Raw genomic sequence first — 144,179 nt, 5'->3', positions numbered from 1 at the left:
GCCTTTACAGTCACTATAAAGAAAATAAAAAACCCGCCTTTATCCAATATCTCATGCTTATATATCAAAGTGGCATGACAGGAACACAAGAAATAAAATATGCGTTCGCGTAAAATTCGGTCTGTAGGCATTCGCTTTCACGCCCGAGATATCGGTACTTGGGTTTTTAGAGCAAAAAAGAATAGGGCGAAGATTAACAATTTACTCCGAGCTGTGTTTAGAAAAATTGGTTAAATATTTAGAGTACTTGTGTCGTTAACCTTCGTCATCTAGTCACGTCACATGATATTGAAATTAGTATATGTGGAGCTAGCGAAACGGCCACGAGCACGCTATGAGCGTATAGTATGTTGTAATGTTCTTACATGACAAGCGTGTCAGGATTATCATGTTTGCGCCAGTCATATATATCGGCATTCACTGACGGCACGTAACACCAAACTTGATATATGTGACGACAGCGAAACGGCCGCGAGCGCATCATGAAGAGCCCAATATACTCCAACGTAGCAATGGCCCCACCGTGGTGGTTTAGTGTCTAAGCTACTCGGCTGCTGATCCGCAAGTCGCGGGCTCGAATCCCGGCTGCGGCAGCTGCATTTCCGATGGAGGCGGAAATGTTGTAGGCCCGTGTTTTCACATTGGGTGCACGTTAATGAACCCCTGGTGGTCAAAATTTACGGAGCCCTCCACTGCGGCGTCTCTCATAAACATATGGTGGTTTTGGGACATTAAACCCCACATATCAATCAATCCAATGTAGCAATGACGCGCACGCACAATGGGAAGATTGACGCTACGTTATCAAAACGCGAGACTTCTATAGTCATAAGCCAGGCGCGACAAGCATCCGTCGGCGCGGCCCGACACCAACCAACGCGAAATGAGACAGGCTGCATTTCGCGCCGATGCGTCACCCAGACAACACTGCGTCTCCCTCTTTTCGTGACGGAGGCACGCCGGACGTGCTGAAACGCACATGCTGCAGAACAACACAGCGCGGCGCGCACATGCGATTATATGGCATGACCCCTCCCTGGCGTGACAACACCGGCGTGACGCGAAGAAATGAACGCCTGCGAGCACGCACACCGCGTCACGTCGAAATATATGCGCCTTGACTGTTGCTTGTAGTCAAGTTCTCACATGACACGCATCTCATGATATCATGTTCGCACCTGTCACATACCTCTGTCATCCATTGGCGTCACGTAATACCAAATTAGGCATATGAGAAGCTAGCGAAACGGCCACGAGCGCCTCACGAGCGTAGCATGTAGTCATGTTGTTACATGACACGCATCTCAAGTTTACCATGTTTTCGCCAGAGTTATTCAATCATATGAGGTGCGAAACTGCGTTCCGAAACCCGGACACGCCATTTGCCGTGTTTTCGCTTTTCAAAGGCGTAATCAAAGCCGGTTCAAAGCGTCTAGGTTTATTTCGTAGAAGGTGGTGCTTGAAATTTCGTGCTACCATGGTTTTAACGCTGTGCCCTGATTATTTCTATTATTCCTCGCTTGCTCGTTTGAAAATGTGCGCTTGAGATCGATTGCTCACGGGAAGTTTGACGAATCCTTTTAACTGTTCCACTCCGAGGTTAACGATGTGTCTCACTAACATGACGGGAGTGATGGCCGCACACACAAGACACAGATACGGTAGAGTGCAAACCAAAGCACAACAGTACCGATCAACGCCGATCAGTACTTACTGCGAATTGGCCGCTTTGTCTTGCACGCAGCAGTCGAACTCCACTAATCGCCAAAGCATTGAGACCCCGGCTGGGATACCATGAAAGCCCGATGACAACAAAGTGGAAACTTGAACATTGCTATTCACTTGCAATTAACACTGCAAGCGTTCTTTTCTCTTCAGGTGCTACGTTCGTGGAGTCTTTCCAACGGCACCAGCGTTTGATGCTCGGGCGACGTCGTCTGCTGCCGTCGACAGACTCGCAGGTTGGATCCCCCCGGATCAACGCGGCATCTCGCTTGCATCACGCCTTGCCGCTAACTATTTTGCCGAAACGTAAACATCTTGGGCTCACCACATGAATCTGATAAACTACCGACTTCGCTGCACCGTACATTACGCTGTGCTAGCTGTGTGCCTACCACATGAACATGCCGCTTATAACCGCGTTACTTCTAGCGCAATGCGGAAAACATGAAAAAGGACATAACATCGAGAGAACAAGCAGCTCCTCTGTCCTTTACCGCGTCTCCCGATAAAGTAACATGTTCAGCACCCTTAGACACCAACTCACCTAAGAAAAAATTCTAGGCGTGGCCATGCTGTTTGGCGAAATGCGGCGGTGCTCGCAATCTTGGTAAACAAAAAAACACAAAATATTGCGTTTTATAGTTAGCTTTATTGTCGACAGATGGCGCTACAATCTACTCGCTTCCTCTATTTCAGCCAATGTTGTGTTCGGATTTTGTTACATGAAACCTATGGAGAGTTTGGCAACTCTTATCATTGAATAACTCTGGCTTGCACCAGTATCATACCTTGCTCATCCATTCACGTCTCGTAATGCCAAATTTGGTATAAGTTAAGCTAGCGAAACGGCCGTCAGCATACCATGACCGTGGCATGTAGTCATGTTGTTACATGACATGCATCTCATATTTATCATGTTTGCACCAGTCACACACCTTCGTCATCCGTTCACGTGACGTAATACCAAATTTAGCCTATGTAAAGCCAGTGAAACGGCCGCAAGTGCATCATGAGTGTGACATGTAGTGATGTTACAAAACACGCATGTCATGATTGTCATGTTAGGGTCAGTCTCTTGCGTTCGGCATGCAATCAAGTCATACCATACCGGTTTTGTAACATGCCATAAGAGAGAAACCATCGCAAGAGCTGCAGGACCTTGAGTTGTAAATCATGACATTCACGACATACATGTAATGATTTTCATGTTATGACTAGTCAAATATGTTCTTCATACAGTCATTCTATGCCATACCAAGTCTGGTATTGATACCATCATCGAAAAGGCCAGGAGAGTTAAAAGTCGTAGGCAGATAGATAGATAGATAGATAGATAGATAGATAGATAGATAGATAGATAGATAGATAGATAGATAGATAGATAGATAGATAGATAGATAGATAGATAGATAGATAGATAGATAGATAGATAGATAGATACGCTCAAGGTCACCGAAGTTCGCTAAGAAATGCTTCGCATTTAAAACAGCAAGAAGTAGCATTGCCGTTCGGGCTAAGAAAAGTGGTCTGAAATGGTTACTATCGCCATGGCTAAACGTCAGTTGTGCATGGTAATTCAATAGTCGCGTGAAACCCAAAGAGGAAGCGCAGGTCAGTTGCTCTCACCAACCACCAGGTGCGCTACGGTCAATTGGGCCACCGCGTCTATTGAACTGCCCGCTCCTAACCTTTTTCTTTCTTTATGATGAAATGATCAGCCCTGCGTTGAGATGTTTCTTTCACTCCCAACGGTACATAGAAGACTGATGCATACGAAGGATTTCTCTCCTGGGGACCGACCCATGCACCAGTTGCCTTGGACTGGATTGAATAAACTTTTATTTGGTCCTCCAAAACACAGATCACTGTGTTGCGGGCAGCTCCCACGTGGGGACTGAGATGCCAAGCTCCTCAGCCGCCTCGCGGGCTCGGTGGACAGCCCAGAGCTGATCTGCCAAGGACGAGCTGCGGTCTGCCACCTCCCATCTGGCAGAGGTGATGTTCGATAAATGAGCGAATTTGGTGCACTGCCTGAGTATATGTTCTAATGAAGCTATTTTCCCACAATGTGGACAAAGAGTACTTGGGTATAGGTCAGGGTACATGATGTGTAACGTTTTCAAAGTAGGGTACATCCGCGTTTGCAAAAGCCTTATGTAAGTGTTTGGGACCGAGTTAGATTTTTGTGAGGGGGAAGGAAAATCCTTCTAGACAGGTAGAAATGTTTAGTGAGCTTGTTATATGTTGTGAGAATTTCCCGGTTATCCCCTTCACCGGTAGAACGCATCCCCGAGGAGGCGCGGTCGGAGAGGTCTCGCGCCGCCTCGTGTGCTGCTTCATTGAGATTGGGAGGGGAATCGTTGATTTGTCCAAGGTGAGCTGGGAACCAACTCGGAATGTCTTTAGAACACTAGTTAACGATGTCGAGAGCTTCCTACTCAACTATGGGAGAGCAGTGCGCCGTTACCGGATAAACACAAACCGTGATGGCCTACGTTACACTTGGCCCGAAAAAACGTTTCAACCCAACGCTGACCAAGGGCTTACTTGGCACTCGTTAATCAACACATGTCACAGTAACCTCAAGAAGACCATGATGCTCCAAGTTTCACATAAAATGTTTTTCAAAGAAAAAATTCATTGATTTGTGCAATTCTTCACATCGGCTTTGCATCGTTTTTTCGCGTAGGACTTTTATTGTGCTACCACAAAAATCACTGAAGTCTTAGTAGAAAGTGTTCTCTTTCCGCATTTGTTTTGCACAAAGGTCCCACCATCGTGTGGTTTTGATCACGGAGTTTGAGAGGAGCGCCGACTCCGATCCTCTGCCAGATGGTGCTACGAATGGAGGAAAGCGGCAAAGGAGAGGCGCTGCCGTCGAGTAGAGTTGCGGGTGGGGGCTCCGTCCGTCGTGTCCAACGGCACGGACGTGCATGGCCACGTTAATATATCTGTTCGCCTATCCGTTTAGTCATCTGCTTCAGGCATGCCTTACGTTTGCTACCAATTCTTTTCTGTAAAGAGCGTGACTGTTGCAGTTTGTGAATCGACGTTCATAGTACAAATCACCCAAATGTATCGTTTTACTTCTTTTATTTGAATCAGGCGTATTGTCTGACAAGACAAATGCCTGACAGGAGACACATAAAACACACAACGGCTCTACATAGAATCAATACATGAGATAATATTGCAAAGAGTGAGCTTCAATCTGCGCACAGATAGTCTGTGTTGTCGCTTAAAGCAGTAGAGCTGCTTGCACCACTTTCAGCCGCACATTGTTCGTTGGAAGACGCACTGAAGCTGTTCTTAGATCCGTGCCAGACGACCAACTAAAAGAGTTCTCTCGTAGGCAAGGCTGAGAATTTTGCTTACATGGGCAAAGAAAGGCGCCCACTCTTTTTGTGGTTGTATGCAAATTGATGTCCTCTCGCTATTCGGCACCGGTGTCTGTAGGATTCTCCTGATAATAAGCGTCATTCAGTTGAGCCACGGTTATTCCAAAGCAGAACAAATTGCTCCCCCTGGAAGTCGGGGAACTTTCTTCATTTCTAGTGGAACGTTTCCTTCGTGTACGGTAAGGTATCAACCAAACATGAGGTGTTTCTCGAAATGTCAAGCCCATATTTTGTCCTTCGATTTCAGGGTCGCGTACTCACGGGTACTTTTAGGGACGAAGCTCCTTATAGCGGCAGGCGTTCATCCCTCGTAGTCGTAGTCGTTGTGTGTAACCAGTCTTACGTTTTGACCTGCAAGGTGGTGCCAGTGGGAGATTTCTCCTGTGATTGTTAAACAATAAAAAATTTGTAGCGTGCGCGTTAACTAAAAGCCGAATTCTCCTCTCATTCCACATTAGCAGCCGTTGGCATGTACATTGAGCACTATCTGACAAGAAAGTGTTGCTACGTCATACTCGTTGGGCGTAACCTCCTTGGTTTTAGAAAGGTTTAGCAAGCGTTGAGCCGCAGTGCCTTGAATACAGTGAAGTAGTACATGCTATGAGCTCAAGGTGGTTAAAGGTGGGAAGTAGGTACGAGGCGTAAGCCGTAAGAAAGTAAACGCCGAATTCTCCTGTCTCTCATTCCCCATTAGCAGCCATCGCCCCGCCACGGTGGTCTAGTGGCTAAGGTACTCGGCTGCTGACCAGCAGGTCGCGGGTTCGATTCCCGGCTGCGGCGGCTGCATTTCCGATGGAGGCGGAAATGTTGTAGGCCCGTGTACTCAGATTTGGGTGCACGTTAAAGAACCCCAAGTGGTCAAAATTTCCGGAGCCCTCCACCACGGCGTCTCTGATAATCAAATGGTGGTTTTGGGACGTTAAACCCCACAAATCAATCACTCAATCATTAGCAGCCATTGGCATGTACATTGAGCACTATCTAACAAGAAAGGGTTGCTACGTTATACTCGCTGGGCGTAACCTCCTTGGTTTTAGAAAGGTTTAGCAAGCGTTGAGTCGCAGTGCCATGAATACAGTGAAGTAGTACATGCTATGAAGTCAAGGTAGTTAAAGGTGAGAAGTAGGTACGAAGCGTAAGCCGTAAGAAAGTAAACGACGAATTCTCCTGTCTCTCATTCCCCATTAGTAGCCATTGGCATGTACATTGAGCACTATCTAACAAGAAAGGGTTGCTACGTTATACACGCCGGGCGTAACCTTCTTGGGTTTAGAAAGGTTTAGCGAGCGTTGGGCCGCAGTGCCATGAATACAGTGAACTAGTATATACCATGAAGTCAAGGTGGTTAAAGGCGGGAAGTAGACACGAAGCGCAAGCCGTAGGAAAGTGTGGGTGTGCCACCTCTCGTGTAGTCAGTCCTTGGAATGTCCGCTTGATCGCGGTGCTTCTATATCGGAAATATATGATGAAAAGATGCGGGATGGTGGTACATGGAGTGTTCAATTGATGGTCGAACGGACACACAGACAGATGCATGGACAGACTCACGGATGGCTGAACCGACGGATGGACGCAGGGGCGGATGCATGGACGAACGCAAGGACGGACGCACAGATGGACGTGCGGACGCACGAACAGACGCATGCACGGATGGGCGAATGGATGCACAGACGGTCAAACAGACGCACGCATGGACGTACGGAAGCAAGAACGAATGGACGGACGGATGCTTCACCCCACTCTCCATCATTAACCTTGTGCATATGCTGCCATTTTTTTTGACGTCTCTGATCCAATAGCAGCGGATCAGTGGATCAGATGGGGTTGCCCCGCTGCGGAGGCCTAATGGCTAACGTACTCGGCTACTGACCCGCAGGTTGCGGGAACGAATCCCGGCTGCAGCGGCTGCATTTCCGATGGAGGCGGAAATGTTGTAGGCCCGTGGGCTCAGATTTGGGTGCACGTAAGAACCCCAGGTGGTCGTAATTTTGGGAGCCCTCCACTATGGCGTCTCTCATAATAATATGATGGTTTTGGGACGTTAAACCCCACATATCAATCAATCAATCAATCAATCAACCAATCATATGGGGCCGCGAAGAGCGAAATCTTCTCCCACCCTTTGCCATCACCAGACTGACAGCCAGAAACAAAACACTTCATTGTTCTCTGGTTGGTTACCCCGCGTCTTCACATAGATATATTAAATGCGAAGAATTTATTGGCAATCTTAGGCCACCTTTGAGCGTATCTATCTATCTATCTATCTATCTATCTATCTATCTATCTATCTATCTATCTATCTATCTGTCTGTCTGTCTGTCTGTTTGTCTGTCTGTCTGTCTGTCTGTCTGTCTGTCTGTCTGTCTGTCTGTCTGTCTGTCTGTCTGTCTAGAAGAGGGAGAGTTCAGTTCGCAACACTTCTCTCTTCTTGAAAATGGAACCTTTGTACTGGCTCGCGTTGTCTGGTAGAACGCCGACACTTTGGTTCCGCGTTTGGTGTCGTCGCTTGTGTATAACCGGCCTGTGGCATGGTTGTCACCGGATGGTCATGGGGGTTTGCGCTAGTGAGCGCTTCTAGAGGCAGCATGGTGGAGCTTGTAGTTGAGGGTCCCGGTAATCGTTTTGGCAGCATGGATGTATTAGACTGATAAGAATGCAGAGCCCGGCGATGTTGGGGACTGCGATGCTTGTCGAGGGCGCACTTTGTCAACATGGCGTCTTACTACGGAATGAGGGGTTAGGACGGTCACCATTAGGGATCCTGAAGTGGACGGCACACGCCCTGGTGTCCATTTTTCTCCGACACCGTAGTTCTGCACGTGCACGTTGCTTTCCTTGGTAACCACCCAGTCATCTGCTGCCGGCGGCGAGTCTGCAACAGTTGACGGAAAACACGCATCTAACCGTGAACGTAACTGGAACCCTAGCAGTAATTCTGACGTAGATTTTCCCGTCTTCTGTGGTGTTCTCCTGTAGTTGAACAGGAGCCGCCCAAGGTTGTTCTCCAAGTTACCCTCCCTCATCTTCTGAAGTTCATCCTTTATTGTACGCACTGCTCGTTCTGTCGCTCCATTATACTGTGGATGAAAAGGTGCTGTTTTGAGATGCAATATGTTGTTCTTTGCCAGGAATGTAGCAAAATCCTAAAATGCTGGCTAGAAAACTGTGTCCCATTATCCGAAACAATTGTTCGCGGGACGCCGAATCGACTGAACATGGCGCGCAGACAGGTGATTGTGCTTGTTGTGGCATGCTTTACTGGCACGGCTTCTATCCACTTGGTATGGGCGTCTACTGCAACTAGAATCATCTTGCATGCTATGGGTCCGGCGAAATCGACATGTAGCAGCGACCATTTTTCATTCGTTTTCGGCCAGTTTAATGGTGATGCCGCTGCTAGCATTGGCATGTTTTGGGCACAGTTCGTGCAGCCGGCTGAAAGCGCTTCAATATCGCGGTCTAGTCAGAGCCACCAAAATTTTGACCTTGCCACTGCTTTCATTCCTGACGAGCCTTGGTGGGTCTTGTGCAACAGTTTCAAAAGCCGGTCCCGCGCTTTTTCCGGTGGCATCACTACGCGATGCCCCCAATACACTAAAACATGGGCTACGGATAGTTCTAGTTTACGGTCGAAAAAGGGCCACATCGTTTTCTCCAGCTGTTCTGCACTTCTGGGCCAGCCATGTAGTATACAATACTTTACCGCTGCTAGTCTGCTGCCGATAGCTGCTGCAGCTTCCGTGTTGTCATAACGCCATCGTCAAAATTTTTCTGAGCGAGGACATATTCCAGTGGCTCACCCACGTCATCAGCCTCCGTAGCCCACAGTGGCAGCGTGCTCAGGGCGTCCGCGTTGAGCAATTGTTTTCCCGGCGTGTATTGCAGCTTGTAGCGGTAGCCATCCAAATACAGTGCCCAGCGCTGGATACGTGCTGCAGCCAGGATGGCGTCAGGTGGTCGGATTGCCAAAAGCTCAAGAGGGGCTGGTGGTCCGTCACGAGAGTGAATCGGTGACCTAGAAGGTAATCACGAAACTTAGTGACGCCAAACACTAAAGCCGGTACCTCTCTTTCCAGCTGAGAGTAGTTTTTCTTGGCGGCCGTCAGTGTACGGGACTGGAACCCAATGGGTTTTGGCATGCCGTTACTCGTGTGAAAAAGCGCCGCGCCCACACCGTAAGGGAAAGCATCACATTCGAGCTTCAACTCTTTCAACGGGTCAAAATGAACAAGAACCTGAGCTTTCATTAGGCTGTCTTGCTTTCTCAAAGGCAGATTCTTGTTGCCTCCCCACTGCCATACTGTGCCCTTCTCCAAAAGTTTGTTGAGCGGAGAAAGTAGAGTGGTCATATTTTGAAGAAATTTGGCATAAAATGTCAGCATTCCTAAAAAGGAACGCAGCTCCACCATATTCTGTGGGCGAGGTGCCTGAGCGATCACTTCCAAATTTCTTTCTCTGAGATGACGTCCTTCTCTGTCTATCCGATGGCCGAGATATGTGACGAAAGGCTGTCTAAAGCTGCACTTATCGGACCTTAGCTTAACTCCGTGTTGACGAAACCGTTGCAACACACTCTTCAGGCGTTCACTCCCATTACCATGAGCCTCCGAAACCAGTACATCATCAAGGTAAGCCTGAACCCCTGGCAACCTTGAGAGTATTGCATCCATTTTTCTTTGAAAAATAGCCCGTGCAGAGGATATTCCGAAGGGAAGCCTAATATACGAAAACAAGCCTCTGTGCGTGTTAATTACGCAGAGCTTCCTTGCGGCTTCATTCAGAAAAACTTGATTATAGGCACCTCGCAAATCAAGATTGCTAAAATTCTCCCCGCCGTTTAGAGATGCAGACATGTCTTCAATCACTGGAAGAGGGTACAGCTCAACTGTACAGGCTGGATTTAGGGTGGCTTTGAAGTCACCACAAATTCCAACAGTTCCGTCTTTCCTAAGTACCAGCACGATGGCAGTGGCCAAGTCGGAATGTTTTACTGGTGAAAGTACACCGATGGCTACCAGCCTGTCCAGCTCTTGCGTCACCCTGTCCCTTAGAGCGTAAGGTATGGATCTTGCCTTACAGAATTTCGGCACCGTTTCCTCTTTCAGCCGCAGTGTCACTGGAGGCCCCTTGATCAGGCCCAAGATCCTTGGAGAAGGCATCGTGGTAGTCGTCGAGAATGTTGTGAACTGCCCCAGCGGGTTCTGCCGTTGAGTGTAGCAAGTCTTGCGCCGACGGCTGCAAAACTTGAGCCCCCGCTCTGTGGAGCAAGGAACTCAGATCCTGGCCACACAGGTTAGGTCCCGAGCAGTTCAGTAGAATAAGACGGCAGTAAACTGAGACGGCCCTGTATTGCACACAAAGCTGCCATTCCCCCATCACTGGGAGTGGTCCAACGTAGCATGACAACTTCACCTGAGAAGGTTTAAAGGCTGGCCACTGTTCGCGATGCTTGTCAAACATGTTTTAGGAAATTACGCATACAGGCGAGCCAGTATATACTTCTATTGTAAGTTGTACGCCATTCCATGAAAAGCTGCGCCTTATTGGCGGCTCGAGGTGGCTTTTTGTGCAGAAAGTAAGGTCCATATATGGGTCTCCCCCTTATCGTCGTCTTCAGTTACGGCTTCTTCGAGAGTCAAAGCTCTTTCCTCCACCGCATGCGTTGCGACGCGGCTCTTACTGGGGGTGGTGCGGCACATCTTTGCGAGATGCCCATGACGACCGCAGCGATAACACCTTGCTCTAATCCAACGACAGCTGTTGCCGTCGTGTTTGCTGCTTCCGCATCTATCACAATGCTGTCACGCGTGCCGAATCGAAGATGTTTTAAAAGTGTTGGCCTCGGTCGCGCGTAGCTTAAGCAAGGGCGTAGCTTCTGAGGTCATGCTTTCGGCACCATTTTCAGCTCTTTTGACAGATAGTGCCAATGCCTCGGCGTCTTCTAGCGTTAAATCCTTTTTAGCTAACATCTGTTTCCTCAGTGCCACGGAGCGTACGCCGCAGACAATGCGACCCCGCAGCATGCGGTCAAGAGACGTGCCGAAATTGCAGTTGTCTGCTATTCGGCGAATAGCAACTAGAAACGCGCTAACGCTTTCGCCTGGAAGTTGTGAGCGATTGAAGAACTTGTAGCTTTCCGTTATGTCGTGCTTCTTAGGGTCATAATATTCATTCAAGCTCTGAACGACTTCTTTGTATATCAGTTCATTTGGTGCACGCGGGGCTACCCTGCCAGCTAGCACCTCAACCGTCTTGCTAGACAACGCCGAAACTAGGAGTGCTCTCTTCGTAGCCGGGTCCGTTACACTGTTCGCCTCGAGATATGCTTCTGCTCTGACGAGGCAAGGCTTCCACATATCTTTTATTTCGTCGTAATCCAGCAACTGCAGGAAGGCCATCGTGGTCTTTACTCATCCGTCTGACGCCAGGACTCGTATTCCGTCAGTTTCCGTGGTTAGCGAAAACCGACTTCATCGCCACTGATACATAACGAGCCGTTTAACCACGGCAAGCATGCGCAGACAACCGCAGACTAGGGCAACGCGATGAACCGTTATTAAGGAGTTTTAGAATATTATTTGCAAGCGCTGCGGGCGTTGCGGGCGTACCGGGCGCCATATGAGATTTAGAATAGCGCTTGCCCGGCTGCGATTTGCAACGCACGAACGCAGCGACACCATAGCCTCAAAACCAGCGCTTGTGGGCCACATGCGGGCCGCCATCACCACACGCAATTTTGGATTTTTTGCGTGCGGTGCGCGAACGCGAAGGCCGACTCGCGTTACGACGCATGCGCAGTGGCAGCGACCGCACCGCAAGGGCTCGTGGTGCACTATTCTAAAACTCTCTATTAGGGAGTTTTAGAATACCGTTTGCAAGCACTGCGGGCGTTGCGGGCGTAGCGGGCGCCATATGAGCTTTAGAATAGCATTTGCCCTGCTGCTACCCGCAACGCACGATCACAGCGACACCGTAGCATCGAAACCAGTGCTTGCGGGCCACACGCGGGCCGCCATTACCGCACGGAATTCCGGATTTTTTGCGTGCGGTTCATGAACGCGAACGCCGACTCGCGTTACGACGCATGCACAGTGGCAGCGACCGCATAGCAAGGACTCGCGGTGCGCTATTCTAAAACTCCCTACTGTCTCGCGCTAGCTTCTTTTGTAGCTTCACCTACGAAGAAGGGAGAAGGGAAAAGAGGGGCGGGAAAGGCCATTCCTTCAGCCATTGATAGAAACAGGAATAGGGGAAAGGAGGGACGTAAAGTATCTCTCATATTCATTCACTTGCATTCAGCATGTCACTTATTTTTATAAGCCTCGATGAAAGCACACACAGAAGACCGAAGAAGCCGAGAGTGATAACACAGTGTTGAGTCATAACTTTGTTTCTGTACGCCCTGCCTGAATGCCTGTTTTTCGTCTTTCAACAGTCCACTTTTAGCAGATTGCAAAATTTCTAGCTCTTCATGTTTGCGGCAGTACCGTTCCCTTAGCAATACAATCTGCTTCAAACCCAAGAGATGTTTGCATGATGAGTAATACAGTTTGCTAAAAAGAAGTAAAGGTAACTGAAATGCTGTCTCGAAATGAAAATTCATGATGGTATTGCTTGCTTCACTGCAGTGTAAACCGAATAAAAACAAAATCTTCCTCGTTTCAGGAAACTTTGGAATCGCCTGAAGTATTTGGCAGACAGACAACCAGCTCTTTCGAATTAAGTATAAGCAAGTAAAAGCACACAGTAACGTGTAAAATTTCAATCAAATTACCTGTCTAAGACTTTTCTTAGCACTTCTTAGGAAATGGGGTGCTCATTAGTTATCTTATTGTCGAGTCAGCAATGCGGTGACTCAAGGTTCAAAAGAATATTTATCACTGTGCTCCTGCAACAAACAAAAAGAGGAGTGGAGATAATTTTCAGATTGATGACAACTTACTAATATAAGCGCTACCTACAGCCATCGCCATCCCACGCAGAAAAAAATTCAATAATCTTTTAAGTTAGCTAAACATTATTGTGAATGCTTATCAACATGACATCAGGCATCTCTCCCGTATTTTGCGCAGATGAGTTTTCCTGTGTGGGCGCGTGTTCCCGTCTTTCGTTTAGGAGGGCCTTTCCGGACTTCTTGAGTTGTCTTAGGTTGTCATCGTTTATAGTGATGAGCGATAACTTTCCGTCGGTAATATCCCAATAAGCATTCAGCTATATGTTTTGCCTGCTTAATATTCAAGGCTTTTATAACGCGAAACTAACAACCCAGTGCCCTTTCTGGCACAGCGAAACAAAAAAGACCTTCTAATATTACCAGGGGAAGCGCACCTCTTATTAGTCTTCGTTCATCCGATTTGTAGCAAACCCTGGTAGAGCCATGCAGCGGAAGCCTCTCAGTGACAGCCTAATTACGGAATTATGGCGCAGGAAAAAAACATACTTTTCTGTTGATGTCATATATGCTTCTTTCTGATGACAGGGCATGAGCTACGCGCGCTTGCTGTAAAAGTAGCGGGAGCATGTGACATGCGACATACTTTCGAAGTGTTTCAAGCACAACAAATTAGTTTAGAACTCTCGTCAGTTGCGCAACAGCAGTTCATGTTAAAAGACATCATTTTGCTTCCCTTTCGGACGTTTAATCAACGCTAATGTGAGTTGCTTTGATATTTTTCTGCTCGATGTGGCTGCCGTGCAAAGAGTAATAGCATAAGAGTGGCGAGAGCGCTGTTGTCTTCTAGTTGATTAGTCATATTGGCGTCTTAGTGATGAATTTTTCTTTCGCTTGTTTTGCTACTGAAAAATAATAGTGATTCCTGTATTCACGCATCATGCATGCATGGTTCATTTATCGATTTGTTGAATTGCGCCGGTGGCAACTGCTTTGAGTCCAAGCCAATGGGCTGGCTATGTCATGCCCATACAACTTGTATGGGCATGACAGGGCATCTCGTGGTTATAAACTGAAAGAAGTCCTTCTGTGCCTTGTCACGAGAAAACATAATCAAAAGAGTGATTGAAACAGAAACAGGCGTGTTGAAGAACACATGATGGTCAATAGTATTCCGGCGTCTCCCCTTTATGCCGTGCACTTCACTTTACAACAGTGGATTAAGCACGTAAAACCTTAAAGGTTCATAAAGAGTTGAAAAAACAGGTCACTGACCAATGTCAAACAAAACAATGACGTTTCGGGACCCGTACGGGTCTCTTGTTTACAATGGAATGACGGCTGAGCAACAGGTTCTTATGTAACGTTGAGCGCATGGCGCAAAGTCCGGGAGTACACGTGGTTTAGTGTGCCAGATGATCTATTGATTGTGTTACTTGTCGTCTGAATGATTAGTGATTCGAGGTTCAGTCTGGTTGTAATATTCTTCTCCGTGGCCACGATGCGTGCGTTGTCCCAGCTTATCTCGTGGCCCGTCTTCTCGGCATGCTCTGCGAGTGCATTTGTCACTGTGTGGCCCTTGGCGACGTCATTCTTGTGTTGCATCAGACGTTTGCAGTAATTTCCACTCGTGCCAATGTACACCGATTCGCAATCGGCGCATGGTATCTTGTAGACCACACCAGGAAATTGTTGCCGAGGGAGAGGATCCTTCACATTTAGCAACTCAGCCTTAAGCTTGCTTGCTGGAACATGCGCGATCTGTACACCACGTTTTCTGAATAGACGGGCTAGGGCTTCGCTTATATTTCGAATATAAGGAATCGATGCACGCTTTTTTGTAGACGATGTGTTATGCATGGCCTGACTAGTTGACTGCAGTTTATGCATGACGGATTTAGTTGTTTTCCTAATAAAAATCTTGGGGTATGCATTCTTGATCAGGTCATCTTCAATGGTCCGGAGCTCCTCCTGCAGGCTTTCTTCATCGGAACAAATGCGAATCGCTCGTTGAACTAAAGACCGAATCACTGAGCGTTTGTGGGCCACCGGGTGGACTGACTCATAGTCGAGGTATCTACCGGAGTGCGTTGGCTTTCGGTACACAGCGAAGGCGAGGCCTGTGGGAGTACGTTTTACAACTGCATCCAAGAAAGGGAGGCAACCGTCTTTTTCTTCTTCCACAGTAAACTTGATGGAAGTCTCGACGCCATTTAGGCAGTCAAGGAAAGCTTGGACGTCTTTCTTCTTTATCACGCAGAAGCAGTCGTCGACGTATCTCAGAAAAACCTTGGGTCTCGGCTGAAATGTTCCCAATGCTTTCTGCTCAATTGCTTCCATTGTGATATTCGCCGTTGTGACCGAAATCGAAGCTCCCATTGCGGTACCGACAACTTGCCTGTAGAATTCACCCTTGTACGAGAAGTAAGTGTTGGAAAGGCAAAACCGTAACAAGGTGCACAACTCGATGACGTCGAACGGTGTGCGATCGGCCAATGTCGTGTCCTTGTGAAGCAATTGTCTGGAAGTGTCTACAGCAAGGTCGACGGGAACACTTGTGAAGAGGGAGCAGACATCAAATAAAACCAGTACTTCGTTGACATCCACAGTGATACTCTTCATTTTGCTTATGAAGTCATTGGTGTTCCGGAGGTTAGTTTCAGTCTTGCCTGCAAGGGGAGCCAGGATGCCGTGAAGATACTTTGAGAGGCTTTATAGGGGCGACCTAGTGAAATCTACTATGGGCCTTAGAGGCGTTCCGCTTTTGTGAATCTTCGGTAAACCGTATATCGCTGGAGCAGAATCATTGGTGCACAGCAGCTGGAAGTATAACCTTTTTGCTGATGCAGGAAGCGTCTGAAAAATACTAGAGAGCGTCTTTTGCAGGCCCGTTTGGACTTTCGAGGTAGGATCCTTGTTAATCTTGGCGTACGTTGTACAGTCCTCCACTATCTCCGTCATCTTCGACTCATACGTCGACCGGTCAAGCACAACCGTCACGTTGCCTTTGTCCGCAGGAAGTACGGCAATCTTCTTGTTTTTGTGCAATGCCTTAATCGCTTTTTCCTCGTCTTCCGAGAGGACTTGCTGGCAGCCAGACTTGCGAATTCTTGACAGTATACCTACTGCTTTCGTACGGATTTCGTCTCGTTCACTTTCTCCAAGTAGACCAATAGCGTTTTCGACAGCACACACGACCTTGCGTATGTCCGGCTGCTTTGCTTGGTTGAAGTTGAGGCCACGGCTCAAAACTTGGTATTCCGCAGGAGTTAGCTCGTATGACGACAAGTTCCTGACCTCGAACATGTGTCCTCTGGTTTTCCTGCCTTTTTCTAGCAAAGCACTCAGTTTGCGCTCTTGTGACGTTTCCTGCTTTTCTGTTCGTCGTCGCGATGCTTGGTTCGCCACGAGATGTATTTCAGGGAGTAATTCAAGCATGATGAATTCCAGCTGGCGTGTTGTGAAGAAAATGTCAGTCTCAAGGCGCTTCACAGTCTGCTTGCAGTCTTCTATCCGTGCTTGCAGAAGCTGCCGTTCAGCTTTCGAAAGGACTTGATGACCGAATGCCGATTTCACGGGGTGCTTTAGCTGCAAAGATTTTGGGATGAGTTGTTTGGACTTACAGGTTACGTTGAAACGCAGGTGCGTCTTGAAGGCTGCCAGTCGTGTAGATGCACTCCAGAACTGACGAACCCTGGTGATAGCCGATTGTCCATACTTGTGGCGGATGCTCACGTAGTCGAGAGTTCGACGGAATGCCGTCTGGTCAGGTAAAAGCATTGTTGAAAAAACAGGTCACTGACCAATGTCAAACAAAACAATGACATTTCGGGACCCGTACAGGTTCCTTCTTCACAATGGAATGACGGCTGAGCAACAGGTTCTTATGTAACGTTGAGCGCATGACGCAAAGTCCGGGAGTACACGTGGTTTAGTGTGCCAGATGATCTATTGATTGTGTTACTTGTCGTCTGAATGATTAGTGATTTGAGGTTCAGTCTGGTTGTAAAATTCTTCTCCGTGGCCACGATGCGTGCGTTGTCCCAGCTTATCTCGTGGCCCGTCTTCTCGGCATGCTCTGCGAGTGCATTTGTCACTGTGTGGCCCTTGGCGACGTCATTCTTGTGTTGCATCAGACGTTTGCAGTAATTTCCACTCGTGCCAATGTACACCGATTCGCAATCGGCGCATGGTATCTTGTAGACCACACCAGGAAATTGTTGCCGAGGGAGAGGATCCTTCACATTTAGCAACTCAGCCTTAAGCTTGCTTGCTGGAACATGCGCGATCTGTACACCACGTTTTCTGAATAGACGGGCTAGGGCTTCTCGTGGCGAACCAAGCATCGTGGCGACATCTCGTGGCGAACCAAGCATCGCGACGACGAACAGAAAAGCAGGAAACGTCACAAGAGCGCAAACTGAGTGCTTTGCTAGAAAAAGGCAGGAAAACCAGAGGACACATGTTCGAGGTCAGGAACTTGTCGTCATACGAGCTAACTCCTGCGGAATACCAAGTTTTGAGCCGTGGCGTCAACTTCAACCAAGCAAAGCAGCCGGACACACGCAAGGTCGTGTGTGCTGTCGAAAACGCTATTGGTCTACTTGGAGAAAGTGAACGAGACGAAATCCGTACGAAAGCAGTAGGCATACAATCAAGAATTCGCAAGTCTGGCTACCAGCAAGTCCTCTCGGAAGACGAGGAAAAAGCGATTGAGGCATTGCACAAAAACAAGAAGATTGCCGTACTTCCTGCGGACAAAGGCAACGTGACGGTTGTGCTTGACCGGTCGACGTATGAGTCGAAGATGACGGCGATAGTGGAGGACTGTACAACGTACGCCAAGATTAACAAGGATCCTACCTCGAAAGTCCAAACGGGCCTGCAAAAGACGCTCTCTAGTATTTTTCAGACGCTTCCTGCATCAGCAAAAAGGTTATACTTCCAGCTGCTGTGCACCAATGGTTCTGCTCCAGCGATATACGGTTTACCGAAGATTCACAAAAGCGGAACGCCTCTAAGGCCCATAGTAGATTTCACTAGGTCACCCTTATACAGCCTCTCAAAGTATCTTCACGGCATACTGGCTCCCCTTGCAGGCAAGACTGAAACTAACCTCCGGAACACCAATGACTTCATAAGCAAAATGAAGAGTATCAGTGTGGATGTCGACGAAGTACTGGTTTCATTTGATGTCTGCTCCCTCTTCACAAGTGTTCCCGTCGACCTTGCTGTAGACACTTCCAGACAATTGCTTCACAAGGACACGACATTGGCCGATCGCACACCGTTCGACGTCACTGAGCTGTGCACCTTGTTACGGTTTTGCCTATCCAACACTTACTTCTCGTACAAGGGTGAATTCTACAGGCAAGTTTTCGGTACCGCAATGGGAGCTTCGATTTCGGTCACAACGGCGAATATCACAATGGAAGCAATTGAGCAGAAAGCATTGGGAACATTTCAGCCGAGACCCAAGGTTTTTCTGAGATACGTCGACGACTGCTTCTGCGTGATAAAGAAGAAAGACGTCCAAGCTTTCCTTGACTGCCTAAATGGCGTCGAGACTTCCATCAAGTTTACTGTGGAAGAAGAAAAAGACGGTTGCCTCCCTTTCTTGGATGCAGTTGTAAAACGTACTCCCACAGGCCTCGCCTTCGCTGTGTACCGAAAGCCAACGCACTCCGGTAGATACCTCGACTATGAGTCAGTCCACCCGGTGGCCCACAAACGCTCAGTGATTCGGTCTTTAGTTCAACGAGCGATTCGCATTTGTTCCGATGAAGAAAGCCTGCAGGAGGAGCTCCGGACCATTGAAGATGACCTGATCAAGAATGGATACCCCAAGATTTTTATTAGGAAAACAACTAAATCCGTCATGCATAAACTGCAGTCAACTAGTCAGGCCATGCATAACACATCGTCTACAAAAAAGCGTGCATCGATTCCTTATATTCGAAATATAAGCGAAGCCCTAGCCCGTCTATTCAGAAAACGTGGTGTACAGATCGCGCATGTTCCAGCAAGCAAGCTTAAGGCTGAGTTGCTAAATGTGAAGGATCCTCTCCCTCGGCAACAATTTCCTGGTGTGGTCTACAAGATACCATGCGCCGATTGCGAATTGGTGTACATTGGCACGAGTGGAAATTACTGCAAACGTCTGATGCAACACAAGAATGACGTCGCCAAGGGCCACACAGTGACAAATGCACTCGCAGAGCATGCCGAGAAGACGGGCCACGAGATAAGCTGGGACAACGCACGCATCGTGGCCACGGAGAAGAATTTTACAACCAGACTGAACCTCGAATCACTAATCATTCAGACGACAAGTAACACAATCAATAGATCATCTGGCACACTAAACCACGTGTACTCCCGGACTTTGCGTCATGCGCTCAACGTTACATAAGAACCTGTTGCTTAGCCGTCATTCCATTGTGAACAAGGGACCCGTACGGGTCCCGAAACGTCATTGTTTTGTTTGACATTGGTCAGTGACCTGTTTTTTCAACAATGCCTTTACCTGACCAGACGGCATTCCGTCGAACTCTCGACTACAGGTTCATAAAAAATAAAGCCAAAGGTAATAAAGCCCTGTTGGCCACGCTGCAAGCCATTTTCTAGGTTCGTGGATGACGTAAAATGTCATTTAACATGGCGTCGTGGTTCATGTGAGTCGTTTGGGAATTGTAAAGTTGACTGATTCTGCAAGACCACAATGGTTTTGAACGCAGTCACACACAGACTTCCACGAGTGACGAGTGATGTCGCGAAAAATTGGGGGACCCTTAAGCTTCGCCTTTAAGAGTTGAACGCGATAGCGAAATCCGGCCCCTAATGCCTCCCAATGCGCCTAAAGATGGCCGAATGCGCCCGCTTTCTTTCGCCATGACATCTGACGAACAAAATGCGTTAAGGAGACTCCTTTCACTACATGCCATTTATGTAGTGTTTTTTTCCCGCAGCAGCTGCAAGTAGGGGTTTGACTGCGTCCCGCATGACGTGCTATTCTCCACACTTGAACTTGTCTATAGTAGATCGGTGATTACAGAGGGCTGGTTTTGGCTATACGAACTGTAAAACGCGACTGATCATTAACGAGATCCCGGGGTTTCCCATTATGCTGGAACTCTCTGTACGCCAGGGCTGTCCGGCAAGTGCACTCATGTTTGCATTGTACATAGCTTGCACTTGGCCATAATAGAAAACGAGACCATCCACTGTTTCAGACTGCTTAACGCCGAGGTAAAAGTTTTGGCATACGCTGATGATTTAGCAGCGTGTTGTGCCGCCAAAGAAAGTGTACAAGCGACAGCTACCGTTGTCAAAAAATTTGGAGAAGTTACAGGAAGTCAGGTGAATTGGGGGAAGTGCCTGGGGCTGTCGCATGGAGATCGGATAACAACCCCTGATATATATGCTAACGTTGAATGGTTTAAAGCTCCAGTAAAATACAACTACAAAGCACTACAAAGACAACAATGAGTACATATAGTACTACAAGGACACTGAACAAATAAAAAAAAACACGCGAAAAGACAGCACAGTAGAACGGCAGCCATTTCTCGATGTTTGCCAGAGCTGGTGTATCCAACACATTTTTAATGACCAAATGATATGTGATGCAGTTTTTTTGTTGCTCACGCGTGCACGTAGAAAAGCTGCATAGAATATTTGCCGTCCTTGTATGGGGGTCCACTTGGGGAATATATAGTATGACGAATCTGTTGCGAAGACTTAAACAGGGAGGACTAAGCCTATCGCACCTGTTCGTGCGAAAAGTATAGTTAATCATTTTATTTTCTTTCGAGATGTTCAACATCCCTTCTTGAGAACTGTATGCCAGTTACGCCATTGTCGTGTTTTGACTAATTTCGTGGTTAGCACCCCGAGCATGCCCGGAGCCACGCGAGGTTTCTTTAAGGAAGCTGCGTACAATGTCCACTTCTTGTCAGTTCGGTTTTCCAATGAATGCCTGTTTTCGGTCGGGTGAAAGAAATTACATAAAGATATACGCGACACGACTTTCCCGGTTCCTATGTTTACGTTAACTATTAGTGGAAGAGAGGGCAATGATGTTCTTAAGCGTGTTAAAAAATTGCAAATTCCGGCAAGTGAAAAAAAGCTTTTTCCTAAAATTACATACGGGCACGCTACGAGTTAAGACGTTTTTAGGAGATAGAGCATTTTATATGCCATAGCATTCGAACTGTTTGATCTCTCGAAAGCCCGAGACAATATATCACGTTTTTTTTTCGTATTGTTAGAAAAGGGTCTACTTCTGGAATGTTTTACACAGAACTCTAAAAAAACAACTTCCCTTACATTCACTGAGTATCAGGTTTTTAACAGTTGAAAAAGAGGATAGACTCACGCAGCCTATATACCCTTTTACAAGAGAGTTTCGCCTAATCTCTGCACACTGTATGCCTTGTGCACACGTGTCGAGCTCGCGTGCGCTTTTTTAGGGCAGCGCGATGCGTCGTATAATAAGTTACGAGTACCTTTGGAACATTACTGTAGCGACGCAACGGTCTTTTCACTCGTTTTCGGTGTAAAGGGCGATGAGGTGTATACGACGTTTCAGTGTCGCTGCTATGGTGTCACTGCCGACAATTCGTTTTCCTAAACTTCTCACTTCCATGACACTCTGCGCATTTTTGCGAAGGGGCTTTGCCAGGCTGTACTGCAGTTTGTTTGTCCCGAGTAATGAGAACGTGAACATCATTTCTTTTTTCGATTACGCCTGCGTTTATTGATGAAAAGCTGATTCGGAGTGTTTAGAAATATTTATTGTCACAGACTTCAAGAACATTGAAACAGAACATTTTCTTGTTATATGCATTAACAATGATGAAAAAACTGACTTCGGTTACATAATCATGGACATGAGATGGCATGGAAGGAACATCTACATTCGATGTTTCACACATAGTCAAACAAGAATGTCTCATAAAAGACAGGTACACGTATGCATATTGCAAGGTGGACAAGGGGTCCAAATAAAGCAATGATATTTACACTTCGCGTATATTCATGTTGGCATGGTGTTACTGCGGACACTAACCTATGCATCAGCCTACCAATACCAGGCCGGCCGATAGAAAATTTTCACTCATCTGTCGCAGACCGACACAAAGGGTGACATCAGTGCCCAAGAAATTCCTCTTCATGGAGATAGAAGAGCTCCTCCGACAAAACAGATAGCAGATCCGAGTACAATCGCTCTCTCTCTCTCTCTCTCTCTCTCTCTCTCTCTCTCTATATATATATATATATATATATATATATATATATATATATATATATATATATATATATATATATATATATATATATATATATATATATATATAAATAAATAAATATATATATATTTTATACGTACTCGTTGTGAATCGCACATTTCTATGCTTAGAATGTATGTCGCGGTAACAAGTGCTCCTAAAGGTTTACAACTAAAACTGCAGCCGGCCACATCAGAGATGTCAAAGAAAAACCTGTCAAGGTGGCACAACACCTTAAATCGGGCGTCTGTTGAACTAACCAGCATACTTATTAGCCATTATGAATCATCAGAAAAAGGTCTGCGGAATCAGGAAAAACAGCTTGTGCAATCCTCTCAGTTTACGACTGAAGAATTGAAAACTCTCGAATTATATCGGTCACAAAAGTTAGCCGAGTTGGATGCTAAAAAGTCAAAGAAGGTCGCGCGTGACAACTTAGGAAAAAAGGAATGCTCCCGACGAGGAAACATTCTAACTACAGCTGAAATGCGCCAGCCCGAGCTGGAAAGTAAATCTTCTGGACAGGATAACATTATAAATTTGTCATGTTACGATTTATCAATTGAGGAACGTAGTGTGTTATCTCGAGGACTTAATTTTTGCCCTGCAACAGGAGGCTATAGTGATTTTCAGTTGGTGAAGGATCTTCACAATTTCGAACGTAACATGCGCCTCCGTGAGTACTTTTATGATCGGTCCTCGGCTCACAATACCGATAGCTCATCATTGCCATCTTACAAGCATTGGACACCCCCCTCCCAAAGAGACAAATGTCTGGACCTTTATATCAGAGCTGTACAACGCGATGTCATGCAGGCATATAAAGAACGTACACCATTGCACCGCAACCTTACTGACAGAGAGCAACAAGCAATTGAATCCCTCGCTAGTCGTAATGACATAATTATAAAACCTGCCGATAAAGGAGGCGCCATTGTTGTAATGGACAGAAGCAAATATATCAGCGAAGGCCATAGGCAGCTCAGTGATGCATCATATTACAAGCGGCAAGATCATGACCCAACAATTGAGTTCAAAGATATTGTTCGTGATACTTTGACTGCACTCTTTAATAATAAAGAAATGAGCTATGGCACTCTGAAATCCTTAATACCGTTGAGCCCAGTAGCTGGCAGGTTTTACCTTCTTCCCAAAATTCATAAGAGAGATAATCCCGGTAGACCGATAATTTCTGGTATTGGAACAGTGACTGAGAACCTTTCCCGTTATGTAGACAGCCTCATCAACACCATTCCGTCCAGCTTTTCTTCTTACATTAAAGATACCAATCACTTTCTATCAGATATTGTTGACCTACAGGTTCCTCAAAATTCGTTTCTCGTTACGTTAGATGTCACGTCACTATATACTAATATCCCTCACTCAGATGGCATCGAGGCAGTTATCTGCGCGTACAACGATTGCGACGCCAACAAACCAGTTTCTGCATCTACGTTAGCTACATTGCTTAAGCTCATTCTTGAACTTAACAATTTCGAATTTGATGGGACACATTATGTTCAAGTTAGCGGTACATCTATGGGCACAAGAATCGGACCAAACTACGCAAACATATTTATGGGACTCCTTGAAAACAAATTTCTTGCAAATTGTGAATATAAGCCATTTTACTATAAGCGGTTCATTGACGACATTTTCCTAATCTGGCACCATAGTGAATCGCAACTTCTTTCTTTCATAGCAGATCTTAACAACGCCCATCCGGCGATTTCTTTTTCGCACTCATATTCACCTGTGAACATAAACTTCCTTGATGTCATGGTCACTCTACGTAACGGGAAGCTGATAACTAATCTTTACAGAAAACCCATGGATAGGCAGCAATATCTTCACTTTAGCAGTAGTCACGTGAAACACAACAAAACTAGTATTCCCTACAGCCAAGCAGTCCGTTTTAAAAGAATATGCTCTGATAGCAGCGAATTTTCCCGCCACTGCGAACAACTTCGGAGCGCGCTCGAAAAACAGAGTTATCCGGCCAGCATAATCACAGACGCCATCAAACGTGCCGAAGAGCTTGACCGTTCAGACCTGCTGAGTACTAACAAAAGACCCAAAGACTGTTCGCGGACTAATCTAATTTTGACACATGCGGCCTCAGCTCCAAATGTGAACCATATCTTAAAGAAACATTTCAACATATTAATACAGAGCGAGCGGCTCAAAGGAATCTTTACAGAACAACCACGCGTGGTCTACCGGCGGTCGCGGAACCTTCGTGATTTACTAACCTCATCTAAAACCACGTGTTCACATCATGAAGGCTGTCATCCCTGCAAGAAACCACGTTGCAAAGTGTGCGCGCACATGACGACATCTAAAACAGTTTTAAGTACATCGTCCAGTTTTTCTTTAAAGATAAATGGGAACTACACGTGTGATAGTATAAACGTCATCTATCTTCTCGAGTGTTCAACATGCGGAGCTCAGTACATAGGTCAAACAGAAACAAGTTTCAGAATTCGTTTTAATAATCACCGTGCACATGCCGTAAGCCTCCCTAATCTACCGCTGTCGAAGCACGTCAGTATGCCTGGCCATGGTTTCGACAAAATTAGGGCCACTATTATTCAGTCCGGTTTCAAAACAAATCACGATAGGGAAGTGAGGGAATCCTTCTTGATCCATAAATTTAACACCATTCGTTCAGGTATCAATGAAAACGTAGGAAAGCTCACCTGCCTCGCACTATAACAACACGACTTCTTAGATTAGTAAAATATTTTAGTGTATATTAGAATGTATATTAGTCAACCGTGGTTTCCTTACTTCAGAGCTCTTTTGCATGTCCTGCCAACCATACTGTGCCCCGCGTGTCGATGCGCAAGGAAATTTGAGAATTGTATATTCATGCACCTGTCACATGTCAGTCATGTCAACACAAGGTTCTGACAGAATACCATTTTTTTTACTTTTATTGTCCTAGCTGCAATACCGAGAGTTCATCACGTGAGCCTATAAAAGCGGCTGCATTGTATCATACCTACTTACTCTGACGAAGGCCGTGCCACGGCCGAAACGTTAGTAAATACTATCCTTTTCTTATGTGCTATCTGCAAGTTATTTCAATATATATATATATATATATATATGATTGGAAAGAGCCGGCGATGGCAGCGGCCCGCTGCATCAGCCAGACAGCGATTGCGCTAGAGGCAAAAAGCACCGGCAACAATTAGAAGACAGGCGAAGCGGTCTTGAGCACAACGCCCAAATTAAATCAAGTCATTTACGCTGCAATTGCGAAATATAGCTGTCCAGAAAGCACCAGCAATGATACAGTGCCTCGGAACATACTGATTTGCTTCTTGAAAATAGCAGTTTGGGCATATTGCTGACTTGACCATCCTCCACATTTCTAGGTGGTTTAAAGAGGGAAGCACACACCATCCAAGACCCCACATCAAGTCTTGGGGGTGTCCAGGCAGAAAAGAGGTCGTTAACGTGCTCCAAGACACCCGACTCGAGTGAGCACGGCGAGCTGGGAGAACCAACGGTAGCAAGAAAGAGCAGCTGTCTCAACTATAGGGCTGTTCAACGCATATTTGCCGGGACAGGTCGACTGGAGGTGACGAAAAAAATGCAACAGTTGTCGCATAAAACAAAGGAAGTGTTATTGACCGCAGTCCCCTGTTTACACACACACATTAGGCATCAACTGATAAAGTTCAATACCCAGAAAGTAATATGCAAGAGTCCTAGCAGGAGATTCCTCTCCTTGTACTAGTCGTAAAAGGAAGCGCATTGCTAGCAGCTGGCAGCGTATGGACCCCGAAGGGAAAGCGAAGCCTCCCAGAGAAGGCTGTTGTCTTAGGGCTGCGCGGGAGATTAACTCAGTGCCGTCTAACAAAAAAAATAGGAACACAAAGCTGACTTCAGTGATGGCACGATACGTAAATGTGGTTGCAACACGTGGGAAAAGTACCAAATGTGACGAAAAAAAAAACTGTCGGCGCAAAGTACCTCCACTTAAGTGGGAAGCCCAAATCCAGTGCGTCCAATATTTTTAGTGTTACTTTTTCGCGAGTGTTTAGCCAAATGGATTCACGAATATCAGTGTTTGTATAAAATACCTAAAGTACGAAGAACGCATCCGGGTGAATTGGGAGAACGGCGCTAAGCCTGGGATTAGGAGAGCCAAATAAAAAATACCGGGATTTCAAGACATTCAGCACTGCAGCTAACATTATTCAAACTGGAATATAAACGCAGCGTGTGTGAAAGGCTATTTTCATAATATAGATACACGGTTATGTCGTCAGCAAAAGCTGTGGTTGTCACGATACTGCTGCCAGGATGTGCACCACCCCTGGAGGCGCTAATTCTTCCCTGGAGCACACAAACATGCACACAAAAATGGCTCAAGATTGAGGACAAATAACGTGGGAGACAATGGAAAGCCCTGACGGAGCCCTCGTGTAAGGTAAAAGGCAGCAATCTCTCAGCCATCCAGAACTAGCGCGATTTTTCGACAAGTGTAGGTATTTCTAATTAATTACACAAATGACTGAGGAAAGCCAAAAGCAACGAGCGCATTAAATATATAAATGCGCTCCAGTCATTCAGATTCTGTCTCTCGCTCAAAAGACACAAGGAGACCGCGTGCAGACCTCGAAAGAGCATAGGCTGTAATATCACGGGTGGTAAAGGACAGGTAAAAAACGGGCTATGTGTTTCTCGCCCAGGCACTGATGAACCCTGTTGATCACCCACCGGAGTGTTCAGTGGAGGCCTAAAAGGTTCATAGATTGGTGTCTCTATTAACGTAAGGTCCATGTTAGGGATTATGACAGGCCTCGAATCTTGAGGACGTTTAGCTCCGCTAGGTTCTTTCCAAACCTATGGTTAAGCTTTCGTGTTTTTCACCAAGACAGCGAAAATAATTGGGATTTTAGAGGGCGCCTTTCTTCTATCAAATTGATTTGCCCCTAAATTCATGCGAATCAGCTTGGTCATTTTTCTACCTCGCTTTCGCCTCTAACCATGCACTATTCGAATTTCACCGGCTATTCAGTGCCTCTTTCATCTCTTATCTTGCGCAAATGATTGGAATATATGTACGTGAATATCTTTGGGAAATCTTTCTACGTACTTTGAGCATTGTGTTAACGATATGATGACTACATCCCAATTCTGCCCCCAGTTCTCCTTTCCGACCCACGGATGCTACGACCGAAGTCAAATCCTTTAACGAATTTTATAATCTTGGCGGGAAAGCCTTGTTTTCGGTAGAAGTAAATTGACGCCTGATTCTGGACATCAACATCTCCGGTCGCAACAGAGGCCCAGGTCCTTATTAAATTTATAATGAGTATAATTTTTTATATTTAAAAATCTCGCCTCATCCCTGAATCACCTCCCCAAAACACCTTCGAAAACAAACCACCTTCTTTGTTTTCTTTAGGCTGTATGTATTAATGGTCTTCCGCCTTCCCGTTCAATCTTAAAGCTTTCTGCACCTTAAGTGTTTTGCATTTTCTCCAGAATCGGGGCACCTTTGACCGAGCGGAGCTGTCACGTGGTGAGTCCGTGATGACGTTACAAATTTTGGTAACTTTTGACGTCATGACTACGTGACATGTTGATATAATCACGTGATGCTTTCTGGCACCACAAATTATCATGTAACCAACTATGAATTTTTCATTTTGCTTACGCACGTGAGCCTTTCGCAATCATATAACAGACTAGGCGTGTGTAAAACTCGCTTCAAACGCTCTGAACAGAAAAAGTGACCAGGTGGGAGCTCTGGCTTGTCCTCTATGTCACTGCCACATAGACGTCTTTTTATGCCTACGAAATTGGAGTAAGAAAAACGCCCTCCGAAGGGTATAAATATGGTGAGATCAGGCTCAAACTTTACTTCCATTCAGGCTCAGTGAAAGAGACGGGGGGTTTTGTCATTCCTACTTGGGAGTATATGCGGTGTAAGGAGGTTAAAGTCTCAGTATTATACACCCTAAAGAGAGAAAGAGAGAAAATTTTAATGCGGAAAGGCAGGGAGGTTAACCAGAAAACATATCCGGTTTGCTACCCTGCACTGGGGAAAGGGTAAGGGGAAAGGGAGGAAGAGAAGCACAAACACACATACACACACTCGCACACAGTAGTGTCACAATCGTTCTACGAGGCGGGTCGCTCGCAGAAACTTCATCAGCGCCTTCGTTGCTTTCTGGCGTGAAGCTCGATCTTTCCGACATTCCAAGATTGACTGCTCAGAAAATGGCTGGTCGTCGAGGCGAGCAAACACTGCTGAGAGGGACTGTCGCTGAGAGCTGTACTGGGGGCACTGACATAAAATATGTTCAATTGTTTCGTCATTGTCGCAATGGTCGCATGTAGCGCTGTCTCTCATTCCGATGCGGCAGGCAAAAGCGTTCGTGAAAGACACCCCAAGCCACATACGGCAGAGAAGGGTCGTCTCGGATCGGGGTAGGCCAGATGGAATAGTAAGTCGTAGGCATGGGTCCAGGCGGTGAAGACGGGTGTGGAGAAAACCGGGCGTATTCCGCATAGACCTTGCGACATCCTGCGCAAGCGTATTAATCTTTGCTGCTGCGTCGCTTCTTGATAGTGGAATGGGTTCCATCACTCCATTTTCGTGAGCATTCTTAGCTGCATTGTCGGCATGCTCGTTACCGATGATGCCGCAATGGCCTGGTAACCACTGAAAAGATATGTCATGTCCTTCGTCTATTAGGTGATGGTACAGTTGTCGTATTTCGAGCGCCAATTGATCTTGAGGTCCACGACGTAGAGTATTGTGTAGACATTGGAGAGCTGGTTTCGAATCAGTAAAAATGCTCCATTTTTGTGGTGTCTCTTGGTCAATCCTGCGGAGTGCGCTGCGGAGTGCCGCGAGCTCCACGGCTGTCGATGTCGTCTTGTGTGACGTTCTGAACTGGATGGTTTCGGCTCTTGCTGGGAAGATCACAGCTCCTGCAGATCCTCCAACAGTTGTCGAGCCATCCGTGTAAAGTTTGACATGATCTTTGTATTCTTCGTGTAGCATGAGTAGAATCATCTGCTTTAAAGCTGGCGCCGAGAGCTCCGCCTTCTTGCGAATCCCCGGCACTGTCAAGCGCAGTTTTGGTCGGTCCAAGCACCAAGGAGGTGTTAGTATCCGTTCCGGAGGTGTGTAGACTGTTGGAAGGCACTCACGGAAAGTCAATACTCTCTTACAGAAGGAGGCACTCGGTCGATCTTCTGGAAGCGAAGCTAGGTGGTGGGCAGGGGCGCGAGCAAGGTGTATAATATGAGCTCTAAGCACCTCCAAAGTAATGTGCACTGTGGCCGGATGATCTTTGGCGATTGCGATGGTTTCCGCTGTTGATGTACAGCGTGGTAATCCAAGACAAACTCTGAGTGCCTGGCCCTGGGCGTTTTCTATTGTGCGTATACTGCTTTTGCAAGCGTTCGTCAGAACCGGCAAGCTATACCGCAGGTACCCCAGAAACAGCGTTTTGTACAAATGCAACATCGCGTGCACTGATGTGCCCCACGTTTTGCCTCCGAGGAACTTGAAAAGTTGTGCGATGGCCGTTAGGCGCTTCTTTAGAGTGGCCACATGGGGACTCCAGCAGAGATTTCGATCGATCGTGACCCCCAAAAACCTGTGGGTCCTGGCGTAGCAGACACTGTGTCCATTGATGGCGATGGGATATGACGTCATTGCCTTCCCCGTGAACGCGACCAGCGCCGATTTCTCAGGAGAAATCTCGAGGCCTTGTTCTCTAAGGTACGCCGATATTGAATTCGCTGCTTTCTGGAGTCTCGCACGTACCTGAGGACGTGTTACACCTGATGTCCAGGCACAAATATCATCTGCATAGAGAGATATCTGCACGGAATCTGGTATGCGTTCAACGAGACCGATCAGAACCAGGTTGAACAGTGTGGGGCTCAATACACCACCTTGAGGAACACCACGGTGTGTATAATGTTCAGAAGTCGGCCCATCATCAGTTTGCATAAACAATGATCTCATATGTAGGTAGCATTGGATCCAGCGGTACACTCGCCCACCCAAACCAACTGACTCGAGGGCGTCAAGTATGGCTTCGTGAGAAACATTGTCACCCTAAAAAAACGTCGAGTAAAAGGGGTGTCTTTTTGTCCCTCAACAATAATCGTCATCAGGCTTGCGTGCGCTTCCTTTCTTGAAAACTCGGCGCTGGCCACTTTCTTATCGAGAATGCAATGTAACCCTGATAATGGGCATGTCGATCGTGACCGGAATGTGCCGGACGCGGGGCGATAGCGCAAGGATGGAACGCAATATAGATGACGATTATTGTTGTGGGACAAAAACACACCCTTTTTACTCGCTGTTTTTTTGGGGTGTAGTCTCAGACTCAAGTCTCAGCATAGGCTGGAGGAGAGGACAAGAGAACGAACTGTTCGAGGGCGATTACTGAGATCACTAAGTTATGGCAGTAGCTCTGTATTGATCACAAAGTTGCATTGCTTAGACATACTAGAAATTAAAACGCGGCAGTATGAGCACTGCTGTTTATATGCGGACAGAAGGCGTGCCTGTTTATATATACGCTAATCACTTGCCGCTTATGAAGCATACATTCTTGGCAATCATACATTCTTGAAGGGAGCATTTTTAGAAAGGAGTGACATTCCGAGCAATGGTGAATTCGCATGCGAAATTAGAACGTGAAATACGGTGTAATTGTCAAAATGGTCACTCCCAAAAGAGTTGAGATCATACACCAATAGGTGCCGTCTTATTTCTTGCACAGCATCCTCCCGTGCTTTACTACCATCGTCAAGATGGCAATCACTGTGGAGTGTAGTCAATAAAAGTGGTATGTATGACTACAGTATTCATAGTTAGTGTCGACGCTACTCTGATCAAACGAAATATGATCGAATACACTGTAAAAATCTGGCTAGTGAGGCCTGAAACAACTGGCAACTGACAAAAAATAGTCATCCCTAACATCGTACACGGAAAACACTATTATGTTCAGCGTGACAAAAATTGCTGCTGCCAGTATTTAGATGTTCACGTCGTTCTGATTTCACGTCTGCGAGTTGCAGATACCCAGAAATGCGTTCACAATTCCATGTTTGTAAACGGTCTCAGCTAAATCTGTTTCTCGGCTACACAACCGTTACCGAATCCCCGTGAGAGTGCCGTAAACACCGGGACTACGCGTTATCGTTCACTTGCAGGAGTGGGATGATGCGATCCATTTCGTCTGTGTGAATTTCGTGCTTCCTTATGTGAGAACTTTCTCTGTCTGTTATCGTAATCACCGAAAGATCACAGTCCTGTTTTTGGAAGTTGCACACTTCGTTTTGAAGATTGCTCATGTAGTGAGGGGATTTCTAAACTAAGTGACAGGAAACAATGCATGCGAAGTATACGAAACAACTAGTTTGCATTTCCCAATCATGTGAGATTACACAATTCATTGTGCAGTCGAAGCGAGAAATGATCGCTTCACGTTTGACCAAGTTCTCACAAACCGGTAGCGATAACAACGCCTTTACATCTTTGTTTGCATGTTTTTGGGTTGCCCGAAATACAACACTGATTCATTCGCAGTTATTTTTCTCGTGATTGTGGCTGAAATTTTTTGTTCTGCAGCAATACAAGTCTTCCCCTATGAGGAAAGGTTACCATTTCTTGCTTTCGTCTGTAACAATCACGTGTCCATGTGCGAGTGTAGACGAACTTCAGTGGGCACAAAATGACCGAATATATAATCTTGATGACTCTGGCGATTATTATTCTTTGACAGCGCATCGACAATAATATACATGTATAATTAATCCTACATATCGACTTTGTTCCTAATGGTTGCTCTTTTTTTTATTCCTTCTGACTGCATCGTTCACAGTTTGTCTAAGAGTGCGTGCAGTAGTAAAAATGTTGTGACTAGTAGCTTCGTTAGCATTTTTTTCTAATGTCACCGCGTTTCTAATTGGTGTGTAGAAGAAGAGGCAGTATTTCCTATTTTATAAACAAAAGATTGCACTTCAGCTTCGCAAAACCAGCTGTGTGCAACGACAGTGTCGTCCGTGCATCGGAAGCTATACAACAAGAGTGTTTGCTTATGACTTAGTTTACTTACTGATATCACCTGCGTTAAGCACTATACAACTTTAAAAAAAGGCTTTGTCCAATCAGATCAGTAGAGAGAATTATGTGATAATTGCTGGAGATGATGATGCACAATTATAGCATGAACTTCACGAAAAAGAAAATAAGGGCTTGAGTTCTATATTTGCTTTATTCTTTTCTCATATTACCGGCAACAGTCGACTGTACTGCACTACAATGTGTTTCTATTATTATTATTATTATTATTAATATTATTATTATTTATTTACTTATTTATTCAGCAGGATTTGCTTCACGACCGCTAATAGTGACTTTTCATTCTTAGTAACACTCGATTTGCCACAGTTCGCGAAAGTTCGTGGAAGCGAGAATGAAGTCATACGTCAATGGTTCACGTGGTGCTGCAGAGCGTTATCGGTGGTCACAACTCGCCCACGAAGTCTCGAAAGCTTTTTTGAATTTCCAAGTTTATGCTGAGCGACGAGGCACCGTGCACCTATGTAAGAGATTCGGGTGTTTTGCAAGCACTATGCATTCTCGTCCCAGCGTCGACTTCCGTACGATAGCTACTTGCCTATGCATAACCATGTTGCATAGCGGAAGCGGTAGGGTTTTTCCCAGCAAGGCTCGACCAAGTCAAGCTGAAGGCAAGGCAGCGCCAGGAATTCTGTTGTAGAAACATTGATTGTTTCTTTTCTTCTTTCTTTCTTTCTTTCTTTCTTTTTTTCTTTCTTTCCTTCTTTCTTTCTTTCAATTCATATTTTGGCTCCACTTTCTTTCAAGTGCGAACTGTGCATCATACTGCACTCGCATTCCCACGTTGCGCCTTGAAACTGGATTCCTACAGTTTTTCTCTGTTTTTCGTTGTTTTTTTTTTTTTGAGCTCCAGCTTGCGGCGACTTTCCTACTATGTTTCCTCTCATGTGAAGCTCGCAGATTTTATGCACAAGTAGTGTCCGTAGCACTGTATTTACATGAAAGACTCTGCCTCTTCGCAACGAGCCTGATGTGTGCGGTCAAACACGCGCACAGTCCTATGATTTGCTACGAAATGTTTATAAAAATAGGAACCAAAAATATGCACCCAGGCAAAGTGAAGTGTGGTGTTCGGTGTTCACATGCATATATTAACGTAGTCACACAATACAATGAGCAAAACTCTGGCTTTTGATGTCCCCATTTGATACTGCCGTTATCACATGGAACAGCCATAATACTAACACTAGCCAAAATCAGCCTTTATTCAGTACCATTGCCCATACTTTAGCCAGCATTACTTGTTGTTCAGCCAAAAGTGACAGGTGGCAGTGCTATACTAAGCCATGCTGGTATAATGCGGGTTAATACGGAACACAAAAAACTGAGGTTTACTGTTCGCCAATACCGAGCGGTGGTCCGCAGTTTGCGGGGAAAAATCCCGGCCGTTGTCGCCGCATTTTCGATAAATGTGAAATATTTTGACACCCATGTGCTTAGATCCCCGGTGTACAAAATTTTCTGAACCCCGCGATGCAGCGTCTCACATAGTCCTAGTTTTGGCATGTTCAGCCCCAACAAATGTTATAAACATTCGGCATTTCGCGTGTGACAAACTGTGGAAACATAAGTGCGAGAAAAGGCATACACTAGGGTGTTCGCTCACTATATAGAGTGAAATTACGCGAAATTAGCGAAAAACAACCTTGCACCTATGACACAGTGGGGCTTGAACCAGGGTTCCCTGGATGCCAGCTAAATATTCTACCACTGAGCTACTCCGCTACTTGTGACTTGCTGTCAAACTTTCTTTAGGCAGGTTCGATGTCGGGAAACAATCACGTTAATATGACTTATAAAGCGTTCTACAACCGCGAAAGAACAACATGTCATCGCACAATGCGACGAGCGTAACGAGTTGGCCGTCCAATGCTCCAACCCATTACAAGAGCTTGTTATTGTTTCCCTATTACCTGTGTCGCATGCCCACTTCAGCCATAATTCGTCATTGTCGTCAGCCACTGCATGGACTATTGGCACAAAATTCCCAGCAAGTGTTACTACGCTTCTCAGTAAATGACAAAAATACTACGCTTCCAAGTAAACTACGCTTCTCAATACTACGCTTCTCAGTAAATGACGAAAAATAGCATAGCAAATGCCAGCCTATACTACCCAGAAGTGTATTGTTAATCTCCCAGTGGGTACCAAGCAAGTGTGCTTGCATTAGTTACCCAAGAAGTGTTTCTAGAAGGCTCTAAAAGTTCGCTATTCTAGCTTTTGCTGCGACTGTGTGGCGCCTACCGCGCAGGCCCGACATTTTTTTTAACCACACGAAAACAATAACGGGCGGGCCTGTGCGCTTGCATTTTAACATTGGTTTTGTCAGTAATTTTCAAACGTGGGCAAGTGAACAATGCAAGAGGCCAGCAGTGACACACAATGCTCTCGAATAATTCTTCAAGCCATGGATAGTAAACTAGCGGCAGTTTTTAAACCTCCTGGGGCTGGACTATGCGGCCCTTGCACAAGGTAAACCCTCCTGTCGGTGAACAACCATGGTGAGTTGGCTAAGATTGTGCGGTGCCGAAATTTGCATTCAAACAATGTTTTGTTTTTGTTTTCTCTTATTATATGCTTGCAAATGACAACTTTGGGAAATACGTGCTCAAACTGAATATGATTTCTGTGCGAGTTTTATGCGTAATTATTGTCAATTCCCCCACCCCTTTTTTTTTGCCTGCAAAACCTTGCCACCCCACTCGTTTCCACTCGGTTTTGCCATGCGGCTGCCACCGTGCCGGCTTCATGTATCTCGACCTTCCACCTATGAAGGTTGCTGAATCCTGCTCCAAGCTATACACAAAAATTTAAAATTCTGCGGCCATGTGGCAGGATTCGCAGTATTACCTATGTCAAACTAGAATACTCGATTCGGGCCTGATAACCTGGACATGTGAATTACATTAAACATAACATCATGGATACCTGAGTATAATAAAGAGCGGAATGTATTACACATAGTTGGAATTAACCTGAGAATTCCGAAGACGCTTCACCCACGTGACCAAAGCATGACTGTCACTCACCCTCGGGATTAAACAAACAGTCTGACTCAGAATTATTATTCTTGCACCCAAAATAATGAACATTGGGACAGAAGAAGAAACAAATTAACACCGACACCAACAGACAACCATCTACTCAGTCCGACTCATGTATACACTGCGTAATGTTGAATATAAATGGGGTCACCAGTGCAATTTACGATGTCGTTCTCGAGTGCTAGCCGATTTCTGCACGCTTTTGTCCATGCACCTTCAAAAAGCAAATGGCGCAGACATACAATGCTGTGCCCGAGTTTAGTTATATTCAGACATTTGAGAAATTAGGAAAAATAATAAAGTGACGTAGAGAGCCCAAATCATAAGCACCATATTAGATGACGCCAAGACTTTCACAGCGTTTCAGTTTATCACGGTTTGTGCCTCAGTCATTCTCAGCACTTACACTGTCTGTCCGAAATTCTACAGTTATAAAGAAAGAAAGCATGATAGAGTATTTTCAATAATATTACTATGTGCACCGTTGATAAGCCTATAAAGAAACAGAAACTAGTTTCGTGGGCTGAAAAATTGTTTTGTTACGGTAGTATTTAGAAGTAAAGAAATTAAGTATTTAAATGCTAATCAAAAAATAAAAAAGGGAAAACAAGTCTTATGTTTACTGTTTCTTTTAAACACGACAGCCTTTTATTGAGCAATTATAATGTTATGCGCTACATACGTACATACATTGCGTATTTAACCATTCGTTTTCACCTTTTGGTTGCCGTATTTTTATTACATGAATGCTGCAATGTTGTCATTCAAATAGCAGGATGAAGAGGGGGAAGGAAGGACAGGAAGGTTAGCCGGTTCTCAGATCGGCTGGATACCCTGTGGCGTTCAGATGACAATGCATACACGCTGATGCATCACGCGTAATTTTCCCGTCTTGGACCCAATTATTTTTTATGTTTTATTTATTAAACAATGCGGCGACGTAGTCCAAGCAAAGAGGACATTAAAAATGCCACAACAGTAAACACGCTTGTAAAAAAGTTAGAATGAAAAAAGAAGACAAAAACGATAGTACCGAAACAGAGTCATTAAGTCCGGTACAACGCAGCAAAACAAATAAATCATAAAGAGGATTATGACGTTCATTTTATTATTCGATTCCATTCCGTTATTGTGCGATAGAAAAATAATTCCTAAATCTGTTCGTTCTCACGAAGTAATTGTGTTACTTCGTGAGAACCTTTTATGTACGCTGACGTATGGTTCCGGTTAATGAGGAACTGGTGCTGGTTAACCTAGCCGACAACAAACAACGCCCACAGTTAGGAAAACAATGCATGGTAGATTGCAAATAAAGCTCCTTTATAAAAAGACGCCATCTCAGAAAATGTTCGACCAGTATTCGCTTTCTATATTGTATGCATTCTGACTTTCCTCAGTGCGCCAGTTTTTCTACAGAGGCGTGCCGAGAGCGACGGCTCGAGAAACAGTCAAATGAGCCTTCGGGAAAGGAAAGCCGACTCCAACCTGTTTCCCTCCCTGTTTTTTTCTTCTATCTTTTAGTTTTTCGTGTATTACTTCTCTTTCATTCACTTTGAGTGTTTTTCTTTTTTTGTATATCATCTTGCAGGGACTGGGCAGCATGGCCACGGCATGTCTCAATCCGACACCCCGTTCTGTGAGTAAAAAATACCTACAACATATCTATATATTTGCCTTTCATGAGTTTACGTTTGTATGCCTCTACGAGTGTGGCTTTTTTGAGCGCTTGTGGAAAATTTTCGACACCGAGCATTGATCACAAGGATACAACGATATGTGAACGAGGGGTTTTATATATACACTGTCTCTCTCGGCCTGAAACACTACGTAGCCGATTCATTTCATACCTTTCACAACACAAAGATGTACATCAAATTGATCTCCGTCCGATGAAAGCAAAGCAACATTTCAAACATAATGGCGAGAATTATTAATATCTCCCAAGACAGATCGATATTTTACGATGTGCATTGGTGGTAGTAATTTTTAGACTTGGCTGATACGGTATTGTATCGTTAGAAAAAAAAGCTTTCACAGATATGGGAGAGCACTGAGCACATTTTTAAGATAATTTTATTTCTGAAAACTTTATAGATACACAGATGACATTTATGTGTTGCATTGTTCGTTGTGAAAACGTTGCTAATATATCTTAATATACATTCAAATGCACAACAGGTATTGCACCTGTAAATAGAAATTTTAACGTGCATAAAGAAAACTATGATCAGGAGTACGGACAATTTATGAGAAGGGACAAAAAACAATTACAAAATGCGTATAAGAATAAATAAATAAATACCTATACAACACTAAACGGAGGTTCAGTGAAATCACATAATATAGCCTACCTTCTCAGTAATGAAGGCAAGGCATTGTTGCGTAAGACGGCGACGCCAACACGGTCCCGAATTCGCCACTGCTTTGAATTCCACCGGGAAGGTCACCAGCCGTTTGGTAGCGTGGGTTTCTCAGCTCGCGACTGCCTCTGCGCGGAGTGGATAGACGAGCGGACGAGACGACAGTGAGTTAAAAAAGGTTTATGTACAGCATATATACAGAGGCGTTACAAATTCGGCACTGGGGCCGACAGAGACGCGAAGAGCCGAGCTCTTCTCTCTAACACATAGCTCTACTCTCAAATGGGTCTGCTAACACATAGCTCAACTCTCTATCACATAGCTCTCTTCTCTGACACACATGTCTGCTCTCACATAGGACTGCTCTCGACGCGCCGCAGGGCTTCTTTTATATGCACCGGGTCCAATCCAAATGTCCAGCCAGAAGCGCCGCTGGTCGTGAGGTCAGAATCCTCTAATGGGGTCGCCACTGGGCCACGTCATTCTTTCTCATCGAATCTGGAGAGGATGCGCTGCAGGTGGCTGCACCCAAAGACGATTGACGTCGCCAGGCATTGCGTCACCCCCCCCCCCCCCCCCCAGACAGGAAGACGCCGATTGCTTGCTCGACGGCTCGCTTGCTGAGGTGATTCACTGCACGTGGGCGACAGAAAGGCGCCGTCGCGTGTTGACGCCGTTGAGTTGTTCATCGCGTCAGGCGGGCTCGCGTGCTGGCCTTGACACAGATTTTCTTTTTTGCGAGGCATGAACGTTCGCTGCGGACTCGCAGGCATAACAGCATGGACACTTTGTTCTTTTTGAGAAGAATAAATCGTGTTGACCACCGCAGGAGGAAAGCTTCCTCCCCCAGAATGAATAACTGTTCGTTCGTATGTGTTAGCATCATGGTTCTTAAGCGACGCATCAGAGGAAACATGGCCCTCTGAGGGCATCCCTGCAGGCATGCCAGTCCCCTCCGCTTCCACAATACAAAAGCACCTATACACATTATTAACTCAACAAAAATGTCTCTGTGCCGCGACTGCCTTTGCATGCTGACTTGAAACATACTGGTCACTAAACGCCAGAAAGTACGTGCGACAGGACATTCGTGAAGTACATGATTTAGAGTTTCCATCCGGCCGCACTGCGGACATGAGGTGGAGGGCGCCACACCCCACGCCACAAGGCGGTCGGCCGTTGGCAACGCCTGCCATTCCCTTAACCAAGTGAAGTCTCGGACTTCAGCGGGTTGGGTCGTAGTTTTTATGAACCAGCGTCGACTTTTGCGGCCACATACTGTGTACAGAAAAAGTGGGTAACGATTTAGAGCGCAAGGTACTCTATTATGCGAGAGCTTAAAGCCGTCCCACAAACGTGTAGGTACCGCTACTGTGTTATCTACGAAGTGAATGCCAAATTGTCAATCCTGCGTTTAGAAAAAAAATGTTTCACGATTTCAAGTACTTCGTACTCAACTATGGGAGGGCACTGAGCCGTCGCCTCAATAAACATCATCTTTCATTGCAAATCCTGTGTGTATAAAAGAAAAGGTTTAAGATTTAGAGTACTCGGTGCTCTACTATGGGGGAGCTGTGTGCCGTTCCTGGTTAAGTTCAGTGATGACAAGATAATATAATGAATTTACGCCATTTCATGAAAGATTTCGGATAAGCTTTATCTTGTTGGCAAGCGAGCAGAGTCAACCATTTCAAACGTTTGCTCTAGAGAACCTGCAATCAATCTCTGCATACTCGTCTATTTTTTTGCTTATTCTTTTTTGGTCAGTAGAAGGAGAGGACTCAATGGACGACAGCTTACTAACATTTTATTCACCGCCAATGTTCTTTATTTTAAGCTTCGATTTGGAATTAGGCTTGCAAACATTCGGCAGTGGGCTACACTCTTTAACCTTGCTGCGAATTAGAGATTTTGCAAGCCATTCGCAATGTGCCAGAAAAGCTAAAGGTGACCATGTGAGTATAAAAGCGCGATATCGTCGTGGAGGGCTTGAGAAACTGACTACTACCACGACAACACGAGACGTAGGACTCACGGCGTAAGAAACTTCACCCCTAAAAAATATCATTATTTATAGCGTTTTGGGTACCCAGATAATCTGATTGTTGCACCTACCCGAACAGCGTATAGAAAAGGCTATAAAAGACCGCTCTTCCAGCTTTCATTGTGACTGTGCGGTGCGTTGCGCGCAGGCCTCGCGGTTTTTAGGGGCGAAGCTCCTTGAAGCGGCACCCGTTAGTCTCTCGTAGTAGTGCGTAACATGTCTTACGCTTTCACCTGCGAGGTGGTGACCCGCGCTTTGACCTGCCAGTGGAAGATTTCTCCTGTGCGTTGTTAAACAATAAAAATATTTGCAGCGTGCGCGTTAACTAAAAGCCGAATTCTCCTGTCTCTCATTACCCATTAGCAGCCATTGGCATGTACATTGAGCACTATCTGACAGAAAAGATTGCTACGTTACACTCGCTGGGCGTAACCTCCTTGATTTTAGGAAGATTTAGCGAGCATTGGCCACAGTGCCATGAATACAGTGAACTAGTATATACCATGAACTCGAGGTGGTGAAAGGTGGGATGTAGACACGAAGCGCAAGCCGTAAAAAAGAGTGCGTGTGCCACCTTTCGTTTAGTCCTTGGAATGCCCGCTGGATGGCGGTGCTTCTATATAAGGAATATATGATAAAAAGATGCGAGATGGTGGTACTTGGAGTGTTGAATAGGTGGACGAACGGACACACAGACAGATGCATAGACGAACGCATGGCTGGCTGCACGGACGGATGGACACATGAACGGACGCAGGAGCGCATGCATACACGAACGCAGGCACGGACGCACAGATGGACGTGCCGACCCACGAACAGACGCACGCACCGGCGGCCACACAGACGCACGCATGGACGAACGGAATAAAGAACGAATGGACGGACGGATGCTTCGCCCCACTCTCCATCATTCACTCCGTAGATATGCTGCCATTTTTTACCTTAGAAACGTGTCAAATTGTAACCGCCATCACCGGAATCGACCCCGTGTTTTTAGCACAAGCTGTCGACCACACTAACTTCAGAATGACAGTGACAGTCGCAATATTTGAACTGTAATGGCGACACAATGTTGCATCTTTAACAGCAGATAACATATGTTATTATTCGAATATGGCAGGTGGTGTTGATAGACGTATTTTGGAAAGCCGATGTTTATTCACCAATTATTAGCCAATAGTCCCCCGCCTAAGCCACTGGAGCTAACAAGTGATGGTACTATGCATGCAAATACGGTTGTCTGTGACACCACCCGGAAATTGTTCACCACTTCGTCACAAACGTCTACATTAAACTTTGAGCACTGTACTATAGTGAACTATAAGTATGGCTAGAGCACGACATCCTCTAAAAGTTTATAGAGGAGGTCGTGGGCTAGAGGCACCATTCTCCATAGCGCGTTGCTTTACAGACGTGTTGCTTTAATGAAGGCCGGAGTGGCTTTGTCCAAACTGCAAACCTAAGGCTGCGCTAGAACGCTGCTGTTGCGTGCGAGTAAAATAGCGAAACGCGTAGTCAAATATACTTACGCGTTAAAGTTGAGACGTGGATGTGATGGCGTCAACAACGCAGTCCTTTTCGCGAAAAGAAAAAAAAACACTTCATGTTCAGTACACACCGACTAATTGACAGTTAAATGCCGCTTTGCGTACGGATGGCTGCTCATATTACATATATTGCAATAAAGAGCCCTCTCTGTGAAAGAACAACGTCGTAGCTCTTTCTCAACGTTTGCAATGCTTCGGAATTTGAAGTGAGCTCGCGTAAAATTTTGGTGTGTTAGCTGTATGAACAGGCTGGCCGCGAGATTAAGCAGGCTTGCTCTTTAAGTAAAAGGGTCAAACGATATGTAAACACTGTGTCTTTCCGAGATGCCTAATTGACTATGCTTCCCTTGAAGTCTTCTAGGTCAGCTTCGTAAACTTGTTCACGAATTAAATTCATCAAGACGGCCTCGACGGCTTTCAATCAGTAGCCACTTGTTCTTAAACACACACGTCGTCATACAAGGGAACAGATGTGATTTGATTTCATTTTGTTGGGAAATGTGAGCAGTCGTGCAATCCTGTATATGAACTTGTTGGCGGCGTAATTTTTGTGAACGAGGCCTCATCAAATGTGAGACCAACGGAACGGCTTTATGCTCTCTCATAGACTACCTCGTACTATGAATCGTTCAAAACTTGTGCTAAACACAGCCTAATTGGACCAAATGGTACTCACATTGGTATTTTATTTTCCTAGTTTACATTACCATGCATGTACATGCACACAACGCTGTCACGATACAGTCAATAGTGACTTCGTTAATTATCATCTCCCAAATGCGGAGCACTTTGTGGGCACGACCTGTGGTCTCATGTCATCGCGCGGCGTCAGGCTCAAAGTACAAAAATATGCGAAATGAGGAAGTAACAGTTTCTTTTTTTTAAATAAACACAACGTTGTTATACACAGCGATGAGCGTCAATAAATGTCGGACTCTGTGTAAAAAAGTAGCCACTAGAAATCTACCGAACCAAGCGTGAATCTGAGTAACTCGTAATTGTTACTAGGCGTGCACTGTGAGGGCTTTCTCGTCAGCTATCTTTGCCGACATCAGCCGCCCTTCCTTATGAGTAGCAGTGCCACACCGGTAACATCAAATTCAACCGGCACACAATAAAGATTTTACAATGGTAATCTTGTCTTTGCCCATTTCCTGAGGGCAGGAGAACTCGAGCTGTCACCAGAAACTCGAAAAAACCTGCGCTCCCACAAGCTCCTGTTCAGAAACCTTATCTTCATTCCTTGGTCGTCAACGCTTGTCCTTTGTGTAAGTTATTTCACAGCCGGGCTAAAAAAGCGGCCCGCACGTTCTCTCAAGCACGCGTGGCGCTCTTCAAGCCCGGCCGTGGTTATTTTTATTCGCGCTATTCAATGCGAACGAAGCCTTTTAAACAGGAATGAAAACAAAAAAGATCCTGATATTGCGCGCCCACACGATGAGGAAATTTAATTTTCTCGGTGACATCGTGCACAGAAGCCGCCTGCGACAATTTCGCCGCCTTCGGTGATTCCTTTGTTCATCACTCTGCGTGGTCTTTTACAGGTTTCTTGTCAAGTTACCTTTGTTATCGTATATTGGGACACCGGGTTGACGGAATTACGTGTTCTGTGGAGTTTTTCACCAGCTCGTCAAGGCCACGTTGCAATTAACGCTGAAAGGCCACAGCAGGTCCTACACAGATGCAGCATAAGCATGGTATTCTAAGGAGCTTTAAAAGGCGGACTTCTGAAACCGAAACTGTTGCGTTCCCCTTTATTTTTTCGTTATTGTAAGTCGTGCCAATCGCATCAGATTCTATTTCACGTAAGCACGCACATAAGCTTACGGGGTTCCCAGGTAATTAAGTTTTCTGTACTAACTACGTACGACTATACTACTTCGGAAGTTTTTTTTTTGTGTGTGTGAAGGCAAACTCATTTATTAGACCGCGTTATTCCGCAGCACATGACCACCATAGCTGGTAAATATTCATGCTTTCATCATTTTGTAAGTTTTACCGTATGAAAACACTTTGCAAGGCAAAGGAGACAGTCGCATGACTGTGCAGTCAATCGATGGCATTACCCCGCCTTAACTCAAACAACGGAGCACAATCTATCTGCATACATCTGTCGCTAGTATTGTTCCTGTAACGACATATTTAAAATTCGCACGGCACTTTAATCTGGAATGTTTGGCACATTCCGCGCATTGCGGGAACATGTTTCATGCGAAGCTTCCAGCGAATAGCTGATATGTTGCACTTTTTGCTTTGAGTGAAGCGCTACGAGGTTGATCGACGCCCCGCCACGTTTGTCTTGTGGCTAAGTTACTGGGCTGCTGACCTGCAGGTCGCGGGATGGAATGCCGGCGTCGACGGCTGAATTTTTGATTGCGGCCAAAATGTAGGCCCATGTGCTCACGTAGGCCTTTGCAGTCCCGTGTACTCAGATTTAGGTTCAAATTGGAGGGTCCCAGGTGGTCGAAATTTCTGGAGCCCTCCACTAAAGCATCGCTCATAATCAAATGGTGGTTTTGAGGCGTTAAACTATACGTATTGATCAATCAACGGGGTGGATTGACGTGTTTTTAAATGCGAAGCATTTCTTAGCGAACTTTGACGACTTTGAGCGTATCTATCTATCTATCTATCTATCTATCTATCTATCTATCTATCTATCTATCTATCTATCTATCTATCTATCTATCTATCTATCTTGCCGCATACGACTTTTAGCTCTCCTGGGCGTTTAGATAATGGCATCAATACCAAACTTGGTATGGCATAACATGACTATATGAAGAACATATTAAACAAGTCATAACATAAAAATCATTAAACGTATGTCATGAATGTCATAATTTACATATCATAGTCCTGCAGCCCTTGCAGTGGTTTCGTTCACATGGCATGTTGCAAAACTGGTATGGTATGTCATGATTGCATGGCGAACACAAGCGACAGACCCTAACATGAAAATCTTGACATGCGTGTCATGTAACAACATGACTACATGACATGCTCATGATGCGCTCTCAGCCGTTTCACTAGCGTCACATACACCAAGTTTGGTATTATAGTACGTGAATGGATGAAGAAAGTATGTGACTTGTGCAAACATAATAGTCTTGAGATGCGTGTCATGTAACAACATGACTACATACCACGCTCATGAGGCACTGGTGGCCGTTTTGCCAGCTTCACTTATACCAAATTTGGTACTACGGGCGTGAATTGATGACGAAGGTATCATACTGGTGCAAACATGATAAACATGAATTGGGTGTCATGCAACAACATGACTACTTTCTACCGTTTTGCTAGCTTCACATGTACCAAACTCGGTATTCCGCGACGCGAACAAACGACATAAATAAATGACACATCCAAACATGCTAACCACCACATGCGGGTCATGTAACAATTTGACTGCATGCCACACTGATGATGCGCTCACGGCCATTTGGCTAGCTTCACCTATGCCAAATTTGCTATTACGTGACGCCAATAGATGACGAAGTCATGTGACTGGTTCAAACAAGATAATCATGAGATGCATGTCATGTGAGAACATGGCTACGTGCCACAGTGAAGGCGCATATACATTTCGACGTGATGTCGTGCGCGTGCTCGCCGGCGTTCATTTCGTCGCGTCACTCCGGCGTCGCCCCGACAGGCACCGGTCCTGCCATAAACTCGCAGGCGCACGCTGCGCTTCGTTGCTTTGACGAATGAGTGTTTCAGGCAGTGATTTCATCAATGCTGTTCAACATTGCTATGATTGGACTGTCAAAGAAATTATCGAGCATTGAAGGATTGAAGCACAGCATCTACGCAGATGACATTACCATCTGGTGCACAGGTGGAAGCGAAGGGCAGATTGAGAGCGCTCTGCAAGAGGCGATTGACACCGCAGAAGAGTACCTTCGTCCTTCCGGGATCAAGTGCTCCTCTAGTAAGTCAGAACTTTTACTGTATCGGACTGCACGCCGGGGACTGAAGCCCAAGGGATGAAAGCCGTTAAACCAGATAGACATCCACCTCCGTACAAATCAAGGGGACGCCGTCCAGATGCTCGACTCCATCAAAGTCGGGCATGCTGATAGAGTCTACCGGCGCCAACAGCAAATATATATTCAAGTTAACTTGGAAACTAACTTGGAGGTGGCTGAGGAGCTTGGCATCTCAGTCCTCACGTGGGAGCTGCCCGCAACACAGTGATCTTTGTTTTGGAGGATCAAATAAAAGTTTATTCAATTCAATCCATGAGCGTTTCAGCGCTTCTGGCGTCCCTCCATCACGAAAAGAGGGAGACGCAGTGTTGTCTGTGTAACGCACCGGCGCGAAATGCAGCCATGTCGCATTTCGCGCCGGTTGCCGTCGGGCCGCGCCAACGAACGCTGGTCACGCCTGGCGTCCGACTGTAGAGTGGTCGCGTTTTGGTAACGTAGCGTCGCTGTGCCCAGCGTGCGTGTGCGATCAACGCTACATTGGAGTATATTACACCCTTCATGGTGCACTCGCGTTTTGCTATACTCGGTGACAGCTTTTCTTGACAGCACTGTGGAAGCTATAGAGCCGAACCGCCTGCATGGGCGCGCGCCAGAAAATAGTACCTATTTTATTTTCTGGTTCTAATAGGTACTTGGCCCGAATAAATATAACTTTCTTCATTATAAGGATAGAACAAGTATGGGACCCTGTTCATGGAAAAGAAGCTTTCGTGCGCCCTAGTTTTTTTCTTTTTTATTTCTTGGACGGCACCACGTTTTCTGCACGCCGGCTGCGTCTGCTGCTTGCTCTTGCAGCGGCGAGCCCAGCATCGGCTGTGGAAAAGCTGCTCATCGTTGGGACGCGCTGTCTTTTATACATCACGCATCGAACTTTCCAGCCTTATCACTGGTGGCCGCGCAAGCTCGGAAATGAGCTTCACTGTTCGCGTCTTGCGCGCAATCTTAACAACGATCTACAACAACTGTGAGGCTTCTCGAACACCGAGGCGCAGTCTGCGCCGATTATTGCTGACAGCCTTTGAGGGCGTAAACCGAATACAGCATAACTGAAGCAAGACAGGCCCGTGGCCGGATCGTGCCGCAACCAGCCTTCCATTTCGCTTGTACAAGGGCTCAATACCGTAAACGTTAACATTCGATCACGTGTGGCGCGTACCCGTATATACTGGGCTGAACACGGAACCTAAACTTCACTGTTATAAAGGCTGAATAATGCTGGGAAAACGTTCTGAACAACGGAAAATTTTATATATACCAGTATATAAACAGCACAGTAACTAGCTGCATGTATTCGCTCTCATCAAAGTTTAACTCTGACGTTCCCATTTTGCATGCATACATTTTGCTAAACACACTAGCGCAGCGAGCAAGCGGAAACCGAAACTGGAACCGAAATCAGCTGCAAGCTGCCGGACTACTTGCGTAATAACACAAATGTGCGGAGGCCCCGCCTCCGTAGCCTTCGCTCTAATGTCAAGAAAAGCTGTCGCCGAGTATAGCTGCTCATATACCAAATGTGGTGTTATGTGACGTCAATGGATGACAAAATATATCACTGGTGCAAACATGATAATCCTGACACGCGTGCCATGTAAGAACATGCCAACATACCACGCTCATAGCGTGCTAGCGATCGTTTCGCTAGCTCCACATATACTAAATTTGGTATCACGTGACGTGAATAGATGATGATGGTAAACGACACATCACAACATGATAATCATGACACGGGAGTCATGTACGGCATCATGCACCTCTAACTCGTAACGTTGTGCTGATTTTAAAGGGACATATCAACATTTCTTATTCGTGCTTCCCATATCATCGATTCCCACTATACGTGGGATCTGCCTGCTTGATTGTCACGGCGAATACCAGGCTTTGAGTTTTTTTTTTTTTGAGGGGAGAGGAGGGATCTTGATTTTCATTTTGCAGTCGTGGTATCAATACAGATATTAACGCATTTTCTTGATGCTCTGTCGTTTGAATTACCAAAACACGTCCTCGCTGTTCCTGCATGGATATAAACTTTCAAGCACCTGTGGCGCACTCCCACACACTGTGACATGTGGCATACGGGTACTTAGCATACACGATATCAGAAAAAGGTGTCACGAGTACGCGCTAGAATTTTTGCGTTACAAATGTTGTGACCGCACCTCTTCATCACACCTTAATACCCTCCTATGCGAATGTTGTTCAATATCAACCTAAAGCGAAGAGCACGAAAGCACCCATTTCTAAACAGAGAAAGTTCTTTTTACTTAATTTTTAAGCAGAGGCGTGAATGTGGTAGAACACTTGCTTGTCACGTGAGTGGCCTGGATTTGATCATTACCCAAAAGTTTTATACATGAAATTAGTTTGCAGCTTTCTCAAGTTTTCGGTCGTGGACAAAATTATAATTTTTTTCACTGACAACCAATGATGCCAACACCAAACATTCTGCAAAACGAGCTCTTTATTGCTCTCTCATTATTAACTGTCATGCTTCACACACACATGCATCCTGCATACAGGCTTCACAATTAAACAAGATATATCACACTAATAATAAGTGGTACAAGCGCACTTTGTCATCAGGCGTCAGAACATGCGATTGTCATAACGATTTCATAGCTTCAAGTGAGCTACTCATTACAAGACAGTTTGTATTCCCTTAAAACCAAGTAGAGGGCGTGTATTGCAAGTTCGAAAGCATTTTCCGCGCGTAATTGCAGGTTATTTAAAGCATGCTACCCGTTACGCAAAATAGAGCCATTGCGAAAGCTCTACTGACAGAAGACCCTTTCAAGTTTGTCAAATACATTGCAATCATTCACTATTTAGACTTCTCGAGTAACATAAAATAATAAAAAATATGCACAAGATACTACGCACTAGGGAAAATATATCGCTATCACATTAAACTAATCAAACTGAAACCTGGGAATCCCACATTCTCTACTTAGTAGTAAATGAATGAATGAAGTTTATTTAAAGTCCAGAAGTTTTCACCGGGCGAGGTGAGAGAAGAGGGAATTAACTCCGGCCCCTTCCTACTCTCCGTCGATTATGATGGCGGTGCCTCAGGTGACCACTCGAAGTCCTTGCACCCAGGCGGGTATTGATATTTGCACTTTTTCACGCATTGCCATCAGCTGGCATCTAATTTTCACACACGTCTATGCGAGTCCTCTAGATTCTCTACCATTCTGAGCGCAGGGAAATTGTTGGATGTCATAATGAATTTCGCTTGGCACGGAGAAGTTTTTAGTCGAACTTACGAGTGTTATCTAAGACTAACTGGTGCGTGATGTAGGATAGTTTAGGAGCACGTCAGCCCAAATCGCATAGAGATGCTGAAGCTATTCTCTGCGTCGTCGTCGTTTAAGTGTTTTGTACCGTTTGGCACAGCACCGCTAATCGTGTTCGAAGAAAATTTGAGTAGGAGATAAAGGGCAAGAAGTGTAAAATATATCCGTTCTGAAAACACGTGGACTTGAGGAGGCTTTTTATTGTAGAAATAAATACGTGGGTGAAATGCGGAAGTGGTCTTTGCAAAGTTAACACCGTTTTGTCAGCCGCCTCCACGTGGTTGCAACCACATCCTATTCGGAGTACTCCTACGTTGGAAATGCTTCACTGGATGACCCTATCTCCAACGTGCCAACAAATCCAACAAATACCGCTTCGCAGGCCGCTTCCTCACTAAACTCAGACCACGAGGAAGCGCGCGGGAAAACAAATCACTTGTCTATTAGGCATGGCATAGAAGTCCGCATTGAGCGTGAAATAGTTATAGTGTTCACGACCAAACCTAATTCGGTATGTACGATACTTCATCCCGTGAAACCTCAAAACCAGTGCAGCTAACGTACTGAACACCATCGAAACATTCCGGCTGGAATAAAACACACTACTAAACCGGTGACAACCCTTTCTGTTATGTGCAGCAGCAATGGCTGAGAAAGGCTAGCGGGGATCAGCGCACCATTTTCCATGCGCAGGAGGTGCTCTGTCCTCATTCTGTAAGGAGCGTCGTGTAGAAGACAAACGGACATCTTGTCCTCATTTATCTCGTGCTTCGTAATCCATGTCCGCATTTCTTTTTTTTTTGTGAGTTGCAGAGAACGGTGTTTAGCCCTTGGCGTGTTTGTCTGAAGCTGAAGATGCGAATAGGGTTTCTTGTGGCTAGTGGTTTTCATCCTTTGTTATTCTTATTCTGCATTTTTTCTTTTTCGTCAGTCGTATACTCGCGTGCAAGAATGTATCCTTTAATATTCTTCTCCTGTATGAAGCGTTATTTAATTTGCATTGTTTGTTTCTCTGCACGAAACTATACACTGGCACACGCTGACTAGCACTGCAAAATTACACAAACGAATATTAGAACTAATCGACAAAAAAGAAAGTTTAGTCAATGTTATTTGCAGTAACTATGAAGTAAGTTCAAAGAAAGTGAGGTGTACAAAAGGACAGCTTGCCCCCCTGCAGGGCTCGAACCTGCGACCTTCAAATATTCGGATGTAGCAGATTCGGACACTGTCAGTGGTAAGTTGTCGTTTCGCCCGCTTTGATTTGTTCACATTTGCGTCATAATTACTAGAAGTAGGATTCGCTAAACATTTTTCGTTTTTTTTTGTGAGTTCAAATAATGTTGTGTCTACTAAAGCAAAACGAGCCTTTACATATTCCTTGTGTCGTTCAGTGCCAAATAAGAAAATACTAGTCCAGGACAGCCTGGCATTGAATGGGAAGCTGTATGAAGCTTTTTTTTTTGTTAAAGCTACCACTCAGAGGAATTCATTCTTATGCTAGCAGATGTGTGGTGTTGGTGAAGATGTATCCTTTTTTATTGTAGTCCCAACCTTGATGGAACTCTTTCGAGCTATGCGATGAAATCTTGAGTAAAAAAAAAGATAAAAAATAGAGCACTGAAACAAATAGGGCATCACCGAATCCCTCTATGAAGAAAATTGAAAGCCTTCTTTTTGTATGTGAGCGTGGCTCTGCGTTTGCTCTCATTTTGGCTAACGTCCTTACTTCTATTAAATACGTATTCCGCCGTCATGCATTATTCTTAAACTGTCCCCTGAGTCACCGACCCCGCAGTACATGTGTGCGGGTTAGGTGAACTCTTTTGACTCTACTGAAGAAGCTGACGTTAAGTGAATATTATAGGTATTGAAACAGCCCAGCCATGAAGGCGTAGTAAAGCATCTTCGACAACAACTTCATGAAGAAAGCTTATAAGTGTAGAATACTTTCTGCAACATTCTGAGGCCTTCAAGGTATTGAAATGAGTAAGCTGAGTAAATCTGAATAAGCCAGTACCTTACTGGCGCGGCAGTCTGCCGCATGTCTTTGCAAGGATTTTAGCTAGGGAACTTGTGTCTGTTACCGGGGAAGCACCTTAAGGGTAAGAGTTGTATGGCGTTCGTGTGTCATAGCTACATTATTTGGGGCAACATACAGTAATGCGAGATACACCCCTCCCCCCCCCCCAAAAAAAAAAAGGTTTAGCCATAAATAAATGTCAGTCGTTATGGTGAGAGAGCGATATAAAACACATACTAGAACAAACCCTTTATAACAGTCAGCGGCTTCAATGTAGCTATTATGAACCTAAGGACCTAGTTTTGTCGTCGACTGTTTATGTCACCTAATGTCACTCGATTTGCAATATATGTCACAACACTTAAGTAACGAACGGTTACTCACCTATACAATACCCGGAGCTTCGCCCACTTGTCATGTGCTAAGGCATGTTGCCGGGCTAGTTTGTTGGAGTTTATCAATTACAAGGGTATAGCGCACCACCACGAGGTACACAAAAAGAAAGCTTTACACACACACAGCGCTAACTTGCAACTAATGTTTTATTTGCGATCACACTTGTTATTTATACAGCAACAGTAGACTGATAAAACCTGGAACATACCATGGTGAGATACAGCACGCCTCATGCACGCGTCATCATCGATTTCGACAATCTGCACTTGCCAACGTCAAAGTGAATATTCTAGATATTTCATTTGTTTAGCTGACAAAGCTATGGATGTCACACTCACACATTTTCCTTTAACTTTGTCGACTTCTAAAGCTTCGATTACTTCACGCGTAGTTCTGTCACGGGTGTTTTGAAACACAGACGGAACCACACCTCTGACAGCGAAAGGGAAAATGACCAGATGCGGCTTTTTCTCCGTTGTACTTGTGTTCTCCAAGTCTTTCATTGACACACCTTCCAGATTGGCCAATGTACATGAAATGACAAGTCAAAGGAGTGCCATAGACAGCACCATGACAACAATTCACAAATTTTTCCAGGTGCTTGATCTTACAATCCCGTTTCCCGCAACTGTCTGCATTAGCCTTCTTGCACATTCCTTGCAACCGTTCGGGAGCAGAGAAAACTACATCCGCACCAGCTTTTCTCGCTATTCTTCGCAAGTTATGCAAAATGGCATGCATGTAGGGCACTACAGCAACCTTGGCTGCCTTAGTGGCGGCTGCCTGGTCTCTGAAGTCTGCTTTTCCTTTCCTGCTTCTATTTTTGGCAATGGCGGTTAACAGGCTCATGCGATAACCCAATTCCAATAAATGTTTAGCTTGAGCCCACAAGGTTGCATCAAGCTTGTGGTGGCATTCCTTCACCATTGAATTTTGAAAACAGGAATTTATCACCGCTCGCTCTACCAATTTTGAGTGTGCGGGCCTGAATGGAAGAACCGGCTTATTTCCTCGCATCTCATAGCTCCAGCATGCCCCTGCTGGCGGCAAATACAGCCTGATGTCAAAGAGTCTTATAAAATTGTCATTTGGTACTTCATGCGTCAGCACCAGGGGAGATAACACTGACAAGAACATGATTAGAGTTTCTGTCACAACCACGTCAAAATTGTTATAATCATTACAGGCAACGATCAGATAGTCGTCTACAAATCTAAAAACAACAATCACGTCAGTGTTCTTCACACGATCACATCAGTGTGCTTCACACGATTCACTGATTGTGAATAACCCAGATTACGCACAGATTTCTAAATACATGAATTGACGGCTCAAGGAAAGCTAAAGCACGTTTCTAAAAAATGACTTGAGAGAGTCTAAAGACAGTTCGATCCCTGCTGAATTAGAAAACTGATGTAAGAGTTCTCAAAAATAAACACCAACAGCACTTCTTGGTGATATAACAGGGGCTGTGGCCACCGGGCTTCTTGAGACACCGAGCGAACACGGTGGCGTCATTCTCAGTATGCCGCGTCATCTGCAGCAACAGTGCTGCTGAAGTGTGGCCTCTTAGATTAGTTCCGGCAACGGCACGTTATGTGTTAGTCACGGAGGCCGTGGTTGAAGATAAGAAACATCACTTCCTCCGGGCTCAAGGAAACAAAAATGACGTGTGTTTCTACGCCCACACTTTCAGCGCGCTCGCGGGGGCAGAGCAAGACAAGCTTTTACTTTACCTGTTTTAAAGCTCCTGCTGCTACAATCACGAAAACAATTATGACATCGTCAACAGTAGTGTGGGTCCTTCTTAAACACGAACTTCTAATTAATTCTAAAATCCTTTCAGCTTCCCTTCAAAGAGCTTCGCCAGTACAATTATGATTACTAGTTAAATGGAGGCTTGTATTTGCAGTTCAAAAACTGAGCACGTATCTGCGGCCTTTACTGCAAATGTCGCCGACAAACAATAGTTTTCTGCTGGTCATACTACATGAGCTTTGGTATCATCCGCATAATATATGGTGCTGCGATAAATATGGCAGCACCTGGCCGTGGCTTCGGTAAACAAAAGCTTGTCCTGAATCCGGGAACAATTCCAGGTAGCGCACCATGTCGTCCGCAGATGGCTTTTTAGGGAATAGCGTCGTACTTCCGCTACGCATTGATTGATTGATATGTGGGGTTTAACGTCCCAAAACCATCATATGATAATGAGAGACGCCGTAGTGGAGGGCTCCGAAAATTTCGACCAGCTGGGGTTATTTAACGTGCACCCAAATCTGAGCACACGGGCCTACAACGTTTCCGCCTCCATCGGAAATGCAGCCGCTGCAGTCAAGATTCGATCTCGCGACCTGCGGGTCAGCAGCCGAGTACCTTAGCCACTAGACCACCGCGGCAGGGCTTTCCGTCATGCATTGCGTCAAGTATTTAGGGCAGCGTAATAAAACACAAGGATCCTTGGAATATTTTGTTTTTCATCGACCATGTTCATAAATATGATTGCCGTCACCAGTTCAACATGACTGACTGTTGATCAAGTGCTCAAAATTTTGGCCGCGTATGTGGCTGAATCGTAGGACAGACTGACAGACGGATGAACGGACGGACGGACAGGTAGTCATTCCGACAGAGATAAACGACAAGAACCAATCAACTCGATCGCTTTTCGCAATGAAGAAAAAACATCAATGTTCTTGTCGATAACCGGTCGTGTTTTTATATGGTTGTTTTGTATTAGAAATCCAGTGAGTTCCATATCTCCGAGCAAGCTGCCATTGTCGCGTCAGTTTGTGAGACTGCATTCTTTACTTTCAAGTGTACACGGAAGGCGCTGCGTGGTTATTAAGCCCGATCATCAATTATCTGGTTCGAGTGTTGATTTTTCTGCTCCATCTCAGTTGGAATGAATGTAGTGTGTCGCGTTTTATGCGTATACTATCAAACAATGTACTATATATTAGCTTCCTTCGTTGAAAGTTCTCGTTCTTTCTTTTTCGCGAGGATGCCACCGATGAACACTTGTGGCACGGGATCTTCTTGAGCTACTTTCACATTTTTAAGGGTGATGGTCTTTCTTGGGATACCTTAAGCAGAAAGTTTAGTCTGTCTGTCTTTTTCTATGTCTGTCAACCGAACAAAAGCTTCACCACTTTCTCTACGCCCAGCCCTCTTGATCTAGTGGCTGCATTATAACTTTTTAACGTTGTTGATCAAAAAGCAAATATTTCTTCATTTGTTTATTGAATACCCACAGCGCCATAAGGCAATACAGTGGGGGGAATACAACATGATCACAAGACAGAACACAAGCTCAATTTGCGGCAAGTACAGTACAGCCTATCCAGATAGTAGGAAGTACACTGAATACACAACATGACGGAGATTGACAAAAATGTATGAAAAATTCAAGTGGGTAACATACAGAAAAACAAATACAATGTGTATACCGCACAACAAAACACCCGTCATCAACTGAACAATTCACTTGACTCTAACAAAGGAAGAAATGAATCACCACCAACAGCGGCAACGATCGCTGGAGGTAATCGATTCCACTGGGAAACCGTTTTAGGTAAAAATAATTACTGAACGCTGCTGTCTTACATCAGTACTCCCGCACTTTGTAAATGTGATCGACTCGTACAGACACGTAATGAGGTGGAAAGATGTAACTGCCACGAGGAATACAAGTTCGAGATAAGTATACATCATGGAAAAGCTTCAGACGCTGCTCAGCCCGGCGTGTGACCAACTGTTCCCATCCTAAAGCTTGCTTGCAGCGCGTCATGCTGAAGTGGCTCTTAATAATGTTTCCCAGGACATAACGGGCGCTCATGTTTTGCACTTTTTCCAATTTATCTTTATTGAGTGCAGTGGGCGGGTGCCATACGCTACTCGCGTAATCAAGTATCGACCGCACACATGATTTGTACAGTAATTCCCGCGTGGACTGGGGAAACTCACGCATGTTTCGCCGCAGGAACCACAGCGATCTACAAGCCTTAACTGTCGCATAATTAGCATGACGGTGCCAACACAAAGCTGCAGCGTGAAAAATACGCCCAAATACCTATACTCAGAGACTATTTTTAAGACCTTCTTGTTTATAGTATACGAAGGCAAAGCTTCATCCTTCTTTCTAGAAAACGTCATACACATTGTCTTCTCCAAATTAAGTTGCATTTGCCATTTTTTACACCATGCATTTATCTTGTCCAAGTTGTCTTGAACTGCGCCCCGATCACTTTCGCAGTTTGTTTCTCTATAAACGATGCAATCATCTGTAAACATTCTTATCGACGATTGTACGTCCAGGATGATGTCATTAATATACATTAAAAACAAAAACAATATACATTAAAAACAATACCATCACGCATATATCAGGTGCATTGATGAATACGTAAGTGTTAGGTGGTGTGTTTTTACTATAAATGCATAGATACCTTATTCTAAAAAGTTCTAGTGTTTCTTATGCTCCTCCGGCAACGCGATGCTATAGTATGCACACAAAAACGGGTATTTCGATATGGTACTAAGACGATATGGTGCTGCCACTTGATGCATTTCCTCGCTGCCCTCTATCAGTAGCTCTGCGTTTCACAGAAGCTTTCATTTCCAAGATTACTGACAGATAGCGTCCATATCTCACGCAGTATACCTCCAGAAAGAAGACTATCGCGTTTCGACGAACTTTGTAGTCAAGCCCGTAGATTTGCGGAAATTTTTTTTCTGGCTAGTAGAGAAAAGAAATGTGTGTTTTCACTTTAGGAATAACAATTTAATGGATATGTTGAAAGAGAATATAAAGAAATCAACCTATAAAACACTATTTTCTTCAGGCTGGACGAAAATCCTTATTAATGACTGAAAGAAACATTCCCTCCACTGCCCTTGTCAATATTTGGTGCTATTGCTTCTATGTTACGTACCAAACAACTGCCGGCTGTTGTCCTCATAAAAAAAAAAAGAATGCGGAAGTGGGGTCACCGCCTCTTCTCATCACTTGAGTGGCAGAGTTTTCGCATCACGTTCCGTTCACCCGCCGCACTCCCCTAGAGACGCTAGCACACATGCCAGAATTTTTGTGTCCTCCAGAAAAAAAGGCCACGCGTCAAAGTTTGGCAAGCCAGGTTTTGTGCCTAACGAAGGCAGTGCCTTGATACATTGCCAGCAACGAATACAACTACAACGTCGTAGGAGCAATCACTGCATTCAACTGCGGCTGCCAGCTGAGAAGTTGTCTTCTTCATCGATCAGCTGAGTCCCATCCGGGTGGAACGAGGGCAGCAGCCAGGCAACCTCCTCTTCTAGTAATAAGCAAGCCTTTAGAGCGCAGACAGTGCCTTACGGTTCATGGACTGCATCTAATGAGGAAGACGTCACCAAATAGTTGAAGCGAATTTTCAATGAATTCGCGAAAGCTTCACTCAAATACAACGGGTCAAATGTGCGCTTTTGGAGGGCAGCACTGAGTTGGTAGCAATACGGAACAATATATTACAGTGAGAAAGTTTGGAGATTATATTCGCTGTAAAGTCTGCCCGAATAAGTTGTCAAACATTCTATACCTGATGAAAGGCTAGTGCAAGTAACCATCCAATGAATTCGTCAAAGGAGCTTATGGCCTCAGTAATACAACGCCGCAAAAAAAAAATTAAGAATCCATCCAGTAGGAGCGGAGTTTTAGAGATTTATCGCACGTAGAATCGCAATCTATCTTCTCTCGTCCCGACGAAAGCGCTGGAAACTAAGCAGGGGGGAAAGAGAGAGGGTGGTTGGCACGGGAAAAAAAAAACTAGTTTACGCGAACCTCGTGACCTTGAGCCCTTTTTTCTCTTCGAATACGCGAGTTTTCAGTGTGATCGCGTGCTCACGCGTGGACAAGTCGTGGCCTACGTGCGCGGCGATCCCTGTAACTACCAAGCGCGCCATGTTCGAATCAGCCAATGGCAGGTAGAAGGCCTTCTACGAGTGATTTTGGAGCTTCCTTTGCCGTTTATCGAGGGAACAGCAAGCAATTTGTAGCTGACTTGGATCAATTATTATGAATTGCCGGCCGCGATGCGCTATATTATGTGCTCGCGTGTTCTCGGGAGCCTCCAGTACCAATACGCAGCGTTTTCGGACCATGCTCAAAAAGTGTGGCATGTCCCTTTTAATGCTAGTCCCCAACTATTAGCGGGGAGGATGTACTTTCCTCCGTGTACCCAACTACCAAGGATGGTTGGCATTCACAGTATGTGAACATGGGAATAATTCGTGTCCTTCTAGTTATTTTAAGTGCTGGGCTACACAAAGGGTTAAGTAAGAACATTTACAGATATCATCAAGTCATACACTGATCGTATTGTCGGTCAGCCTGTCTGAGACACTTCTTTGTTAATTTTGCTTATACCGGCAGAATTTTAAAAATCTTGTAATTCTTTTCTTCGTTTTTTACTATTGCATAGCGATTTACATTTCTCACGCCTCTTGCAAATACACCATCTACAAATTGGTCCCGATGGGTTGAGGCATTTCGCCAACGATCCATGAATCAGCGAGCCAATAAAATGAGTATAATATTTTCTATTCTTCTACTGTTGAACTGCTAGTGGTTGTGGCACCAGCCCATCAAAACATGTGGATGCCATTTTTCTGTCTATGACCCGAATGTGGGCTCTGTACTTTTAAATGGGGAGAGGGTCTTTCAATAAAGAAGACAGGCTAAAGTTTGTAAAGCGCCGTTCGCCATCGTAGTGGAGAGATCGAAAAACTATGGGTGATCTGACAGGCCGTGCTTGCTCGGTTTTCCCATATAGCGCACACAATACGTGTTTATTTTGGCTTCTATCTCACATTTTGCGCGCTAAAGGCACGTACCGCTCTTTCGTCATCTTGGAAAGCAGGCACGCACTCCTGTTGCATTATGAGCTGTTACAAAAGTTTTAAAATGTCGAAGAACTGAAGACTGCCCGTGAAATTCTACCGTTTCTAATGCAAGCAGTGCGAGCAGCAATGGCGCCAAGAGTGGAATGTGGCAGTATGGCGATACTTCCGCGGTGTTGTTCCTATGAAGAAATTTTTGACGTACACAGTAATACCAACTATTAACGGGGAGAAACAGAATGGCCATATTCGTATAAAAAAGATGTTTGTAAATTGAAGCTACTGCAAATAGACGACCGCTGTACATCAAAACACTCTTGTGCTTTTGAAAACTGTTACATTTCAAACACATCAATAAACTATACAAACTATATTATAATTCTTATTCGTTCTAAAACGTTATTTGAGGTTGAGATGGGATAAAAGCGTTTTCAGTTATAAGTGAATAGTAATATTTCATTTTTTTACAACTGCTGACAGAATTCAGACCGCGCAATCATCGCATTCAATTTTCATCTCCAGCGGCTCTGTTGGTATGCCACTACCTCGACTCTACTATGGGAGAGCATAAAACCGTCTCGTGGGCCTTACACTTGATGAGGCAGTCTTACAAGAATTACGATATACTCCGACCTGTTTAAAGAAATCAATTGTCACAGACGTCAACAACATTTCAACAGAACATTTTCTTCTTACACATACAGTAACGATGATGACAAAACAGACGTCATTTGTATGAAAATGGATATGAAATGATGTGGGAAGAACATGCACATGGTTCACGCGAATGTAGCCACACAAAAATTTGTCACAAAAGACAGATACACATATAAATATTGCGGGGTAAACAAGAGGCACAAATAAAACTTGAATATATACACTTTGCATATTTACATGTTGGCATGCGATTTCTGCCGGCGCATCGACACATCAGCTTACCAATACCAGGCCGGCCGAAAAACAAATTTCACTCATCCGTCACAGAACGACACAATGGAGCAAACACCAGTGCCGAAGGAATTTCTCTTCACCGAGGAGGAAGAGCTCCTCGGACAAAACAGACAGCAGCTCCGAGTACAATCGCTCTAGGATCGGAAAGAGCACGCGACGGCGGCGGCCCGCTGCAACCGCCTCGCAGCGGCTGCGCCGGAGGCAGAAACAGCCGGTGTGTTACGAAAAAAATGTTTAACGATTTTGAGTACTTGGTACTTAACTATGGAAGAGCAGTAAGCCGTCCCTAAATAAACAAGTTACATACAGTGACTGAGAACGCTAAAACACGTGGACATCGATTACTAGAACATGCTGCTGGATAAACTCGTAGAACCAGTTGACAAGCGCAAGTGACTCACAAATTCGCTCTCCTAATGTAGGTTTCTCAGCTGTACTGCGGCTCCAGTTATTTTTGTTTGCAGTGTATTCACGCACAGCGCTCATACCTGTTTACTGAAAATACATTTTTCTTGTTAAAATTCACGTTATAACGCCAATCGTTCTACCCTATCATTAAAAGCAAAATTTCGCGGCGGCGTACTCTCGGCTCGTCGTCGAAAATACGGCTTCGCTAGCTTCGCAGTCTGACAGATATTTTGACAGTATCCTTCCGGCATTTTTAGGAGCAAAACTCCTTAAGTCGTGGGTCATGCGTCCACGATATAGTAGTAGCAGTAGCATTAGGTAGCCACATTTTGTGTAGTCCTTGAAATGTCCGCTAGATGGCTGTACTTTAAATGATGAATATATGATGAAAATATGCGAGATGCCGGTACTTGTAGGGTTCACTAGACAGACAACGAATAGACAGATGCACGAACGGACGGACGAATGGACTGATGGACGCACGAACGCATGGACGGACGGACAGACGCACAGGCGCATGAACAGGCGCAAGCAAGGACTGACGCACGGACACAAGGACGGGTGCATGGACGGACGAAAGGATGCACAGATGGATGCACGGACGGACGGATGAACGCACGGACGAAGGAAGGAACGCACGCATGGATGAACGGACAGGCGGACGGACGGATGGACGCACGCATGGACGCACGGAGGCACATACGGACGCAAGTATGGTCGAATAGACGCACGGAAGGTCACATGGACGAACGCAAGCAAGAACAAATGGACGGACTGATGGACGCTTGGCCCCACTCATCGTGATTCATTCCGGGGATATGCTGCGACTTTTCTAAACCTTCGCAGCTAGTAACAGGTGGGGCTGCACGTGCTGGGCAACGACACAACAGCGCGTGCAGAGCGCCAGAACGTGCTGAAAGAGCGCAGTCAGAAGGCGGAAGCGGGGTGAGGAGCAACCAGGTTTTCGCTAGAAAGGGGGCGAAATGCGCGAGCCGCGGCGCCACCTGGCCGAGGTGGGGAGGCCTACGCACACTTTTGTAGACCGCGCAAACTAATGTTCTTATAAAGCCGATCGCCAGTTCTCTCGGGAATGTGCCCCGCCGCGGTGGTCTAGTGGCTAAGGTACTCGGTTGCTGAACCGCAGGTCACGGGAGTGAATCCCGGCTGCGGCGGCTGCATTTCCGCCTCCATCGGAAATGCTGTAGGCTCGTGTGCTCAGATTTAGGTGCACGTTAAAAAACCCCAGGTGGTCGAAATTTCCGCAGCCCTCCACTACGGCGTCTTTCATAATCATATCGTGGTTTTGGGACGTTAAACCCCACATATCAATAAATCTCTCGGGAACATACAGCAATAAATCTCTTGGGAACATACACACAAACATATACACACTCACATACGCACACTCACATACACACAAACACACGCACGCCCATGCACTCGTCCACAAACATTTTAATACAGCAACATCGACAACGACAATAACTAGTAATATTTTGGGAAATCTTTCAACATGAAATTGTGAGCCTAACGTGATAATAATGCTCTATCTTGTGCGATCGCGCAGTGGTGGCTCAATATCGTACGAGTACAACAGTTTCACCTAAAGACTTACAAAACAAGGAAGACCCAGTTTTATGGGCTGATACTATATAAGTAAGGCAATGTGTAAGAAGAGCTATTACTGACGTATAGTTTTCGACAAAACACACACAAACGTGCACACTCGCACACGCACGTACACATACTAAGAGACATTGGCTCCTGCACAACGGTTCTTCTATTTCTCTTACCAAGCTACATTCTTGGGCATGATGAGAAGTTAAAGTAAGGAAGACGAAAACCTTTTCGCAAATCTTCATTGCTCTTCTGTGCAAAGGGTAAGAAGCAATTAGATTGAGAGTGGACGAACGAAACTCTTCTTGCGGAAATAACGAATGCTGCTGACCTTACTTTCCGGTGGAGGAGTGCTCCTGCGCTGTCCATCACGATTTCAATTTTGGCAGCCCGGGCTTTCTTCGACAGCGGAAGTTAATATTGTCCGCGTTGCCCGAGCGCCAGATTAATCGGATTTCTCTGTACGCTTCATATAGAACAAGAAATACACATGAAAGGCGGTGATCCCGCGTTCTTGTATATTAACGCCCATTCTGCATGTCAAACAAGAAATCTCTTCAGGCCGGAAAACAAGTGTAACAACGAAAGAGACAAGAACCAAGGAGCCACCCTAAATGTATGTGCAAAAAAGTGAACAAACTTCGCGATCAATCTGACATTGCACGGCAGCTGCTCTTAATTAACAAGCGCCTTTGGTCTTTGTCCGCATTTTAAGTCAGCGCTGTGAGGGCAGGAGAGCCTCAAGTCCACCGCATAAGCAAAACTACAACGACGCCCATTCCGCATTCCACATGACCGGCCTGCGGAATATTGCAATTTTACCTGCAGTGCTGACTTTTTTTTGGGGGGGGGGGGGAATGTGTCATGTTCTGTTTTGCGCTTTAGACATCAGGAAGCACAAAAGTTTCACTTCTCTTCAAAGGATACCGCGTCGCACGCAATTTATTGAAGCTTTTGTTAAATTATCAGTACTTCAGTGTTTCTTTTTGTTTATGCTTCATATTTGTCGATGTGATGGCTCACTAGCGTTATTGTTAATTTTGTAGCAACATCAGAGTGACATAAAGATATCAAAATGTTTGTAAAACAGTTATCTTGTGCGACAAATATGCGTAATCGGAAAAACATATGACCATCCTTCTCTGTGAACACTAATTTCAAGAGAAGTTTTGTCGTACACCTATGCCGTTGCGGAGAGGAGGCTAGGTTGGAATGTTATATAGGATAATGGCCGTTATAGTCATTTCGTAGTCACTGGTAAACCACAATTTACCCAGCAACCATATTCAGTTAGGTGAACTTGTTTGTTTCATCACAGATGACATGATTGCTAGCGTGCAGGACTGCAGTGTTCTCCGAAACGGTGTTCTTCCCTGGCTTTTATTCTACGTGCAATGCACGCGGACAACGTCATAATCAGCGAGTTCCGATAAGTGCCCCAATCAAACAGTGTCGCCATCGGTCTTTGGCTGACGAAACAGTTACTGCAACTCCATTCTCTAGACCGCACGAGTGGCTTTGACTATGTGAACTGTCAGCAAAAATTCAGGTGCCCACTCCATATTCAAGTGAAGGTTAAAGTGGACTTCAGATTTCGCAGTGACGGATGTGGCAGCGGCTTTGTAGGCGAAAAATGCAGTGCCTGCGAGTGCGCAAAAACGTGGCGTATTTTCTTGCATATGCCGTTTTTCAAAAACTTGTTTCCTCTCTATTGTGGGGTTGCCAGCGATTAGCCATTTCTGATATGTCAACCATAACCTTTCACGTATGTCACTCGTCATTTTCAATTGTCGTAATCAGAACAACTACCTATTCAGCAGCAACACGCAAGGATAACACAACACTGATTGACTGTTCCCTAGGCATGAACGCGTGACTGTTGTTGTTGCATATAGCATCTAAAGCATTGCATTTTTAAGCTCGTGGACAAAAGTCCGATTTCTAATATGAAGGCCGGGAAGCGTTCGGACGGGACCAACACGGCTAGATAGGAAGAAAGAGAAATAAAAAAAGGAAGGAAGAAAGCCACAAAAGGGAGAAGGCAGGGAGGTTAACCAGAAAGACATCCGTATGGTTACCTTACGCTGGGGCATTAGGAAAGGAGACAAGAAAGTTAGGAAACCAAAAAACGAGAGAAGGAAACGAGAAAAATGCCAGGCCTGCACGGTAGGCGCAGCACAGTCACAGTCAAAGCTAGAAGAGTGGCCTTTCAGAGCCTTTTTAAAACACTCAATAAGTAACCACAATAAGTGCGCTAGCTTGGTAATCACTAGGGAAATAATAATAAGCTTTCGGGTAGTAAACCGGCATTCGCTATGCTATTTTTCGTCATTCTTCTAAGATTCGTGGTGTCCGCTATACACTTGCAAGGAATATTGTGTCAAAGTATCCATGCGGTGGCTGACGACGATGAGGAATTAAGGCTGAAGTGGGTACACGCCACGGTTATGAGAGAAACAAGAACAAGATTTTGTAATGGGTTGGAGCATTGGACGGCCCACTCGTTACGCTATTCGCATTGTGCGACGACTGGATCTTCGTTCGCTGTTGTAAAACGTTTTATAAGTCGTATTAATGCGATTTCTTTTCCAACATCAAGCCAGCCTAAGGCAAGTTTGACAACAAGTCACAAGCACGGGAGTAGCTGAATCGTAGATTATTGGGTTGGCACCCAGTGGACTCGGGCTCAATCCTCACTGTGTAAAAGGTGCAAGGTTTTTTTTTTTTGTAATTTCGCGCGATGTGGTTACGGACACCAGCGGCGGCGGCAGCGGACAACATGCAACTGCGCATTACCCCAGTTTTGATCTCACAGCTTTTGCTGCAAAAGGGAGTGACAGACAGTAACTTCACTGTAGCGTGTAGAACTCCACTGCAAATCAGAGGCGTTCACACAAACCTGTCTTTCTTATGATACACAAGATGGCTTTCACTGCCTTGTGCACTGTCGAGGGATGTGGACGCTGCTGTAATAGCACCAGATTAGAATGAGGCCGATCATCCAGTCGCTGCAGGAGGAGACGCTCTAGGTGCCGACCAGTGCGGACGCGCGAAGATCGGCTCCTGCTTTCAAGAACGCTTTTCTGTGGTATTCACAAATTTGTCGCCGAGTTTTCAATCCCATCGTGTGTCTAATTCCTCAAGAAATCAGCAGATACCACCTCTGTGCTGGTGGGTGGACTTTTAAACCATTTTTGGGGCATTTTTACACAGCAACGCCACCGGAGATTTAAGCCTAACAACCCAGGAGGCGATTGTCGCCGATGCGCCGACCGGCGCCAACGTGACTCAACGTTCTGCGCGTTCCAGAACCTGCAACTGAGAATAGAATACCAAGTAGATGGAAAGGACATCTCTCCAGAGGATTGCACGGAAGACATGGGTTGGAAAGAAGCCGAAACGAGACGCTCAAGGGATAAGCAAGCCGCGGTTAGCGTTCCTGCTGCCAAGGGTTCGACCAAAGCTGGCGTTGCGGGAGACGCTCGAACCAGCCGTAGTAGGTATGATACCAAGCATACAATTGTGCGAGCTGGACGCATGCCGCCCCTACCCAAGTACTTCAGCAAAATTGTGGTACGACCACGTGGAGGATTAGGTATCTCGATAATTGGCACTGGAGCCGTGGCAGACGCGATAGTACTGGCGGCCGGCATCAAAGAGGAGGAGACCATGCAGGACATCATCTGTTCCAACTTGCAGCAGAACATTATGGTGGCAAGCCCTCCGGACCAAGAGAGAGCTTCAAGATACCTCAAGGTCAAGCAAATTGACATTGGAGGCAAAGTTTTCGAGGTTAGCGCGTACGCCACGGCACCCCACGATACTTGTAAAGGAGTGATTCGCGGGATCCCCGTAAGCGATACTTAGGACATTTTGACCCGAAAGATTGTGAATGCGAACAACCCGCTCGCGCTGCAGGCCAAGAGAATCAAGGACACCGGGAAAATCATCATAGCGTTCGAAGGACACAAGGTGCCCAGATTCGTGAGATATGGACCTTCACTTTTGCATTTCTCCCTTTACCGCAAAAACATCGATATTTGTTACGTCTGTAGAAAGCTGGGACATCGGTCTGACGTTTGTCCGAACCCAGCTGAAACCATCTGCAGAGGCTGCGAGATCAAGAACCCAGATAGCCTGCACCAGTGCAATCCAAGATGCGGGCTGTGTGACGGTCACCATCCCACGGCAGACAGAGTGCAAGAACAGGTTCTTAGTGCCACACGTCGTCAGACGCAGACGTTGGGAAAGATCGCGAGCAGCCGCAGAAGCCCGGGACGCATCAATCACATCGAGCCCAGATATCAACGACAAGCAGCTTATTCCAGCCTACGGGACCCAGAGCATCCAGACTACTCAAGAATAGGAAAGGCGGCCCCACTCCAGGGGGAGGTCGCGTTCCAGAAGAGGTTCTAGACCCAAGGCCCGCTCCCAATCACGGGGGCGTTCGAGTTCTCAAGGTCACCATCAGGGTCGGGGTCAGCCTGGGAGGCACCCGAATGGCCAGCTGCCTGGCGTTCAGTTCGAGATCACGGCTTCACACCCGAGGAGGACGCCTGCAGTTGCATTGAAACGCAGCTGGGCTGAGCGAGTTTGCAACGGCGCGGCAGTGGTGATGACAGGTAAGCTGCCAGAGCATGATAGAATTGCACAGCTAGAGCAAGAAAACGCGAGACCTACAAAATCGAATGAGAGGCTATCAGCTGAGTTAAAGGAAATAAAAATTCTTCTCACTAAGCTAACCAGCGCGCAGTCTTTACAGCCAATGCCTCAGCCAGTCGATGTCCCTGTGGCTGAAAACGTGGGGGACTCGAGAACCACAAAAAAAATTGCCCGCAGCTTCCCTCGGGGGAACACTGAGGAGGATGCGGAGCGTAACTCACGCTAGCCTAGGGAACTCGACCGGCAATCAATGACTGCTTGCACGTAGCACACACGACGTAGTCGGCATAGTCGGTGCCCTTTCCAAACATAACGCAAAGAACCGACAACGCTTTGGAGTTGTTCTGAATGTTGCCGATCCGAGTTAAGTTGTTATCGAACCAAAGACGATCACACACCTTGCAGGTTTGGCCGAAGCTTCGGTCGAGGAAGTCGCGCTTGAAGCGAGCGTTGGGCGTGGCATACTGCTTGGCGCGCCACGCCGCTACCTCGGCGCGCTTGCGCTCGCGGGCAGCATCGGGATCGGCCTCTCGTCGCCGACGCTTGCACTCGGCTTCCCGTTTTCGAAAGTCCGGGTCCTCTTGTCGACGCTTACGTTTCAAAGCGGCCGAATCCGGTGCTGCTGCTCGACGCTGACGTCTCTCAGTGGCTTCACGTTCTCTAAGTTGAGCATCTTCCGCTCGACGCCGACGTTTACGTTCGGCGTCGCGAGCTCTTCTCCGCGCTGCCTTGTCTTCGGACGACGACTTGGTTGCGGTTCCGCCAACACTTTGGCCGGCGCTGGTCGAAGGGACGTCGATCATTGCGACCTCGGACGTCGACACGCCGTACAAACCAACCGACGAGCGGCAACTGAGCGAGCGAGCACCGACCTTGAGTATATATACAGCGCGACGGCGCATGCACTGTCAGCTGTCGAATGTTCGAGAAGGGGGAGAAGCGCAACGGCGCATGCGCGCGCGTCAGCTGCCGATGTTCTCGAAGCGCGACGGCGCATGCGCGCGCGTCAGCTGCCGATGTTCTCGAAGCGTGACGGCGCATGCGCGCTACATTATACAGCTAGCGAATGTTCGTGAAGAGGAGAAGCGCACGCGGTGTGTAGAGGAGGAAGGGTGCACAGATGGTGGAGGAGTGAAGCGCGCGCGGTGTGTAGAGGAGGAAGGGATGCACAGATGGTGGAAGAAGGAGGAGGAAGCTTGCGGATGGTGCCGCACTACAAGCCTCGAGTATTAGAAGCTCCGAATCTAAAAGGGCAGTCATGGCAGAACACGTGGAAGCCAACCAAAGGAGCATGTCAGATATGAAAGAGGTCTTTGACACGCTGAGCAAAGTAGTAGCCAATCTTAGCGAGCAGATGGGTGGGCTACAGTCAAGTGTGGTGGCACTGGAAGAGCATATGACTTTGCGCATTACAAAGGTCGAAGCGTATCTGCACAATACAGCAAAGCCTCCTCATGCACCAAACTCACCCCTTCGGCCACCAATACTAGTGGTACCGAACCTGTCGACAGGTGCAGCATCAGGCTCTGGCCGCCCATGTAATAACCATGATGGCAGCGCTACGTGAAGCATTTCGTATCTGGCAATGGAACTGTAGAGGTTACCTTAAAAAGAAGGCAGCCCTACTACAGTATATCAGGAGCAGACAAGAAAAGCCTCATATCATATTATTACAAGAAACCCTTTCACCGCAAGCAACGTTGCCTGGAATCCGGCCTCTAATAGGGGATACTGAAGGGAGGGGAGTCTGCACCTTCGTATGCAACAAACTAACGCACGTAACCCACGACCTCAAGATAGAAGGAGGCCGGTTGGAGCACGTCATGGTAGAGATCGTGCTAGGTACCAGCAACCGTCCGAGCATTTTTATTCCTAATATATACAGCAGTCCAAAGGAACAAAAGCAAGGGTTCAAGACGGTTCTAAAGAAAGTTGTTAATATCGCCAAGGAATGTCCACACGTCATAGCAGGTGATTTCAACGCCCCTCATCATACATGGGTTTACAAGTACAACACTTGGAATGGAAATCGGCTATGGCGAAGTACCAGTGAACTTGATCTCACCCTAATCACAGACCCCAGCCTACCAACAAGGCTTGGTACATCTTGCTGCAGGGATTCCACCGCGGACCTTACATTTGTAAGGAACATCAAGAAGGCCCAGTGGATGAACCTTGCTGTAGACCTAGGGAGTGACCACTGCATTCTTGCCACTACCTTCTCCGTGGAGCGGAAAAAGCAGAGAGAATTCCAGTTCACCGACTGGGATAAGTTCAGGAAGATGAGGATAGAAAGGGAACAAGATGGCCACAGACAAGGCTTGGAGCAGTGGGTCAAACAGATTAAAGATGACATCAAATCCGTCTCCTCCACCATTACCACAGATTTTCCTGTTGAAAGAATGGATAGCCGGCTCGCTCATCTTCTTGAGGCAAAGCAAGCACTACTAAACCGTTGGAAGGGTCAGCGCATGAACCGAAGACTGAGGAAGAGGATAGCTGAGGTAAACAGATCAGTCGAGGAACATTGTCGCGCACTATCCAGGCAGCATTGGGACGAAATCTGCAAATCCGTCGATGGTCAGACGCGCAATGGCAAGACATGGAATATGTTAAAGCATCTCCTCAACAAAAACACCACCAAAACAAATCAAAAGCATGTTATCGCTCGAATTTTGCACAAAGAGATAGGGCGCACTACAGAACAGCAAGTTGTGCAGCGGCTCGTGCATAAGTACCTCCCAATCAAAAAAGGATTGGCACCACCAAGTAGACAGTACCAAAGCAGGCCCAATCCAGGTCTTGAGGGCGACTTTAACATCGAGGAGATCAGAAGAGCCTTGCAAGATCTCAACGGCAGGTCGTCCCCTGGCCCAGACGGTATATAAAACAAGGCCCTTCGTAACCTTGATGATGATTCAATTGAAACCCTGATGGATATGATCAATGCAGCATAGAAACAAGGCAGGGTGCCAGAGCAGAGAAAGCTGGCCAGAACGATCCTTATTCCTAAGCCAGGAAAGCCCCCTAACTTGGACAACATGAGGTCAATATCCTTGACATCATGTATCGGAAAGTTTGCAGAATATGCCATACTGCACAGGATAAACAAGTACTTGGAAGATAACGACATATATACACACAATATGGTTGGATTCAGGGCAGGGCTATCCACACAAGATGCATTGAAGCTTATCAAACACCAGGTCATCGACAACGAAACGAGAGACGTGAGAGCCCTTCTGTGCCTAGATCTAGAAAAAGTGTTTCACAACATCCACCACTCATTCATACTCGAAGCAATTTGCAAGCATGGTCTGGGAAAAGCCTTCTATGAATGACTACATATGATCCTTTCTTACAGATCGGAAAGCCGTAATGAAGATTGCAGATATCCAGACCGCAGCAATCAAACTAGAAGCAAGGGGCACGCCACAAGGGGCAGTGATTTCACCAATGCTGTTCAACGTTGCCATCATTGGACTGTCAAAGAAATTATCGAGCACTGAAGGATTGAAGCACAGCATCTACGCAGATGACATTACCATCTGGTGCGCAGGTGGAAGCGAGGGGCTGATTGAGAGCGCTCTGCAAGAGGCGATTGACACCGTAGAAGACTACCTTCGCCCTTCCGGGCTCAAGTGCTCCTCGAGTAAGTCAAAACTTTTGCTTTATCGGACTGCACGCCGGGCACCGAAGCCCAGGGAATAGAAGCCGTTAAACCAAATAGACATCCATCTCCGTACAAATTAAGGGGATTCCATCCAGAGGGTCGACTCCATCAAAGTCCTGGGCATGCTGATAGAGTCTACCGGCGCCAACAGCAAATCTATAGCCAAGTTAACTTGGAAAACAGACAGTGCAGTGCACCTCATACGCAGAGTGGCCAACAAAAGAAATCGGATCAAGCAATACAACCTCATCAGGTTGATGCATGCGTTTGTTCTAAGCCACTTCACGTACGAGGCAGCAATGCACAACTGGTCAAGAGCAGAGTCCGAGAGACTGAATGTGCTCCTCAGGAAAGTTATCAAGAAGGTCCTGGGCCTACCCATACATATCAGCACCGAGCGTCTGCTTGAGCTTGGAATTCACAACACGCTCGAAGAAATAGCAGAAGCCCAAGAGAGAGCGGGCATCTCAGTCCCCACGTGGGAGCTGCCCGCAACACAGTGATCTGTGCTTTGGAGGACCAAATAAAAGTTTATCCAATCCAATCCAGTCGCTGCATTGCGTTGGCAAATACTTGTATGTCTGAGGCAAATCAAGGACAGTGGCACAGCATGTGTTCGATATTTTCATCGGTGCCGCTAACATCGCATGCCGCTCCGTCAGTCATTCCGATTAATGTGGTATAAGCTTTCGTGAAACCAACTCCCTGCCAAATGCAATATAGAATCTAAATAAATAAAGAAAGAAAGAAGGCAGCAAGGTTTTTTTAGTGTAAACAAGAATAACTAAGGCCTAGGAACATACGGTGCAATTTTCAAAACCATGACCTTCTTATTGAGATTCCTTTAAGTGTTCGTTCAATTTAGTTACAATAAATACTTATACGTCCATTCATAGCAGGGGAATGTTCGCGTGGCTGTTGATTGTTTTTGTGTTTACGAGAAGAAGGAAAGACACTTCTTTTACCCTTGAATTTCCGACTATTGAATGTCCTTCCTGCGAGAAAATAGCTGCTCACCACTATTTATTTTTCTCCAGATAAGAAAAGAAAGCTCTTCCAAGCGATTAACTTGGCTTATTAATGAGCGAGTTCATCCTGCTCTTAAGGGTGCAATTGCCCAAATAAAGCAGCCCAATACAATCAAAATTGCTGTGAAATTGAAAATTTTGTAGCCCTATTTGCCACTAAAGTATGCGCGCTGACAGTACAGTTTTATTAAGGACTCATATATAGAAATAATTCCGGGACACTTCGTTTCCTGAAAATATATTAAACGTACGAAGCTTGCACAACGCTGCTGATAGTCATGGAACCTTGGAAATACAATTTTAAGTGATAATGTTATTTTATCTAAAAATTTACTGCAACTATAGCTTGTATCAATTGAGTACACATTTGTGCTTCCTGATGAAACAGTGCACATTAAAACTGCACCAACGATACGAATAGAAGCGATACTGAAGTCCTGATGAAAAAACGTTTACCACGAGCCTTGGCTTGACAATAATCGTGCAGCTTAGTTACAGTTCAGTTTCTCTCTTTAACCTGGCGTAAGAGATGGCTTGCTTCACGCTATTAAATGCGATGCATTTCATAGCAAACTTCGGCGACTTTGAGCGTGTCTATCTATCTATCTATCTATCTATCTATCTATCTATCTATCTATCTATCTATCTATCTATCTATCTATCTATCTATCTATCTATCTATCTATCTATCTATCTATCTATCTATCTATCTATCTATCTATCTATGACTTTTAGCCATCCTGGCCGTTTTGATAATGGTACCGATACCAAACTTGATATGGTATAACAAGGCTGTAGGACAAGCATACTTGACTAGTCGTTGCACGAAAATCATGAAGCGTATGTCATTATTGTCATGATTTACATTTCATGGTCTTGCTGCTCTTGCGGTGGTTTCGTTCACATGACATGTTTCAAAACTGGTATACTATGACATGATTAAGGCAAACACAAGCGATGGACCCTAACATGCAAATCATGACGCTTATATCATAATTATCATGATTTACATTTCATGGTCTTGCTGCTCTTGCGGTTGTTTCGTTCACATGACATGTTGCAAAAATGGTATAGTATGACATGTTTGTATGGCAAATACAAGCGACAGCACCTAACCTTAAAATTATGACACGCGTGTCATGTAACAACATGACTACATCCCACGTTCATGATGCGCTCGCTTCCATTTCGCTAGCGTCACATATACAAAATTTGGTATTACGGTACGGGAATGCAAGGCGACGGTGTGTCACTAGTGCAAACATGATAATCATGAGATACGTGTCATGTAACAACATGACTACATGCCACGCTCATGATGCGCTGACAGTCGTTTTGCTAGCTTAATTTATACCGAATTTGGTATTACGGGACGTGAATGTATGACTAAAGTATGAGACTGGTGCAAACATGATAAATGTCAGATGTGCGTCATGTAACAACATGACTACATACTACGCCTATGATGCGCTCGCGGCGATTTCGATAGCTTCACATGTACGAAATTCAGTATTATGTGATGCGAACAGACGACATAGGTAGATGACACAGGCAATCATGATAATCACGACATGCTTGTCATGTAACAACGTCACTACATTCCACATTCATGATGCGCTCGCGGCCGTTTCGTTAACTTCAGATATGCCAAATTTGATATTACGTGACGTCAATTGATGACGAAGGTATGTGACTGGTGCAAACAAGATTATCATAAGATGCGTATCATGTGACATCATGACTTGATGCCACAGTCAAGGCGCCAATACACTTCGACGTGACACGGCGCGCGTGCGTGTCACCGTTCATTTCGTCGCGTCACTCCGGCGTGGCCACGCCAGGCGCCGGTCCTGCCATATTCTCGCAGGCGCGCGCCACGTTGCGTTGCTTTGACACATGCGTGTTTCAACGCGTCCGTTGTATTTTCGTTACGAAAAGAGGCAGACGCGATGCTGTATGAGTAACGGCTATCTTTTGGCATCGGCCCGAAATGCAGCATTCCGCATTTCGCGCCGTTTACTACCGGATCGCGCCAATGGACGCTGGTCACGCCTGGCATGGCACTATAGAGTTCTCTCGTTTTGCTAACGTATAGCGTCGCTATGCCCAGCGTGCGCGCGCGTCAATGCCACGTTGGAGTATATTGGACTCTTCATGATGCACTCGCGGCCGTTTCGCTAGCTCTACATATGCGAAATTTGGTGTTACGTGACCTCAATGAATGACGAAGGTATATTACTGGTGCAAACATGATAATCATGACACGCGTGTCATGCAAGAACATGAAAACGTACCACGTTCTTAGCGTGCTCGCGGCCGTTTTGCTAGCTTTACATATACTAAATTTGGCATCTCGTGACGTGAATGGATGACGAAGGTAAACGACATATCCGAACATAATCGTGGCACGGAAGTCGTGTACGGCATAATTTACCTCTACTTCGTAACGTTGTAGTTATATTAAAGTGACATATCAACCTTCCTAATTCGTGCTTCGCATATCATCAATTTACGCTGTACGTGGGATTTGCCACTTTTTACAACAAAAGCGGCTACATGAGATCACAACTCGGGCCACGCGTAGTTGCATGTTGTCTGCCGCCCCCACTGCCGCCGCCGGTTTCGGTAACCACATCCGAAATTAGAAAAAAAAAACTTGCTCCAATGATACAGTGGCGCTTCAACCCAGGTCCCACTGGGTGCCAGTTTAATCTTTAGCCACCGAGTTACGCCGGTGCTGTAACTTGTCAAACTTGCCTTAGGCAGGCATGACCTAGCACCAATAGCACAGTGGGGCTCGAACACAGGTCCGCTTGGTGCCAGCCCGGTCTGCTGCCACTGGGCTACTCTGGTGCTTGTGACTTGTTGTCAAGCTTGCCTTAGGCAGGCTTGATGACAGGAGAGCATCGCGTTAATACGACCTATAAAGCATTTTACAACAGCGAAAGACCAACCAGTCGTCGCACAATTCAATTAGCGTAAGGAGTGGGCCACCCAATGCTCCAACCCATTAAAAAAGCTTGTTCTTGTTTCCCCATTAACTGTGCCGCATACCCACTTCAGCCATGATTCCTCATCGTCGTCAGCCACTATATGGACAAATGGCACAAAATTTCTAGCAAGTGTTTTGCGGATACCACGCTTCTGAGAAGAATGACAAAAAATAGCGTAGTGAATGCCGGCCTATTGCCTAAAAGTTTGTTAATAATGCCCTATTGTGTACCAAGCAAGTGTGCTTGCAGTAGTTACCTAATGAGTGTTATAGTGTTATGAAAAGGCTATTAATTCCGCTCTTTTAGCTTTCGCTGTGACTGTGCTGCGCCTGCCTTTTTTTTTCAGGACAGCCCTTCGGGCATCAGCATTTATGAATTCGAAACCCATGTTTTCAATATCTGTCTTATGAAAGAGTGTTTCATTACTGACTCGAGCAAAAGCTGCCACTCCTCGTGTAATCAATTTATCAAAAAATTTGGCAGATGCCACCTACCTGGGAATCAACTTTATGCAAAGCACACGGAGGGAAGGTGACCGTGTTGCATTTTTTTATTGATCGACATGCCATGAAATGACGCTAAATATATGTACAAACGTGGGCAGCAGAGAAATATGTTGAAGAGTTGCAGGTGTTTATATAACCAGTTTTCCACTTGCACAACGATGTCAGCTGGAAATGTGTTTTAGCAACACCAGAAGCCGATAAGAAGCGCTGATGCTTGCGAAGATGCTGGCCCTTGACACTGCTACTTGAATTAATTTCAGCGCATAGTACCCCACCACAATTCTTGTTAAGCCGACGTGACGGCTGTATAAAAGGAGTACACATATAATGTTTATGAAATTGAGTAGGCAGCACTGGAACCACTATTGACGTTTCACAAAGTTCAGCGTCTTTTTTTTAAGTACTTCGGAGGCCTGGCATGGCTCTGTGGTAGAATGCTTGACTGCCACGCAGAATTCTTGTGTTGGTTTCTTGCTGCGACCCTGAAATTAATTATTTGCATTCGTCGGGTTGCCAACGCTGCCTTTGTCAGATTTTTCTTAACACTGAGATTTATTCTATGCCTACATTGGGTCGACGATACCAATGTCGGGTATTGCTTACCGCTCAAGCGTTAAAATTGCCCCTGTGCGTTCTCGTCGTTCCTGAGTATCAATCACCTTTGGCACATACCCGCTTACCAGCGGCACTTACCCGCCCGTGAGTATGTGCCACTCTCTGGCGGGAAGTGTTTGACGCCGTATGCGATGAGATTGTGACACTATGTCTTAACCAGCGCGCCATATTCGACAAACCATCTTACTCTTCCATGCTAAATTATGTTCACGTCAAGTTAAGGGGGTGACCACGAGAGCACCCCCTTAACTTGATAGATAGATAGATAGATAGATAGATAGATAGATAGATAGATAGATAGATAGATAGATAGATAGATAGATAGATAGATAGATAGATAGATAGATAGATAGATAGATAGATAGATAGATAGATAGATAGATAGATAGATAGATAGATAGATAGATAGATAGATAGATAGATAGATAGATAGATAGATAGATAGATAGATAGATAGATAGATAGATAGATACGCCCAATGGCGCCAAAGTTCGCTAAAAAATGCTTCGCATTCGAAAAATGGCGTGGCAGTTAAGCACTGGCTAATCACTGGTGGCAATTGTGTTAAAATTGTTGGCATGAGAATGCTACTATAGGGAACCCCTAGAAACTCATCGCATCCGTTAGCCACGACACTGAGCATAGCTCCTCCATCTGAGTGAAAACGACTTTGAAGTTAGCTAAAAATTTTATCGTAAACTCCTATATTTTGTCCAAGCGCACTGCGCTGACAACATTTATCGCAACATGTTCAGTAGTTTAGAGAGGGAGAAAAAATTAGAGTAAAAAGAAGATTCAAAGAAATAGACATAGAAAAAGAAGGAAAAGAAGGAAGTTTGCCCAGATTGTTGTTCCGTCAAGCTTTGCGCCAATAGTGCAATGATGCCATAAAATTGTGGTCTTCAGTACTTCTATTATACTGCTACAAGTTAGTGGCTGGCTTTTGAGAAATTGTTGAGTACGTCTTGCCGAACTATTGTTTCCGCAAGCTCAGGGGTAGTGTGAACAGAACACTAATTTAAACAGTTCACCTCTGTTCAACAAAACACCACGTGAGTCTAGAAACAGCAATACTGTTACTATTTAGACATATTGAACCGTAGAGAGTTCGTAAGGTTCATAACCTATAGCTTATTTTATTTTATTATAGACAATTTTCTAATGGGTACTGAAGGATATTTTCAATATAAATATATATTTTGTTTACACATGTTGCAGTAATCGTCAATGGTTTTGGAGTTAAATACCGATTTAAATCTATTTGCTACAGATCTTGTGAGTCCATATGAACAAGGAAAATAGCTGGAGGCATTATTGTAAGGTATTGAGTGCATTAGTGAAAACATCACCTACTAGAACAAGTCTGCATACCTCCCTGTTATACTCCTGAATGCATCCACATTTCTAAATTTGTTTGCGTCATTGTTTTTTGTAGTTTTTGGGAAACAAAATACTACTCTCTGCGCCTTCGGTCGTGCGAAACAAATTAATTTTGTATAGGTCGGATGAGTAGAACCTTGTTTAATTATCAACCGTACAATAATTTTAGTTTTGTACCGACCATCACTACATACACTTCTCTGTTAGTTTCATGGTTGTAATAAAAAACTCTCACTATCTCACAAACCACGATGCCGCCATAAACGTAAGGAGAAGCTTAAAAGAATATTTTTCATTTACATTTTATGAGTATAGATTCTTTGTACGCTCGACACTTCAAATAGGGTAATTACACAATTCGAAACGCAACCAAGTAATTTGTGCTGTGGCGATGCAATCCAATGCTACAAAACCATTCATGTGACTGTTGTGGCACACTAACGTATGACATTCAGTGACGTAAGACAGCACTGGCTTGTTTGTGCATGTATACGGGTAACGATAGAGTGATTTTAGCTCGACCGCCCCATTCACTTTACCAGGGCAGTACGACTGCACTTAGCCTGCTAAAACAACCGGTAGTTTTGTCGTGACTGCCCCGCCGTGGTGGTCTAGTGGCTAAGGTACTCGGCTGCTGAGCCGCAGGTCGCGGGTTTGAATCCCGGCTGCGGCGGCTGCATTTCCGATGGAGGCAGAAATGGTGTAGGCCCGTGTGCTCAGATTTGGGCTTACGTTCAAAAACCCCAGGTGGTCGAAATCTCCGGAGCCCTTCACTACGGCGTCTCTCAAAATCATATGATGGTTTTGGGACGTTAAACCACACATACCAATCAATTGTTTTGTCGGGACTTCACTTCTTTTATCTATTTTCCTCTCTCTATGTTGCGTAGACCTCCTAAGACCGAGTTGAGACATAACATTTGAAAAACACGGCATTTTTACTAATGTTTTCGCCTGCTGTAAAGAGTGTGTGCGCCTTTTAAGCATATACACCTTACCTGTACATTTGGGCAAAGGCGTAACTCAAACTACGAAAGGCGCAGATGACTGGTTCTGCAATTGCAGGTGAGCCATAAAGAAGGCTTTCAAAGTGGTCATAGTTTTGAGGAGCATTGTGATCACTGCAGCCATGTTTGTCTTGCCAAGCTTTGTTCGTAAAATCCACCCTTACGAAATCAGTAAGTATTTCTGATAGATGTGGATAATGTTCCCGCGTAATAAGAACAACTACCTCTTCAGCAGCAACACGCAACGGTACCAAATGATCACCACCTCATACTCTACCATTTCACAAGATGGATTAGCTAACTTGCCGGTTCCTTTCCCACACCTAGTTTATAAACTCATCGAAAAAAATTCCAGCGCCTGCTTTGTCTTATAGTGAGGCCTTCAAGTGAGGTTGTTAGTGCCTATCAATATTTGATGGACCTCTTTACTGAAAGCTTGTATATCGTTCGTCTTAGATGAGTCGTAACCTCGAAAGTGAGAGGGAATATATATAAGCAAGGTTTGGAGGTCAACTAGAGTACGTCGAGTTTGCTAAACTACCAGGACAGCTAAGATTGGTTAAATTGGAAACTTGATTTAGAAACGAAGGTGAAATACGAAGGAAACACTGAAAATCAGCAAGCCGTACCTGCACAGCAAGACTATAAAGAAATCACAGCATATTCATGGAGTGAATTATGTTGAGTGTTGCGCATGAATGAACCACGCACGAATGGACCATCTGGCTACTCATGCACCCCATCACTCCATCCGTGCTCCCGTCTGTCCGTGTGTTTATCCCTCCATGCTTCGCATGAATGAACAGACAAAGACACAGATGCGAGGACGCACGAAAGGAAGCATGAACAGGCTGACGGGCGTACGAATGGACGGATGGTCGGAAACAAGAACGAACGGATGGGCGGAAAGAAGCACGGACGCACAGACAGACTCACCGATGGACGGATGCATGAATGAGCAAAAGCACAGACACACAGGCAGGCGGATGGATGCATGAATGAACGGAATCACGGACGGACAGACAGACAGACGGACGGATGGACGGGCGTATGGATAGAAGCTCAGATGGACAGATGGATAGACGAACAGAAGCACGGAGGCACGCAGGGACAGACAGACGTAGGCATGCATGGACAGACAGACGGGCAGAAGCACGGATGGATAGACGGACGGGCGAACTGATGGACGCATGGACGGTTGGATGCACAAATGGACGAACGGAGGCTTCACCACACCAATTATCATTCACTCCGTGGGTATGCAGCGAAAATCTCTATTGACATCTAGGTATATTATTCCCAAGGAGATATACACACAACGCCATCTATTGAGCAGGTCATAAATTAGAGGTGGCTACATACTACATACGGAGGAGGGAACGATTCACGGCGTGAGCTTCGCCCGTAAAAGGAAACGCGGTCACCTCACGACGTTTCAACGATAAATGCTCAGGCACCTGTGCGCAGCTAAAGTTCCCCACGACTTTTCTGAAGAAAACCTTGCACTGCATTGAGTTTAGAAAAAAAGCTTAACCATTTCGAATATTTTGTACTCGACCATGCGAGACCAGTTAGACGTACAAAGGCCCTTAGCGCGCTCACGATAAAAGACAGCATATCCACAGAGTGAATGAAGAGGACTGGGGTGAAGCATCCGTCCATCTGTCCTTGAGTCCATTCATTCCTCTTTCTGTCCATCCATCAGTCCGTCTGAGCGTCCGTACATGCGTCAATCTGTGCACCCACCGTGCGTCCGTCCATACATCCGTCCGTGAGTTCATGCGTGCGTCCGTCTGTTCATGCAACTGCCCATGCGTCCGTCCGTCAGTCTGTCTGTCCGTTCATCCATTCATCTGTCCATCCGTTCATATCTTTGTCTGCCTGTCTGTCTGCCCGTCTGTCCGCCTATCTATCTGTCTGCCCATCTTGCCATCTGTCTGTCTGTCTGTCTGTCTGTCTGTTTGTCTGTCTGTCTGTCTGTCTGTCTGTCTGTCTGTCTGTCTGTCTAAACGTCCGTCCATCTGTCCGTATGTCCGTCTGTCTCTACGTCTGTCCGTCTTGTCAGTCCGCCCGTCCACCAAGTGAACAATTCAAGTACAGCCATCTCGCATCTTTTCATTATAAATTCATCATATACAAGTACCGCCATCCAGCGGACATTTCAACGACTAAACTAGAAGTGGCTACCTACTACTACTACTATAACTACTACTACTACTACTACATACATACATACATACATACATACATACATACATACATACAAACATACATACATACATACATACATACATACATACATACATGCATACATACATACATACATACATACATACATACATACATACATACATACATACATACATACATACATACATACATACATACATACATACATCGAGGACACACGACCCACGGCTTAAGGAGCTTCGCCCCTAAATGTGGTTATTGATTTAGCGTGCACAGTACTCTACTATGGGAGAGCTGAAAGCCGTCTCTTCAGCTTCACGCCTGAAGAAGCCTCAACATTGACAAGAACCCATGCTTAGACAAAGTTGTTTACGATTTAGGGTACTTTATTCTACTATGGGAAAGCAAACAGCCGTCCCGTGAAGCTCAGATATGCCGTAAAATTGGACGGGGTGATGTGTGTTTAGAAAAAGTTGTTAACAATTTAGAATACGAAGTACCCTGCTATGAAAAAGCATAAAGCCAGCCTGTGCATGGGCCTCACGCTTCATGTGGCTATGGCGACAAAAATGCCTTTCGAAGCGTTGAGGACGCCATGGGATAGAAGGCACCAGCGGAAAAATCAGTGACTGACACTATTATTGCAGTGAAAAAGGGTTTATTGACGACTGTTGCGACGGTGGTCCTACGAAGAAACACGATCGTGCAAGAGCAACGGTCAAGCAGATGCCGGCGATGATCAGCACGAGCCGAGCGAGCGAAGCCCAGCACCCAGTACCCAAGTGGTGGCGATGTTGCTTGCCAACGACGCTCTTTCTTCTTCACAATTTGCCCCCGCCGAAAAAGAGCCATCCTGGCGACCTAAGAGTCTGGAGGCAAAGGGCTATAATATGGCTTAAGGCGGGCGACGTGGACGATGTCACGTCCACGCCGGCGCATGTCGTCAGATGGGGAAAGTGGCTCGATGAGAAAATTCACCGGCGAGGTTTGCTCCAAAACGCGGTATGGGCCCTCGTACTTTGGAACGAGTTTTGAGGAAATGCCGGGGGTTTGGTAAGGAACAGCCAGCCATACAAGTGATCCCGGGGAATAGCTGGGGTTTTGTGAAGAGTCGACGTTGTTTTCTTCCTGGCGCTGTTGTTCTCGAGACGTAAAGGTGCGTGCGAGTTCACGGCACTCTTCCGCATTTCGGGCAGCTTCGGACACAGATGGGCATTCGGATGCGTCAGGACGGTATGGAAGGGGAGTATCGATGGTGTGGGATGGTTCGCGTCCATAAAGAAGAAAGAAAGGTGAAAATCCAGTGGTAGACTGTGCCGCGGTGTTATATGCGAACGTAATGAATGGAAGAATGCGATCCCAGTTAGTATGATCGGATGTCAATTACATGGCGAGCATATCGCCAAGGGTGCGGTTAAATCTTTCTGTGAGCCCGTTAGTCTGCGGGTGGTATGCCGTGGTCTTGCGATGAACAACATGGCATTCAGAAAGCAGAGACGTGACGACTTCTGATAGGAAGGCTCGACCTCGATCGCTTAGTAGTTCTCGAGGTGCACCATGTCGTAATATGAAGCGATGAAGGATGCTACGTCCCGCGCAGTGGCACTTGGAAGGGCGGCGGTCTCAGCGTAGCGTGTTAAATGGTCCAACTCGACTATAATCTACCGATTTTCATCTGATGTTGTCGGTAGAAAGCCATAGAGATCAATTCCGATCCGATCGAAAGGTTTGGCAGGGCACGGAAGCGGTTGAAGCGCACCGGACGAGTGGAAAGGCGGTGATTTGCGACGTTGACAGTCAGGACAGCCCATAACGAATTTTCGAACGAAATTATACATTCCGCGCCAGTAGAAGCGATGGCGAATGCGTTCGTAAGTTTTGAAAACTCCGGCATGACCACATTGGGGATCGTCGTGAAAGGAGGCGCAGATTTGTGATCGCAAGCTGCGCGGGACAACCAAGAGCCACTTACGACCTTCGGGGGCGTAGTTGCGTCGGTGTAGTAGCCGATCACGAATGGCGAAATGAGCCGCTTGACGTCGGAGAGATCGTGGTACCGCAGTGGTTGACGATCCAGAAAGACAGTTAAAAAGAGAAGCGATCCACGGGTCCTTGTGTTGTTCACTGGTAAAGGAGTCGAGGTCGAGAGATGCGATGGAGATACCAGTGGTTCCGCAGGCCGAGTCGGGAGGTAAAGGCGAACGCGACAGGGCGTCGGCGTCAGAATGCTTGCGTCCGCTGCGATAGATGACACGAATGTCGTACTCCTGGATTTGCAGTGCCCACCGAGCTAGGCGGCCAGAAGGGTCTTTCAATGTGGTGAGCCAACAAAGTGCATGGTGGTCCGTTACCAGGTCGAATGGGCGACCGTACAAATAAGAGCGGAACTTAATTGCGAAGCGCCCACACTAGCGCCAAGCACTCTTTTTCAGTGACGCTGTAATTGGCCTCAGCTTTAGTAAGTGTGCGACTCGCATAAGCGACGACGTATTCGGAGTAGCCCGGCTTGCGTTGGGCGAGGACGGCGCCTAGACCAACCCCACTAGCGTCTGTGTGAACTTCCGTTGCAGCTGTTGGGTCGAAATGCCGAAGAATTGGAGGAGATGTTAGCAGACTACGGAGCGTGGCAAACGCGACGTCGCAGTCAGAAGACCAGGATGAAAGGTCTGCATCACCGCGTAGGAGGTTGGTCAGTGGTGACATGATCGATGCAAAATTTCGCACGAAGCGCCGGAAGTACGAACATAGTCCGACAAAACTGCGTAATTCTTTCAGTGTAGTAGGTTTCGGGAACTCAGCGACTGCTCGCAGTTTTGCAGGGTCGGGTCGAACACCATGCTTGGAGACGATGTGCCCTAAGATGGACAGCTCTCGCGCGGCGAAGCGGCACTTTTTAAGGTTCAGTTGGAGCCCAGCGTTGGTTAAACACGTCAGAACCAGTTGGAGCCGAAGCAGATGCGTAGGAAAATCGGGAGAGAAAACGACAATGTCGTCGAGGTAGCATAGACACACAAACCACTTCAGTCCACGCAGTGTGTTGTCCATGAGCCGTTCAAACGTGGCAGGAGCATTACGAAGACCAAATGGCATTACGTTAAATTCGTACAGGCCATCTGGTGTAATGAACGCAGTTTTCTGGCGATCAGCTTCTGCCATAGGAACCTGCCAGTATCCAGATCGTAAGTCTAAGGAGGAGAAGAATTCGGCTCCTTGTACGCTGTCAAGGGCATCGTCTATGCGCGGTAATGGATAGACGTCTTTCCGCGTCACCTTGTTTAATCGCCGGTAGTCGACGCAAAATCGAATCGATCCATCTTTTTTTTTTTGAACTAGAACGACAGGAGATGCCCAAGGACTGTGCGATGGTCGAATAACGCGACGGCGTAGCATCTCTTCGACCTGGTCATTGATGACGTGACGTTCTGCAGCAGAGACACGGTACGGTCTTTGACGCAATGGCTGGTGCGAACCGGTGTCAATGTAGTGGTGCACTGCGGAAGTCCGACCCAATTGCGGCTGAGAAACGTCGAATGAATTCGCGAAGTGCTGGAGGAGATTAAGAAGCTCGGCGCGTTCATGGGCACTTAAAGTGTCGGCGATGGAACTCGAGAAGGTGTCACTCGATGAGCACTCCAGTGGGGAAAGGGCATGAAGTTCGGTCGAGGTGCTACTGCACGATTCGTCTGGCATGTTAAAGAATAAAGAGGAATCGAGGTACTCCACTCGACCGAGACATTCGCCGGCAAGTAGCGTAAGCGGTGCACAAAGAAGGTTGTGGACGAAAATATTGCTTCGGCCCGCAGTGACGTCGAGTGTAGCGAAAGGCAAGGAAACGGCTCTGCGGCTCATGAATATGTCGGAAGGTGTAAACATTACTGTAGCATCGTTATAGTCATCGCAGCAAACCGGGACAACGGCAAGAGAGGCTGGCGGAATTTCAGTGTCCTCACGCACGACAAGTTTTGGCGACCGCTCAAGGGTCTCGTGCAAAGGTTCGTCACACAGGTGCGAAAATTGAACTTCAGCGCGTGTGCAGTCGATGATGGCATGATGATTTGACAGAAAGTCCCACCCGAGGATAACGTCATGCGAGCACACCGAAAGGACGATGAACTCGACAACGTACATAGAGGCTTGGATGAATATGCGGGCCGTACAGGTGCCAAGAGGTCGAACTTGTTGTGCGCTAGCTGTACGAAGCGATAGTCCAGAGAGCGGCGTGGTCACTTTGCGTAGGGAGCGGCAGAGCTGGGCGGCTATAACAGAAACGGCAGCACCTGTGTCGACGAGGGCAAAGGTAGAAACACCATCGACAGATATAGCGACGACGTTAGCTGGTGAAGTGCGAGGACTTGAGCATTTCGACGACGGCGCAGTTCTTGCCTCTGGAACTGCGGCGTTCAGTTTTCCCGGTTGGAGGAAGCGGGTCTAGGACGCATTGGGGACAGTGATCGCCTGCGAGGAGATGGGGAGCGGGGAGAGTGAGTTTGACGCTGGTGTGACCGAGACTCAGGAAAGTTAGTGTATGCATACTGCGGTGAGGGATAGGGAGCAGGTATGTGCATGGGCTGTGGGTCATACGGTAACGACCGAGTAGCGTCGTGAAGTGGTTGGAAGCGACGGCGACAATATCGTGCCACGTGTCCTGGAGTACCGCAGGCGTAGCAGATCGGTCGATTGTCAGGAGTGCGCCAGGAGCAGCTGATATGCACCGTCATTTATCCCTTTGAGGATGTGTTGAATCTTCTCCGACTCGGGCATGGTGGTGTTCACACGGTTGCAAAGACCAATAATGTCTTCGATGTAGCTGGTGAAAGATTCCGTTGGCTTTTGTGCGCGAGTCCACAAGCGTTGTTCGGCTCTGGACTTGCGGACTGCGGGTCGGCCAAAAAATTGTGAAGAAGAAAGAGCGTCGTTGGCAAGCAACATCACCACCGCTTGGGTACTGGGTGCTGGGCTTCGCTCGCTCGGCTCGTGCTGATCATCGCCGGCATCTCCTTGACCGTTGCTCTTGCACGATCGTGTTTCTTCGTAGGACCACCGTCGCAACAGTCGTCAATAAACCCTTTTTCAATTGGTGGAAGGTGCTGACATTCCCCGTCGCCTGAACCTGGGTGCTGCCATTCGCCGTCGCCTGAACCTGGAGCTGCGCAACCGAACGCTACCTCCCATCATGGCTACCAACAACCTGCAACCTGGCTCTTCCACTCCATCCCCCAGCAACCCCGGCGTTCTTCGTTTGCGAGAGCCCAAGGTCTTTAGCGGAGCTGATGAGACCGACGTGGAAGACTGGTTCGCTAACTATGAACTGGTGAGCGCAAACAACAAGTGGGATGACGCGGACAAATTGACTTACGTCATCTTTTACCTCACTGACGTGGCCGAAATGTGGTATAACAACCACAAAAACGACATCACGACGGTGGTCCTACGAAGAAACACGATCGTGCAAGAGCAACGGTCAAGCAGATGCCGGCGATGATCAGCACGAGCCGAGCGAGCGAAGCCCAGCACCCAGTACCCAAGCGGTGGCGATGTTGCTTGCCAACGACGCTCTTTCTTCTTCACAGCAGCAACGTTTTTCGGTCATACTCGATTCCTTGACCTAGACAAAACTATTGGTAAGGTCAAACTGTTACAGCATCCGGAGAGTCTAATAAAATGTGCGTTGTTGTAAGGTAACGTATAATTAGCAAACCAATAAGCACTTTAATTTCGACACGGTGCTTTCAACTCATAGAGCATGTTGCCGAAGCTTTTGGAATATCTTAGCAGACACATAATTCATACACAGCATGCAGACACAGAATTCACTGTTTAGCGTACTTTTTGTTTTGGCAGCGATACAGTGGAAGAAATAATTATGGTACCTCAACAAACTTACGTTTATACAATTCTAAGCAAAGGCGAAAACAGTAGAAACTTTTTGAGAAATAGTATGCGTAAAGAAGCAATAAGCACATCACTGCTGCATCGCAATCAGTTTAGTTTTAGATTGGTGTGTGTTCTCGAGTACTAGTAAAAGCTGGCTTCCTTTTCTTTCAAGGGGAAGCAGCATCTGGCCACGCCATTTGTGCAGTGTTCAGGTGTTCAAGTCGCTTTATACCACCTCCTGGAATTCCAAACGAAGCAGCATCCAATATTGAGCCTCATCCCAGCGACAATGATTGGTCTGAGCTGGCGTACGAAAAACTGAACATCTGTGCCATAACACAAGTGGGAACAAAAGAAAACTAACATGAATAGAAATATGAGCTGCGAGACTGCGGAGAGTGAAGGCCCGCGTTTACAACGTTTATTTACCGAGCGACCTCAGCTCAGCGAATGTGTGCGGAGCTTCCAGACATGGCCAGGGTGCACGCAAGCGAGACCCACCCATCCATTGTTCGAAACAACGACGCAGCAAAGGCTAGTGCATAAATAAAAAACACGAACAAGAAAAAGCGCTATGAACACACACACTTACTTACTCTAGTAAACCTAGCCTTTTTTATGAAGGCGTCATAACAATAAAAATGAAAAATGACATCGTTGACAGCATGACGTGATTACATGAGCATACAAGAAGACTCATTCGTTTTTGTTTCTCTCTGGCGTTAAACTATGCGGAAAGTCAAGCTTACTCGGTTGCGTCGTATGCAAAAAAACGTTACATCGATAAGACGTCACCGAGTCGTCGCCTAGACGTCATAATTTTCGGCGATTTATGGCGTCGTATGGTGATGTCATCAAGTGATCATCATTTTGTCACTTTTATGCGAACCGGCGGGATACTATATTCAACGTTCGCATATCGCATTTGATTAGGCATTTGAGGTTTTTAGGTTAATAAATAAATAACATAAATGTGAAAATTCAAGCAGCCGTACTTCGTGCACAATGGTAAAACAGTGAAGCTGTTGATGTTCCTTTCAGTCTTTCACAAATCTTGTATTACTGCGCGCCATCGAACAATCCTTGTTAAGCTTTGAGGTTGTAGTTATTGCATCCTTATCATACCACTCTTATACGCAAAGAAGCTTACGCTTATGATGCCCCGACATGTTATTTCTATTGCTCTTCATTAAATAATCTTTGTTAAGCGTTTGTGTGGTAGTGTAGCTGCCCCTTTTTATAGTCCCGAATTATCATGGGACAGTGGTATGAATATGGTAACGCACGCTCCTTTTGTCCAGCTAGCGGTTGGCCTTTTCCTTCTTTAGCGGAGGTTCGGCGTAGTGGCACCCTTGCAATTACCACGGCATACATACACGCTTATGATGATGAGAGTTTTCTGATGGGCCACACGGATCTCCGTAGCACGTACCCGTTTTTGTTTTGTCTAACTGTTGCCTTTAGTTTATTTTTAGAGGACCACTGGGGAACAGTGGGGTTTACCAAATGTCTGGAACGCATTCTCGTTTGTGGTGCCCACAAGCGTTACCACAAATCTCGGGCATGAAAGGCTCGAACGTGAATCGCTTTGCTGTTAAAAACATATTACAAGCGAAGATAATGTGAACACACACATGTTTATGACAGTTTGGAAAGTGCAGTCGATTTTAGGAAGCAAAATATGCCTTCCGGCAATACATGTGTCAGTATATGTGGAATATTCTTGCAAGACGTTGCAATTACGGAGAAGTACGTTGATATTTTGATTGCAGCGAGACACGTGGCAGTACCTTCTCAATAAAATGAACTAGGTCCCTAGCCTGATGTCCACGCAAAATTATCCATTTACAACGCAGATTATTCTTCCTTTCAAGTTCTTTTAAAATAGGACTGCTCACGTGAAGTCCTGAGCAAGTTGTGTTAGATTAATTGCCACAGTCGTTTACAGATTGGATTCACCTATAAAAAGACAGGTATGCATCGGCGTCTTTTTGAGTAATCACGTCCTAGCATGAGCTCAAGCACCGATATACATGTTTTCAGAGTGGACATTAGTCGTTAGTTAACGTATGTTTGTGGACCGAGAAATGACAGATCTTCTCCACTCAACTTGGTTCTGCAATGAAGTTCTAAAGGTATTGAAATTTCGATAAATTTCAAGACCTTTTTTGTTATTTGAATGCGCAGTGTGCACATAAATACTTTGCTCCCTTCGTTTTGTTCTTTTTTTTTCGTTCACTGCTTGTTAATTGACCTCTTGAGGGCAAGTTCTAGTTGTGCGCTCATCGCGAAAATGCTGTCCGACCGAACTTCCTTCAGCTGTTTTGCGAAAACATGGTCTTTACACACTAACCAGATTGTACCTAACCCAGCACAATCCAATGCCACGATGGGTCAGGTTTGGGTTGGTTACTTAAGTATCTAAGATAAGTATAATTCGAAAATTTTCATGGTGCCCGCAACACTATATACAATTAATCCGTCGGTAGTTTCGCACACAACTTCTGGAGGACGGAGGAAGACTGGACATTCTGCAGGTGTACATGAATAGTATTGATGGCCTTCTCAGTGCCTCATACTTGGTCTCCGTATCACATCTCTCTATATATTTACAGACTATCATGCTTTCGTTGATGATTTCGTAGATTTTGTTCTTGTATTTTTCGCTAAGAATATATTTCACGACACCTAATGAATCGGCAAAGCTGTGCATTAAGGATGTTTTGCTCATTTAATCCCTGTAGTTTAGTACTCTTGAAGTTACAAATTTAGTATGTGTGCAGTCAAAGCTCAGGGCAGGGATTTTTCATCATCTCACTGTAATACGCAGCCCCCCTTTGGCGCGACTAAAACTAAGAAGTGACTGAAGTCTTACATTATCAAACCAATGTCGTCGCGCAACTAAAGGCACAACCTAGATGCATTCTGATGGTTCAGCCATTTCTATGGCTTGGAAGTGTCGGCATTTGGAAGCCTTGTTTGAAAAAAAAACGCAGTCTGAGTAGAATGCAGATGCGTCGGTGCAGCGTCAGCTGCCCGTAATATTTACATCTCTCCGGGTCAGCGCAAAATGGCTTGCTTCTGCAACGTGGCAAATATGCAAAAACACTGAGCATCTTTTCGTGACGAGGTTGTGAAAATAATAGCGAGTGCCTTTGAAGCTGCTAGAATAAATAAGCAGTGAACAGCACATTTGAAGGAGTGTTTGTGTATTGAGGAGAAGGAGGGTTGTGGTGCGTGCAATAAGTGGTGTCAAAGTTTCTTTTTACTGCTACTTTATGAAATACTTGCATGAATAATTTCGATTATTTTATTGTGTTTACTGCTATATTACTGTACCATTCATTATAATGTTATTGGCGGCTCCTGTATGACGCTTGCTAATGTCCTGCGGTTAAAGTCGAATTGAGCGTCTACATACCTTAGTCATGCGGGGTCTTTTGCTAAACCACGCACGAATAATTTCATCGAAACGCACAATAATTAAGCAAGAGGGCGCATAACAGAAGTCTGTTGACGCAGTCGTCTGAGCATGAATGCACCATACGCGTAATTCAGGAGGCGGGAGCTCGGCACTGCTATAAAGACAGCACAAGTTATTCTTGTTTCCATTTCAATTTGTGTTAACCCAGAAGATTCTAAGATAGGTAACGACTGTTCTTTTCTATATTCGTAGCTTTATAGTAATATTTGCTTCGAAATATTGTGAGTAATGGCAAAAATTTCATCAATCAAACTACGCAGAAGTAAATCGAATGATATTTATTTGAACTCTGATACAATGTTGAGGACCATGCACGAAAAACCAATCAGGCTTGACGATGTCCATGGTACCATTTTCTCTGGACAGAAACAAACAAAAAATGAGAACAGCAGTTCCACACCAGAACATAAGTTATAGGCTCGTGACACAAATCATAAATACGTTCGTACTCACTATTAAACTTTATCTTTGTGAAACAAGCATCACGCACATCACAGTTTGCAAATGCAGACGAGGCACAATACATGTGGGATGAACCACTATAAGGTACTCTAAACTAACGCGGACTGCCGAGAAGTCCGTTCTGCTCTTCCAAGCGCTACTCAAGGAGGCTGTCAATGTCCTATTCAGCTCGAGCATCTACCTGCTCAATGTTTACCGGGCGTATTTTGTATAGAAAGGAGCGTGCCGTGTGTGTATACCCAAGATCTTAAACAGAACCGAGTCACGTGTTTGTGCGAGTGCGCAGTATGCGTCCGCCCTCCTAACCGCTTCCACCGTAAGCTGTAGCGATAACATCTGGGCGGAATTTCTGCCCCACGTATCGTTAGGAAATTGGATTTGTGGCGAGCACTTCTAACATTTCGCGGGAATGAGGCACAACTAGCATTTTAAATGAGTTTGCGCCTCTCGAGCTCCTTGTCCTTTTTATTCTTTAATCTTCCGCTGACCTAACTTCTCAGAAAGATTCTGCCGCACTACATTTCTTGAATTTGAGATTTATTTGATTTTTGTCGGTTTAATCCGCTATCAAAGTTACCTTTCATAGCTAAGAACTCTAAGAGAACAACTGCTGCTCACATTTTTTCAAAGACGACAGTCGTTCTTGAGATACTTCAGTGCACAAATTTTGGTCGACCTTTCTGTTTGCCCGTCTACACGATTCAGCCACCCGGCGAAAGTTCAAGCCCTTGCTCAAGGCACAACCATCTTCATTTGGTGGCTGCTTTCATACTTGTGAACATTGTCGATCAAAAAGCAAGTATCGCACGTAACTCAGGAACAACATCAATTCAAAAACATTGCGTCGTGTGTTTTCCGATTAGAACAAATCTAACCAAACGAATCTAATCTAACAAAACTAACCTGACTTGTCGAACATCACCGTAACCTGCAGTTTTTACGAGATTATGACACAATGAGAATTCGTGCGAAATTACTTCAATTATTCGGATGGGGCCTAGTTACCAGAAACTTAAGAGTTAAGTGCAATAACTCCAACGCTTGCAAATCTGTCAGAGTTAATATCCTATAAGTGACCATCGAAAATACTTTCTGGTGCAGTTTGCTGAAATTTCTCCATTGATTACGCCCAACTAACGATACTGGCGAAGTGACGTCTACTATTTGTCGATATGATTCGTACGAAGCTGTGTACGGTTAACTAGTCTCAACAGGACCGTCAGCGTAGGCGTCGTGGGAAATGGATTTCGGCTTGTCTTTTGGTGCCCCGGCTAGGCTCCAGAGAATCCTAATCTATATGAATCTTTCTCTCGTTCTCCTTTTTTCTGTAATTGTCATCGATGTCACAAGGTTACTGGACTTATGCCAAACTTTTTCTTATGCTCTACAGTCTGCTTTGACGCCTTTCCTATTTTGTTTGGGTCGATCAGCATGCTTCCGTGATATGTAGATAAAACCAGCAGCTTTGCCCGTTGATAATAAACTGTTTTATTATGTAACGCCTTGCATTCGTAAAGTTCTTTCTTGCTTTCAGTAAATATATTTGTTTATTAAACAAAATATTCATTTTTATTTATAAATTTATGTTTATTTATTTAGTTATTTATTCATTTATTTACTTATAGGTTTATTGTTCACTGATTCATTCAAACGCATTTTAACCAAGTCAACAAATCAATGTCGACAGGAGAAGCGTAAGGTACTACCGTGCATGAATAGATGAAATAATTCTCTAGTCCATGCAACTGAGGCGCATTCATTCGCGTTATTGAAGAAACCGTCAGAAACAACACTACATCGCTTGATTTTATATTCGACTTGGTTCATCACTTCATCTCTACATAGCATGCGCTTCTTTTTCACTGATTTGATGTTAATGTTCACTGGAATTTGTATTTGTAATGTTTTCTCAGCAAACGTTATGGTTACTGTACTATAAATATGGTGAACTCAGCAGTGTAATAGATAAAACATCTGGTATTTTACGTGCGCAAACCAGGATGTTATCACGAGGCACGCCGTATTGGAGGGTTCCGGAAATTTCTGTCATCTGGTGTTTTTTAACGTGAGATGACATGATATCGCACACTACGTGGTTCCCTTGCTTTTCCCGTAGAAAAGCGGAGCTGACTACGTCAATTTGCATAGAAGTATTTGTATTTATGTGATCTTTTTCATTGGTCCCGAATAGATAAATTTAGGGACGATTGATGCTGGTCTCGATATTGCGCGCCCTTCTATCAACTCCGGTCTCCATATTTCGAGAACACTACCGTGCGCATCGCCAACACTTCTTTTCCGAGCTTTCCCGAACTCTTGCATTTAAACGTTGAGTATTCATTACATATTCCACCAGTTTCTTTTTATTTAAAGAATTACTATTTAGGGCAGAACATTGGATCTTGCGGAGGTGTCTGTACTACCTTTGTTCTGTCTTGGTAGTTTGAACTCTGCGAGCACCCATTGATGCAATTATGCACTGTGGATGATTCAACTGCCAAGGAAGAGGATGAAGTCTGTCGTAAACGATCAGAAAGTGCAAAATTAGAAAGGTACACACTACGCCTGACGGTTCATTACGAGTTTTCCCCGAGGATCTCACTGCAATACGAACGGGAGAGTAGCTATGGATTGGGCCCCGGCCTGAACTCATCCCGCGTTGGAGCTCTGGTTAAATTGGCAGCTAGAATAGGCTCCCATATGTCTAATGCAAGAAACGGACTGCCTAGTCAACGGTGAAACTTTATTGATCTCTCTCTCTCTCTCTCTTTCTCTTCAGGAGGTATGTCGCATTTAAGCGAATGAATTTCTGGTTCTCGGGACAACGGCCACTTGCAATTGAATGGCTGCTCAGGATCAAGACATCGGCCTGTTTTGATGACATGATATTTTTTCACGCGTTTGCTGGCGTTACTCTCGCCGTCCGACATTCTAGCGCAGTAACCTCTCTGTAGTTACGCGTTTTTTAGCGTTTACAGGCCGCAATACGAACGTACGCTTTTTTTTTGTTGAAGATGTGTACGGATTACAAGCGTCTACGTTACTTTTTTCAGTAAGGCAATGTTAGTAGCAGAGCTTTTATTGTCTTTATTGTTGCTTTTTCAGCCATTGTACTTTGATGTTGCCTCGAAGTTCGTGGGTTCGGTCTCAGTTTTGGTGGATCGCATTTCTAGAGAGCAAAAATCCTTGAGGCCAGCGTGCGGCGTGGTGTCAGCACACGTTAAACAAAGAAAACATGGTGTGCTGTCGATTTCCCAAAATCTTCACTATGGCGTCTCCTTTAACCAAAACTTAGCGTTCGGCACGTAATATTGTCGATCTTTGTCGCCTCAGCTGTAAGAGCTTGAAAAATGCAGACAAGGTCAGATTATCACAAAAAATTTTTAACTGGCGCAAGACTGAAAATAGGAATGAACTGATGAAATGGGCCGTCAGCTTCGCTGTTTCGGCAAATTTTATTTGATGAAGCTGGCTGTTTTTTTTTCTTAACTGTGCTAACAAACACTCACAAAAAGGAGGCAGCGAGGCTGTACGTGTGCCCTTCCAGTTTTATTTCGTCCGTTCTTATTAGCGTAGTTAGAAAGTCATGCGACGACCGTGAACCCACTGGCGTAAAAAGTTGCTCTTCTGGAAGGCCAATTAGTATAAATATATTAACGATGCATAAGTAAAGCACTCGCAAAATAGAGACACAAACAAGCAGAAAAACTCCAGGGCGTAAGCAAGGGCTAACTTTACACTAACAATTTAACAGGAAAGAGACGAAGCACCTAACAGGTGAAGTCGAATACGTGTAGAACAGTAATTCTCAAATGCTGGTCCACGGACTCTAAAAGATCCACGATGTCAATTTCGGGAGTCAGCGAAACCCACCTTAAAAATCAAAAACACGTTTTTTAAACTTCACCACATAAACACCTCAATAGTACTGATGTGTTTTTTTTTGTTCGCCCTTCACCAAGGAGTTATTGAGAAGATTTGTTGCTACTTTCTGTAGAATGTGTGGCAAAGCATGTTTTTTTGCAGGCCGGCACATTTCAAGATCAAACATAGCTAGAACATAGCTGTGTACATAGCTGTGTACTTATACTAGAAACAAATTCATAGAGGCTACAGAGCACACAACCTACTGACAACCTGTTGCAATGTGATTGGTGTGGTCCTGTAGTTTGACCATTGCACGCCAGGAAAAAGGAAAAGGCACATATTTTACTCGGCAATTCCTCTTAACATATGCCATCCCCCCCCCCCCCCCCCCCATCTTGTTTATCTTACTGTAAGAGGACGCTTAAGAATTCCACATGTCCAAAAGAGGTCCCAGAAACATCCGTGGCTCAAAAGCACTGTTCAAGAGCATGTCCGAAAGAGACAGAAGCATCTCCCACTTTTACACAGCTCAGTCGTTTTTTTTTGCAGCCACAAATCCTTTTTCTTTCTAATGTGTCCCAAAGATGTTTTGTGCTTGCAGAACTTTTTTTTATTTTTGTTGATAGTTCACCCATTTCTATTCGATAACGTCTTCATAGTGTCAGAAACACAATTGTCGATCGAGCTAACATCATGGAGCTTTGCACTAGTGCCCTTCCCTATACGATGACTGTCACTTTGAAAACGCCGTACTTTGGCCACTCTGTTTTGAATGTTACCAAACATCAGTACTCCCTGCTGTAGCTCAAGCGCGAACAATGCAGTGTGGCTTGTAGCTGTATGCACGAGTTACATGCAGTAACCTTAAGCTCTGAAAGGCAATGTCAGTCATTGTTACGATAAGCTGTTGCACAACAGATGGCGGAATATGAATGACGATACATGAATGTTCAGTTATTCTGATAACTTTCATAAAAATGACTCAATGTACACCACTCCTCTCAATAGTGTACTAAGAGGGCAGCCCGTTTGTAGAAGGTCACGTATAAAAAAAGTGCGATGCCTATTCAAACAGTTTCATCACTGAAAGCAACCCACGGTACACAACACTCTTTTATTCTCTTGCCGTTTTTTTTTCTTTATTTATTTCCTTTACATTCGTGTACGTTTGCTTCTAGGCGCATACCAGAAATGTTTTTTTTCGAGTGAAAATCACAGGCCACTCTGCGAAAGGGCGACGCATGAATATATAAATGAAGTGCCCTGCCGTACCTGACACGTCGGTGTGTTCATCACTTTTGATAAGAACATGTCTAAACTTTCGCAATGCAATTAGACAATACCTATAAACACAATTTAATCCCATTGTAGCCATTGTGTTGCATCAAGCTGTTTCCAAGACATTGCGGCACTCTTGAGGAATGTGTCAAATGTCGTGGAGTCCCTGATGGTTCCTTGTGTACTCTGAGAATTTCAACATTTTTTTGACAGACTATCTTTTCTCGTACCGCAATAATCACTGTCTCCCGTAACGACTTCTTTCATTGTGCATTTATCACTCGTGACAATGATGTGCTTATACGTTTTCTTACATGAGGCGTGAAATTACAGCCATTGTTTCTCTTTCGCTGTGATTCACAACGTAAACAATCTTTTTATAGAAAAATACTTAAGCAAAATGAAAAATATTGTTGTTTGCACTGAGCCGGTTTTAAAAGGGCCCTTCACCCACTCTGATCATTTCAAGCTGACAAGTGTAATGCGTACACTTGGGGCTCACAATCATGTCTGCCAAAATTTGCTGCGCTTCGCGCTGCAGCAAGACATCAAAATCTGAACTAAAAGTGGATGCCGTTGATGTCACGAGCACACGCAACCAGATTGAAGGGACAGCATATGACGAGCAGTGGCCTTGCATAGATATATGTGCTTTGACGCTAATTCTCAGCATAGACATCGCTGTTCTAAAGCCTAGTGGTGTCGGCCAGAAGGCTTTCGAACGTGTAAAAGTCCAACCGCATTCACTTTCAATTTTTTCAAATTATGTTGTATCCATCTATCAATCTTCCTACACAATGTGACACTTCGAGAATTATTTGACACGACATGTGTAGTTTGTATAATCTTCTGCTTGAAAAAATGAATGATAGTTGAGAAAAAAAAACACGCAAGCCTAATGTGCACATATTTTTGTTTATTTATGTCGAACCGCGATGACATGCGAGACTAACCTGCGTCCGTATACTGCATCCATTCGCGTTTGCGTCGTTCCCGTGTCTTGCATAAGCCAGCACTGATAGCTAAACTGCGTAAGTTTTTTTAACGCAATTCAGCCCTGATTTTGCACCTTTATTACTTACCTATATTTCGTTTTGCACTTCATGTGCACTGCTGTTGAATCTTGCAATGAGGACTGCTGTTGAATCTTGCAATAAGAAAAAAATATACACGAAGTCATCCAGCTGTATAATAAGAGACGTATAACACAGTTTGTTAACTTGTAAGGCAAAAAACAACCTCCGTTACCATGCACCATAATAACGTAACATTTTTTATATTTTAGGTGCTGAGAACAGAGATGTATACGTATAATAATGCGAACGCACCTGCTTCAAGAGGTCTGGCTAGCTTCCACAGCGTTGCATTTGGTGACATGGAGAAAAAATGTTTATGCAGCACTGTATAATGATACCGCTACTTTGATAATATTACAAGGAAAAGTTGACACTGAGTGGTTGAGGAAAGATCAAAATAAAAATTACGCTATTGTCTCCCATAGTCAAGATCTGGTCAGGCATAATCATAGTAGAATAAAACGCTGACCAAGGTAAAATGCACAAAAATTAACAAAACGACGTTTCGGTGAAGAAGGCTTCCACCTAGAAGGCCAAAACGTCCTTTTTCATTTTTATTTAATTATTTGCGAATTTCACCTTAGAAGGCGCTTTTGTTTTATTCCGTAACTTTCTGCCTTTTGTGAGGCACGGCTTAGCAAACCTTCAGCACGGGAAAGGAGAAGTAAAAATGATATGAAGAAGAGAAGCTAGAAAGGAAGGAGAGAGTAGCATTGCAAGAAGGTATCCCGTCAGCGCCGGCGAGAGCTCGAGGCAAAGCGTGGGCTGCAGAAACCGCCAACCCTGGGAACACTCGCAGAGCCGGTATCTTGGACCAAAGTGACTTTGAAGAGAATGAAGACAACACGGGCCAGCTTTTGGTGATGTTAGCTTTTAGCTAGAGAAGACAAGTAATCCACACGTCAAGGAGCCACGTGGTTAAATAGTAGCTTGCCAGTTTATTAGTATACAGGCACTCTTTTTTTTCGTTAAATTGATTTCACAAGTGAAAGCGACACCAAAGTGAAACAAGAACTTGGTTTTATATTTTTAAGCTGTACTCTGAGAAGTCTAATGTCGTAAGTTTCATTTTGGGTCAAGTTTAAGTCTCAATTTCTAAGTTTTTATTAAAGGAGAAAATGATAGTTGAAGTTTTATTTTCAAATTTTGCGCCAAAGTTTGCGTTGTGACATTGCTGTTTTTAGAATGTGTCTTTAGTATTTTCAATAATAATGGCTTGACTAAATTTTCTGACTCTTCGTATGCTAAGTTTGTGGCCTCCAAAGATGACAATTACTTGCTTTTTATCGATCTGGAACTGCGTAGGACCAAGTAGACGCCGTAAAAATCTATGACGTCCAAGTTCAGGAATGTCAAGGTGGCGTCTCCACCCACATATTCTGTTAGCGTGCTCGCTTATTTTTTAGAGTGGCGTTTTCGGGATAGTAAATTAGTGCCTTAATAATACGCAAGAAAACCGCTTTTTTTCATTTAGTGTCCCTTTAAGTGCAGCCTTCGGCTTCTTTATTGCGAACAACGCAAGATAAAACATGTCACGTTTACAAAGCAACGCAAGTAGGTGGTGAAATCGTAACCTAATGCACCAGACACCACTAATGCTGTGCATTCTGTTTGACTTATTTTGTCATTGCGCAGAGCACAACAATAATAAAACTGATTCACTCAAAATTTCCTTCATCGTCAACTGAAAATACTTGACTCTGAAGAACCTTATCACACCGTTCTACCGTCCATCTAGCTGGAGCGACCACTAGCAGACACTGCTAGGATACAACGCAGAGGTTTTCTGCGATACCATAAGTCAGGGGCGGTGTAAAGATAGCGAAGCCTCACCCATTGGATTATTTACCAAAAACCTGCGTAAAACTGGTGTAGCTAACCTATCCTTCTATCGCGGAAGACTTTGGTGAATATAGGCAGACATTTAGGCTTATAATGAGGATGACTTATGCATCAATAATCTAAAGCAGTCAAGAAATCCATGCTCTCGAGTTTTGCGGAAGCTCAGCCGGCAAGGTACTAAGTTTCTCGTCTATCAAATCAACGGCATGTTCTCGTGATCTAAGCTATAAGAGAAGGCTTCATCAATGAAATAAAGACACGAAAAACGGAGTTTTTTTTTTTTCAGATACGAAATAAGAAAAAAAAAAGAAACTTGACGTTGAATATGCATTTTTAATTCATGTATTCTTGACAATTTGTGCTGGAGGTTCCAGAAAACCTCTGGCCTTGGAGCCAGTGTGCATACCTCAACCTTCTTCAAATAGGGAATACGGCAATAAAAAGAATTCTATTTCCTGCACCCATGAAAATTTCGTTCGACGGAAGTTAGGGCACCACCAGGCATCAGGTTTGCCTCGACGACCGAAGATGGCAGGCGAAGAGCCGCCTCCCGACACTAAACACAAACTAATCCTTCACTTTGCAGACAAATACAAAACATCGAAAAGTATGAACACTGCCAAATAAGCTAAGAAGAAACACCGTTGAGATCAAAAGGACACCTTCTTGGTGACAAGAAAAAAAAAGTTATTTGTTCCCTCGCTCCCGCCATCAATGTTGTCATATCAGCCAAGCAGCTTACAAGCTGCCTCTCTTTCGACGGTTCCCAGCGATGTTTGCAATCTTCGGAAATAAGGTTCCTTTTTTTGCATCGAAAATATTTGATTTTTTGTTATCGCTGGTCTCATCATTGTGTGTGCACTCCTCAGCGTTTGGTGTACTGTCTTCCTTGTCTGCACCTTTTGTTCCCAGCTCAGGTTGTTCCCGTTCGCGTCATATAGGCCCTTACTTTGCGCTTGGTTCCCGTTCGCGTCACATAATAACGGCGGCGCCTGTCATGCTTCAAGTGGACACGCGGTTCTAGTTGAACGTGCAGGTGCACGTCTATCAGAGGTGTTTATATCAAGAGAACCGACTCTACATTTCCCACGTCATTGGGTAAGCAAACCGCGTTTGAACAGGCTATTCGCAGCAAGTGGCTAGCCGCCATTAGTTGTTTGAACTGCATAGGAGGAAAGAATTTTTTACAATTTAAAAGAGGGTCTGTTGCGTACCTGATGAGACGATCTCACATCATCACTACTCGTTTTACAACTTTCGTTCGATTCACGAAACCATGAATTCCACATATTCTTTGGTAAGTTTCATAAATAGGAGAAGTGTCTCACTGTTATTTTTATTTACCTGAAGAAGTCACTTTCAAATTTTAGATTAGTTTTATTACCTAGGTTATTACAGAGTAGCGTTTTTTCTATGAATGAGACAGGGCCATAACAAGAATAAAGGAAAGGACGAGAAATGTCGCCTGCAAACGGGCTCTTTATAAAAGCATTACGGCAGATAAAGGATGAAACAACTAATATTTTGATATGGATAACATTCTTTTTTTTTTCAATCGCATGTTCTTGGTTGCTAGGTAGTTATTATGCAGTTAGATAGGAAGTTGTTGGCCAAAACACTACTTTTTAGCATCTTCTTCAGCCATTTTTTTCTTCGTTCAGATTTTGTACTTACTACAACTCGCTATTAACCCTCGAGTTTGGTATGACCAGTCAGCTCGCGCAATCTGCATGAAGCGTAGTTAGCTCATCTTCCTAAAAAACAGCAAGCGATTTCGAGAATTCGAGCATAAATATGTCTCCTTAGTGAGCCTATTCATCATGCCATTTCGCACATTCGTCATGGCTAGTCCTGTGGGGAAAGAGCACGAAACGAATGGGCCATTACGCAGGCGCGTAAGGAATTATGGCTGGAGGGCGAAGAATTTAGTCCCATCGAGGGAGTTGAGAAATGAGAACCACGAAGAGTGAGGGAAGGGAACTAGAGACCTACGTCAAGTAGTCTCGAGAATTAAAAGTGCAAGAAAAAAGTGAAAAAAGAAAGACGCAAGAAAATTTGTGAAGAAGGAAGGGAAGAAATAAAGAAAGGAAACCAAGGGACTCCGGAAGGTTTTATCAGTAGCGTGCAGTCAAGAAGATTGGTCTCTGGTTGAAACGTGATCACGCCGAAGGCTGCATTCAGAACAGGAAGACATCACATACAAACGACTTCTTAATTGCCCATTTGAACGAGGTGGTAATTTAGGAGAAGATGCGGGTTCGAAGGGATGAAGGGAAGGCGAAGCTATTGCCAAACCAGCGATCAGCGAAACTGGACAATTCGGAAAACTGATCCGGTTGCTTCTAGATTGTTGCTAGACCTTATCTAGGTGATGCTAGGTTGCTCTTAGGTGGCTTCTCAGCGCAGAAATACTCGATTTGAACCACAGGCATTCCCAGGCATGACACGCATGTCCAGAATGCTGAAACAGCACCTCGCACTGAAAAACGGCGTTCCGACTTCACGTAGATATACGGGAAGTAAGTCCGCCTTCGATGGCTTCGGGGTCTTCTCGCAGTCGCGGTTGCCCTTCCCGTTTCCGCGTAATTCCTCGTTGTACAAACTCGGGGCCTTCATCTTGCTGCTGTCGTTCGCATTTGGGCTAACTGTTGCCGTCTTTATTTGTAATGCACGATATGTTAGTAGTGAGATTTAACCGATTCCGGTGGCACGTACACATTTGATGATATGCCTCCCAAATTAAGTCTATAGCGTAAACAGCGTTGCTGTTGAAATTCTTAAACCAGCGACTATCGAGGGTGCAAATGTTTCGTCCTAAGGTCCTGCGTTCTTTCACTAGTTGCCCTAAAGCAGAAAAGAACAGTTGTTGAAACGGTTGGCTTTGACGATATGTTTTCTTCAGACAACGCTTAGCCGAACGTATTGGTAGCACACGGGATTGGTCAAAGTGCTTGAGAAGTGAAATTGTCATTAGTTTTCATTACACCATAGTTGTAATCAAAGCGGAATAGCGTGTACACTGTAAACAGTGCAGGCATTGATAGAAGGTTGCTCGCCGGCTCCGAAGCGTAGAAGTTTTTTTTTAGGCGTCATCAATGAAAACATCGGTGAAGAGAGCGCATCAGCGTAGCTTTCAATGAACATTGTGTGGTGGGATTGTGCAGGCATGGTCGCTGGATAAACAATTGTCCTTGTATCTGCATTTAGTCTGGAAATGTCGTCGAAAGACGATAGCTTTGCGTGTGGAGAGAGTGAACAAGTCATTCATTTGATGTTCTGCGCAAGAAAATCGGTGAATGGTATTCTGCAGGCGCTGCTCTAGAGTGCGTCGAGCGTGCAGCGCAGGCAAACGTACACATCGTCATATCACACGTGAAACATTAGCGCCACCTGGCAGTTTTCTTAGAAAACAAAGCGCGTGGCTCTGAGACGGGTGTGCGCACCCATCTCAGAGGTGATAAGTTTGTTTTTGTTTTTTTTACAGTGGTGTGACACCACGAAGCTGTTGTGCCGCTGAGCAGCTCGAACGCAAAAAAAAATAAAAAAATGGCAGCATATCCACGGAGTTAATGATGGAGAGTGGGGCAAAGCATTCGTCCGTCCATTCGTTCTTGCTTCCGTCCGTCCATGCGTCCGTCTGTGTGACCGTTCATGCGTCCATCCGCCTGTTCGTGCGTGCGCCTGTTCGTGCGTCCGTCCCTGCGTTCGTCCATGCATCCCCCCTGCGTCCGTTCATATATCCATACATGCATCTGTCTGTGTGTCCGTTCGTCCATCTATTCAACACTCCAAGTACCACCATCTCGCTTCTTTTCATCATATATTTCCCATACAGAAGCACCGCCATCCAGCGGACATTCCAAGGACTAAATGAGAGGTGGCACACACACACTTTCTTACGGCTTGCGCTTCGGGTCTACTTCCCACCTTTAACCACCTCGAGTTCATGGTATATTCTACTTCACTGTATTCATGGCACTGCGGCTCAACGCTCGCTAAACCTTTCTAAAACTGAGGAGGTTACACCCAGCGAGTGTAACGTAGCAATCCTTTCTTGTCAGATAGTGCTCCATGCACATGCCAATGGCTGCTAATGGGAAATGAGAGACAGGAGCATTCCGCTTTTAGTTAACGCGCACGCCGCGAACTTTTTATTGTTCAACAAAGCACAGGAGAACTCTCCCACCGGCACCACCTTGAAGACTAAAATGTTACACTGGTTACACACTACATATACGACTACGACAACGAAGGACGAACGGGTGCCGCTTTAAGGAGCTACGCCCCTAAAAGTCGCTACATTTAGGCTCATCGATGAAGCAGGCTGAAACGCACCTGCTTTATCTGAACGCAACTACGCGTTCCCCATTCATACGTTCGCCCCATAAAAAATGGTGGCCGGCCAACAAGGAAGACAGAGCGCGTGTTGTGTTCCCTCTAAGTGGCTTTCATTAAATCACACATGCTGCGAGTATTCAACCTCATCCCAAGTTTTCTGTACAACCAGTCTCACTCTTCTGGCTAACCATCACCTTCTTTTGTTCCCTTTTGTTCCCTTTTTTTTTTGTTAACCGCTACAGCTACCACAAGTATGCGTGACCACAAGGGCATGTTTAATAATTAATCAATCATTAAGCATAGATGTTAGCCGTAGAGATAGAGATGTATGGCTAAATGTCAAAGTGGATGTATTTACGGCAAACGGCACTTTAGCTGTCAAAAAAAAAACACACATGTGCATTGATATAAGTTGTCCTGTATTAATGCACAGCAAATATATACTACTTCCGTAACGACTTGTTTCCTGTAACCGCTACGCCACCGCGGGGAGGACCACATAGGTTTGCCAATATGTACCACATTTTATTGTGTGAGATCACACGGAAACAATCAAATTTGTCAGTGTGTAGCCGAAAGAAAGAAAGGACGAAAAAAAACTATCACTCTGAAATAGCGCTTCTGTTCATGGCATGAACGAAGCATTCTTATACTCTAAAAAATGACGCTTTGGCGTAAGCACCAAATACACTAGCAGTTCTATTATGAAGTCGTCCCTTTCAACAGTGTTTTCCCCTTATTAAAGACATGTGACAACGCGCCAGTGGTCTGACCATACCGGCCGTCCTTTTAGGAGTGAGGCTCCTTATGGCGTGGGTCTGTCACACCTCTGTATGTATGTATGTATGTATGTATGTATGTATGTATGTATGTATGTATGTATGTATGTATGTATGTATGTATGTATGTATGTATGTATGTATGTATGTATGTATGTATGTATGTATGTATGTATGTATGTATGTATGTATGTATGTATGTATGTATGTATGTATGTATGTATGTATGTAGCCACTGGTGGCACATACCCGCTCTAGAGCGGCTATGTGCCACAGGAGATGCGAGATGGGAGATGCTGGTACTTGGAGGGTTCACTAGAAGGACGCATGGACTGACGCATGGATGGACAGACAGAAAAACTAGCAGACGGACGGACGGATGAATGGGCGCGCGGAGCGGTTATGTGCCACAGGGGATGCGAGATGCGAGATGACGTTACTTAGAGAGTTCACTAAATGGATGCATAGACCGATGGACAGACACACTAGATGATGGACGGACAAATGAATGGACGCGTGGACGTCCGGACAGATGGACGCACGAACAGATCGACCGACGGAAGAATAGGCTTACGGACGGACGCATGGACAGACAAATGGACGCATAGATGGTCGCGTGGATGGACGGAAGCACGGACGGGCTGATGAACACTTCGACCCACTCATCATTCACTCCGTGGATATGGTGTGCTTTTTTTCTGTAACGACTGTTACGACTTTCGGGTTATCTCATTTTTCGTCTCAAAGGAGTCAAACAAGTTTTAGGGGCGAAACTGCAAGAGACCTGTCATATTTGCAAGGTGTTTCAGCGCGCGAACAAAGGAAAAAAGGACAGGGTAGACAGAAAGAGCGCTGACTTCCAACTAACTTTATTTCGCAGAGTGGCAAGAATTTATACGTCTAAAAAGGAAGATTACAGAGCATGAAGGTAGCCCAAGCTTCCACTCTTGTGCAAGAGGCCTGCACTTGTCCGCCTTAGCAGTCAGTCATAGCTACCTTTAGTACGCAAATTATTCATTAGATGGCACTCGCATCCACAGTATTCGAATTGATCACTAGATGATGCGGTGACGCAACCTGCGTTAAGATTTTCAGATAAACAGATGGATAAACAGACAGGCTGACGGATGGATGGACGTACAGACAGACGAACGGGTCGGTGAACAGATGGACAGACAGATGCACCGATGGACTGGCTGGCTGGCTGGCTGGCGAATGGACGGATGGATGGACAGAGCAAGGTCTTTCATCATTCACTTCATGGATATGGTGTACCGAATGGCAAGATTTACGGAGAATTCAGTTTCGTGATTTACTTCCAAAGCTTCAGCCCTTCATCATCATTCACTCCGTGGACATGCTGTGTTTGGTTTTCTTTTTCATTCGATGTTCGCGCGGTGTTTCGCAGCGGTGCACCATTTCTACAGCTAACTAGGATGAAACTGCCAACAGCGCTTTTCCTCTCGTGTCTTCGTGTTTAAGCAAAATTCAACAGGCCTAACATCTCCTGGAGCGGCCGCGGCTAGGTTATGGAAGAGCTCTTTCGATTACGAGGAAAGGGACGCAATTTGCAGTACTCGTACTCTTATGACTGTTTTACGGGAGAGGAGTTGGTTTTCTCTTCGGTGTGTTTAGAATTATTTATTATACCAATAACAGTTGACGTCAACAACAAATCAACATAGCTTTATGACATTTCCTTACCACAAATGTGCTTAAAAAATCGATTAACCATTCAGAGTACTTCATACTTCACTTTGCAAAGCCAAGAAGGCGTCTCAAAGCACGCCCTAAGTGGTACGCAAGAAGTCCGTTTACAACAAATCTTGAACGAACGGAAACACGATGTACTCTACTGCTAGACAACAATTAGTGTCCCATTTTAATAAGGACACCAGAAACCAGGATTGATGTGTGCTTAGAATGAATATTCAACAATTCTAAGTACAAGGGGTGTTTAGAAAAAATGTTTTACGATTTTGAGCAATCGCTACTCAACTATGGGAGAGCAGTAAGCCACCCTAAATAAGAAAACGTAAAGCACCAAAGGAAAACCGAGTGAAACTTTTCCGACCTCTTCACTCACTTCGGCAGTGGGATAGTCTTTCCTTTCACCGACAACTATTGTGCAAGCTTTTTCGACGACATTTCGCTGAATGCGCGCGTCCTAAGTTGGAGTGTTTTATATATGAGAAGCAACAAGTAAGTTCATTGCAAGAAGCGACCGACTGTATTCAAAAGTTGCAGTTACAACATAGTTTTGAAAAGAGGCCGCGAATCGCAGGGCCCCGAAATTGATTTTCGTGGGCTGATGGCTTTAGGGCACGTGAAAAAGCCGGCGTTCGGAGCAGGGTATCGCGCTCCCCAGAGCCACTTATTTGCGTAAATGTGCTTGATACACCAAGAATCCTACACAAATGTGCGTTGCGGTTTCTCCACCAGCAACTGCGTTTAATCATATCTTTTGTATCGACCAATATCTAATCAAAACTCCGCAGCAAGTACCAAAATACAAGATATTCCATTTACCACAAGCTTGCAATGATTTTCTCTCAAAAAAACAAACTGTATGCCAAGTTGTCTGTCGTGGATCTGGCTATCACTTCACAACATTAGCAATAGGTATCACAAGGCTCGGGCTCAATGTACCTCATGTTTCTTTGCCGGGGACGACTATGCGCCTCTGTTGATTGATTGATATGTGGGGTTTAACGTCCCAAAACCACCATATGATTACGAGAGACGCCGTAGTGGAGGGCTACGAAAATTTCGACCACCTGGGGCTGTTTAACGTGCACCCAAATCTGAGCACACAGGCCTATAGCATTTCCGCCTCCATCGGAAATGCAGCCGCCGCAGCCGGGATTCGATCCCGTGACCTGTGGGTAAGCAGCCGAGTACCTTTGCCACTAGACCACCACGGTGGAGCTATCCGTCTCGGTGGCGCGGTGTTACGGCACTCAGCTGCCAACAAGAAGGCCGTCGGTTTAATCACAGCCGTGGCGTTGGCATTTTGATACAGGCGAAATGCTAGAAGCCTGTGTTTATAATACAAGTGTATGGTAATGAACAGGAGATGATCTAAATTTCCCGGAATCCTCCTCTGCAGCGTGCCTAATGTTATTATTATCGTTATGGCATGCGAAATTTGAGACAATAAAACTAGAAACAACCGGCCCTGTACCAACGAAGCGGGCGCAGGGCCGTATTTTTTTATTCGGCCGAATATACCAAATGGTACATTCCCTGCGAATAAACCGCGTCTGAAAGTACATCAAATAAGAGGGCGGCACTTATTTGGCCGCATGCCCAGATGGCCCGTATTGTATGATTGTCAAAGACAGTAACGCACATGTGCTGCGAATTGATGTACAAGCTGTGGGAACCCTTGATAATATTAATATATGCGGCTTTACGTCAGATAACTGCTATATGAATATGTGGCACGACCTGCTGCAGGTCTTCAGCAATTTCGATTGTATGGTGTTCTTGAACGTGCACTGAGATGACACAGTACACGGGCCTTAAACATTTTGCCTCCATTAAAGTACTACCATGGCGGCCCCGGATCAAACCCCCCGATTTTTGGGTCAGCGCTCCGGAAACGTGACCGCTACACTTGCCGCGGGCATGTGAACCACATAAATTTGTCTATATGTACCACATTTTATTGTGTTGGGTCATACGGAAACAATCAAAGTGGTCAGTGTGTAGCCTAAGAAAGAAAGAACCAAAAAAAAAATTGCCCGCAGCTTCCCTCGGGGGAACACTGAGGAGGATGCGGACCATATAATTGGTTAACGGGGTGTTAAAGTGCGACTTACTTGGGTCGATGGCTAAATTGGTTAACGTGGTTGTGAAATGGGGTGTTAAATTGCGACTTACTTGGGTCGATGGCTAAATTGGTTAACGTGGTTGTAGGAGGGGGTGTTAAATGAGTGAACACGTACACACGTATGCGAAAGGGCGGCGCTGGTCGAAGGGACGTCGATCATTGTGTTTGTGGATTCGTTGGAATTCATTTCACCGCGACCTTGGACGTCGACGCGCCGTACAAACCAACCGACGAGCGGCAACTGAGCGAGCGAGCGCCGACCTTGAGTATATATACAGCACGACGGCGCATGCACTGTCAGCTGTTGAATGTTCTCGAAGCGCGACGCCACATGCGCGTCCACTGGAGAGTCAGGAGAATTGTAGATGTCGAACGCGGTGTGTAGAGGAGGAAGGGTGCACAGATGGTGGAGGAGTGAAGCGCGCGCGGTGTGTAGAGGAGGAAGGGATGCACAGATGGTGGAAGAGTGGGCAACGGCGCGACGGCGCATGCGCGCGCGTCAGCTGTCGAATGTTCGAGAAGCGGTGCGGACGGCGCACTACAAGGCGCGAGTATAAGATGCTCCGCATCTAAAAAATTATCACTCTGAAATAGCGCTTCTGTTCCTGACATGAACGTAGCATCCGTCCACCCTAACAAAATGACGCTTCGGCGAATGTCCCGAATACATTGGCTGTTACATAATGGAGCCGTCTCTTTGGGCAGTGTAACTGCCCCTTCTTCATTTAAGCCACCTGGCGACGCGCCAGTGCTCTGACCATACCGGCCACTCCCTTTTTTTTCTTTGTTGGTTTACACATCCCTGGAGGAAGGGAGTGGACCAATGTGACATCTACGAAAGGAACCGCCCTCTCACTTTTATAGCTACAATGAGGGCAGATAAAAAAAAGACAGATCAACATGAAGGACTGTTGGAGCCCCAATACCAGTTTCTTTACCAGTTACCAGTACCAGTTTCTGAGTCCGTTACATTTATTCGTACTTTACTTAACTATGGTAGTTTCTAGAGAACTTCTGAACCAGTAACTAACTTTCGGACACGGCCCGCAGTTATGAGAAGCATTGAGGGAACGTCTGGCGAAATGCCAAGAAAAAAGCCGTGATTGATAAAATGCTGATGACGTCATTACTTGTTGTTTAGGAGAACGACACTGACTTGATGTTCTTGGGACGAATGCTATCAAAAGAAAAAAAGAAAGAAAGAAAAGAAAGAAGAAAGAAAAAAGAACGAAAGGAAGAAAGAAAGAAAGAAAGAAGGAAAGAAGGAAAGAAAGAAAGAAAGAAAGAAAGAAAGAAAGAAAGAAAGAAAGAAAGAAAGAAAGAAAGAAAGAAATGTGGGGTTTAACCGAGACACTAAAGTGAAGGGCTTCGGAAATTTCGACCACCTAGGATTCTTTAACGTGCACCCAAATCTGAGCACACGGGCCTACAGCATTTCAGCCTCCATCGGAAAGGCAGCCACCACAGCCGGGATTTGATCCCACGACCTGCGTGTCAGCAGCCGAGTACCTGAGCCACAAGAACACCGCGGTGGGTCAAAGAAAGAAAGAAAGAAGCATAAGCTAATCCCCCATACTTCTTTGTATTTATCTTCTTTCTTTGAACATTTTTTGTATTATTATACTGTTTCTTGCTGTGTACTGCTTAGATACTATTTCTTTATATCGTTCTTATTTTATTACTTCGCGACTTTTTTTTCCGTGCTAACCCAGTTCCTAACGGGTGCCAATGAGGTGCGTGAAACTGCGTGTTTAGCGCTCCGTTTTACAGAACATAAAGTTTGTTGACATCGTGATTCTCGCTCTGAGGACGTGGGAGGACTCTATTTTTGTACATGCTAAAAATACAAGAAAAAAAGATATCTTTGCTTCAATATCAAAACACAGCTTTGAAAAGGTAATTGCTACTGTATCTTTCGAGAATGTCTTTACTAAAGCTGCAGTGTAGCTCTTTTTGTACCTGATCGTATCCCTGAAACTTTGTAACCCCAAAATGTCTGGTTGCTTTCGTGTGCCGACACTACTGCCAAATGACATCCATATCTCACACAGGGCCTCCGGAAAGAAAACTATTCTTCTCTTTCAACGACATGAGCAGCGATGCACGCAGGTGTGTTTTCTTTTTTTTTATTCTTCACTGGCTCTACTTATCGTAAGCACAGCAGGTGTAGCGCAGTTATAGCGAAAGCTAGGAGAGTGGCTTTCCAGAGCCTTTTCAAAACACTCATTAGGTAACTACTGGAAGCACACTTGCTTGGTACCTACAAAGGCATTAATAATAGGCTTTTGCGTAGTAGGCCGGCATTCGCTGTGCTATTTTTCGTCATTTCTCTGAGAAGCGTGGTATCCGCTAAACACTTGCAAAGAATTTTGTGCCAATTGTAAATGCAGTGGCTGATGACGATGACGAATTAAGGCTGAAGTGGGTATGCACCACAGTTAATATAGGAAAACAAAACCAAGATTTTGTAATGGACTGGACAGCCCACTCACCCACTCGTTATGCTATTCGCATTGTGCGATGACGAGTTGTTCTTTCGCTGTTGTAAAGCGCTTTATAAGTCGTATGAACGCAATTGCTTTCCTGACATCAAGTCTGCCTAAGGCAAGTTTAACAGCTCACTAGCACTGGGGTAGTTAGTGGTAAAATACTGGGCTGGCATCCAGTGGACCCGGGTTCGAGCCCCACTGTGCGATTGGTGCTCGGTGAAGCCTGCATAAAGCAAGTTAGCGGAGCCGGGTTAAAGCCCCACTGTTTTCCTAATATTAAGGGTTTCTTTAATTTCGCGCGATGTGATTACGAACACCGGCGTCATCGTCGTCGGCGGCGGCGGCAGCGGACAACATGCAACTGCGCGCGACCCGAAAAGTGACCTCATAACAGCTTTCACCGTAAAACTGCAGTGAAAGGCTGAACAAAGTGCGCTCCATATCTTTATATTCTGGTGTACCATTGTTAAATGCCATGCTCTTCTCGCTCTTTTCGACTCATCATTTTTTCGACTGCTGAGCTCGAAGACCCACTGGTGTTTTACGTTCCGAAACGTCAACTTCATTGTGAGAGACGCCTCAGAGGAGTGCTGTGGCTATTTCGATCATCCGGTGTTCTGTAACGTGCACTGACAGCATAGAGTACACGGGCCCCTACCATTTCGCGTTAATGTCGGCCACGGTGGTGTAGCAGTTAGGATGCACGAGTGCCGAACCGGAGATCACGGGCTCAATCCCAGCTATGGCGACTTGGTTGAGGCCCGTGTGGTGTGCGATGTCAGTACCCGTTAAAGAACACCAGAATATCAAACTTTCCGGAGTCCTTCATCAAGGCGTTCCTCGTAATTATGTCGTTGTTTTGGGGCGTCAAACTTCAGGAGATGTGATTCATTTCTCCTCCATGGAAATGCTATCACCGTGGCTTGGATATAGTCCGGGGCCGTAGGATTAGCACTCCCGAACTCTAGCCGCTGTTCACCGAGGCAGACATAGCACGCGCTCCATTCTCTTCCATGGCGGTTGCATTAGGAAACTTAGTACAAAACCCCCATGTTTGTAGACTTCGGTGCACGAGATAGTGCCAAAGCGGTGAAAATTATTCAGAGCCTTGACCAGAGTGTGCTTTATATTCATGTCGTGCTTCTTGAATGTTAAACATCAGCATTCATTATTACTCTTCAATTGTTTTTTTTTATTTACACTAACCTTCTAACTTTGTATCGCGGCTGTTTCGTCTAAAATCCTGGGGCACTGGCCTATCCGGTGTGCAACACAAGTCGCTCTGAGGGCGCCCTTGCAGTTTCTGCAAGCTTAGTTTAGTTTCTGCAAGCTTAGCTTCTGCAACTTGCAACTGCAACTTGCAGTTTCTTCAAGCTGCAAGTTTAAGTGTTTGTGGACAATGTTGGTATACGTAGTAACTCGGACGCTGCGCCAATCCCCTCTTTTCTTTTCTGTTTTCCTACTGTCCGAAACTCTTCTTCTTCTATTTTATTATTTCACTCCGCCTTATTCCCTTCTCAAGTACAGGTTATCAAGCCGTACTCTTTGTCTGGGACACCATCCTGTTTTAAATGCAAAGCATTTCTTAGCGAACTTCAGCGACATTGAGCGTATCTATCTATCTATCTATCTATCTATCTATCTATCTATCTATCTATCTATCTATCTATCTATCTATCTATCTATCTATCTATCTATCTATCTATCTATCTAACTATCTATCTAGCCGCTGACGTTTGGTTGCTCTCGCAGTCGCCCCCTTAACTTGGCGTGGACCAAAAGTAGGGTAAGATGGTTTAACGAATATGACGCGCTGGTCAAAACATGAATCTCACAATCCAGTCGCGTACGTCATCATACACTTCCCGCCAGACAGCGGCACATAACCACGGGCGGGTATGTGCCGCTGGTATGTGGGTATGCGCCACAGGGAATTGACACTTAGTATATACCTAGGAACGACGAGAGCACACATGGGCAATTTCAACGCGTAAGCTATACCCGACATTGGTATCGTCGACCCAACGATGGCATAGAATAGATGTCAGTGTCAAGAAAAACCGGAAACAGGCAGCGTTGACCTCCCCGATCAATGCAAATAATGAATTTCAGGGTCCCAGCAGGAATCAAAACCAACCTATTTGCGTTGCAGTCAAGCATTCCACCCCAGACTTACGCCAGGTTTTCGAACTACATTTTCAAATGGACGATATTATTCGTGAAACGTCAATAGTGGTTGTTGTGGCGCTTACTTGAGTTTATAAAAATTACATATGCACCCCTTTGATACAGTCGTCACGTCGGGTTAACGTCAATTGTGGTTAAATGGCGTGCGCTGAAGAGGGTTTGCGTAGCAGTGTCCAGGGCCAGCATCTTCGCGAGCATCACCGCTTCATATCAGCTTCCATGGAGTTGAAATCATTGCGCATGTGCAAACAACTGGTTATATAAACATGTGCAACTCTTCAACATGTGTCTGTGAGTGCAGCATTTGTACATATATTTAGCGTCATTTCATGACGTGTCGCTCAGTAAAAAAATGCAACTAGGTCACCTTCCCTCCGCATGCTTTGCATAACGTCGATTCCAACGTACCTGGGTACTGCCGAATTTTTCATTTATCTTTTCTTTCTCTCTTTCTATACTACATCTTTACGTCACAACTAATAACGATAAAGGTATACTAAATTGACAAAACGAGTTAATATTCTAAGCAACACACTGTTTTCTAAGAGTGCATGGATGCCCAATCTGGTGCTTTGCATGCGAAAGCTCCAATCATTTCTAATGCACGGACGAACACATTTAGATATAGGAAAAACAGCGTGAGATACTAAGCATCTGTGACCTACATTCGCAGTTTCCCACTTCCCGTCGGTCCTTGCGAGAGTTTTACGACCCTTTGAAACCTGGTTGTTCAAGGCGCTGATATATAACTGCGCCTATGGAGTAAAGATAGCTTGTATATGCATCCAGAGATTTGAATGAAAGCAATAGAAGAGCGATGAAAAGTGAACGATGATTGCTATAGGTTCATTTGTTTTTTTTCTGGGGTAGCAGGGGAAAGACATAATGCTTAGACGCTGAGCCCTGTTCTCTTTTCTTTGTTTTATTCGAGCTTTTTTGTGTTGGGCAATTTGACTACCCTCTTTTCAGCGTGTCCGCTGTGTTTGCCTACGCGACGCATCAAAATCGGATACAACGTCTCTTCTATGTAATTGAAGGATTGTCCACAGAAAGACGGAACCCGGTGCCTGAAGTTTTCAGGGACGCACCATTCAGTTACCAGGTGCAGCTGACTGGGCAGATTCAATTTGCAGACGTTGTAAAAATATAAATATGACTCTTTTGTGACCAGTTCTTTTTATGTACAGGTCTTCATTTTTGAGATGCGCGGGTAGCGGTTGAAAAAATGACAAAATACAGAAAGAAATAAAAGTTTGAGAGAACTAATCACTACGTGTGCTAGACAGATGAGCTAACATGGATTCCTCTCGCTCTAACCGCGGTGAAAGAATGCCAATAGAATAGCTGCGGGACGTCTATATGAGGCGCTGGTTCCCGTATAAGCTGATGCAAGCGTTCATGAAAATAAAACAGCGAACATGAAAAAAAAAAACAAAAACTGCAACCTCCTTGTGTAATACTTATTACCATGTTACATATATTTTTATGATGTTACAATAAATCACACTTGAAAGTTGAAATTGTAATGATGATAAACAGAAAAAAAGCATTTAAAAAAGCTTGATATTGCGAGAACCTTGATGAGATTGTTAGTAATTATATATCAAAAATCAGACAGCAGAGTGTCGCTATATTAGAAAAATAACCAGAATTTTTCTGTAACCATAAATAAATATATACACAAACACACTTTCAAACACCAAAGGGCGGGTGCGCTTTGCGGCCTCCACATCTATATTATCAGTAGCGTAGCCGCTAATTTTTTTCGCGACACGAAAGTTACAAACTGGCTTTAAAGATTCATTCCTGTTGAATCGCCCAAACATTGTCTTTATTGATAAGGCTTGAATGAAATTTCAATTGGATTTTTTTCCTATGAAAAAGAAATGTAGGCCTGCAATTCATTTAAGTGCCTGCAGTGTAACTTGGCAGTCTAACCTTGTTTACCCACTACAAAGTAGCATGCCTGCGACCATAAATTCGATGCATGTATGGCAGCAAAGGAGCTCTCTTTCGCAGTTTTGCAGAAGCTCCATTGCAGAATGAACCATTCTATAGACGCTGGCTATATTACAAAACCTTTCTAGACCATAATTTCGTGCAGTCAACGTCCTAACAGAATGTTCCCGCATCTACTTGAGAGCCCCGTAGATGAAGTCAAGATTTTTAATGACACTTTAAAGCTCCCATTACAGCCCGTCACGAATAACCAGGTCTCAACGTGTCATGCACGCTTCATACGTGACTCCTAGCGAGCATTAACAGCGCTATTTCGCGACCAGTACTTTCCGCTTCATCGTTCTTTCATGAACCACATCCCGCCTTAAGGGAGGACCGTTCAAGCACATGGCTATTCCCCCGGCACGTTTTAGTGCCAAAAGTGTTCTTCGTCTCAAGTAAAAAGAGAGAGCCAAGTAAGCCTAATCGCTTCTTTCTTTTTTTCACTCGATTACCTGCTGCGTTGTGCCTGAAGGCGTTTAAGGAATGCCCTGGACGGCAAGGTTAAACCACGACAGGCTGCAAGTAGTGAGACGAGAAAAGAGGGTAGGAGAATGCTGGGGCTTTCGCCGTAATGAGGACAAAGGATGGAGGTCCCCTCTTCGTCGCTGTAGGAACATCGACAGCAGCGCCCGCAAAGTTGTGCGCATCGCGAAACCGACCATCATAGTTGCAATGTCAACGCACTTAGACCTGCACTAGCTTTACGACACTATTTTACCATCGCCTTCCTGCAGTCACTTCATAAGTGCTGACGCAATTCCTCTGGTATGAACTTTGAAATAATCAAAAGTGGAGTTAATGATTGAAGTTCGGGTTTCATTAAAAGAAAGAGTAGAAGTCATGCATTAACGTTTTTCAGTGACGCCTATCACTTTTAACGAAAGATAATCAATTGCTAGACATGGGGTGTGTTAATCCAATACTCACGGTAAACGCCTAAAAACACGGCCAAATCGATGGCGGCCACCTTGAGTCTCATTCCAATTATCACGTAGCCGGCAAAATAGACAGCTGAAAGACAGCATCGTAGACAAGCATATTTGTCTACGATGCGAAAACTAAAGTAACCTGCAGGCTACTTTTCTGTCCAAACAAGAGGGTTCAGCGAATCGATAAGGTAGATCGGATCTCGCCGCAGTGGTCGTCTGCACACAATCAGACTCTCATCCCAGACGCTCAATGTGAGGAATGTTTATTCGTTATTAGATTTGAACACGAAATAAGCCATAAAATACCACAGTTACGTTTGTTATTTTAGCTTTTTTTTATCGACGCGAGGTGGTGCCTAGCCGCCTAAAAGCCGTCCAGGCATGTTCCGATTCTCTGACAGCATGGGCTCGGTGCTGTCTTCTAAGCTGTTGGCGTAGACTGTCTGCGGAATGTCTAAGAATTGGATCACAGCCATGCCTTTTTTTTTCTAGTGACCACATTGTTCTTAGACAAAGTACGCATAGTTCTTTTTTTTTTTTCGGTTCCATCACATTTCACATCGTTGTGCACTATGGTTTTCTAGTATTACTTAAGTCTTGGCATTCACGCGTGGCTGCTCGCCCAACCGTAACGCGATTTATTGTTTTACCTCGGTGCGAGAGGGCAGCAAATTATGAGCTACAGAATTGAAAACTTCTCATGCGATTTTATCGCTCCACCGAACACGGTGCACACTTTTTCACCTTGGAAGTAAATCAAATAAGACAAATTGCAGCTGCCTCACGGCTATGATCCCTTAATATCTGATCTGAACAAAAATATAGCTCCCCATTTTTCTTTTTTGCTTCGTTATTCTCGCTAGTTTGCATTACGCTGAAAACATTAGCGGAGTTCTTTTCACTTGAATGAAACGGGCAAGCTGTGACCGGAAGAGGAAAAAAAGCATTAAAATTGAATGCACGCCTGATAATTGCATGCACAAAATTATTGATCATCTCGAAATTCAAACCGGCAAAAACTGACTTATACAGATTCCATCCGATGCTTTGTTGAAGTGTGAAGTCATTTTTGATTGATTGTCATGGAGATGTTCTTCGGTGACTCAGTCATATGCAAAGAATAACATGTGTGATGGTATTAATAGGAAAAGTAATAAAAAGGCATCGCTAAAGTAGGCGCGGCATTTTTTTTTTCGCAGTGTGCGTAAAAGGGGTGATTCCTGCTGCCTTCTGTATATGTCTGTTATCCTTACATAATCATCGAGGGCGATCATCATTGATGCAACTGCTAATAATGATGCTTAGTATTTCGTACATTTAGGTTTCTTTCTTTTCATGAACAACCTTCTTGGTATCTTTTTTTTTTCGACCACTTCCGCACCCGCCCCCCTTTTCAATTTCAGTGCAGAATAAGTTTTCAAGCAATACCTTCGAATATAGGTTTATTAGGTGTACTAGTTTGTTTTTTCCACCATCAACAAATAGACCATTGCGTAACAAATTAATGGTTGAGGGTTTTGATCACATGCCAATAATTCTTCTTCTTCAGTCGTGCTGTGATATTCTTGACCTGGCTCAAACAGCCAACCTTCGCAATCCCAGTGTTGCCAGATTGAAAAGACAGGAAGTACCCAAAAGCTAGCCACAATGTACTCAGCTTGAGCTGAGACCAGTAAAGGTAGCCAGAAGTAGCCCCGTGCACACGTGTGCGAGAACAACTGTCTCATTATTATTCATGTGACTGAACTGAAAAGCGTCTTGATGAGAAAACAAGATCAGTGCACAAAAAACCATCCAAAGTCCTGTTTCTGTGATTTAGGCATAAATTGGGAAATTTAGCAATCATTTTTGTGCTGGATTACGAAGTTTTTTGCCCTCTTGCGAAAATGACACTCTCTTTACGGGTAGTGCGTGACTTTCCTTTTAAAGGCTGAAGTACTGGGGCGAATAAAAATTAGTACTGCATAACTGTACTCAAATTCACAGTTGCGGAGATAGAAGCCGCAACTTTGGCCACTTCAGGTATCACTTCTCGCGGGATGAGGAAGTACCATTCTCGAGGTGTATTACATACGCAATCCCGAGAAATGACGCAGTCAGTTTGTCAGATGTCCAATTTCTAATGTCGATGAGTGCAAAGCGTCCTGGATGTCGAGCGCTTTTGGCTGTCGTGTTCACTTCCAATTACAGTCAGAAGTTGCTAGCGTTCAGCAGCTGGAGGTCGGCAAAGAAATGAGGCTCCGTGCAACAATTTACCCTGTGCCACATACGCTTGTCCAAAACTCGTTTCTCTTTTTGTGATGTGAGCACAAAATTCAGTTTTGAAAGCTGAAAGGAAACTTTGGCTATCATATTTTGGCACCGCATACTCAAACGCCAGTGGTTGCGACGCCATGAAGCACTGATATATTCTTTCAAAACTAAGCAACGATCCAGTTCTTTTCTGTCTCTGCTACACCGATTTTTATTTCGCAGGAAATACAAGGTTTGCGATGACAGGGCAACACTTTGCCACACACTATCGAAATGCTCAAGTTTAGACGACAGAACAGACAAAAACCACGAAGAGGCAGTCTCTGACTGCAAGGCGTTCTGGGAGGAAGCTCTGTTCACCTCCGATTCACAACAAGTGTGGGCCCTCCAGCGAGCTGAGGAAGCCATCAGCCTAAGGGCTCGTGGACGATGCATAGGCTGGGGCTCAGATCCACCACAAATTAACTTCGCTGGACTCCATTAATAAAGTTCTTCTTCTTCTTCTTCTTCTTCTTCTTCTTCTTCTTCTTCTTCTTCTTCTTCTTCTTCTTCTTCTTCTTCTTCTTCTTCTTCTTCTTCTTCTTCTTCTTCTTCTTCTTCTTCTTCTTCTTCTTCTTCTTCTTTTTCTTTTTCTTTTTCTTCTTCTTCTTCTTCTTCTTCTTCTTCTTCTTCTTCTTCTTCTTCTTCTTCTTCTTCTTCTTCTTCTTCTTCTTCTTCTTCCAAGCAACAAGAAAGAAAGTCACCAAAAAGTAGCCAAGCTCACGCAAGACGTCTTTTCCAGCACCATCAGCATGAAAAAGTAGCCAAACCTGGCAACCTTCTTGGCTAGCCTTCACAAACTACTCGTGCAAATATTCCAGCTCATGCGCTTGACCACAACGGCAGATATCTCGATATATATATGTCGTTATTTTGTTACCAAATTCGTGTGGTCTAATTTTCTTCTGTCATGTCAGCAGAAAAGAAAATTGAGGCAGAAAAAAAAGCGGGTTCAAGTGTTATGCGAACTTCAAAGACTTAGTGAATAAAATAGTTTCGAACTTGCTGTGCACCTACTACGATGTTATAATAGAATGGGCACAGTAACGCGTGTGCTTTTTGCAGTCCGTGACGGGCTTTAAACAATGAAGTCGTTATGATAACCACAAGTTCTGACCCACAATAATAATGTATGCTTGTACCACACCTTACTACTGCAATATATTAGGTTGCATTGCGAAGCATGTATACAAAATGGATGTTTTTGTAAAGCATGAGAGTTACTTTCACAGCATTTCCAAGCATATGAAGTTCTTTTCACCGTATTCATAAGCAGGCACGTGGCTTTGTGGCGGAACACCCGCTTACCACGCAAACGACCCAGGTGCCATTTCCACTCAGACGCAGATTTTTTTATCATTTATTTTAGTTTTTCCATCTTTCTTGATTTTTCGGTAGTGCACCAGATGATTTTTCGCTCACAACCAACGACTCTGAAGCCGGCACCGACGCCAAAAGAGAATTTCTGCAAAACCAGCTATTTAGCGCAGACGCGGTAATAAACAGGCGGTAAACGTCATGCTCCACAGGGGCGTATGAATTGATCCTCGAAAAAAATACAGCTTCCATGCTATCAATACTTCTCCGCCCTCCAGTCTACGTTTTCTCTAGCGTAGATATTAAAAAAGACGCCGTCGTTGAAAGATCTCGCATCGAAATGCTCGGGCTAGCGGCGGGGTTTACGCTAAGTCTTTCCACACAAAAGGGACTCGAAGGGGATTCGAGCTCTCAATTGACCGTAGTTTTTCCTGCTCTTTGCGTACGTGTTGATGTGCTCGGTGTGCTTTCGTAGGGGATTAAACGAGAAAAAAAATGGCCCGAATCTACATGTTTCGTCGAAAGGCGATAGTCTTGCGTCTGAAGAGAGTGAACAAACGCTTATTTGATGTTCAGTGCGAGAAAGTCGGTGAATGGTATTCTGAAGGCGCTGCGTTAGAGTACCTCGAGGGTGTAACGGAGGCGAAGAAGCGCATCTAGGTACGTTATACACGAGCCTCATCTGGCAGTTATCTTCGAAAACGAAGGCGTGCGCGACCGCGGAGAAAGATGCGCGCCAGTCTCGGAGGTGAGAATCCTTTCCTACTCCCATACCAAATCACTAACGCCCCTCTAGAAATAGTACAGTGTTTCAAATATCTAGGTGCCACACTATCCGCCAATCTGACTTGGAATGCACATGTCACAAACATTCTCTCATCTGCAAACAAAATATTGGGATTCGTGAAACGTCATCTGCGTTGCGCACCTCAACACGTAAAACTTCTCGCATACACATCCCTCATCAGGCCAAAACTGGAATGCGCCTCTGCTATATGGAATCCACCTCAAATTTACCTAATCAATGACCTTGAATCAATTCAAAATCGCTCAGTCCGATTCATACATTCGTCATATTCTTATGACATCAGTGTTTCATCCTTAAAAAGCCCAATCTGGATTGCAGCCACTTGCCCTTCGACGCCGCATAGCCACTCTTTCCCTGTTTCATAAGCTGTTTCATTCGCCCCTCAACCATCCTCCATACGTCATCCCTCCGACGTACATTTCGCACCGCACCAGCCACCCCCTCCAAGTCTCCCGCTACCGCACTAGGACTGCTACCTTCTCCGCATCCTTCTTTCCGCGTGCTGTGAAGGACTGGAACGACCTCCCAAACCACGTCGTCACAATCACCTGCCCATCTACTTTCGCTGAAAATGTAACAACTCATCTCTGTCAGTGAAACTTTATGGCACTGTATATACCCACACCTATGTAGAAATATTTTATACTTTGAATGTAGCAAAAGTTTTATATCCTGTATACCAACCCCTTATGTGGCAAATGTTTTTTTTATATCCTGTACATCCACCCCTTATGTAATACCCTTTTGTGGGGTCTTTAAGGAAATAAAATATGATGATGATGATGATGATGATGATGATGATGATGATGATGATGATATGATAAGGTGTAGAACGCAAAGCGACGGGCAGGTGCCACCACCGTGCCGCCATAGCAAAGCGTTGGAAACACCTTCTTGAGCATGGCGTTGCACTGTCAGCGCAGTGCGTTAAACAATATATTCCTTAGAGTTGCTTGCGTGTGTATCTTCTAGTCTAAAGGCACACATACAAAACATAGACATGTTGTTATGGCGGCTCAGACACGCGCAATATTTTCTTTTTTTTAATTGGCAATCCCACAACTATGAACGCTAAACCTTGAGCAATATTAGTGGGTGCTGTGGATGGGGTTGGCCGTTTGGTGTCGTTTGAGATATCGTTAGGGTAGATAAACAGACAAATGTACACACAGACCGACCAAAATTTTTCCGTCGAAGGTTCCCAAGAATATCGTCTTGAAAAAAAAACCTGTGCTTCTCTCTGCACCCCACGCTCATTTGTTCATTCGCTGATGTTCCTCGCCTAAGTGCATGGGATACGCGCAGGCGAGGTCAAGCGTTTGTGTACCTACCCAATCGACCGAGGTGTCCTACCATGTAATTTCGCATTCACCTTTACAGGAAGGTGCGGAGAACAAGATCACTCCCACATAGCAAGCTATAGAAGCGGTGGAGGGCAGAATTGAACTCTGAGATGGTACCACCATCAAAGAAAAAAAATTGCTGCATATACATGGAGCGAATGATGATGATTGGGCCGAAGCGTACGTCTGTCCGTTCGTCGTGCTTCTGTCCGTCCATCCGTTCGTTCGACGGCACTTTGGTCTATCTACCCCTGATTCCGTTCGTCTGTGCGTTCATCCATCCGTCCGTCCACGCGTTCCTTCGTCTGTCTGCGCTTCCATCCGTCTGTCCGTGCATTTGTCTGTCCATGCTTCCGTTCATTCATGCATCCATCCGTGCGTCCAACCAAGCACGATCCGGTAAGCGCACTCGTCCACGTACGGCGACGATCCAGGAGAATGAGATATCCCGCGTGACCTCGATGCGCCCGCGACGAAGCCAGTCAGAGAGCAGCTGCACCGCCAACGCCATCTGGCGTACCTTCACCCTACCACCACATGCTACACATGTCTGTGGACCGGTGCCCTCTCATAAACGTCACGAGAAACGGAGATGGCGACACAGAATGCGTACAGTGCCATCTAGTATATTGCCACCCAACTGCAGTTTGCATGCATCTCTAAGGAACAGAGCCTTCTATTGTACAATAAGGGGATGCACAGGGTACGCTTGATGAATTGGTGACCGACAACCGACCAGCTCTCGCTATAAGAAGCTTCGTTCCTGAAAGCTTTCAAGTTTATAGGATTATGAAGAAAAGCTCTCAAGGGTTAATTTTGAGGGGTTTTCCGCTAAGTCTCTCATTCAGTTCGTAGTATGAGCCCGCGAGCAAAGCCTGGACAATCATGTTGCTTCGTTTTGCTCCATGGTTTTGTTTAGTGGTTCCTTGTCCAGGTATTGTATGAGTATAGTGTTACGGAAAGCTCTCTATTCACGCGAGCTGCCAAATTTTCGTAAGTCAGTCATCCAGAAGGCATTGTTCCGGTGTGATTGTTGCGCACCCCTTAGTGAAATTGTAATCAGTTGACTTCACCTTACCGGTCAGTCAGAAAGAGAAACTTGGTTGTATGGCTCTCAGATGGCATACCTTCTTACCAGGGCTTAGCAGAGATTCAACAGAGGGATTACTCGAAAAGCCTAGTAGTCAACAGGCCCCGAGCTCTTCCCTTTCGCATTTCGTTTGTCGTTAGATAGAGAGGCCTGCCTTCATCCTTAGTAGCTTTTAAAGACGATAGTTTTTCTTGGGGACCTTCGACGCGGCGATTTCGGTCTGACAGTCTGCCTGCAAATTTGTCTGTTTGTCCACTCTTAACGGCACCGGGTAGTTGAAACAGCCGATCCTGTCTGCAGCGCCCACCAATGTCGCTTAAGATTTAGCGTTCATACTTGTGCAATTGTCAACTAAAAAGCAATTTTTGTGTATGCCTGGGGCCCCATAACAACACCTATATAGTCTGAATGTGCGTATTTTACTAGAAAACGCATACATAAGTAATTTTAAGGATCGTAGCGCTAATCACGCTGCGCTGGCCATGCAACTATTGCACGAAAAGGCGAGTGTTTCCAACGGTTTGCTCAGACGACATTGTGGTGGCACCTACCCGTCGCGTTGCGTTCTACGCCTTATCACCTCTGAGACGGGCGCGCACACCCGTCTCAGAGCCACGCGCTACGTTTTCCAAGAAAACTGCCAGATATCGCTGATGTCCCACGTGTAACGTGACTTGATGCGCTCGTTCGCCTCCGCTGCACACTTGAGGCACTCTAACGCAGCGTCTCCAGAATACCATTCTCCGATTTTCTTGCGCAGAACATCAAATGAATGTTTTTTTCACTCTCTCTACCAGCAAGACCATCGTCTTTCGACAAAATATGCAGATTACCATCCAGATACGGGCCACTTTTTAAAGAGTGACGCACTGTTCGCAAGGATTCAGAGAAACAGCATCATTCTTAAAATATGGTACCACAGGTGACAGGAGGAGGAAGAAAAAGGTTCCATAAAGGTGATCATGGCAGATAGCTCCTATCCCCACGGGGCTGATTCATTAGTCGAAGCCACCGCCCTAGGCCACTGCATGAACAAGAGTTCACTCTTCTAGTTGAGAGATATTGTGCAGAGTCACTTCCCAGTGTTTTTATGTAAAGTTGGTGGTTAGGCTTAATATTCCGGGGTTCAGTTAGCAGACCCTGACAATATGGTAAATATCGGACACCTTGTCACAATTCCAACGCTTCCCACCTATTTTTGGGTTGCAATCTCTTAATAGGACTGAATAGAGCTGTGGGTCTGCGGACACCGCAGGGTGTGGTCCTCCGTTTTGAGAGTCCTTTCGCTAGTGCGGGATGTAAACGGCGTTATGCATTTTAGTGGTCTCTGATTTATGATAGTCTCTGACAGTAGTATCATCTGGTGCTCACCGAGAGCCTGTAACTATTCGCTTTCATTTAGGATGGGATACCGATGATCCGATGGCAAACTCATCCGCCTGATTTGAGTTTTCCAGGTGGTGGGATCAAATCCCGGCTGCGGCGGCTGCATTTCCGATGGAGGTGGAAATGTTGTAAGCCCGTGGGCTCAGATTTGGGTGCACGTTAAAAAACCTCAGGTGGTCGAAATTTCCGCAGCTCTACACTACGGCGTCTCTCATAATCATATGGTGATTTTCGAATGTTAAACTCCACATATCAATCATCAATCATGATATGAGCTTGGGGCTTCAAAAGCAAAGCTGTCCACCTGCGTTCTTTGGTGTACCACCGCTGCAAAGTAGTAAATCCTAGAAGGTCGTTCAGCCACATCAACGTAACAGACGCCATTATGGTATTCAAGCAGCATGAACACCCCACAAGCCAAGGCAGCATCGCGGTGAGCTCACAACGCAGCAGCAGTTTGGGCTCACCACAAACACCTTGCGGTGAGATGACGGAAGACCGATGGGAAGAGTGCTCGGTGACAGGCGTACCTGGAGCAGCGGCTGAGTGAGGAAGAAGCGAAGTGGACGTGCCGTCACGTAAACCCGTCACGTCTCTATGTTAAGATCGAGTATTTATACGCAGAATTTGCGGGTTGCCCACATCGCCGAGCAATCTCCTATAGCATCATTCAACTTGTGTATACGGCGATGAATTTTTTACAAGCTGTCTCGCCTGGTTCATCACGCCGTAACATTAGTTCTAAAGACGACCGCTAGAGGCGCAGCTATTAGTGTGATTTCATGGAGTCTCTATAGATAGCGCACTATTTTGAAGCGCTCGCTTTTGGCGCACTTCCATTCTCTACGCCGGCAGATAAATGCACAGACACACGAATTCACAGACGGGCGGATGCTATGTTAAGTGATGCCAAGTTGTTTCAATATATATGTATTAAGATCATGTTTATAGTGCATCAAAATGTAAATAATAAACATTGGTTATATATTGTGTGTATATATACAACGAATTTATAACGCCGTTCTATAATGATAGCAAAATTGGTAAAGAGGGTTCGCAGGTTTTTTCGATCTTCTTCGAGCCAGCTCCTCAGTCATTATTCACTCAGTGTATATGGCGAAATTTGTTTTCTTTTAAATTGTTTTTAATTGTACGTTTTATGTTTGCATAGGTACACATACATATACGATACATTAGCGTGTCGGTAAGAATTCATCGAACACCCTGCCACGGTGGTCTAGTGGCTAAGGTACTCGGCTGCTGACCCGCAGGTCGCGGGATCAAATCCCGGCTGTGGCGGCTGCATTTCCGATGAAGGCGGAAATGTTGTAGGCCCGTGTACTCAGATTTGGGTGCACGTTAAAGAACTCCAGGTGGTCGAAATTTCCGGAGCCCTCCGATACGGCGTCTCTCATAATCATATCGTGGTTTTGGGACGGTAAACCCCACAAATCAATCAATCAAGAACTCGTCAAATATGTCCATATAGTTTAAAATGAAGACAGCAAACATAGTCATTTCAACTTTGAGTTTTTTTTAGAAGAAACGATTAACAATTTAGAGTGTTAGGTACTCTACTATGGGAGAGCAGAAAGCCGTCCCGCGAAAGATTTTTATGAACTACAACAAGCAGTTTCAAACTTTTCTTTATGAGGGCTACCGACCAACAGTAAAAAAAAAATGACCCTTGGATGGCTCCTTAAACAAATATGCTGGCTAGAAGCCCAGTGAAACTCCCGAGTATAACGTATATTTCCACTCATCTTCGTATTTGCACAACGTTGACTTGAAACCGGCATTGAACGCCGGCTACTTTCTTCCTGAACGGAAAAATATTATTTATGTCTTTCCCCGAATCGCAACTTATCTTAACGTATTACTCACTCTTCCGCGACAGCTGTGACGTATCTCCGCCTGTGCACCCACGCGAAGGAGCATTACGAATGCGCATATGTGTACACACACTTTAACGTTATTCACGGTACTCCTTCTTCTTCTTCACCAATCCCTTCTTTCTTGTGGCACCTATATTTGGTTTTCTGTGATATTCCTAGCTTTAACAACAAAGCGTTTATGCTGCGGTTCACCACGGCTCAGTTGACGTACTTTTGCAAGGAAGTGACGTTTAAAAATATAGTAAAAATTGCAAAGAAAACAATGCCAGATCCTGCGTACAGTAGGAATTGATCATATGCGAAGTACAAAAATGGAAGAATCATATGTCGCTTTTGTATCAACACAACGTTACGAGACGGACGTAAATTACTCCGTACACGACTTCCACGTGATAACTATCACGTTTGTGGCTGACTTTTTAAACTGTCAGTTCAAGCGAACGAATAAACAGAAAGGAAGGAATAAACAGACAGGAACTAGCCCAACTTTCGATCCTGACATTTTTGCTTGTCACGCATTTACGTCACCTGTTGCCACATTTGGCTTGTGAAGCTGGCAAAACGACTGCAAGTGCCCTAAGAGCATCGCATGTAGTCATGCTTTACATGACACGCATGTCCTGATTATTTTTTTTGGACGTGTCATTTACTTCCGTAGTCTATACACGCCACTTAATACCAAATTTGGTGTATGTGAAGCTGGGGATAGGGGCGTGAGTGCGCTATGAGCATAGCATGTAGTGATGTTTTACAGGACACGCATATCATGATTATCATGTTTGGACCTGTCGTTTACCGTCGTCGTTCATTCAGGTCTTGTAATACCGAATTTCGCATACGTAAAGCTAGTTAAATGGCCGTGAGCACATGATGAACATGGTATGTATAGTCATGTTCTTCCATAACACGCATGTCACAATTATCATGTTTGTACAAGTCATATATCTTCGTCGTCCATTCACGTTACGTGATACCAATTATGATATATATGATGCTAGCGAAACAGCCGCGAGCACATCATGAGAGTGACGCGTAGTCATGTTCCTATATAACACGCATGTCATGAATATCATGTTTGCGCAGTCATATACCTTTGTCATCCATTCACGTCCCGTAATGCCAAACTTGGTATAAGTGAAGCTAGTGAAATGACTGGGAGCGCACCGTGAGCCTGTCGTGTAGACATAACTTGCATGACATGCACGTAATGATTTAAACGCATAATTATGCCGGTCACTAATGTTCGTCATGCAGTATTGTCATACTATACCAGTTTTCTAACATGTCAACTGAACGTAACAACCACAAAAGCAGCAAGAACATGGCATGTAAATTATGACATTCCTCTCCTGATTTTATTGTTCTAATAGCCACTTATTGCTCGTTATAAAATCAAGTTACGCCATACCAGTTGTTAGCTCGATGGCGTTCTTGGATTACTCGAAACGTAAAAGAAGGATAATTTACTGAACTCTCAATAAAACACAAGCCACACAGGCTACACTCAAACGCCACACAGGCTACGAAACGCCACACAGGCCAAACTGCACGAGTCTCTCTGCAAACATAGTCGTCCTCTTTCACTATCTACAAAAGGACGCGTGCATTTCTAACATTCGCCCATCCTGCAACGCTTATAACGTTCTTGACTCACTTAACATACAAATGTTCGGCCACCATCCTATATGAAATACTAAATAAAAGACACACGAAACAAGCTACATTAGGAAGAAACAGAAACAACGCAAGAAAACAGCTATATGTACACACTGGCGCGTTAAGTTCTTCACGGCACGCAGAAGTTCGCCTCTTCGTAACGTGAAGCTTTTGCGTAAATGTACTTTCCGGCAATCATGAATAGCTTGACTTTGATGAAAGCCACAACACGCACGTTGCCGATGTCCTGTTGCCTAGACTTCAGCTTCGACGCTTGGTCCAGCACGAATTTCAGCTTTTGACCGGTCTGTGGCGAATCTTCCTGTGGATTCACTATGGCATTTCTTATTGTCTTGGCGTCGTCTGGTTTTGTTGGCTTCGGCTGACTATCTCCCTTCGGTTTGGTCCAAGGCTGTTTATTCTGCTTTCTTTCCACTGACACTCCGGTTATTTTTCCCAACTTTTCAGGCTCGTTGCCTTCCGGTTCGCTATCTTGGCTCTGCTAGTCTTCTGGCTTTTTGTCATCTGCAACCTGGCCACCCTCCTTACGAGCCGACTTTTGGCCGTTGGCTGCTTCTTTAACTTATTCCTTGTTGTTTCCTTCTTCGCCGCCTTGTCCTGTTGTTTATTTCACCGTTCCTGGATTTACCTTCACTCTCTCCTCCTCGCTGTCTTTTCTCGCAGCACCGTGTTGGGAGTTCGTCCCCTTTTCTTTGTCATGAGCTTCGGCATCGTCATTGTCTTTTGGTTTTCTTTCACCCTCAGCTTTGGCTTCATCTTTTTCTTTTGACTTTCCTTCTTTTTTAGCTTCCACTTCACCTTTGTTATTCGGCTTTTCTATTGATCCGGCAGACATATTCGGCGGCTTTTTATCTTAGCCCTCCTTCGCTGTCAGTGCTTTACAATCTTCGGAGTCCTCAGCGTGCGGCGGGGCTTGTTGGAAAAGCGAGTCTGCATGTCTTTTGGGGGCCGCAGTTAGCGCGACTTCTAGATCTTGTTGACTCGAGGCGTCGTCCGTTTTCGCCGCGGTGCATCCGGATGAGAGGATATGATGGCCTGTGGCGTAAACTCTGAAGCCATAGTGGACAAATGTACGACGGAAACGTACCTCAAAATCCTCCCACGAAGTGATCTGGGAACTCCTCGAATTGTATCAGTCATTGGAAGCTCTTACCGGTGGAGCCTTGGCAGTTTCCAACGTTTAGGAAGTTGACCACGCATATAGTTTTGATGTTCGACGAACGTTTTCAATCCACTCGCATGCTGAAGGAGCATCTTTGGAGCTGTAAATGGGGCTGATGTCACGGAAAATGTCCCTGATCACCTGGAACGTTGGCGCTGATTGAGGCTGTGCTGCGCCGGCCAAAATCGGTTGTTCCAGAAGAGTCGATAGCAGACGGTCCTTTTTTTGAAAAAACTTTGAGTAAGCCGCGAGCCGTAATGGTATCTACATTGCCGAAGTGCGTGCCTCCTTCACCGCAGGTTGGGTTGTTTTTTCCGTCGGTGCGTTGCTTCTCAGGGCTAGGGTTACGTTAAGCAGATACGTAGACTGACGCAACTCATTTTCTCTCCGTAGCGATTAGATGGCATTCCCACTTCTGAACTGTTAGCTTCTAGGGCGTCCTTAAATCACTCGAGACGCCACAGAAGGATAATTTACTCAACTCTCAAGAAAAGACAAGCCACACAGGCTACACCCAAACGCCACACACGCCAAACTACGCGAGAGTCTCTCCAAACATTGTCGTTCTGTTTCACTCTCTACAAAAGGGCACGTGCATTTATACCACAATTTTAGTATCGATCTCATTAACAAAATGACCAGGACAGCTTAATGTCATAGGCGGCTAGATAGACAAAGAGACAATGTGATACGGTGAAATCACCGAAGTTCGCTAAAAACAGTCTCGCATGTAAACCAGAAGTCGAACAATAGTCGCGTTAAGTCGAACCAGCAAACTCTCGATTCTGAGCACGCGGAGCTAACCAATACGCCGCAATTCTTACGTAATCAGGAGTGCTCACAGCAAGCCAGTTAGGCAGCAGATATCGTTTGGCAGTCGTCAGTAGCTTCGAAACTTTAGCGCGTTTTTGTTATTAGTGGCGAGGTGGCACGACGGGCTTGCGTTTGGCGTACCTCCGCGTCCTGAATGCGAGGCGTCAACCACTGAACTACCGGGAGGTGCCTCCTTGACTGTTCAAACGGCAAGCTATTTATGTCTACTACTTACCGCTGTTGGCGGGCATGTAGGGGGGAAGCTATCGTGTTTTCAGCATCAGCAGCAAGATGGCGCATTGAGCACGCTGCGGCTCTTATCTCTCACGCGTGCTTTGCCCGCGGATACTCTCGCGAGCCCTTATCTCCCGGTGAGGAGGATCATACGTCTTGGCTTGTGTTAGGCTTGCGCTGAAATGATTCTGTTGTAGTTACGGGCGCACAAAGGTCACTGCAATCGTTGCACAGCCTCCGTTGGGGAATAGGGCGTGCTTTTCAGACACAACAAAGTAACAACTGAGACGCTTATTGACGCTCATATTTACCTGTGAGTACGTTTCATGTGTCATTTGTTCGTGAAAAACGAGGGGCACGTTTACATCTGCTTGCCATTTTGCACGTGACCTTCCAATCTGTTGCTATCACGTTCATTGCTTTGCCATTGCGGCAAAGCAGTGACTTTTCTTTTTCACACTGCCTTGTTTCATCTTTATATCTTCTTTCTGGCAGGGTCCAAGAAAGCTTGAATGCATCTCGAATACGCCAGCCCAAAATGCTTCCCTTTTTGCCTTAACTTCGTCCTTTCAAGGCTTTTGGTTTTCGTTTGTTTCACATATCAATCATGGCGCTGCCGCGGTACAATTTCGCAATTTGCCCAAGATTTTGCGTCCGCGATTATTGAGTACAATGAATGCATATTTTTGAATCCTCCATCTACTCCCAATCACGTTTTTTTTCTTGTTTGCTAACTTATATATTGAGCGATATTTTTTCCATCCGATATTTTTTGCAGATGTTCGAGTTGATGACGCTGTTTTTGAATTGAAGCAGTTGCGGAACTAGCCTAGTACTTTCCCTTCTTTTGAAGTTCAGTCTTTTATATATAGAGTGAAGCTCCTTAGGCCCTCACTCCGCCGTTGCCGTCGAAGCTTCCTGTGCTGGGCAAGCGCGCCGAGCAAAACAACAGGTGCGCTCTCCGGCGGAACGGCAGTTCAGGGATGGCTGCAGATGGCTCACATTGCGCCGCGCGCGCCCCACACTCAGCGTCTTAGTCGTTTGTGCCACCGAGCGCAGCAAAAGCTTTCCCCACCCTATGGCCTTCACGAAAGCCATCAGCGAGATCAGGCGCATAGTCGTTTGCGTCCAATATTTCAGATTCTTAGCTCGTCATTCTTACGCGTAACTTTTATTAGTTTTTTGTTTTGAATTTAGCATTTGGTTTCACTCTGTTATAGACATTGTCGTAGCCAAGCTGTAGTTAAATGGTTCGAAAATTCTCCTCAGCCCCGCCGTGGTGGTCTAGTGGCTAAGGTACTCGGCTGCTGACCCGCAGGTCGCGGGATCAAATCCCGGCGGCAGCGGCTGCATTTCCGATAGAGGCGGAAAATGTTGTAGGCCCGTATGCTCAGAATTGGGTGCACGTTAAAGAACTCCAGGTGGTCCGAATTTCCGGAGCCCTCCACTACGACATCTCTCATAAACATATGGTGGTTTTGTGACGTTAAACCCCATATATCAGAAGTTTTCCTCATAACACGCACACATACACACGCACGCACGAACATAAGCAAAATTGGTTAAACCACCCCCCTTCCTTCTGACCGAAGTCATTGGCCAGAAGACCGTTGTGTGTAGCGATTCCACGTTGTTTGTTCAACCTTCGCTTTGAATGCCTCTGGTGCTCTGTTTAACGCAGTGCACACAATCCGCTTTGCCCTCTTTCGGAATGATTTTCTTGCTGCGTAGAGTATTCACGTTCACTTTTTTTTTTCATACAGACTCAAAAAGTCCTACAGCTTATTGCGTTACTTCTGGTTCACTGCGAACAGGACTGAACACTCAGTTAAAGAACCGAGAACTGTAGGGTTTGTGAATGCCCTGTAAAATTTGCCCTACAACTGTCGACAAGCGACACCACCCTTTTAACGCTATAGGTTACAAAACGCAACACTGAACATGGCCATATTGTAACGTTATGGTAGCGTCCGATTCGGAGCTTGTGTGGTGAGAGCTTTATAAGGAACCGGTGCCAATGAACAGCGGAAATGTTGATACAGACTAAGGTCCCTAGATAAAACAACCTGTTTTATCCAGGGACCTTAGTACTTAGCACAACACAGCTGGGTGTCAGGCGGGTGCCCCGCCGGGCCGAATGCTGTTGAGTCAACAGTCGACGTGTAGTGGCGTGCAGTAGTCTATGGCTTGCGCTTCATTCAGTTCATTCCTCGTGTGCGCTCGTCTTCCATCTTATCTTATGTTTTTATTTTTATTGTGTTCTGCAGATTCACTTGTGCTTCCTCTTGCTCAGGCCAATCACGGATCTAGGAAAGAAGACTACGGTTGGCTCATGACTTAGCCAAGACTCGGTTTAATTTCAGTTTCTTCTTCGAGATTTCATCACAACTATCCCTGCCACGATTTCTTTCATACGCCTTGGGTATGCAGCCGTATGCAGTATTCTTTTTATTCTTTTCCGCGAATGCTTCTTTTTGTAGGCCTAATGCTTTGAGGATACACGGTTACTTGCACACTCTGACAACGAAAAGTTCGGCAATTCACTTTCTACTTCCTCTCCCACCAATCGCTGCTTCGCATACTTCTTTTTTCAAGATGTACTGATGCATTAAGAATGCGCATACGCAATACATGTGTCTCAGTTCGCTGACTCATGCGCTTTTCTTCCTTTTTTGCCTCCCTCCTTGGTTCCCTTTCATCCCTCGCTGCCTTTCTGCCTCCAAATCATTCGTCGACAACTCCTCTTTTTCTCTCTCTCTCTCTCTCTCTCTATCTTACTTCCTTTTACGTCTACGCGCTACTTCTGAGTTCCCTGTATCAATGTCTTCTCGTCGTACACATTTTTCTCTTAGAGAATATACTCGTCCAGACTGAAGCAGTGATTTTGCTTTAAACTTACGCACATAGGAGATAAAAGATTTCGAAGATTTTTAAGACATTCGACTTACGAACTCGGCAAGTTCTTACACTGCCTCAGCTATCGCTTTCCACAATGAAGAAAGCCAAGAGAAAGATGGTGTGCGAGTGTTTAAGGCAAATTTACTGTGTGCGGCTTCTTTATTTTATATCCGTAACCGTAAGCCGTAACAGGGATACCATGCACAACAAACACTCCTGAAATTTCCATAGCGGAGCAATTGGTGTAAAGTGATCGGGAGTCAACGCTACTGAAGGCTTTGCAGTTCGTTGATCTGTGACTATTGCAGTGAGTGTTGCGCGAATGGCGACAGTATCGATCGTTTGAATTTCGCACCTTCAAGATTTTCTGATTCCAAACGATAACAAAAATTGCTAGCCTACTCGACAAACTGGTATTTTTAATGTTTCAACATTCGTCTAACTGTGGTATTTCATCTAAAAGTATGGTACTAGCTGTGGTTACTTCAGACCTGAGAGTGCAAGTTGCATGTAAACGAACCTGCATACTGTAGAGTATACATAGCGTTTATAGTAGATGGCGTCCCGTTTAGCCGTTGGTAAGCGACATAAGACTCTACACTAAAGACAATTTTCTAAAAATCACAATGACCAATTACTATGCAAGAATAACATCAACTAGTAAGCGACGCTCTCATTGCTGGACATTGTGCACGTATTATCCATAACTTACTGAAGGATTCGTTAAACGCTGAGGGTAAAATAGATTGACTTACTCCTATGACTGAAGCATGTATTTGAAGTGGTAGACGAAAGAAAAATTTCGCAGATCCCGCGTACCTGGGAATTGACGTTATGCGAAGCGTCTGGAGGGAAGGTGACCGTGTTGCAATGCTTTTATTCAGCCACACTTCATAAAAAGACGCTAAATATATCTACAAACGCTGCACGCACAGACATATGTTGAACAGTCACCTATATTTATATAACCAGTTGTTTACACTTGCGCACTGATGCTAACTGGAACATGCGTATTAGCAACACCAAAAGCTCATATGAAGCGCTCATGCTCGCGAGGATGCTTGCCCTGCACACTGCTACATAAATCAACTTCAGCTCGTGGCAACTAACCGCAATTGACTTTAACCTGACGTGACGGCTGTGTCAAATAAATACATATGTAATGTTTATAAAATTAGGTAGGCAGCACTGCAACCACTATAGGCGTTTAACGAAGATTGGTGTCTATTTGAAAAGTGAATCCGAGACCTGGCTTGGCTCTGTGGTAAAATGTTTTATTGCCGCGCAGAATGCTTGGGACAATTCCAGCTGGGACCCTGACATTTATTAACGTTCGTCGGGTCGACGCTGCCGATGTTGCGTATTTCTTGATGCTCGCGCGTTCAAATTACCAGTGTGTGTTCTCTTCGTTCCTGGGTAGATACTAAGTGGCACATACCCGCACACCAGTGGCACATATTAGCCCGAAGTTATGAGCCACTATCTGGCGGGAAGTGTTTGACGATGTACGCGATGGGTTTGTGACATTATTTTGTCTTGACCAGCGCGTCCTATTCGTTAAACCATCTTACCCTCCCATATTATTTTGGTTCAAGCCAAATTAAGGGGGTGACCACGACAGCACCCAAACGTAAGCGGCTAGATATCTAAATATATAGATACGCTCAAGGTTGCCAAAGTTTGCTAAGCAATGATTCGTATTTAAGAAACATTTTTGATGGCGGACCATCCGGAACAAGCGGGAGCTGATATTTTCGGGTGTTGGTTATCAAAAACCGCAGCAAAAAAGCACAATTAGGTAATAAGGTTTACTTGACTAATGACCCTGTAGACATAATAATATCACTAGCGTACAGTGAAATGGGCCTTCGCAACCATAATTACTTGTGCTAAAGAAGTTCTGGGGCAGCGAGTTATGTTAGCTGTTTCTTTTTGATTCTATTCTTTAACGAAGTAAGTTCTGATTAAAATGTTTTGCAGTTTCTGCCCTGCAGTACACTTGTTTGCTCTAATATTAGTGGTAATATACTGCCTGATTCATTAAATGCGTTCAGGATCCTAAACATCAAGAAGACGCGATATGTGCTCTCTGCTTTCACGATTGCTTTCAGTAGGTTGGAAACACAATTTACGACAGTAACTTAGAATGGTAAATTACTTTACTTTTATGAAGTGGGGTTAAGAGGTTATACATCAAATGAAAAAAAAAACTGAAGTTCTTAATGGGAAGAGCATCTCAACGCTTTCAGATTTATAGAAGATAGTCTCTAGCATTTATTGTGGCGTAATGAAATTCCACCAAGTTCCGCAGCGAAATCAAAACCATCAGAACACAAAACTGATCAGAAACAAGCAGGATATCAGAATGACGTCACTGTTGCAGACAACGATTACAGAGGCGCAGTTCTTTCGCGTTCGTTAACGTATCTGCCCCAGGTGTTCTGTAATTGTAAGGGCAGCCAGCACATGAACACAGCAAAGTCAGTTGCTTGTTGAGATGATGATGATGATGATGTTCATTCATTTTCGACGTCTAGGATGAATACAGCAGATGGCGCTCTTGCGTGGCGCTCACGAGCATTGCTGACTTTTTCCTGACAACCAACAACGTCAACATTGACGCCGACACCACCATGTCTGCAAACTAGCTTCCTCACGCTATCGGGCTAGAACGGGCGTGCCTTCCATTGGTAAAGGAAACAGCGGCAGTATCTTTGACCAATGCCTTGGTTTGACATACAAGCAAAAACTTGAAGTTGCGTTGAAAACCAACCTTCGACCTCGGTTTTTCGCAAGTAAGAACGAGTTCTTTGCGGCCTCATCTTAAACTGCGGCGGGAGCCTTAGTACGGAAGTTTGAAAGTTGAAGAGGATATAATAAACAAAAGAGTTCAAAATATTGGAAGGCATTCAATATATTGCCACCTATTTCTAGTTGTGGGTCGTATGCCAAGGTGAAGGCTCACACCACAGATAAGAAAGAAGTGCACGTGGGCCCCCGCTCTGGAAAACAAGCCCAAGCGACGCGCTTGGTTAGAGCCCTGTTGCTCAGACGTCAGTAAACCTTGTCGACACCCCCTGGAGTGACGTGACAATATGTTTCTTTTGAATGCTTTTTTTTCATAAAAGCAAAAGTAACTCTAAGGGCAATTCCCATAACAGGTACTCTATGAAAGTTTACTGTGCTACAGTTACAAGTTTCTATGACATAAAAATGACCACGTATACATTTACAAATGACTGAAAAGAGTGCAGTTACCACTAACGCGTTACCAGTATTTCAATACTGTGCAAGGCTCCATACCTCTAATAAAAGTGCTGCCTTGTTATGGAGCCCGTGAAAAGTGTAAACAAATGCGCTGGTACACATATACATTTTTACTGGTTGTCATTCCAGGGCCACTAATATGCCACAAATAATTCTTGTCTACATAGAGGTACCCCCGTATAGAAGTGTTGTGCACGTTCCTCTCAAACAAGAACAAAAACATCGTTCCTTGTTCCTTCGCAACTTTGGAACAAGTTACCGTTACAAGTTTTCTAAGTGCAAAAGGAACTCGTTCGAGTAACGTTCCAAAAATTAGAACGTGTCGGTACATTACCGTTACGTTGAATTTATTAACAAATTATGTTGCTAGATAATCTTGAAGCCAAATGAAGTGAGAAACTTCATGCTCATTTAGTGCTGCTTATCTTTCAAGAATTTGACATCGAAGCGGTAGTTTATATGTAGATAGAAAGTGTGTGCGAAAAAGATCCTAGACGAACTTATTAGAGGTCACAGGCTATACTCCAAATATGTCTAACTGCAACTTTAGTACTCGTTTGTTACAAGTGCCTTCATAGGGCATTTTCTACATCGGCCTTTGAATAAGCTGTCAAAATACTGCACTTCAGACATTAACTTGGTATCGTTGAAGATCTTGTATTACTTCAAATTCTGGTGTCAGCATCGGCCTTGTTGATTGGGGGAAAAAAAGGAGGGGGGTGTCCTTGAGCAAAAGTTTCAGGATAGCTGCAAATAAATAAAAAAAATAATTAAAAGAGATTGAAATGCGTATAAAACCCAAGCTTTTTACGTATATAACAAGCAGCTGGCATTCTACCAAATGGTCGGGTAAACTTTTTGTAACTGGCCGGAAAAACGAGATATAAAAATATCATGTAATTAGTCCAGTCTTCCTAACGCATATAGTGTTGATTTTCAGGAGCGCACAATGACATTAGACATCAACAGAGACTAGCTGTTTCAAAAACCTACCTATCACAAGCACTCAAGCAAGGTCAACAGCTGCGTAGGGTCACGTTTGCCTAACCCAGTCGACTCTCCCCTAATTTTTAAAAGGCAGAAATATGGTTAAATGGGCACTTCGCGACTGTGCTTCCCGTAGGCCTTTTAAATTGTTTGAAATCACGTATTGTATGCATGCTCACGCTCATTTTTTGTGGCATAGGTAAAGCATTGACCGAGAATCAAAGTCCTACTTGCAACTCGTAAAGCGGCACATGAAGGCCGATTGCGCTGTCGTGTTCTGGGGCGAGCTCAAGCTTCAATCAAAATGCGCGCGTGCACGCACACACACACAAACACACACACACACACGCGCACGCACACACGCGCACACGCACACGCACACTTACACACACACACACGCACACACACGCACACACGCACACGCACACGCACACGCACACACACACACACACACGTACACACGCGCACATGCACACACGCACACACAAGCTGTTAGCCAATCAGAGAAGTCGTTGAGATTAAAAAATATTGCATCATGTCCCACTAAAGTGAACCTGCCTGTGAAGCAGTGCATAGGTCGAATTAATAAAGAGTTATAGTATACCGAGCTTACCGTGATAATGGGCGTACCGTGGTGCCGGAATCAAAGTGCGCAAGCGCAGATACGTACGTTACGCGTACCGCTTACCGTACGCGCGGTATGAGAGAGTTGTAGTATACCGGGTTTACCGGGTTACCGGGTGTACCACGATTCCGGAATCGAAGTGCGCATGCGCAGATACGTACGTCACCCGTACCACTTCCCGTACGCGCGGTATTTTTCAGATTTCACGTTACCGTGGTAGCGTAGGTGTACGTAGTGTACGTAACCAAGGCGGCGCTCTCGGACACCCGCTTCGAATTGATTTTAGCGTAGTTCTTGAAATATTCACCTTGTTCGCAGCAAACGACTGTTCAAAGTGGCTTCGCTTGCCTTCAGTTAGCTTCGATAACCAAGTATTATAATTCGCGTAAGCTTGAGGGAACTAATTTTTACATACGCGAAGATTTTTCCACGAAAACGCGACAAGCTCGCCAAAAACTTCTGGAATACGCAAAGGCTCAAAACAAATGCTTTAAGCTATCCATTGATAAACTTCGCATTGATAATAACACCTACGTTTTCGATCACTCTAGCAACATAGTTGTGCTATCTACGAGATAGCTAGAGTCTAACACGAGCACGCGTAAGCGGAGTCAGTTTAAGTCACCATCTTTATCTGTGTCTTTTACTAACATTCGAAGCCTACTTCCCAAGAGGGATGAGTTGAGTTCTTACTTAGATGATAGTGATGCCGACATATTATTACTCACGGAGACTTGGCGCTATCTTGACGTAACCAACGAGGGACTGTTCCCAAATAAACACAACTATAACAAATATCGACGTGACCGTGTCGATAGAAGAGGAGGAGGCGTCCTAATAGCAGTAAAAAAGACAGTGTCATCAGTTCCCCTTGATACTAACCCCTCTACAGAGATAACTTGGACAGCATGCGTTACAACTTATGCAAAAATACTTATAGGAGCATGTTATCATCCACCGGATGCCCATTCCTCTTTCCCCAAAGATCTACGTGACAACATAGAACGAGCTAAGCAACTCTATTCAGCTGACATTATATACCTTTTTGGCGATTTCAACTACCCGCTCATTGATTCCATGACATTTGTTGGTCTACCAAGACCAACAAATGTCACGCCTCATCAAACTTTTTTGAAGTAACCCTCGATTACAACTTATCACAAGTTTCTCACCAATGCGCCCGTGGTACTAACATACTTGAACTTGTTTTCACTAATGCACCAGAAACCACTGGAGCGGTTTCTTACATAGAAGGATTTAGCGACCACAGGCTCTTTAACTTCCAAATCAACCTACCTATAACTTTCACACGCTCAGTAAGAAAAACAATCCGGGATTATAACCATGCTAATTTTCATCAATTCAGGACGGAGCTAGAAGATTTTTATCAGGAACTTTTTTTGCCGTCGTTTGCCTCTCGAACCGTGAACGAAAACTGGATTCTTTTTAAAGAAAAAATATTAGAGTTAGTTGACCAGCTTGTGCCGCTGATCTCTGCTTCCAACAATAAAACTAACCCTTGGTTTACTAAACATCTTCGAACATTACGAAATAAAAAGAAACGTTCCTATGATACCGCAAAACGCATTGGCCCTGTGTCCTACTGGGATAAATACAAGGTCTGCTTACAAGACTATTGTAAAGTCTTAGACACAGCTAAGAAGAAATATTATTCGCAGGACTTGCCGTCGCTTCTCAAAAATAACCCCAAAAAGTTCTGGCAAATAATTTCACCCTACAACAAGTCTCCTAATCACATTACAATACACGATAGTGAACTAACGCCGCTTTTTGATGAAGCTTCCGCTATTGCTTTCAATGAGTACTTCGCGTCTGTTTTTACACAGGAAGATTGTTCCAATGTGCCATTTGTTCCAGATCACCCTTTCGCTTTAATGACCCCAATCATTGTCACTGCTGAAGGTATAGCCCAACTCATCACGAATCTTAAGGTTTCTACTTCATCAGGTATTGATAACTATAACTCTAAAATACTGAAGAACACCACAGATATTTCCAGCCGCTTCTTCTGTCTCCTATTTAACCAGTCACTATCATCAGGCGAACTGCCCAAGGATTGGAAGATTGGTAAGGTGATTCCCGTATTTAAGTCCGGTGACAGGCACTCGCCCTGTAATTATCGACCCATTTCACTTACATGCATCTCTTGCAAACTACTGGAACATATCGTGGCTTCTCATATCTACGATCACCTTGAATCGCACAACTTCTTCTTCTCCCATCAGCATGGCTTTAGAAAAGGCTACTCATGTGACACACAGTTATTCGAATTCACGACTGACCTTCACTTTAATATGAACGCTAACGAACAAACTGATTGCCTCTTCATTGATTTCGCCAAGGCATTCGATACTGTGCCTCATTGTCGTTTAATGTCTAAATTGGCCGCACTCCGTATTGATTCATTAATCCTGTCTTGGCTACGAAGCTTCCTCTCTTCGCGTCAGCAACTTACGGTGATCAACGACATTTCATCTAACCTTTGCGACGTCACATCCGGTGTTCCCCAAGGCAGTGTAATAGGTCCGTTACTTTTTCTAATATACTATAATGAATTTCCCAATAACCTTTCATCCACAGTTAGGTTGTTCGCTGACGATTGCGCCATATACCGCAACAATAAATGTTTTAATGATCATTCCGCTCTCCAAACTGACCTTGACCTAACCTTCCGGTGGTGCGAAACTTGGCAGATGTCCCTTACGCCTCTAAATGCAACTTAATTTCGTTCACTCGAAAGCATAACAATTCAGCATTTCACTATAAAATTAATAATGCCGTTGTGTCAGCTACACCATCTTACAAATATTTAAGCGTTCACCTTACATCGTATCTATCCTGGACTACGCATATAGCAGCTGTCTCATCGAAAGCATCTCAATCTCTCGGATATCTCCACAGAAACTTGCACAACGCTCCTTCTAACGTACGCGCATTATCATATATTACTTATGTTCGCCCACAGCTAGAGTATGCATCATCCAAATGGTCACCATATCAAGATTACTTGGTACGTATGTTGGAAGCCGTCCAGAATAGGGCAGCGAGATTCATCTCCGGAAACTACGACTATCATTCAAGTATTACCCTAATAAAACAAGACCTTGCATTTCAGTCACTAGAAATACGCCGCAACATTGCTCTTTTATGTCTGTTTCATAGGTACATTTATAGTAACGAAATTCATTGTTTGCCACTTTATTCTCCTGCGCGCACTTCCCAGCGCATTCACAATGCCCGTAGTTTCATGCGCATTCATGGTCACACGCAGGCATTTAACTTATCATCACTACCTCGAGCCATTGCGTATTGGAACGGCCTTCCGGATCATGTTGTATCCATTTGTAACCGTGAAATTTTTTGTGACAACCTGATTTCGTTGCACTCTAGTATTGTATACCACTGTTACACCTTGATTTTTGTAATCTTTTATATATGTATATATTTTTTCGTCTGCTTTTCTCCTTTATTGTTATTTCGTTTGTATACTGATGCCCCCCTTACTCAATGCCCTTCAGTGGGCCTGTAAGGTATTTTGAATAAATAAAATATTACGGATGAGTTGGCGTAGTTTTTGAGTTAGCTTCCCATTTGGAACGCGCCTAGGCCTAACTACAATATCGATGTAAACACATCGGCAACCTTGATGTGTTCTCGTTTGGTGCGTGGTTCATATTTGCTTACATGTAATATCACTAAAATAAACTTATATTAAGGCTTCGCGCGGTGGCATAGGCAAACATTCTTGTTTTCTTTTCATTTTCACTGTTTAACGTGTTAACCATATAATAGGTGGCGCCACCATCCCATTGGGGGCACGTAAACCACGTAAGCGCTATTTCGCTAAACTATAAGACGCTGCCTACAACGAACGTTTGCTTCACGGTAGCGCCATTCCCTTAACCTGCGCTATCACGCTAACGCTAAACTATAACTGTCTAATGTTTCGTTTACGAAGGACACCTTGTCCAATATTAGTGTGTCCTGGCAAGTGGAGCACAACATGATTTCGCTGTACTTTTTGTTGCTGTTACTCTTCCCTTCCTCTTGTGTGAGCGCGCCACGCAGGTTCATTGGAAGTCTGCCGAATCTCATTCCTTGTCGCCATCACATGATTGCTGAGTTAGTGTAGGGGGCAGAAGCCATATTGTCTTACCCATCCCCTCACGCAGGCCAGAAAGCGCTAACGCGTGGCCGTTTTCTGGCAGCATACTTGGGCCAACAGTTGTGCTTCCGCAGTAATGGTGGTCCCGCCGCGCACCATGCACTGCATTGAACTCCGCCATAACCTGCTTCGCACCTAAATTTGTGCGCCCTTTTCTCGCAGCAGCCTTACAATGGCGTTCAATCAATTCAATATGTCAAGCGAAAATTCTCCAAGGTGTGTCAACACTTCCACACTCCGCTCCACTCCGCTCCTTGATTGCTGCCAGACTTCTCAGATTTAGGTGCACGTTAAGGAACCCCAGGTGGTCGAAATTTCCGGAGCCCTCCACTACGGCGTCTCTCATAATAATATGGTGCTTTTGGGACAGTAAACCCTACAAATCAATTATTGCTGTCAGACTGGATCAGAATAATGAAAAAAGTAATCGGATGTTGTTCCCACACGTGGCCCTTCTCGGCATCGCGCACTCCTCCGCGCTCCCGGGTGGCGCCTTAAAGTTAAAACCAGGATGCGGCATTTTGGAGTGACAGGTGAGTCGTAGGTTGTTGCACGTCACGCAGTTGCCAATCGGCTCTGTTCTGCATTATGTTCAGCGCGCGTGCAACTGTTTAATGCAATGAACGTTTACAGAAGGAACGCCGTTTCTTCTGCCGTTCCTACGCAAAAGTAACGCATTACCGTTACTCTTCCACCGATCCTTAGTAGAAGTGCGGCTTCCCTTTGTTACTCCAAAAGGGAAATGGTTAGTGGAACGTCATTTCTTCGAACTCCATTCCGCACAACACTGCCGCAAAGCCAACAATTGCGTAACCACAGATTGGTCCGTTTACTAGCTCTCAGGAGCTTAGAGAAGTCCTAGTCAAAATGAAAGTAAACTCGGTAATCTCAAATGAGCAATGCACAAAATAAACAAACACGTCACGTGATAAGACGTTACAACAACCTGAACATGACGTATGCGCAAACACCAGTGTTGTGTTCCCAAATAAAACACCTTGTGGAGCATGGCCGTCACATGTGGCACATTTTCTTCTCCTTATTGACGTCATACACTCATTAATCAAATATCGATCGTGGCAAGTGTAGTACATGTATCTGAAGTGTACTATGCTCGTGGCACGCATAGCGTAAGAAATCACAAAGTGACAGGCACTACCACCCGACGAAAAATTGACGGTTCATATTTCTTTTCTTATCTATCTGTTTCGATATTGCGGCGGCTTACTGCACGACGTCCCCATCACGTAATTTTTGTGCTCTGTCATCGTTCTCACTTTTGGATAATTTTTTTCTTCCTTATTTCTTCCCAATGTGCATCTTTTTTGGCTGCTCCGGAGGCAGAGTGTAATCCCACGAACGAATATCGCAGCAACGCATATACGTAGAGTACTTAATCACTGTCACCACCGGCAGTCATTTGGATTTTTTTTCTTATCTATCCTCCTCAGATGATGTAGTTTTACTCACTTCTGGTTCATTCTATTTATGCTGATTGGAACGCGAAAAAAAAACCTGAAATAAATAAGGGGGTTGAAATTGAAAGATCAACGCGAAAAAAGATAAAAAACAAACAAACTGTCTGGTTGCTTTTGACCAAACTGCAACTCTCGTCAAGTTTTGCTTGATCTAAGCGCTTTTTTTTTGCCACTTGAAATATGTCTCAAAAAAGCAAACGTAATAATCGCAGTTTATCTTTCTTATTTTTCAGACTGAGTTCTCATGCTGGGATATCTTCTTTTTAATTCGTTAATATAATCATACGGAACCGTGCGAACATGAAACATGCACATTTTGCGGCTTGGTCAAGCCTTTATGGAGCCGCGTGTGTTGGGGGGAAGGGAGGCAGTTCCTTCGTATTGCCATTTTAACCTCGCCTACACATAATAAAATTGCAGTGTTCCTCATTAGGAGCAAGATGCGGTTCTAGAAAACACCCGTGGTGTAGTTGACTGAAGCAGCAGATACATCTAGTAAGTGCAATAATACACTTTGTCGCACTTTCCATATTTCTCGCTCAATATTCTTCTCACGAGCACATGTTTTGCACATTAACTTCAGCATACGCATGACAGTTATTTCGATCACATATTTTAGCTCCTGAAAGTACATTAAAATGCGGCGCTATTTTTTATGTGACTTTATGAAAAGGGGAACGAAGAGGCCTACAATTCACGAGTTTAATGATGAAGTCGTAAGCGCACGTCCTTTTAGAAGTTTCTACCTGATCATCTCGTTTAGAGGCGCCTGCGTAGCACAATGGGTTGACTAAACGTATCGTTTTAAAAATATTTATTTGCTATAGTCTGCCGCAGTACAAAATTTTCACCCCAATTTTTAATTACTTATTGACACGAAACAACTTCCAAATTAGCTCAACCATGCATTTCTTGTTAACATTGGGGGATTACGAAATGCCTTTTTCCCATGGCGCTCTTTGAACAAGCCTGGCCTTTGCGCTAAAAAAACTCATATAACAAAGCGATCCCGAAACGCCTCTATTCAGGATTTTTTTGCTCACCGCAACTCTAGCTAACAAAACAATAAAACTGCTGATTAAAAACTTTTGTGACACTGTACACGAGCAGAAATTCAATACAGCATCAGCGTGACAAGTTTGAATTTTCATAACATGTGCCTTGAACTCTGATGTCACAACAAGAAATGAGAACTCATGAAAGAACAGCATTGGTGAAACAAGAACACAACCTCCTACATTTCAACGGCTTCCTACAGAGTAAGATATGCTTGCTAATAATCCTAATACTACATGATACGCATCACACCACTCAGAAATATTCTTTTGAATTTAGCCATCAGTTTGTTGTTTACTTTTCTTTTTAGTAAAAGCGTCAGACTCCTTTCTTAACGTTTAAGAACAACTAAGAAAAGACCGTAATTCCCTAGCGATAGTCATTGAAAACAAAAGGTCTGCTCAACCCCAAAACTAAGCTCGCGCCGCACCATTAAAAGGTATTTAACAACGACCCGTAGTACAATGAAGAATCGAGTGACAGAGAAACACATTCAGCACTGAATATGAAGATTTTTTTCGCGAAGCTTGGTGTATCGACCGAAGAAATCAAGAAAAAAAGACTTGTGAAAGCGTAAACCAGCCGGAAGCTAATGAGGTGGAAGGCACGGGATAACAAGCGCAGCAATCTCGTTTTCGTTCCGAGTGCTCTGCGAGCATTTTTTACACTGGCGCAGTTATTATTTCATTAACGCTGCAGCTCTTACAGGTCGCGCATTAACCCCTTTTTCTCAAAAAGGCTAAATGGTGAAAGTAGTGTCTTACGTGCCAAACTAAGCCCTTCTGCATAGGCGTCTTTAGAAGTGAACGTACAAACACTCATCGAAGGTGGGATAAAAATAACCCCTTGCTAGACTATTACTTTGGTGATCCTGGCCGCAGTGGCCACATTTCCGATGGAGGCGAAAATTCTTGGGGCCCATGGGCTAAGATTTACGTGCATGTCAAAGAACACCAGGCGGTTGGAATTTCCGGAGCCCTCCACTACGGCGTCCCTCATAATCATGCGGTGGTTTTGGGATGTTGAACCCAAACAATTATATTATTACACTACTTCAATTTGTAACAATATAGTGCATAAACTAAAATGATCTGCGACAAGGAACGGAACTATACAACTTCATTTACCAAAAAAAAACTTCCACTGACGTGCACGTGTGATGCGATTAACGGATTGATTGATTGATATGCGGAGTTTAACGTCCCAAAACCACCATATGATAACGTTCCAAAACCACCAGACGGAAACGTCTCTCCTTAATGCTTGAACTATGGCTTCTAGTCCACGCTTGCACGTCGTCTTCTGCAGCAGGCTGGCGGCACATCGTCGAACAAGTCGTCGAGAAAAAAGAGAAGAAAGGAACACGGCCCCGACAGCACGGGAAGAAAAAAATCAACACCAGAGGAGGTGCACGACGTCAAGAGTCCTCGACTCTATTTACAAATGCCGAGACAGCGCTAAACGCGGCACATCCCACCTTCTCCCCTCTGTTTTCTTCTATGTCACTTTACCATGCCACCACCACCCCGCCTTCCTGCAACTTTGCCAGTCACTGCACGCTGTCTATATTTACAAATGCCGAGACACGTTAAACGTGGCACATCCCACCCTCTCCTCTCCTCTCTGTTTTCTACTATGTCACTTTACGACCCCACTACCACCCCGCATTCCTGCAACTTTGCCAGTCACTGCACGCTGTAGTACGCTCCGCACTCTATAGGCACCGCGAGTCCTCGGCTCTATTTACAAATGCCGAGACACGTTAAACGTGGCACATCCCACCCTCTCCTCTCCTCTCTGTTTTCTACTATGTCACTTTACGACCCCACTACCACCCCGCATTCCTGCAACTTTGCCAGTCACTGCACGCTGTAGTACGCTCCGCACTCTATAGGCACCGCGAGTCCTCGGCTCTATTTACAAATGCCGAGACAGTGTTAAACGCGGCACATCCCGCCCTTTCCTCTCCTCTCTGTTTTCTACTATGTCACTTAACCACCCCACCACCACCCTGCTTTCCTGCAACTTTGCCCAAGTTACTACACGCTGTATTACGCTCCGCGCTCTATAGGCACCGCGAGTCCTCGGCTCTATTTACAAATGCCGAGACAGTGTTAAACGAGGCACATCCCGTCCTCTCCTCTCCTCTCTGTTTTCTACTATGTGAC

Source organism: Rhipicephalus microplus, chromosome 5 (genome assembly GCF_043290135.1).
Source record: "Rhipicephalus microplus isolate Deutch F79 chromosome 5, USDA_Rmic, whole genome shotgun sequence".
Lineage (NCBI taxonomy): Eukaryota > Metazoa > Arthropoda > Arachnida > Ixodida > Ixodidae > Rhipicephalus > Rhipicephalus microplus.
The sequence above is the reverse complement of the archived record's forward strand: the minus strand, read 5'-3'. Positions refer to the sequence as shown.